General features: G+C 37.1%; 3 protein-coding genes and 1 long non-coding RNA gene across 22 annotated transcripts in view; 1 reads left to right on the top strand and 3 right to left on the bottom strand.

The window, feature by feature from the left end:
* HECTD1 (HECT domain E3 ubiquitin protein ligase 1) overlaps window positions 1–200 on the bottom strand; it is a 68,009-nt gene extending 67,809 nt beyond the window's left edge. For 5 of the 12 annotated variants that reach the window (XM_035327709.1, XM_035327715.1, XM_035327710.1 and 2 more), the window contains exon 1: window positions 47–199. The gene's annotated coding sequence lies outside the window, so the exon portion shown is untranslated. Of the gene's footprint in view, window positions 1–46 lie in introns of all 12 variants that reach the window. The other 7 variants (XM_035327719.1, XM_035327717.1, XM_035327713.1 and 4 more) reach the window with 2 other exon arrangements.
* A 20,182-nt stretch (window positions 201–20,382) lies between these two features.
* Window positions 20,383–84,519, bottom strand: HEATR5A (HEAT repeat containing 5A). 6 transcript variants are annotated; one of them, XM_035327721.1, is made up of 38 exons: window positions 84,404–84,519; window positions 75,853–75,931; window positions 73,438–73,690; window positions 72,231–72,442; window positions 68,225–68,333; window positions 67,538–67,687; window positions 67,087–67,258; window positions 64,991–65,151; window positions 62,262–62,517; window positions 60,958–61,113; window positions 59,874–60,124; window positions 56,562–56,673; window positions 55,498–55,650; window positions 54,167–54,266; window positions 53,242–53,351; window positions 48,927–49,090; window positions 48,652–48,827; window positions 47,128–47,233; window positions 45,938–46,128; window positions 45,320–45,479; window positions 44,084–44,273; window positions 43,338–43,507; window positions 40,397–40,423; window positions 38,381–38,519; window positions 37,113–37,295; window positions 36,131–36,370; window positions 35,238–35,419; window positions 33,522–33,590; window positions 32,840–33,019; window positions 31,352–31,586; window positions 30,668–30,916; window positions 29,760–29,887; window positions 27,841–27,988; window positions 26,886–27,158; window positions 25,086–25,310; window positions 24,025–24,176; window positions 22,304–22,517; window positions 20,383–22,025 (listed from the first exon to the last, which is right to left on the bottom strand). In XM_035327721.1, exons 3-38 carry the CDS (start codon window positions 73,561–73,563, stop codon window positions 21,724–21,726), a joined length of 6,171 nt encoding a protein of 2,056 aa, XP_035183612.1. In that variant the 5' UTR covers window positions 73,564–73,690; window positions 75,853–75,931; window positions 84,404–84,519; the 3' UTR covers window positions 20,383–21,723. The 6 variants fall into 6 exon arrangements, with proteins under 6 accessions (XP_035183612.1, XP_035183616.1, XP_035183614.1 ...); XM_035327725.1 differs by having other exon boundaries at window positions 24,025–24,173; XM_035327723.1 differs by having other exon boundaries at window positions 37,113–37,292.
* Window positions 84,520–85,837: 1,318 nt separating this feature from the next.
* Window positions 85,838–87,616, top strand: LOC118167871. The gene is made up of 2 exons (XR_004751277.1): window positions 85,838–86,023; window positions 87,280–87,616. It is a non-coding gene; the product is annotated as an uncharacterized LOC118167871 (long non-coding RNA).
* Window positions 87,617–93,659: 6,043 nt separating this feature from the next.
* On the bottom strand, window positions 93,660–102,506 carry DTD2 (D-aminoacyl-tRNA deacylase 2). 3 transcript variants are annotated; one of them, XM_035327743.1, is made up of 4 exons: window positions 99,164–99,180; window positions 98,708–98,774; window positions 96,009–96,078; window positions 93,660–94,020 (listed from the first exon to the last, which is right to left on the bottom strand). In XM_035327743.1, coding segments are annotated over exons 1-4 (465 nt in total). In that variant the 5' UTR covers window positions 99,166–99,180; the 3' UTR covers window positions 93,660–93,694. The 3 variants fall into 3 exon arrangements, with proteins under 3 accessions (XP_035183634.1, XP_035183633.1, XP_035183632.1); XM_035327742.1 differs by lacking the exons at window positions 98,708–98,774; window positions 99,164–99,180 and adding an exon at window positions 102,259–102,506; XM_035327741.1 differs by lacking the exons at window positions 98,708–98,774; window positions 99,164–99,180 and adding an exon at window positions 102,217–102,499.
* Between the last annotated feature and the right edge of the window lie 1,845 nt (window positions 102,507–104,351).

The following is a 104,351-nucleotide window of genomic DNA, read 5'->3' as shown; positions in this document are numbered from 1 at the left end:
CCCACCCCCGGCCCCGCGCCCTCCCACCCCCGGCGCCGCCGCTCACCTCGGCCTCCCGGAGCCCCTTCGCCCTCTTCAGCGCCGTGGGGAGGCGGGGGGACAGGCGAGGCGGCGGTAGCCCGAGCCCCGGCGCAGGCGGCAGGCAGCGGCATCCATGGCGCTCCGCCCGGCACGGCAGCGGGGGAGGAGGGCGAAGGCGGCCGCGCCGCGGCCCCGGGGGAGGAGCTGGAGCTGGAGCCCGGGCCGGCCGCGCCGCCGCTGGGGGCGCTGCGAGAGCGGGCCCGGCCCCGCCGAGGCCTCTTCGCTGGGCCGCCCGACGCCGGCCTGATCCCGGACACGGCCGCCCCCCGGCCGCCCTTCGCCGCCAGGAGCGGGAGCCGAGGCCCCGCCGGCCTGTCAGCGGCCTGCCTGTGCTCGGCCAAGGCACCTAGGCTCGCCCGCTCTTTCCCTGCTGCACAGGGATTGTTTGTTTTTTCCCCCTACTTTTTTCTTTTTAACAGTCGCAGAACATTTTCATCCGTTCCATTTTTTTTTCGTTAATTACTTCATATAAACTTACTGTTAGGCTTCTGCCTCACAGGCCCGCTCTCCAAAACACTCTGATCCACATCCAGCGCCTCCATTACAAGTGGCAACGATGAGTGGGTTTAAGCGTGGCAGTAATGGTCCTTCAGAGCAGAAGCAGTAACTTGCCCTTGTCTTGTAGTGAATCTCAGCTACACTGTTGGGTTGTGGCTCTTCTTGAGGTAGAGGATCCCCTGCGACTTGAGCTGCAAAGAGCTACACACTTATTCTGCATATTTTCAGAAAATGAAGCAAACTGCCATGTACCTGAAATGAAGGAGTGAAACTGTGAAGGATCTATAAAATAATTTCCTTCTCTGTAGGCTCACATGTTTTTCCCGAGGAATTTAAGCCTATTAATATAAGTACAGTAAATAAGATTATTGTACATTCGAATGTCACTCCTACCTACATCATAGACATTTCCTGTAATTAGACTAAAACTACACATTGAACAAAAAGGCAATAGCAGTCATGCTTGTTTAAAATTTGCCAAACAGACATTTTTATTGTTTGGTGTTGTAATAACACCTTCAGAAAGTTTTATCTTTCGTGCTATCATTTTTTCTCAGTACAAGAAACAATAGTTCCTTTGTCTCCATTTCTGATTTCTAAGACAGCTTAGCCTTTGTGTCTTACTGTATTATGCCTCTCTTAACTGGCAGTTGTACCAGTCCTGCTGAGATTTACAACTATATCCTTTTTATATGTTTGTCCTTCAGAGGTGAACAAGACTTAAATGCTTAAAGTTAAGGACGTGAGGCACTGGGAAAACTGAGTCTGCAGTCTTTAAATTTAGAAGCTTGATCTTCTTTCACTTTCACTGGTACAGAAACAGCAGCAGAATTAGGCCAAACTTATGAGAACCACATCTTTTGTGTGACCTTACTACTCCTGTCACATGATAATTTGCTTTTTATTGTAAAGAAGGTAGGTTTCAATTAAAGCAAAGTTGTAAATTTCTAATGAAGACCAAAATCAAGTATTATTTTTTAATTGTAAACACTGAAAACGTTAACATTAAGCACATGCTTCAATCTTGCACTGAAATTTGTGTGAAACTTGCAAAACCAACTACAGTTCACGACACATGTACAATATACATATTACTCATTAGTTAAAAAATGACCTAAATTCTAATACCAGCTGACACACGCATGTATGACCTTGGCCAAATCCCTTAATCACTGCTTGTCTGTTTCCTCATTTATATATAATATAATATAATATATATATATAAATAAAAATAAAAAAATCCAACCGCCCACAAGATAGTAACGCTAGAGTCAGAAAGGTCTTAACATTTATGGAACACAGAGTTGCTTAGGCAAGTTACTATATTAAGTCTTAAATAATACTATAAAAGAAAATTCCTTACTATGACTACACTTGAGCAGACCATGTGTAAATGACTGAGGATACTTTCGTGAAAAGGTAATTAGGTCACATAGGGGCAACACATAACGACCTTTGTATAGCAAGACAGTGACTAATGAGCAGCATTTTTGCTGTGAATTTACCTGAAAATTACCTGAAAATTTACCTGAATTACCTGAAAATTCATAAAAAAGATTGTCAGTACAATTACTATCATAATATTATATTGTGAACACATGAACTGCAGAGAAGTATGTCATGGAAGGGTAGTGAGGATTGGGAATTGGGGAGTTTCAGATGCAGAAAGCTTCTGAGAAATGTTACAGAGCTCAGCTCACTATTTGACACAGCTACTCTGCAAGAAGACATTGCGGGTGTTCTCAAAAGGTTTTGATTCCATTTGAAAAGAAGTCATGTTTGGCTAGAATTTTGTCAAACATTCTCAGGACAGATTTTTTTTTTTTTTTCTCCACACACTTAAAGCTCAAAGAAAAATATTTACTACTACTTCTTTATTATATTCAGGCTGGTGTTTTCTACATAGATTTAGCTGTTGGCAGAAGGAAAAGTAAAGTAAGAAGTAAAGATGTCATGGTGTGATAGTAAGGATTGTAAACTTCAGTTAGAGTTAGAAGTGATTGGTCTTTTGTTATAGAAAATACAAAATTCTTGCCAAAATCAAACTGAAGTACACCTACAATTAAAACAAAACAAGACATCTTGGATTCCTTTACATGTTTTTAATTGATATGGGAGCTAGAACCTAATATTATTTATGGTTCTGTTAGCCTTACTGCCCAACTGTGTGCATATGCCAAGTTGATGTTTCCAAAAATATCGCTCTTCTGGAGTAAATAGATCAGAGTGTGACATAAACAGACCCTGAACACCTCCACAAATTTAATTGAGTAGTTTATGCTAAAGGCCAGCTTTGTGCCCTGCCAAACAAAACAGTTAGGTTATTCACAGATTATTTATCCTTTTGCTTTAACTTTTTTTTCCTCAGCCACCCACACAATGATGTAGTAGGAAACACTGAAAGGTCCTACTCCTCCAGAAATAAAATACAATTTCCATACACACTTTATATTCTTGACAAATGTTATACTTTTAAAGCAAAAGTTAATAAATGTTGACTACACATTTCAAAGCACCGAGTTCAGATGTTACCAAGGACAGAAGCTTCTTTGTTGTATCAAGGAAGGTTTAGTTTTACAGAATTTCGTTATTTAAACTTATTTACTTCTTAATCATGTTGTGAAAAAGATTGTTTTCAGGATTGTTTTCGGGATTGTTTTTTCCCCCAGTAGTAAAATGCAATTGGCGATAGCTTTTTGTTTTAATCTTGCTCTATTACCATGTTCTCAGCCACTTCACTGTTGCACAAGTCCAGCAAGCAACAACACAGTGTCAGCATCTTGACTTTCCAAACCTCAGTGCCAACTTTTGAAAGCATGGCAATCACAGAACAATTATCTGCCAGCTGTAGAGCACGGTATGTTTACTTTGTGCAGTCTTACGCAATCTGCTGTGACGAGCACTATGTGAGAGGTTGCCTGCTTGGTCGTTCAAGTGTTGCAATTACACATGTTGATGTGGTGAGCATATTACTAATGTTGACGTGATAAATGTATGGGTGACATGCGGGTGTTTATGGAGGCACCCAGCTGAGTCATTGCTCGTTTTGTTAGACTCTTCCTCAGTAAAGCTTCGACTTCCTGGAAGGTTTCTTATCCTCAGAACCGAGGGAACGAATATGTGTATGTACAGAAGAATGTGGCTTTCAGAAAGCTGCAGATACTCCAGTATTACCTTTTCTTTCTTTATGAAATAATAGTTCAAAATCAGGTAAATGATAGTGCTGTTTCCTAAATTAACTCACCTATGTGGATTTTTTTTTTTTTTTTTTTTTTTTACTATAAATTCACTTTTTTGGTGTTCGAGACTAGGGAGTCTAGGGAGTAAGAAGTGGATAATCTTTATATCACTTTTTTATATCACCTTTTGCCTCAGTTTACCCTCAGCTATATCACTTATGTGGACATACAATAGGAAGTAACCCCTTAGCACAGCCTGCCTCACTCATGTCCCTCGTACCTCTGATTGCCAGAGGGAAAGTGAGGCAGAAATTAGACATCGGTTATCTATCACAGGTGGTAACTGGACCCAATCCAACAGTAACATACGCAATGGCCATTAGTCTAAATCCAAGACAAGTGCAAGGAAAGATCAGCACCTCAGATCAGAGTATTTCTAAAGGTTTCTAGTGGCACACACCAGGTTATAACATTCTCTGATTCTCTGATTATCACGTTCCATGATATAACATTTCTATGATTCGTGATTCTGTGATTCTGAATCAGAAAACTGAGACTTGAGATTTGTTCCTCCTAGTTTTACTCCCCAGCTGTGCAAGTAAAACATACAAGTAATTCCAACCAAGAATTTGATGTGGCTCCCAACGTATGAATGAAGTATTATAAATCAATTCCAATGATCTTTGCTGATGAGGCGATGTACAATAAGAGTAAGGTGTTTAATCATCAAACGATTCTTTCATATCTGTGGATTAAAAGCCTGTGGTTATTTACAGTTACTTACAGTTGTATTGGAAAGTGTGATTTTTACAGACATAAAAGCTTATTAATGCCTTTTACTATTGTAATGAAATAATGCCCTATTCACCACCACTGTAAAATGTCTTAGCACACAAAAAGGAGAAAAAAAATCTCAAACTTCTAAAACCTGAATTACTGGATTAGTTGCTAACTGGTAAGTGCTACATTCTTCATTCAGACTGGGAAAAAATAATGTTATGTTGGAACATGTCATGTTCAATGTTAGCTCTGGCCTATGGCACTTGAGACAGACAATGAAAAAAAATTTACTGTTTACTAATGAAATAAGAAAACTTGCTTGCCCTATTGGTGGGCTCTAGGGAAAAATGAGAAAGTTCTGTAGTTTAGTAATGGTGTATTCTTTTGGAAAGGTGATCTGTGCACTCTACTGGTTCACTTAAACTTTGGACTGTTTGGTTTATAGGAAAGCTGCCATTCATGCAACTTGAATCCTTGTCAGAAGTGATGAAATGACCTTATTCAGAATTGTAATAGAAAGATTAAACCAGGTCTCTACAGGTCCCCAAGTCCATATTCATGCAAGTAAAGAAACGTGTACCTGAATTCCACTTCACTTGTTTTTGTTAATAAATACTGATCAAATTGTGCATCTATGGGGATTTGGCCTTCACTGTACCATTTGGACTTATTCACAAGTTACCCATGTATTAAATAGAACTGGCTAAAAATGAGAGCATGGTTTTGCCAAGAGACAAAGCACTCTTAGCATGATCAGCAGGTTGAGGGAGGTGATTCTGCCCCTCTGCTCTGCTCTTCTGAGCCCCCCCCATGGAGCCCTGCATTCAGCTCTGGGGCCCCCAGCATAAAAAGGACATGGACCTGTTGGAGTGAGTCCAGAGGAGGGCCATAAAGATGATCAAGAGGCTGGAGCACCTCTCCTATGGAGACAGGCTGCAGGACTTGGTGTTCTTCAGCCTGGAGAAAAGACAGCTCCAGGAAGACCTTAGAGCAGCCTTCCAGTGCTTAAAGGGGGCCTACAGGAAAGCTGGGGAGGGACTCTTTGTCAGGGCGTGTAGTGGTAGGACAAGGAATAATGAATTTAAACAAAAAAAAAGGGCAGGTTTAGATTAGATCTGAGGAAGAAACCCTCAGAGGGTGGTGAGGCACTGGAGCAGGCTGGGGCAACCTGGTCTGGTGGGAGGTGTCCCTGGCCAGGGCAGCGGGGTGGGAACTGCGTGGTCCTTAAGGGTCCTTAAGGGTCCCTCCCAACCCAAACCATTCTATGATTCTATGAACTTCGACAGGGCCAGGTTTTATTCTTTGCCAGCTGTGAGTGAATGCAGCAAATGATGCTGGGGGGTCTCTCTCCTATTTTCTTTACTTTGGACTTCCTTTGCTGGTCTCTCATTTTTCTGAACTTCCTTAATACAAAGATTTTTAAAAAGAGAGAAACAAACAAACAAAAACACCTCAGAGACCTGAAATTCATTTTGTTATGTGGAATGGCAAACTACAATATAAGGATGAAAAACACAACCCTTCTCAAGACATAATAAATAAATAAATAGATAAATAAATAAATAAAAATATGTTCTTGTTTAGAAAAAAAAATAATAATAGGAGAAGCGGATTTTGAATGAGAAAGCTTTTAAATCTCAGGTGTGTTTATACCAGGTCTGTATTGGATTAAACAGCACCTCCAGCAGAAGGAAAAACTGGACATACTGCAACAAAGACTCAAAAATGTTTCCCATTCTAACTACATTTCAAACTGTGACCCAGGCCAATTAAAGAGAACATTTTTGATCTGATAGTAGAGAGCTTTGTGGTGGAGCTGCAAGTCTGTAGGAAAATTCATACATAAGCAGTCATAAGAGAAAATTAGTATCGATATCAAATTATTCTCCTAAGAGCTTTCACTTACTTATCTAGGACGTCTTAAGCATGATGAAGATGGTAAGTATATTTACTTGTTAAGACATATAATGCATGGTTACTGATCTACTGCTTACACGTTTCATCACCCGTGTTTTACCTCCTTAGGAATTCAAAGACCCACATGATGAGTAAGTGAGTCGCACACGGTAAATGATTCATACCCATTTTTCTTTTTGTACCCTACCTTTTGGCAACCAAGTGACTCACACCAGAAAGATGGGTCTTCAGTGAACAGGACACAAAGTTATTCCAGCTACTGCACAGGATTTTGCATTTCAGTTCTTGTGTACTCAGTACCAATACCCCAGAAATGAAGCTAGATATAAAGGGTTCTGATTTGATGTCACCAGCATTGTTTTATTAGGCAAGCATTTTGTGCATGCTTTTACTGTTGTTTCTTTGTTATTAATTATATTTTTATTCTGTAAAACATTAGCTCGTTGGCATCTTGTCGTTCCTATAAATTTCTCTGTAAACACTGATCTCCGTGGACAGAGGTAACTTATTAAAATGACTAAGTATTGTGTGTCTGAGCCTGCATCAAAGCAAGAATGTACTCTACCCAGTTTCTACATAGAGTGCCAGCCTTAAAAGCAGCAGGCCAAATTATTTTGTAAAGAAATGCTGTTCTACTGAAGTCAGTAAGACCTTACCAGTTTGAGCCAGCCCACAATTTGGCTCAAATACTAGCACCTATTAAAAAAGTTTAGCTCAACCTAGTTTCCAGAAATACAACGTTTTTAAAAAGATTCTTGATGTTTTAAGATGAAACTCACTGGAGCACTTGAACTGAACATTTTGGTTCTAGCCTATCTCCAATCAAAGGTTTGTTCACTAAAGGTTGTGTTATATGATAACTCTTTAATCAAGAATATGGCTCTTCATTGATCATTTGAGGAACAGCAAATTGCAAATTTAAAGACTACAAAGAGTTGACAGTAATTTTGTAGAATTTCTGCTCGTATTTCAAGGAGAAAAATATTTAGATTGCCCCTTGTAATCTAATTTTAGGGAGCATGAAACAGAGTTATTCTGACAGAGAAATGTTACCTGTTTGCAATGTGTCTTCATACTGTGCCTAATTTATGATGTCAGCAGTTGCTGTTGTTAGAAACATTTGTCTACCTCATTTTTGCACTAGTTTTTCATGTACGTAATTACAGCTGCTTGACTACACTGACTGGTCTATGGCCTAGTCCCTGGTCTGACCCTGATGGCAGAAGGAATGGCCTGAGGCTGCTCAGTCTTATGCTACTGATTCCTGGGTATTTGCTAGTGGAGAATCAGTGTCACTGGTGGGAATTCTTAATATCATAATGATCAATAGGCCTCAACTAAGATTTAAGCCTTCCTGTACATGTGCGACAGAAGAAGTATCAACCCCGGATGGAAAATTTAGTGAACGGATACAAAACGGATCATGGAGCAATATTGTCCACACTGATAAGCCATTTAGTAGTTTAATTCTGAAGTTTCAACCCCCCACTTCTATGTGTTAGTGGTCTCCCGACTATACTGAACTAACTCTTCACCTTGTGCAAAGGAAGCCAAGAGGAAACAAGAAGCTGATCTGCATCTGCATTCCATACAGAGCGTGGATGGATGTAAGCCAGCCTGCATCTCCCAGCCCAGGGATGATTCACCAAGACAATGAGGATATACCCAGAGGGAAAGATTTGGTCCCTGCACTGGGAAGAAGGGGAGCACAGCTAGGAAGGAGCTAGCCTTTCCAGCTTTACACCAAGTCAGAGCTTCTTTCTGTATTGGGAAACTTAGATAAAAAATCAAAGCCAGATTCCAATCCAGTCTCACAGGCAGGGCTGGTGCCTCTGCTTAGTAAGGTTGCCCAACATTTAATATTATTAGTAATTCTATGGGAAAGCAATGTTCTGAAAAAAGCCCTGATTACTGGACATGGAAGTGATATGCAAATATACTTGCAGGTTATCTCAAGCAGGTAGACTCAGGAAGCAGCCTTAAGGCAGATATTTAGAGGTAAATTGCACCTTCTATCGCAGTGTAGTATCCCACTGATATGTGAAATTCAAGAATAATTCTGTAGGTGTTTGCACATGAAACTGTGGGCAGAAGTTAGCCCATAAGCACATTTGAAAGTCAGAGATTTCTTCTCATGGTGATAGGTGAGGAAGATGAGACTTCTGTATTCAGAGTCAGGCAATTCATGTATGCTTCAGCAAGAACTATGCTGTAGCAACAGGATATCCTGGTTTAAACAATAAAGATAATGACAGACATCAAGATTGTAGCCCCATCTGCTTTTAGTCTTCACCTCGATTAACAATGATAGTAAGAAACAGGATCCTGGGACTGATACCCTCCTAAAACGTTTAGAAGATGAAAACATCAAAACTTCCCGAACTGTGAAGTGATACACAGCTTTTTTTATCCTTTAGGCAGAATGTCTGACTCTTTACTGTCTTCTTCCAGTAGTACCCCACACCTATCATAGGAGTATTTGCTCTAACACAGCAGTTTTAAACACCCCGAATACCTGCTTTAGTTATGCAGCATATGGAAATGCTGAAATATGGAAAATAAAGAGAGTTTGTACAGTTATCAACTACAATCTGCAAATGATAGTTCACCACTTGCAGGGACATTCCTGCAAGAGAATTGGAAAACACTGACACTGCTATATGTGTTGGGTCTGTCTGGGATGGAGTCACCTTTCCCTGCAGCAGCCCACACAGTGCTGCGCTCTGCACTCGTAGATGGAACAGCACTGGTATCACTCCAGTGTTGTGTCTATCGCTGCACAGTGCTGGCACAACATCAGAACTCCCTCCGAGCCCCCAAGAGCCAGCAGGCTGGGGGTGGGCAATCGATGGGGAGGGGACATCACCAGGGCAGCTGACCTAAACCAACCAAAGGGATATTCCATAACACCTGATGTCACACTCAGCAATAAAAGGGGGGCTCTTGTGGCGGAGGGTCTCTCCTGAACAACCGGTACGCGTTTTGAGGCTCTGCTTCCCAGGACGTGGCCGAACACCGCTCGTTGATGGGAAGTAGAGAATAACTTTTTTTTCTTTCTCTCTGTGCTTCCACACGGCCTTGTTGTTTCTTTTGTTTCTTTTCTTCCCATTCCCCTTCCCTTTAATTAATTCTCATCTCAAACCTCGAGCTCTTTGTGTTGTCTTTTCTCCCCCTTCCTCTTTGAGGAGGGGAGGAGTGAGAGAGCAATTGTGGTGGAGCTCGGCTGCCCACTTGAGTAAAACCATCACACTATAACACATCCTACATGCAGGATGTCTGAAAGTAGCTCATTAGGATTGTACAATGAAGTACATTGCATGTTTATCTTCAAAATATTGGACATCCTAGGTTAGTATGTAGTCGGTAACTCCTGAAATGGCTGAATTCTATATAAGGTGGTGCTGACTCTGTCAATTTGGGGTTGGTTCGTTCCCCACCCCCTTCTGTAGCAGATTTAACAGCTTTCTTCCATGAGCAGAAGCCAGCACAGTGCTCCTGCGTGCTGACACTTCCTCTTTTAGCTCAGTGATGCTGGCCGCGTTACTCTATTATAGTACGCTTAAATCGCAAATGGGAACTGAAAGCAAACCTATTAAATAATAGTAAAAGCAGTTCTGTCCATACAAGTTGTTATTTATAAAAAACATAGAATGGCAGACTATAAAATCACACAAAACTTTGGACTAAACACTGATATATCTTGGACTACTCACTGTGAAATATGTAGCTGCATCGAGCAAATGGGCATTGAGGATTTTCTTTATCTGATGGCCTTAAAAATAGTTATAGATAAGACTGGCAAATGGGATTAAATATTTGGACAAATTGTGTTGGTAGAAATTATGTAAATCAAAATGATACTTTTAGCATCGTTTCACAGTGATGTTGCTGGGTTTCCTTTCAGGCAATCTCTGTTGGTAGACCTATTTGTGGCACAGTCACTCTTAAGAGCAATCCTGACCGATAAAACGTATTTGCTCCCAGGCCCTTCCACCTCATATGTGGAGCATTTCTGAGATTGTAGCAACACCTACTGCACCACACCCTTGAAAGAGCTTTGCAAAAACCCCACACCAAGAAATCCAACTCTTTTTGGAGCAGTTTCCACAGAAGTTTAAAAGATTTTTAAGGAAACACATCTGCAATGCCTTAAGGAGTTCTCCTCCAAAGTGATAAACTATACAGAGAAAATAATTCCTTGAATTTTCTGTCCTTCAAACAAACCTTTCCCACATCATCCTTCAAATGACAGCCACATCCTACACGTAAACTCCTTCGTTAAGATCGGGCAGAACTGATAGGAAGAAGGCAGGAGCATCAAAGTACTTCCTCTGTCTCACAGGCACACTTAAGTACAAGGTTTCATCTGCCACCAAACCCACAGGCTTCTGCTCCCTCTTGTCTAGGGGCAGGATAATCACTCAGTTATTCCATACAATACCTTCAGGCCTGGGAGTAGCACTGCAGGCTGTGTTTACCTGATAGCTTGTTGCAAATGCTTCTCCAAAAATCTAAACCACTTCAATACCAATGATATAACATTTCTGAAAATTATCGCCCTCTGCTATTTCTTTCAGGAACTCTGCATGTCTAAATCCAACCTGCTGTACGTTCAACATTTGCCTTTGCAGTCTGTCCAATCTTTTTTCCTCCCTTTTTCATTCCAAACTAGTGTTTACATGCAAAGTAACTTGAAGTTCCAGAAAATTCCCATATTTTAAATTAAGGTTTAGCTACAAAAACGTTTGAATTTCATTTAAATCATGCTAAAGTGTTCCTCAGGCTGTCATTTTCAGCTTTCAAGACCACTAGATCAAAATGCTCTTTGTAGGATAATCCAATGCTCCGCCTCATGGCAAAGTTCAGATCAGCCCCTTTCAGCTTGGAAATCAAGCAGTATCAGTGACTTATCTGGTACAACAAATACCCGAGAAAATGTTAAAAAGATGAGTCTTATAACTTCCATTTCACCAAAGTATCTCATCTTCTGCACATCAGTCTTTTTGATTCTATTTGGAACATGAAATGGAGTAGAGTGATTTTAGACCTGAAGCAACCCAGGAAAAATGCTCTTAGTGTGCACTTAATGTGTGTGAACACTTTACATATCAGTATATAGTGATATATTATATTAGTGATATATTATATAGTATATATTATATCAGAAACGTGGCAATTGAGTGTCATGTGTAGCACCTTAATATAACTTATTTTACCAGCGTCTCCTTTTACAAAAGAGACACCCACCTGGAAGAGCTGCCATCACTCACTGAGTGACTGGTGAGAACAGATCCAGCTGTGACTTTACTTAGAGAGAAAGCCACATAAAGTCACAAAGCATCTGAGTGCCCTTCTGTACAGCAGGTATGTCCTCTGCATTTTTTTCATGCTCTCCTTTAATTTCTGATTTTGTGGCCTGTACATGTAATAGGTTTTGGTACTCGGCTAATTTTGCGGTATTGTTCCTTGTTTTACTGCTATTATTTCTCTGTTTTACAAATAATCTTATCAAATTGCCATTATTTTTTTAAGACATTATGTTTTTGTTCTCAGAATACTTATTTACCATTCTAGTGGTCTGGTTAATGGGAGTCAACATCACTGAATCTTAGCTCAGCTAATAGATATAATAATCTTGGATTTATAAATAAGAAAACAAATGTTAAAACTCAACCAAATCATCATCATTCTACTTTGGAAAAGTTTTGTTATCAGGGTCAATTTGCTGACGTTGGTGTGATTGTCAATGAATTCAGAGGCTTTGATTTCTAGAGAGCATTTGCTACTAAGCAACTGTAGGACTTCTTATCCAGATAACTTGTGCAACAACTATTTTCTTTGCATGACAACAGTCCCTATGGCCTTGATATATTTCTGTAAGAACTGATAAAGCTGTCATTTTCAGCTTTCCAATAACTTAGACTCTTTCAGATAGGAGGGGAAGCATGCAACAGCACAGCAATGCTCAGTCTTCACAAAATGTGTTTTCTTACACCTCTGTGATTTATTTCTATTTCCTCTCTCTCCCAAAAAAGGGGAACATGCATATTTATTTGTGCTTTTGAAAATCAGTTCCCTTCTTAGGCCCTAGTTTGTGCAGACTGTGTTATCAGCAGCTTAAATTTCTTCAGAACAGGGGAGTAAGAAGAAGCTATAATTAAAGACTAAAGGTATTTACCTTCTCTTCCCTGCCCTGAAGGAACTGAGCTGCTGCCAGCAATTAAAGACAGTTGGCAGTTCCCCAGGGATTAGAGTAAACAGGAACCAGTAGGTGCACTCAGTTCTCATCTACCTGCCCTAGAAAAGCTCATTTGCCACTGAACAATGACAAGCACTTCACACTACTCTTTGAATTCTTTCTAGTCTTTTAAAACCATCTGAAATGGCCTTCACTTTTTCAAAAAATAGACACTTTTCTAGGTTAAAATCCTCATTTAAGAAGAGTGGCAAAAATTTTGCAACTCTTGACTCCTCCGTAAGTAATTTCAAAACCTTTTAGTGAAAACATCAAGTGTGTGTGCGTGGATGTTGTAACCAATACTCAAAACAGAGGACAACGAAAACTAGTGAGCCTCTGCTGTTGCAGTTGATTAGTTACATGTTTTACAAACTTGTCTTCATAATTTGCATACTGTTATATATATTTTGTGGAACAGGCACTGCTTTCCAGTGAAGTTTCTGTCATTGCTCTGACGTTTTTCGTGGTTTGCTTTGAGACCACAGAGAATATGATTGATTTGAGTCTGCTCTGCATTTTTGGTTAACTGGTATAGATCCCTGGTATTACATGCAAGTAACTTTACATTACTTCTTATAATAAAGTAACTAACTTGCATCATCCTGTGCTGCACATTATGAAGTATTTTGTTTTGATTTATGTGGCTGGTTGGAAGTCTCTTTATTTCCTGATTATGAATAATGGACACTACAAAACAGAATAAACAGAGCTAATAAATCAGAAAATTATGGGAATGTTACAAAACTGAGTAGGTTCACATGTAAAATATTTATCGGATTCCAGTCAACTATTAAGCTATGAAAGAGCCTAGGCTAGTAAGCATTGAGATTCTGGGATTTTAATCTGGTTCATCACATCACACACTCTGGTGAGTGCTCTCATCAGTAATGTGAGTCACCAAAAAAAAAAAAAAACAAAGGTGAAGTCATACAATCATTTTAATGTCGGATCAAAAATATCTTTGTGACAGCTTAAACAAATCCAGGGGGTAAACTAGCTCTTGCCATAAAGAATCGCCTAGCCATAGGAATGCTCTCCTGTTTTGGCATAGTAGGTAAAACTAGGATATGTGGGACTGATTGTCAGAATGCATGTGACTGCCTGTGTGACAGTCATTGCTGAGAATTTAAGTGAGCATCCTTTTCTAAGAATTAGTAGGAGAGTTTCTGACATACTGCTGCATCGACAATTGGGTGACAGTGTATCTTGCATCAGCCATTTTGAAGGAATGAATCTACTAGGCAACTGATTCCATTACTATTTCTTCTTTTTTCTCTCACTATACATGCCATCATAGCATGTGTTGTTATCTTTTGTTCTGCTTCCCCCTTTCTTCCTCTCTGTCCTATCCTTTAGCATTCATTTGATTTGAAAAATAGTCCCTCAACAATATTGTTGCTTCCTCTGCAGCCTTTGTAGTTGCTCCTTCCCTGGTGCTTTTCCCAATGGCCTGCCTCACCTTCACAGAAATCTCTCTTGCCTTACTTGTCTGGAACATGTTGCCCTCCAGCACTTGTACTGAGCAGAAGTCACTCTGCAAGCCACGGCTGGGTGTTGGCTATCTGAAGGTAAGGAATATCGCCAGAGAAGATCTCTGAGTTTTATGTGGTTCTGGGATACTAGCATGAACAAAAACTTTTTAAAATGCTTACTTGTCTTGCTCCATTCTTGCACTTATTATAAGTACATCAGATACAAAAAGGTAAACAAGATTCACTTGTGCTGGGGACATTATTTGTGGTTTAGGTACAGCTTTACAAACCTAGAGTCAGAGAGAATCCCCTACCGCTGATACGCAGTCCCTTATAGATATACTCATTACCTCCTGAAGGAGAAAATCATGGCACTGGAAACCATTCTTTAAGTTAATGTCTGGAACAAGCCAGTGAACGATATGGTTTTGAATCCTGAACATTGGCTGTGAAGTTGACTCAGTCAAGACACCCTACAGCCTAGGAAAGCCCGTTCCCAAAGGCTGAAGCAGGCACTTTAAGAGCTGGTGTGTCTCCTCTCACTTAAGGATCAAAGATTTCTTGGCAAACTTAAAGAATGGAAAAAAATCTCACATAACTACACAAAGGTGGTCCATTGTACACAGAAGTGTTGCAGCCATACCATTCATACAAGGTAAGTTCCTGTTCCCTTTTCACTTTCCTACTCTCAGAAGCTTTCCAGTTTTTTGTCTTCCCTGTCTGCTTCAGAAGTCTCTCTGCTCTATAGTCAGCAAGTCCAACATCATTTCCACTTCTGTTTTGGCTAGCAAAGCTTCAGGAGTTGTTACAAATTACTGTTTATCCTAAATCATTTCAGTTTGTGGTTTGGAATGTTGTTGGAAATGCACAAAACTGAGCAGGATACAGAGTGGATAAATGTGCATGCAGCGACAGGTTTAAACTACAGCTCTGAGGGGCAGAAAGGAGAGACAGAGCCATGCCTGCATTATGGGAAAGAGAGCGTTGTTAGTAGGTTCATAAAGAAACCTGCCAGAAAGGTAGGCAATTACCCACCTGGAAAAAAGGGTATTCACTCAGCTTGCCCAGGTTCAGTTGCCTTCAGATGCAGAGGACGACTTTGGTAGTTCATACCAAGCCTACTGATTATCTTCCTTCTTTGCACTAGCTCCAGATCTACGTGGGAAAATCAGGGCTGCAAATCTTTGAAGCCCTGAGGATCTTTATGTATCTATACTTACTGTATGTTTTAGAGGGAGCCTAGAACTAAAGATCACTTGTGTCTCAAACCAAAGATCATGCATTCTTGAGTTTCTTTCCAATCACCTTCAAAGTTCTTGTTTTACAAAAATGAAGTGTTCCCAGATTTGTTGGCCCCGCAGTGGAACTAGGAGGAAGGAATATGGAATGAAAAAAATCAGTATACCCTCCCACCAACCATGATCGTGTCATTTGACTCCCCAACAATTAAACACTTCACCATTTGACACGTCACATCTGGCTTTTCTGCAGACCAGCACGGGCTTATACTAAGCCAACTGAGTGAGTTTTTTTCCATGTTCCTCGAGTTGCATTCAAGGAAAACATAAACATTAAACAATAGCATTGTTTAGCCAGTTATACATCAGGCAGAGCTGTTCACAATAACAGAACCAAAATAGATACAGTTTGAGCAACATGGCCATTTTAAAATCATGGCCGCAGTGGTAAACAAAAACTGGATAAGCACATTTGTTTGCTGCTGCATTGAAGTAGCAAGCTGTAGCTAGATCATATTTTGTCTCAGATTCAATGTGAAAAAACATGTACTTGCATTTTTTTCTATTACTTCTCTTCATCTCCCAGTGTCATCCTTGCTCAGTTGATAAATATACTTGATGATGAAGTATCATAAAAGAATGTCTGACTTTTCCTACATGAAGTGTTTTTTTTTTGTTGTTTTGTTTTTTCTAACTGCATTTCAGGTAAATTTGGTGGCAAAAGCTTCAGCCCATTATCCTTCTGTCTTTGTTTCCTGTAAAACATGAGTACAGCTGTGACAATATTTTTTCCTTGGTGTTTACAATGAACCTTACACGAGAGAAGATGAGATTAAGGGCATTTCCTTCATAATGATAGGCTGTATTTTTAAATTATACAACATTTCTATTTTTAGGTATTAATCAAAATTGTTTCCAGAATCCCTGAGGCCTGTACTGCCACAGAAAACGTCTCATGCAAAACCTTTTCTTTTTTAAATTCAGAATACTGAGAACTGACTAAGAATGCATATGAAAATATCATAATCAAAATCTTATCCAGAGAAGGTTATAACATAAGAAATATTTTCCAAAAGTAGCAACTGGGCATCTTAGCAATTCTACATTGCATTTCATTGGCAGTGAGATATTCACATGAATTTTAATACTTGAATATTTATGTTGGTTTAAAAAAAAATCCAATCTTAGGCTAGACAATTCATTAAATGTGTCAGCTTAAAATAGGATTTTTTGCAGTCTTTTCCATTACTAAATTCAGCTTCTTACCATCAAGTTTTGGAAATACACTCTTCTCATTTGCAAACTTCTTTAAGTATATAAACAATGGATTTTTCTGTGTTTTAAGTGGACAAATTGGCACATATGATAATATGCATATGGAGAGCATGCTCTACTGTCTGGTAGTCATCATCTCAAGTTGTTTTTTCATGTGAGTGCTGCCACTGGCTAAGCAGCTAGAGTGCCTGCGCAGAGGAAGGAGACTGGATGCCACGTCCTGCCTTCTACACTCTGATTCTGCACTTCAGATTGCTGGGACTATAGAAGTAGGAATAAGACCATTGAGCAAAGTTCATATTCAGCTACAGCACAAGTTAATTTGAGTTAGTCTACCACAGATTACTTAAGGGGGGGTTGGAAGTCTGCTTTTGTTTTGGACTGTTTCTCAGAAAAAAATCTTCAGGCCTCTTTTTGCTATATTTAGATGTCACTTCCCCTTTCATTGTTACATGCAATAAACCATTTATTCTCCAGAGAATGTCTCAGGGGAAAAAAAAAAAAAAAAAAAAAAAAAAAAAAAAAAGGAAAAACTTACAACTGTACATCAAAACCAAAAGAACAACCAAAAAACGTTTGGAAAAAACTGGTAGCATAGCGCTGGCACTTTTAGGGTCTCCTTGCACAGACAACATAATGCATCTTTTAAATTCAATTCTACATAATTCACTTCCAGCGGTAAATGTCTAAAACATGTAAGGGACAGATGAAGGGTGTAAGAGCTGGTCAAACATGCTTTTTATGTATGTGGCTATACACCACTGTCATTAAGCAGCTTGAGCAGTACACATCCAAATGAACTGGGTGTTACATACTTGAGCTAATCAGAGTGCTGTGTGAAATACCACCTTCTGCAGCAGCTCAGGATGGTGCTAAGAAGAAAGAGGTGCGGACAAATCTCAGTCAAAATACAGTTTAGCTTTGTTTTACTGTCTGTTTTTAAGGATGAGTGGTTGCAACTTAAGAACAATTTCCTTGTGGCTTAATTTTAAGAAAAACTTTACCAGGCAAAACGTCAGATAAGGCACATGGGTGACCTGTGCAAAAAGCAGTGTCTAGCAAACCCTACAGCATCATGGCATTTGTGCAGTAGCCAAGCAGCGCTGCTTTCAGGATGTAAGGCTGTGACTCTGCCTGGGTTCTTTGACACCACGGTGCAGAGAAACAGAAAATTAATCTACCTTGCTGTATGTTGTTTTATTTAAAAACTGAGCAATGTTGATGTTCTAAGGATTTTTTTCCCTTCCTCACTTGGAGTATTATTGGCCAAATTTTCCAATGAAAGAAAATATGGGAAGTTTATTAGTAAATCAAAGAGGCATTGACTGATTTAAATCGCTGTTGGTTAGGAAAATATGCAATTGTAGGAGAAAGCTTCTGACTTAGCATGTACTAATAAAATAGCTACATTTCAGGAAGCTGAAAACAAAAAGGTTTATACCTAGCAGTGAGATTAGGGATGAAGCTTGAGAGGACACTGTGTCATCACAGTGACCCTTCAAAGGTAATGCCTGCCACTGCTAAATATCCAACTTCACTCAACTTTAAATTGAAATGCCATAGATTGCCTGATCCCTGCTAAGTAGTATTACTACTGATAAATTAGCAAACTATCCTAGGTCACTCCACACCTAGTAGACCAACTTGCATTGTTACTGTTGTGCTAGTTCTGGAAAAAGAATTTCCTTTGGAAACTCTGCTCATTAATTGACTTTTATTAACAAGAAATGATTATGCTTCCTGTGCATTTGGTAATCCAATTTTATGGTGATGCATGTATCACTTTACTGATGCTCCTCTGAGCCTGAAGGTGACTGCTGCCCTGGGGAACATAACAGATCAGAGTCCGAGTAGTTTTTGTCTAAACCAGGCCATTAGAAGTGCCGCCTATTCAGCTGGGGCGTCACAGACATTTATCAAACTGAAAACAACCACATCCTAACTGGGCCATATTTTTGCATGCTTTTGGCTAATTCTGTTTTGTTGCAGTCAACATAAAGTTGTCTGCAAATAATTACTGCATAGCACATATATTGTATTCTATGATGTACCCCTATTTATATATATTCTTAACATTGGGCGTAAGCAGGACCTTTTGTTACACAAAAACATTTGACTTTAAACAATGAGTAGAAACATACTAAGTAAACATGCATGCAGGCCACATGCTTCATTGCACAGAAAATTTACTGGAAGTTTACTGGTGCTTACAGAAAGATGGCAAGAAAAACAATCAGCAAGGAGGCAGGGGGCACACAAAGCTGTACTGGTACAAGTTAGATTTTGGTTTATGGCTAAACATATGTTTGGCTCTTTGTTTATGGCTAAACATAAGAGCTTGAATGCCAAGCAATGCCTAAAAAAGAAGAGTAAAAAGTAGAATTACAAGCCAAAACTATTCTTGCTTAATTTTTTAGGAAAAAAAAAAAATCAAGTTCCTTGTAAATAGACAAGACTGCATCAAAGATATCTAATATAAAAATATTTTGTATTTTGGATAATTGAAACAGGATTCTTCTATGATCCATTTATAAAATCTTAAATGAGTAGATTTATTCATATGAACATGCAACTTGTTTTAAGTGCACATAATAAAGCACAACTCAGGGCAGATGTACTTTTACTGTCTATGTGGATAAATTATCTGGATGGGTGAAGCTCATGCATATAGCCTAATTTACAGAAGATGTTAGGAATTAGCAATGGTTCTCTTTACTCAATCTTGTTTTATTTTTTCTGCATTTAGAACACAGATATGTTGAACATGGAGCTTTTCCACACGTGGCTACAAGACTTGACCAAGAAACATCAAAGCACATAGTTATGGCACTTTTCAGTCTAAGTTCGGTATCAGCTACTGTCATGAGATACCTTAAAAAAATCCAGGACTAAGCTCTTCTGAATTTTCATCAATGGCCTCCTAACAGCTTTGCTTGGTGCTCTTGCAACTTGACTTTGTTTCTTAAAAAGCAAATAAGATTTCATCAGATTGTATTAACAATATAAAAAAATAGTAAAAAAGAAAGAGGTGACTGCTGTTTTTACATATTACTCAAATGAAAAAACCACGTATACCTCTTGTAGCAGCTAATTTTCTCAGCAATGTATTTGGCCGCTTTGATAGTAAACAGGACATTTTAGGTCATTTTAAAGTTTCAAGTAAGTCTTCAAGTTTAATCAGAATCTATGATTTTCCAGAAGTGGCCTAGGAACAAAAAAATATAAAACAGCAACAACAAAAAATAACAAACAAAATAACAAAAAAAAACCACAATGTACTCAATCAGCTTTGAAGGGAAAAATAGGAAGATCAAGAAATGACTGAAGCGATCAAGATCAGTAACTGCCAAACTTAACAGAACTGCCTTGTGGCACACCCAGCAATGACTGCAGATTTGACTGCAGTAAAGTGGAACAAAACATTTGGCTCTCCACGGAAAGATGGAAGGTATCTAAACCATCTTCTCATAGTTCATACATGTCAACATTTGACACAAAACTGGTATGTGCATATATATAAAGCATATCTCCCTGATCCTACTTATTTAGAACAGAAGATGACCTGCCATGTCAAATCACAGACCTTGGTGCATCTGGCTCGGACATTTCTTACTAGTTTCCTTGCAGCAGCATACAAACATTTCTTTCTGTTACTGAAGTCCTTTGAGTTCCTCTGCTGCTGGGTGAAATGACTAAGACAAATGTTAAGTGAAGAAAATTAGCTTTATTTATGTAAATTAGAAAAATGAATTGTTAGAACTTTGGTCAAATGGTTAATTATGTACAATTTACAATTATATTTATATACAAAACTTTTAATAAAATACAGTACATCACGCTTTTCCTGAGTCACAGTGTGTTTCTCAGTTCTCTCTCTTTTTTTCTTAAAGTAATTAGAATCTAGAAGGAAATACTATCCTCAGTTTGAGTGTTTGGTTTAGACAATACTGGTATTAAGAAAAGTCAATACTATATATAGAAAATACTTTATAGCCATTGCAATTTTAATAGTTACTTTTCTATATTAAAATATGTTCCTTAATAAAAATGTTAATTACATATTCCTTATCGTGAGTTTGTTGTACGTTATTTGACACAAGACAAGCTGACTTCAGATATGCCCACCTCTCAGTGCAGAGATACATAGATTTAGGTGAGTTGCATATGCGTATGTAACTGATCATCTAAAGATCAGGAGACATACATCCAGATAGAACAGATGTCGGAATTGAGGCACAGTATTATAATTGATGTCCTATCATGGACAAGATAGGTAAGCTTCAATTGCCTGGCTAGCATAATACAAAATTGACACAAGTATACATCCTGTAAAGTGAGACTATGCCAAGCAGCAAGGCACCAAGCCTGCAAATACTTACATATGCATAACAGTCCCACTATGTAAAGCATTATTGAGCCCTCACTGAAGAAGCACTGTAAAGCTGTATTTAACAGCATTTGTTAAATCTTGGCCAGCTCAATAAGTTATTAGGATTAAAGCTTTCAGTGTTACCTTTACTGAGTTGAGTTTTTTGAGATCAACAATAATTTATTGTAATGCTTACAAGGACATTTAATCTGTTTCCTTAACAATGCAGTATGTTAAATTAATAATTATCATAGATTACCACCTGCAAGTAAATTTATGTCCCAGCTAAATCCCAAAAACAATTAGGGTGATTTATTTTAGACAAACATTGACTTAAAACAAAGTTAATTTTACTTTATGGCTAAGTGTGGGTTGCTCCTAAATATACCTGTGGTAAAGTTATAGTTTTTTAATACAGGCATGTGCATTTCTAATATTTTAGTCCAAAATAATCAAAAACACAAATTAAATTACCTCTGATTGATCTATTCATAGCACTTGGAGATGTTTAAGAAGTCTGTTTAACAGAAAATTATCTAGAGATTTCTTTTCTCTTAAAAACTTCCTATAAATTTTCAATGCAAACTGAATGATGCGATCAACTCACAGACCTCCTCTGACAAGAAATTAAAGGTGATCTTTTTTGCTGTTGATATCGAAGTGCAAATATAAGACTTTAAAGAAAATTGGTTTTTAGCTGAATGCTTGAACTTTTCCCTGGATTCTTTGCATGTTTAGCAGTTTTCACTTTGATGTTTTCTTGATTGCCTTTTACAGCCGATTCAAGCCTCGCTTTCATAGTTGGAGAAGACGACATTAATTTTTTAAAAACTGATGAGTACTGTGGACCAATCTGCATCAGATTTTGCAAAGCAAAGTCATGTAGATTTTTTGTTGTATTTGTTGCAGAACCCAGGGCATTTTCATCCAAAAGAAATGAAATAAGGATGGGAAGAAGGCAGGCCACCAAATGAGCACCTGTGAACATTGAAAACAGTACTTAAATATACACTTTTTAAAAACAGCTTAACATTTTGACTAAAAGTATTTCTCATGGTTCAAGTCAACATTTAACAGAACTCATGAAACAGCAGATGTTATTTAAACCATACTAAAAACAAACCACCATTCTAACAATTTTGGTGGCAATTATTGTTCAGGACCAGTTCTATATTCATAATTTTGTTTTAATTTATTACCTGTGGCAACTTTAAGCCTGTCTAATGCTTTGGACACTAGTAATGGAAGTAACTTACGGTGTTCTTCCTCAGCAGTAGCTGTAAGAGCTGTTAACGCCTTGATTCCCTCCTGAATGACTTGAAGTTCAGCAGCATTTTCTGGTTTTGCTTTTTCTGTTTCCTGCAATTTCCTCACAATGGATGGTGCTAAAGAATGAATATAAGGATATGACACGCTTTTGTTTGGATGCTGAAAGATGGAGTGCAGCAGCTGGTAGCATTTATACTGTACCTAAAGGGAAAATCAAAGTTGCAGTTACAAAGTGTTATACAAGTCAGACTCTTAAAACTCACAGCTTGTCAGATAAAATTTCAGAAAGGGAGAGCCTCACATCTCAAAAATTCATCAGGCTGCAGGGTGCTAATGCATAACAATTGATAGGAGCATTATAACTTGTAACCAAATTATTAACAGAAACTACATCATACTTCCTATTTCCACTGAGTCCTACATCTTCCTAGATTTTTTGGGAAAGGAAAAAATATTTTTGTGTTAAGACTGCGTGTTAGTACTGTTTTGAAAATAATCTGTATTTTGCTGACCAAGAATAGATGCTGCAAATGTAAATATTACCTCTGTGAAACTGTAGGTACCGTCTGAGCAGGTGTCAAAAGGTGCAAATAGCTTATCATGTGTGTCACTGGAAGTGCCTACAGAATTTCTGAAAGTCTCAGATACCACTTAGAATTTGTAAATGCATACTACCATTATTTTCTTAAAGTCATATTCAGCATTCCTGAATATGACTTGTCATATTCAGAATATTCAGTCATATTCAACATTTCCTGCTTTGGCAGGGAGGTTGGACCCAATCATCTCTTGAGGTCCCTTCCAACCACTACATTCTGTGATTCCTGAATTTCCTATTGGGGAAAACAATGTTGATAATACTAAAAATGTGTTAATATATAAAAAAGTACTTTTCCAACAGCTGAGTTAGCTGTCCAGTTAAAGGTAACTTTGTTTAATCTTTAGTTACTACATGAAGATGTCCAGAGAAGGAGCAAGAAAACAGTTAACAGTGAATTCTCATATTAGTAGAACATGAAATCTAATGCATTTTCAGAGCTGGACTTTCAGAGTGAGAGTGTCCCCAACCCTTAGAAAAGCCATTTATACTTGCATTAATAATAAGTAAAATTTGTGAATTTTTTTTCTTGATACAATGCTCTTTTAGATGATGAAAAGTAGCAAACAAACTGTAGCACTATAATCTAAAGTAAGTGTATACAAACATTTATAATGAGGTCAGAACAAAGCATTAATCTCATTCAATACCCTGCCTCCAGCAGTGGCCTAGAAAAGATGCTTATGATACAGTGTAAGTTACGTAGTGGTACTCCCTCAACATACTCCTCCAACTCCTAAAGACCTACAGCTGCAGGATTTCCTGAGCAAAAGGGGTAGTATCTAGGCATTTAAAACAAAATGGACAAATAAAATCAAACAGGTGTCTGAAAAACTATGCAACTGTATCATGTACTTATCAGTGTGTAAAGCTCTGAGTCTGAAACAAAAAATGAGAATCATAGGAATGCAGAACTGTATTCAGAATAAATAAATGGTAAAATGCACTGCTGGACATGTTTTTGCTAACTTGTTCAAACTGTTTTAAAATACAACAGGTATATTGCAGAGCAGATTTAATCAGAGTCAACACATGAAGCAACTAAAGAGGAAATAAACAAAAATGCATTTAATATGCTATTGATATTCTCACAAATCCACCAGTACTTACAAAAGGATCTTTTGAATCAAGTGTTATTTTGAATTTCTCAATACAACGCTTTTGAAGGCACTCTATGGTAGTAACTTCTGGACTGCTGGACAAAATAAATACTGTAATAGCAGTAAGCAGGCTAACTTCATCACGTTGTTGAAGACCATCTACTATCAACAAAGCAAACACTCTGTTAGATTTGCATTATATAGTAATTCTATGAATTCAAATGTTACAACGAGATGGAAGAGAAATGTCTAGGTCTCTCGAGGACTCTTTTTTCAAATACATGACAAACTGATGCACTGATATGGACTTTTACTGTAATAAAAGCCAAGGCCAAAATGGGAATTCAGGAGTGGTGATATGCATAATTAGGTATACCAGCATACTCTATTTCATTTTTTATTTGTATAAGGTGCAATAATTATCTTTGCAAAGCTGGTGTGACATGTACAACAATTTTTTGACAATTATATAAAATCTGCATTAAGAACATACATCCTTCTGGCATGATTGAGACCACTGTTTCCACAAATAAATAAAAAAGGACAAAAGTTCCAATAACAAACTACAAGTTTGAGATTAAATGGAAGAAATGACAAAAGTCATGCAAAAGTGGGAAGCTGAAGAAGCAGTACACAGAACACTAACATTAAGACAAGAAGTTATTTTTCTTGAACTATTTTTTTAATTCCCCTTGCTGTCAATACAGACACTAGCTCTTTGTAAAGAAATTACGTGCAAAACGACTGTTTTTTATGCTCATCTACGCTGAAGTTACAGCTCCTGTTCATTTCACAACGCTGTGTACCTACATTGTGGCATTACATAACACAGAAGTAAGGCTGCAATCCCACGCTTATCCTTTAAAGATTTCAACTTCTCATATGAACTGTAGACACAGCATTGCACTATATTTTCAGAAGTACTTAGTTGCTGGAAAATTAGTTGGCTACCAAGTTATTAGTCTTTATTTAAGACATGCAGAAATTTAGTCTAACAAAACCAACCAACCTTCCAAAGTGTTTTTTTGTTTTGTTTTGTTTTTAAACACACACACACAAAAGCATGCTTACCTTGGTCCCAACAGTCAAGCACTGTGACCAAAGCACTGCGCAGAAGATCACTCCATGCAGTCCGACTCTTCTCTGCTCGAGCCATTGGAGAAGACAAAAGTCCTTTAAGAGCTTGTAGAGATGCAGCAACTGTCAAAGGTAACTGGTCATCTTGCAATTTCACTGCAGTTTCTTTAAGCACTCCAATAATTAGGTACAATATAGTAGGAAGAACTGAAACACTTCCTGTAGAACAAAGCAAATTAATTTTACAGAAGTGGAAAAAAAAAAAGGGGACCTTTGGTATTTAAAAAAAATGAAGACCTTTTCTTGGATTCTCTTATTTATCAACAAGGTCAACTAGGTCACTAGCTGAACCTGCTTGGCAGGGGATTTGGACCAGATGAGCTCTAGAGATCCCTGCCAACCTTAACCACTCTGTGATTAACAAGGGGTAATTCCAAAACTGGTAGGAGCTAAAATTTCTCTCACGTGATGTGTAATTAGTCAAGGATCTCATTGCTTCAGGAAGTCGCTGAAATCAAGAATTTACCAAGATGAATAGAAAAAGGATCTCAGGTTAAAAACAGGTAACAAGGATTCCTAGAATTAAAATAGCAAAGTCTAACAATAATTTTGGAAGAGACCTCTCCTCCTCTCTAACAAGAGAAGTAAGATGTCCCACAGCCTACTGAACAAATCATCTCTCGCTGAGAATCTGGCAGTTGACCTTCTGGAATAAGGGCCTGTCTATAAAACCAAAAAATAATTTTAAAAACTTTAATTATACAAATTGACCTTTGGACATGTTTCCTTTTCCAATCTTATCCAACTGACTGTATAATCAAGCTTAAGCTCTTCATTTTAGTCACCCGACTTAAATGCTAAGTTCCCTGGTGTGAACATCCCATCTGCTCCAATCCTGCAAGCTGTTGGTTTGTGGAGTAACTTGAGTGGCTAAGGACAAGAAGTACTACAGAGCCAAAAGAAAATTCGCAAATATTTTTCTTAAAATATAGTTGCCCTCAGAAGTAAATGATGCTATGTCAGTTTCTTTTTGCTTTGAACTAATAATGGGCTACAGAAAGAAATCATATAATCACCGTAAAACGAATAGCAAGAACTGTTAACTATTGCACTTGTACAATATTCCCAAAGAATAAACCTCTAAAAGAGCACAAAGGTAAGAAAAGAGAAGTTTCCAGAAGTAGTAAAAGCAAAAATTTTCATAAGGACTAATAAATACCTAAGGTGTGAAAAGAGGAGTAGGGCAGAAATGGATTATCAGTGTGGCTGAAACAGTACTGAAAGATCATACACGAGTACGGTATTGTTGGGGAAACAATCATCACCTCTTCAAATCTGGTGTGCATCCAGGCTGAATCATGGGGTGAAAGTCAACTAATCTGAGGAATCAATCATAAATCCTTAACAGCAGGTTGCTAATGTTTAAATGATGGCTTTAAGTGAAAACTAACACGACACATTTCCCTGTTAAATTTAATTTATGGTTGCATTGTAAGTTCTGGAATAGAAGATTGAAGTAGGATAGAAGCATGTAGCTATTGTATACTTCTCTCACAAAATGAATCTATTAATTGCGCTGCTACATGTGGGAGGAAAAGAAAACTGCTCTTTCAATTGCTTCAGTAACTTTTGTTATCTGACTGTCAAAAAAAATAATTAGGACACAAAATTCCTACAAGCAAATCACAGAACTTGCTGCCAGATTTATCCAGCTGAGAAAATTAGGTAGTAACAAGGGTGCTCAGAAGAGCCCAATACTCTCATTTAATTTTTCCTTGTGATGAAATAGCATACCTTCAGGAGAGCAGATTGCAGGAACATCAGAGAGAATAACTAATGCTGCTGATACCAGTCTAATTCCATCTTCTGACAATAACAGATGTTTTCCTGATTGAACTGCAGGGCTACAAGTTAATTTAGGGTTGAGCTGAGGAAGCTGTCTGACAAGAATACAAACACACAACTCTAGTGTTGCGAAGACTAATGATTTCCCAGGCACCAGTCCTCCTGTATCTTTGCCTTCTCCAAATTCTGGTAACGTTTCCTTTTCTGCAGCACCATCATCAACTACAAGAAAAAGAAGAAATATAGCAGAAATCTGCAGACTGTACCTTGTTTCCAAAAAGTTTACTTCTTAAGAATGTTTCATCACCAAGTGACAATCTTAACACCTATATATGTGTGTGCATATGTATTCCAGCTTCTACTGGCAAACATCCATCCCTTTGAAAAAGCAATCTGTGTGCTGATTGTGAAAAGGCAAAAGCATGTGCAATATTTAGACTTCAAACATGCTGAGGTACCATGCCAATACAATATCATTTTGCTGTTTCTCCCCCCCCCCCCTTTTTTTTTTTACCTATTAGCAAAAGAACTGTAGGAAGTTACAATCAGAGAAGCTAGTGCTGCCTGGCTTGTAACAGCTGTGTGTGCCAAGTTTCTCTGTTGTTCTACTGCAATCGATCCCATCTTTTCTCTAAGATTTCTTCCTCCCTCTCACCACCACACAAGGGTATCCAAACTGCAGTTTTCCTCTTCACTTCATGCCCTCTAGTCACCTTCAAAGTTACCTACTGTCTATTATACCACCTCAATTGCTCAAGTCAGGCACCTGAACTGACTTACATGAACCAAGATTAGTCATTAACTGAAAAGCTTTAAGATGCATGTTGGATGCATCACCTTCAAGAAACCTACCCTGCAAAAATAACTGCCTTATCCCTGTATCCCATCTTGTGCATTACTGTACCTTCTGCACTTCTCCGCTTTTCCTTCACATGTTCCTGAGCTGCAAAAACAATCAGCCGAACAACTTCAAGGGCTGCAAGCTGAATATCAGGTGATTCTCTGGTCAGTATCAGGCGATGCAAAACATTCAGCAGCTCTACACCTAGCTCCTGTGGTAAGGAAAATGTTTAATATACTCACATTTTGATGCAGAAATTTTAGAAATAGGCTCTGTTGGACAAATGGTTAATACTTGCTAATGCCAACAGTATTACTGTTAGTAATCTCACTACGGAACACAACAGTACTATTGATACAATCACAGGAGTTGGCTTTATATTAAAAGACCTTCCTCCTAGCAGCACGGGCCCTGCTCAATTCTCCCCTCAAAGCCAGTAATCACAACAATTTAGAGATAAAGCACTTAAAACTATTGTTAAAAAAAAAAAAGTAATCTTGTAATCTTCTTGCTTTTTAACTCTTGAAGATGGGCATATTACAGTGGATTGGGCCTTTCACTATCCCTGCTACAGTATGTACATTTCTCTGACTATTGTTGCTCTCTCCAGCAGAAGTTAGGCATGTTCAGAGGCATTATCACTTTAGCTGTGTTAGACAACTGTGTGGCACACAGGATGTTACAAGCTTAATTTAAAGAAAAAAAAAAATATATATATATATATATATTTTTAAATAACACTTATTTTGCCTGGTTTCCTTTTATCATCTTCAATATTCAAAACAGCAGTAATTGCACTGTCCCTTGACAGGGTAAGATAATGTGTCATCCTGCAAGTATTCATTCTGAGAGCAGGAAATGAAGGGAAAACTAAAAAGAGAATCCAAACTACAAAAGTGGGGAATCTCTTCTAAAGGAAAAATGAAAGAGTATCTAGAACATATTTTCTCTTCTTCCCCATTGTTGAGAAATCCTGTAGTAGAGCTTTTTTCTGTATGATTCCCATCCTTTCCCATAAACCAAGATCACCAAGAGTGTTAACAAGATGGCACTGGTACACTCTGTTCTTTACAGGCACTGTTTTGAACACCAGTTCTAGCCCAGACTCTGTCTCTAACTAGTTTTCTTTGTATGCCCAGAAAACCATTCTTGCTGAAATCCCTCGTGACCTTGTTTTCACCACATCTGGAGATACAATGTCATTGCTCTCTGAATTGCTAGTCTTTCCACCACAATCAGTGATGTCCCTTGAAATTATCTTAATTTTCTGGAATTCTGTCTTTATCTGGCTCTTTCCCTACTTACCTAATTATTCCTTCCTGACAAAATCTCTTCAAGTGCTCTCCCCCTCCCCAGCTTCTATAGGTTCTATGTTCTGCTCTTTTTCTCTCCTCCCTCCTCTGCAAAGGAGGATCTTGATAAAGCCCATAATTTACTTACTGCTTTTGTATTGAAGATTCTTGGATATACAATACAGAGCAGAGATACTGTTTAAACTAAAATTATGCCTTATATCTGGCTTCTCTGTAAATATATCAAGCTAAAAACAAGGAAAAGAACTCTTGCTGCTTAACTCTTCACAAAAATTTTGTTAATTTTTGGGACAGCACCTGCTCCTGGTCTGTCTGTCAGTCAGTCTTACAATCTGGATGTAATCTTAGACTCTAACTTATGCTTAGGCCCTTATACATGGTGTTTTGTCTTACAGATGATATGCAGAAATAAGATGATATCTACTAAGATGATACTTTTCCATCTTCAGAAATAAAACTTCAGTCTATATCTAGCATCTCAGACCACTATTGATCTAGAAGCTTTTTTTCCTTCTTTCTTTAGAAATACAGTCATGACTAGTTCACAAACCCATCAAGTCTGTATGGATTTGAGGTGTCTAAATGATAAGGAGCTTTTTTTTTTACTGAATCCCTGATTATTTATTTTTTTTGAAAATTAGCTTGGGATTCTGATCATTAAGACGTTACCTGATCACCTCCTATTTTAGACCTTGGCCATGGGACATCAAAGAGTGCCTGTAGGGCACGTAAACAGGCAATAATGTTCTCCATTGCTGCATCCGATCGAGGAGAGCAGAGAAATTCCACGCTAATTCCTGTACAGATAAGATGAAATATTCTTAAGAAATTTTAAAAGTGCTTTTTAAAAAGTGATTTTGTCAAATAATAAGCAATCTAATAGTATGCTGAGCAGACAGATATATAGCATCTGTGTTTTATATTAAGTGAATTAATCTCCTATTATGTTTTGGTGAAAGAACTCTATTTCCCCCCAAAACAATAAAACTACTTCAAGTCCTAGGCGATTTAAGATGTGATTATAACCGTCTCTTAACAAATAACAATAAATAAATTAGAGCAATTTCCAAGTAAAACAGTGAGTTCTGATGAACAGGCAGACAATTCTGAGTCTTAATGAGTGCACAAAAGAATATTTGCCTAATTAAATTGATTTATGTAATAGAAGAAAATAGAAGAAAATAACAGACAGTTAGTAATAGTTCACAGACTCCAAGGCTTTTTCTTCTTATTTTACAGAAATGCTAAAGGTTACAGCTACCACAACTGGATCACCACCTACAAGTAAATTACACTAAGCTTGCAAATTCTATACCAGATAAAATCAAGTCACTTCTTTCTGAGGTTTCAGGACTCTTCAGAGGACATTTTGTGACACTGGAGATGAAATTGACACAAACTGTGATCCATATTCTCATCCCAGTTGTACAGCTGTAATTCCAAAATGTGTGATGACTTGGGAAACCAATCAATGTATGTATAAGAATAGTTGTGCTACAGAAAACGTCTATGTTTCAAGTTTTATCTATTAAAAAATACTTTCAGGGTTACAGAATCAAGACGGATTATGCACTAACCCAAGATAAGATGAAATCTATCAGTATTCACATCCTCAGGAGATTTCACTGATGGCCTGGTAGAAGAATCTTGACACATTGTAGTTGGGGTGACAGGTCTAGAGAGATTAGTAACTCCTTCATCTGGATCAACAACAATGAAACCTGTGGTAGTAAGCCACAGTGCTGTAGCATAAAGTATTAGTGCCCACGAGTTGTAGTAATGAAGTCTGGCATTTTCAATCGTCTCTGCTGTATAAAATGTACCACCTACAAAAAGAGAAGTTACAGTTTCAAAGATATAATTTATTTTCATCTATAATAATTTCTCATTCATAGAAAACTGGCATTCTTCTATTTAAATGATATTTACCATATTTTATATGACTTATTATTATTATTTTAAAAGTGTGGAATATTAAAATTTAGGTTAATGATGACACTTTATTTAATTTATTTGGATAGAATCCAATACAATTACCTTTTCCTTCTTTCAACCATAAAAACATTCAACTAACAATATTGAACAAACTGCTTTTCACATCAGTGAACCTTCTAAAAAGCAATCTATCTTTAGATAGGTACACAAGTATGCATCTTCTCTATAGAATTTCATCTTACTGAAATCTAACACAAGTCAGCTAGGACATTAATGACATGTACTTACAAGTGAGCTATGAAAATACAATTTATCTGCCTTCTTACCTTCAGCAGGTAGTTGTGATGCATATTCTGAAGGCAAAATTAAGAGAGCAAAATCCTGAAGTGCAGCAAGCCAGAGTTTGCTCAGTGTTCCAAGATCTGCCTGTACTAAGTCCAGAAGCCCACTGGCTGAAGATGTTACATCTCTGTAGCTTTCTTCTGCAGATTTTGTAGTTTTTAAAGAGTGATTGTGTGCATCACTTTGATTTTTTTGCTTTTCAACTGCAACTATGTAAACCTGTTTTATATTTGAAGAGACATTTACAAACGTTAACGCTTGGAAAACTACTGTAATCATGACTGCCTATTGAGCAAGCATGAGGTTTCCTACAATCTTTCCCTGCTTCAAGTCTAGTAGACTTGGATGACTTGATTACAAAAATTTATCCCCACTATATTTTGTAGTAGTTTCTTATATCCAAGATCTAGCAGAAATTTGTAAAGTGTTTACTTTGGAGACTTCTAGTGACTGGAACAATCTACAGATTTCAGTTCTAAAAACTGTACTTCACATTTCTGAATTTTGTCTCAGTTTCTGACCAGTGAAAGGATTATTGATGTATGCCATCGAACACTTTTATCCACATAATCATTTTAAATTGATCATGGCATACCTTAATCTTTCCTTGAATAGATGAAATAGGTTGATCTACTTAAATCTCTCAGTGTAAGCTTATTTTAATTTTCTTTATTCCTACTTGCTAGCTTTTCTCTGATGGCTTTCCTATTTTGCCTATATTATTTCTCCAGTATGGACACCAGAAGTTGGTATGTGTTTCTACAGATGGTCATGTAAATGTCATCTATTGTCTGCTTTCTTCAACACACCTGCCTGCTTATGTACAGAAATGCCATACAGAATTACCGCATAATGTGATTATATTTGGCTGGTTATCCATTCACAGAACCAAGTTCATTATCAGTGCTTTCTAAGACATCTAGAGGTTACCTACATTGTTCACATTTTTGATTTCTAAATATCTGATTTTGCATATACACATATTAAAACAGGCAATCATGTGAGCTGACTTAAAGGCAGTTAGCCAAGGCAGTACTGAACTTACACTGTTGAAAGAACTACCTGTAAGAAATTAAATGCCAAAAAGCAATGAGAAAAATGATAGCTATTTAAAATGGCTAGGTTCAGTGGACCATCCCCATAACCATTTACACCTTGCCAATTTAAATTGAATATTGAAACATCAGAAGACGATAAGAATTCTATGATTCTATGAAGTATGAATAATATAATGCAGCAATTTAACCATCAGTGCTATTGTCCAAGTTTACAAAGCGTGTCATTGATCACTTGTATTTTCAGCCTGGGTAGGGCTGGTGTTCATGTACTATTTATAAGTAACAAAGCATAGTGGAGAATGAGAAACTTCTATTTAATGAAATATGTAAGAAATTTCTGAAACCACTCTGTCTGAAAGGTTCCAATTCACCTACCAGAAATCAAGACTACTGTCATGGAGCTGTTACACTAACCTCTGCCCAAGCCTTAAGCACAGCCAGTATCTCCATCGTTGAGGTGCTTTCATTATATTGTTGACCTTGTGCTTCTTTCCCAGCTTGCACTTTGACCAAAGAGGATACAAGCAACTGGTGAACTCGTCGAAGGTCATTAAGATCACTTACTACACCACTTGCTATCCAGGCACTGCATACCTAGAGTTGTAAAACTGTTAGTTCAAAACAAGAGCCAAACACCACTACATACTCCATCTGTAAAATGATGTAAAACAGATTTCATTTCTATTAAGGCATAATTACTCTCAGATAATAATCAATGTTAAATGGCATTACATTTCAGTATACTAAGTAATAAAAGCCAAAAACATTAAGAAGGATGTCATAAACAACCAAAGTTTCAATTGCTACTAAGTTTATCAAAGGATTTCCAAGTGCATAAAATCTGTGGGATTTTGTCATGTTACACAGAGGTAACACAGGTGACAATATTTTGTGTGCATTGAGAATTTGAGACTAGATGATTTATTATTTCCTTTTTCTTGTGTGATATATCAAGCAATATATATATATATACACACGCTATATATATATATACATATATACACACACACTATATATATATATATATACATATATACACACACACACATATATTCAGAAGGTCTATTACCAAAGACTTCTGACATTCAACACTTGCCTGACATGCTTTTGCTGTGACATCTGGAGGAGTTTCAGGAGCAAAGGCAGGCCTAAGGGCTGCTCCAACCTAAAAAAGAGTTATACAACATATAGTACACAGTTAGCAATTAAGTAAATAATTACTTTCCATAACTAGGCTTTGTTGCAGTTTTCCCTTATAAAGCATAGCTTCCTTTTCATTTTTCAGACTTCTGTGGTGGGGTTAAAGAGCAGGGAGACCACTGCAGTCATATTTTTTTGTTTGTTTGTTTTGCTTACACAGAAGACGTGGTCCTCTTTGAAACAGGTCTTCAAAGAGGTTTCTATTCTTAGCAGTCTAAAACTGAAATAGGAACTTCTTTCTTCCTGAACTCCCGATTTGATGAGTAGCTTTCAAAAGGAAAAACAATGTTCCAAACTGTGGAAGACTTACAAGAATAGCTAATAAGTGACATTTTGTTTCTCAGAAAGAATACAACTCTAAGGAAACAAACAGCTGAAGTTGGGCAACTTCGGTACCTGAAAGAAGGGGAGAACACAAATGCCATTTACCTAATAAGGAATACACCAATATATACTTACCAGGCTACAGAGATTTCACCTACTGTCATTGCTGAAAGCTATTTTCCCCTAAATGCTAATGAAAATTTCACTTGTTGATTTAGGTGATATCTGAAAATTCAGACTTAAGCCACATGCAATTTGGGGTGAAATTGCAACATGTAGTAGAGGATGTGTACCATGTCCAGTGCAATGGCACCATCCTCACTGAGACTGTCAGCCTCTACAGTAATTAAGTATCTCATTTTTGGCATCTCTTAGCAGGTGGATGAAGCTCCTACAGAAAAATCACAGTGATGAAGGTTTACATCATTTTAAGGACATTCTGAAAGGGTTCTGTTTTGAGTTGACACTGAAGATCAAATATCACCATGTGATTTTGTTATGTGCCAAATGACCAATCAAAAGCGATTTTTGCAACAGGTCTAGTGAAGATAAATACACTTCACTGACGATGCGTCTCAGCATAATAAAGGTACAGGAATTATGACTGTCCATCTTAAATTCATGAAAGTAAGTGAAAAGTAGTTGTTTTTAGTGACAGATAATGACAGTTTGTTAAGACCCCCTGAAACTTTGGCTTCATTTAATGAACTTGCAGACAAGATCTCAGGAAACTGCTACTTAAATCTGGAAAAAACACATTCTTCTCTATTTGTCTATTTTTGGTTATTATTATGGAAAACATTTGGCGTGATAAATTGTAAATAAATTTTAATGGCTTCAGATCTCTAACTTCTGTGAAACAGTTGATTAGAAGCTCTATGCATAGTATTAGCAGAAACACTTTAAAGAGTAATGAAACTTAAAAGGAGAATTATTAGACCTACTTGTAACTTGCTTGATAATTTTGGATGGCAAGGAAATTTCTTCCCCCGTGGTAGTTCCTGACTAACTCTAGGCAATTCTCCTTTCCACAGAGTGCCAACAAAAGAATATTGTTAGGTTGTTTTCTGTTGATTGTAATCGAATAGGGTAAAAGGAAAAAGCTGGAACTTAAACTTTAGGGCTAAAACATACACTGACTGAAAAGATGCTTTCTAGATAAATTAAGATCAAAATAAATGAATAATAGTTTCGTTAACAAATTGAAACCTGCCTAGAGCATTATCTACCACCAAAAGCGAATTCCTTTAACTCTACACTTTTCTAACTTATTAACAATGGTGCTTACATTGGCTTGATATTGCTCCAGAATTACATGACCTGGAAACTCTGGTTCTGGAACAGCTGCAAACTTCCGAACAACAATTAGCAACGTTTGAAGCCCAGAAAGACGAAGTTGATCACTGTGATCTGTGGCAGCCATAAAAGCCATACGGATCAAGTCAGCTAAATGCAATACCAAAAAGTCATCTGAGAACAGAAATAAAAAATAGTTTTATTAAATTTAGATATAGACATAATGTATTTTCAAAATGTTGGGAGCAAGATTATAAAATGTGTATTTCACATTCTACAACACATCAAGGATTCACTTAAGGCAGTTTACATATACAACAATCTCACTTGGACATCTTATGCTAGCTGATCTAGGCAACTTTCCATTTGAATGTAAAAATGTACTTAGAATAAAGCATAAATATCTTTATGTATGATGCCCGTTTTCTAAAAAAGAAGCACAACAGTTTTGAGGGAACCACCTCTAAATAAACACAGGCAGGTACTGGAAATTGACACTGTGTTTCTATTGGAAATTATGCAAATTAAGGAAAAAAATGTGGAGGTTTCCTTTGGTCATACTCCCAGATAACCAAACTGTGTTGCTGTAGGCTGGTGCCAGCTATCACTTCTGATTGCCAATTCTTAGGCAGAAACAATGGCTCCATCCACATGGTGCTATAAGCAGGAAAATGAGTGTAGATGTTGCAGTGATATGCCAATATTTTGACTAATTAAAGTTGCTCTAAACCTTTCATAAACCTAATATAGGCTTCAAATCAGAATAATTAGAGGTTTCAGTGATTACAATCAACACATTTATGATGGATTTCATTAAGATGCAAAAAGCTAACTCTTATTTTAGTGTTAGCTTTCTGTAAAATTCTTTCAGTGCTTAAGACGTACCTCTTGAATCACGTTGTTTTCTTTCCTGAGCCAAGGTTATGTCAAAGTGTGCACTGCCTGCATTTTCACATTGGTTTATAATTTTACAAACACACTCTGCAGCAAAAACTCTGGTAGACCATCGTGGATTACTGAAGGGATGAAACCTGTCATCACTTTCAGACGTTAATATAGATGCATCATCCACTTTAGCAGTTTCTTCTTCCTGAGTGGTATCTACTGAAGCTACTGTATTGAAATCTGTAGTTAAGACACAGGGGAAAAAAAGTGAAAAATGTAATTTTTTTTTGAAGGATTTATAAGAAAATCTCTTCAAAGTTCATCTCTATCCTTCAACTCGCTACGACTCCCATTCAACCTCAGAGTATTGAAGTGAATGCTAGATCTAGAAACAAAGTGCAACAAAACTGCAATGACACATCACAAGTTACTGCCTTTCCAAATCCAAAAATCCAAAACCCAAAAAGTTCTCCTTCTGCATCATAGGACGAGAGGGTAAGAGAGAGAGAAGGGGGAAGAGAAATCTTTTCACAATATTCAACCTAGTAATAAATTCTATTTGCTTGGGAGATTCATTAATGATATAATAGGTCTGCATCATTCCTATCATCCACAGAAAAGATGGTCTGAATATTTTTTCCTGTAAGTATTTGCACTGGATCCACAAGCTCAAATGTACTCTGTACTTCCCTTCCTGGTATGCCAGGAACTTAACATTAGGATAGTGAAACAGCCAGAATATGAACAGCCAAGACATACTATAATGCTTACAGAAACCTCTTCAATAGCAAAAAGGCAATCAGAAAAAGTCTTGTTTGTTCTGAAAGAAATAAGTTAAAGGGTCCAGTGTTTCAGTATCGAAGATGAGATACACTTCATGAATGTCAAACATTCAAGAAGCAGTAGCAATTCTTCAGTGGCAGAATGTACCATTACAGCCTTATTTTCATTGTGTTCTCTGCTAGAGTCTATTAGTACTTACCAGCTGAGGCAGCAAGAACATCTTTACAAAGCTTCAGCCAAAAAGAGAGCTTTTCAACTGCCATTGAAGTAAGCATATGACTCAGAGTTTCTTTGATATCTTGGCACAATCTTTGATCCAATTCTTTGTCCAGCAAGCCCAGCAATGCCCCCTCCAGGCCTATTTCTCTGATGTTAATATCTACTAAGAACAAAGTCTGTGAGATGAATGCTATATAACATAAAACTAATTGCCATGGAAACACCACTGAAGGTTGCACACAGAGTAGCATGTAAACAACAAGTATCTAGTACTCAAATACTTTTGAAATAATAATATATATTGCTTTAATGCCATGTTTAAGTAATCTGGGTTAAAAAAACACGCTTGGAACTTTTACAGATAATACTACCAATAGGAAAAGAGTTACCCCAGGGAAATAAAATAATCCCACTCCAAATTTCACAGCACTACTACCACCACAGTATCTGAGCTCCTGAAAAAAGAAATTGTCTTTGGCTATCTGATTTCTCACACTGGACCATAAGGTAAATTTAAAATAATCATTTAAATTGAAAACAGAAGTTGAAATTATTCTCCAGCACAGCTCAAAAAGACAAGCACAGAAATATTTTTTCAAAAATCAGCATTTTTACAGAATGGCTATAATCCGTCTTCTGAAAAATTTCAAACGAACTTGAATTAAAATCCAAAGTGACATGATTTATTACCACCATACCAGTACAGAAGGGTATATAAGGATGAGCTTGTGATCATTTTCAGATCTTTTAGAAGGAAAGAGGACTCCATACACTCAGGACATGAAAATTCTAGGGATCCTAGCTAATCATTACTTAGCTAATTCTCTGAAGAAGTCAACAGGAACTTTCTTCAGCAGGTTTTGCATACCTTCCCTCAATGACTTTTAATTTAAGATGAGATTTATATGGGAAAGTAGAACTAATTATGAAAATACGTGTAAGATGCAGGACTACAAAGCTACAGGCTTGGGTTTCTCTAGAACTGTACCTGCATTTTTTAGTTTAGTGACCTTTACTATCTAGAGTATATGAAAAGCAATAGTATCTTTGTAAAATATTAGTATTTTACCACTAAGAAAGGTTTGATGCTTTCAAAATTTTATACTATATAGAAAATTAAAGTAGAAAATCTTTGGGGGTTAAAGACTTCAACAAGAACATAGCAAAGTTTTCATACTCTTAGTGGAGCGTGTTTAGAATTCATTATCGGTGTGTTAAGTTCTTTGATCTCAAAACTTCATTACTTACCTGGAGTAAAATCTTCTCTGCTCTCTTTAACTAGTGCAACAGCATATTCTGATACTTCAGCAGCTTCTCTTTGTACAAGCTGACGTAAGCAAGCTACCACTGCACGTCTCAGTAACAAGTATGAGCTACAGAGATTCACCTGAAACGTGCAAAAAGAAACAATAAGATGGCTAACAAGCCTTTATAAGGTTGGTAATTCCTGAATTATTCCATAATTGCAGTTATGAAATCTGTGAAGTCAGTAAGCATGGAATTGATGCTAATTTTGCTCTTTTGTTCTTTTTTAAACTCCAAATAAAAGATTTTACAACTCCTATAATCAGTTTTAACATATCAGTACTTTTAATATTTTCCTCACTAAAGGTAATTTACAAGACTGGTTTTAGGCCAGATTCAATTCCCACTGGCACTGGTAGAAAGGCCCCATGAACTTCAATGACAGCTGAATTGTGGTCACCATGAACAAGTCTATTCCTTGCCTACAGAGTACATGTAATGGACTTGAAAACTCAGTGCAACAGAAATATCCTCAAATCATCATTGTTACATGTAACTAGGAAAATACCAATGTAACCAAAAGGGTGAGACAGTCAACCTGGCTTTAGTAAATCTCAACTCCATGCATAAAAGGAAGTTTATAAGAAAGGCCAAAGAACACCGCCGCAGTTTCTTTGCAAAAAAAATATTACACAAAAAAAATATTACATTGTACTGTTTTATAGAAGGTGAGAGGTAGGGAGAGAGTTACTGGTGAACATATCACACTAAGACAAATCAGCTCTCCCGAGCAGTTTCCAGCAAAAACTTTATGGTGTCATCATATTTAGCATCACCAAGACAGCGAGTTGCTTTTGTTTTTAAATACTGAAAAACGTATGATAATAGATTAACTATCACAGGAACAAGCAAAACCCCTTAAACACCAAACCCATTGCCTCAAGTTTCTTTGTCAGAGCACTTTGATTTTTAATTTGCTTGACTTCAGTTTTAAGAACATTCTGAAGTGGATCCCAAAGATAAATGAACCACATGCATCAGGTCAGGCAGGACAGCTACACCAATATTTATGAAAGTTCTAATTTAAGCTTAAGTTATCATCAAAAAATTATCCATTGCAAGTAAGCAATTGTGTACCCTTTGGTGCTGAAAGGAGCTGGCACCATCCTTTAACTAAAATAGACAGAGCTGAGTGTCTGCTGCAGGGAAACCTCGTGGTAATATCATGCTCCTCATTTGTCAGCAAGAGGTCAATGCATGTTAATCAAAATAACTATCTTTATCAGTTAGTGAACATAGTTAAAAATAACAAGAACACAAAAAATAAGTGATATAAAATTCCAGTTTTGTTATGTTAGTAAAACTAAGCAGCATCTTCTGAATTTTTGTACATGCACATGAACCTACGATACTTGGAATTATATATTCAGTGCACACAGAGATACACTCTCTACATAATTCTTCTAAAAGAAAAGTAACCTGACTCAGTAAGTATTTCTGCAAGATACTTCAATTGAAACTTCACAAATGAAAAATGAGGCTTTTAATGCAACATTTATGCAAGCAGGCTAAACATTCTATTGCAAGTTGGACGTGCATAAATTGCATGCTCATTTTTAAAAGGAGAAAAAAAAAAAAAGAGAGGATCTGATTCAAGCTACGGGACGATGCAAGATGCGCATTTTTCATCTCTCTCATTTTCCCATGTTCTCAGTAGGGGACACAACTCAACAAGAGACACAAAAATGCAAGCACCACATACAAACTTAAATGAACAAAGAGTTCCCTATCTGCACTGGACATGTTAAGATCAAAATGATACCTAACTAAGCACATAAATGAAATGTGTTTGCCTTCTGCAGAAAGTTAGGAAGGGTCTGGTTAGGATGGCAGTCAAATGTCACTTGACATGCTAAAAGAAATTATATTAAAATGGTTAAGAGGAAGAGAGAAAACATGAAATAAAAAACAGCACTGCAAACTGCTAAAGTTCAGGATTAACAAGGCATGGGGACCTACCAACACAGAATTATCCAACAAGATCTCCTGCACAAAAACAAATGACAAACCAGTCAAGACAAAACCAAAAATATAAATATCACAGTGATAGCAACCATACAAGGTGACCACTACATGTAAATTCAGTATATATTAAGTTCAGAATGTTATCTCAAACATACCAGAAAATGTATTTGTTTAGTTTGATTATCTTATATTTTATGAACAAAGTTAAATCGCAAGCCAGCTGCCCTTGAAATTAGTACTTAAAATAAATAGTACCAAGACAACATATAGCATATTTATTGACATTGTATGCTTATTTTGTTGCAAAATGTCTTGAATATCTTGCAGCTGAAAACTGGAGTGCTCACTACATCAAATGCTTCTACAGATAAACTCCTTAGAAGGCTGTGCTTACAGAAGTTAACTTTAGAGCTAATGTTAGACATGACTGAAAGATACGATTTCTATTCTGCCAGAGCCAAAAATCTAACTGACAATACATGCACCTGTTAGATGCCAAGCCCAGTGCAAAAGATCCAGCTGATGAACAAGGAATACTTCAAGAGCCTGGAGAATTGAAGGTAGATAAAGACATGCACATGTACACAATAAAATAACTAACTAATGAAATAAATGAATAAGGAACTGAACTGGTGAAGCTGTTCCTGAGTCATGCTTTGTTAGTGCTAGCATAGTGCTAAATTCGGGGAGACCTGAGCCCATGTCATCCTCTAGTGGGTGGAGGAGGTACTTTGCAGCTGCAATTGTGTTAACATGCCTAATGCTACATTTATTAATAAATAAATAGATAATAAAAAGAGAATGTCTTTTTCAGAACTTAAAAAGTAAGTTTGAATACAGAAATTTTCTGGAAGCCTTGAAGGAGCAGGGTAGAGAGGAAAGTTTAAAGATCACTTATCTGACAACACATTCTTTACCTCTGTTTTTCTGTCTTAAATAAAGAATATAGTGATGAATATTCACAGTATCCCATGCTCAACTTTTATATTTTACTTTTCCTTAAGACTCCAAAATGCCTTGCAAAGGAGCAGCGTCACACCTTGGTTATCACATGTAAAAATTTAAGCTCATGAAGAATGACTTGCTGAGAGTCACCCTGCATACCCAAGTACAGTCCAGGGCAGATCTCAGGGCCAACCACTGGCTTACTCTGCTTCCCTATGACGGTGGTGAGGTAGAAGGTGAAAACTACATGGATGCATGGTGAATTTTGCTAATACATTTCTGCTTGTGAAACTATCTTCTCACTGACTTGCAAAGCACACATTCAAATCATCTCTGTTTATGACACTCACGAGTGACATATTGACATGTCCTGAATACCAGCAACACCAGCCTTAATTCTATAACAAGTTATTCACCATGAGCAAAGTTCAACCATGTAAGGCCCCTGACTTTGGTGGAGTCCTCTTCTGTGAAGCTCATTATAGTTTCTGTGGGTGAAGATACGTGTGTACAGATGCACAGACACATACACCAAAGCCATCAAGTATGCGTCTTAATTTAGAAATTATTATTTTAAAGTTTATAAGGTACTTTATGAAATACTTGAGATAATTCCTAAAAATAATCAAAATTGGTAACATCATATAGACAAAGACTTCATCATAACAACCTATTTATTCATAGCTACTTTGTATTAGTTAGAGAGATCCTACTGTACATGAAAGCAGACTAAACTCCATGGACTTTCAAATGATCCCAAATGCTAAACACATCCTCTGTTCAAGAGAGTGACTCACTTGATTTGTTTCATCTCTATCAGTCTAAGAAAAATTGTGTTTTGCCTAGAGAAAATTGTAGCTGATGCATGCTAGAAGAAAGAGCACTTCAAATGAGTTCCAGCTCTGCAACTAGTATATATACATCTATGGTGGTATGAAGCTGAAAGAGCTTGTCCTTCAATTTTTCCTTGCTCCCACAAGCATCTTTGTAGACAAATGGAATGAAGATAAATGGAAAGTATCTAAACTTGATACAAAGCCAATACATGGTCTGAATTGATATACAAGCATTACCCAGGGGAAGATGTGAATAAGAGTTGTGTTTAAATAGACAACACAGATTTAAAATAAACAAACACACATACACTTTGTCTTTATTTTGTTCTCCTCTGATTTACAGGGAGACTAGACAGATTTTTACTTAAAAAGAAACAAAAAACCAAAACCCTAGCCCCTAAAATGACACAAAGGCTAAGAACTACCAGAAAATGATTGTTATTTTCTTGACAGAACTAAGTGTGTGGGAGCAACTCAAAGACAGAGATACTCTGGGAAAAACAAAAACCAGCAAGCAAAATAACCCACCTCTTTGTCAAATAGTGTTGAAAAAGATTTTTTTTCTGAAGACCTCATTTCATGTAAGTGTCGGAAAGTTTTATACTGGCTACGAAGAAGTTAGTACTCTAAATAGTTAGTAGTAAAGACATTACAAAACAGAGAAATCTACAATTTTTCACCATCATTAAAAAGAACAAATGAAACCAATCCTCAATAGTTCATAAACACACTGTTTTTGTTTCTTCTCCCCTCCTCCCCCCCCTTTTTTTTCCATTTTTATTCCTTTACCTAAGACTCAAATGCAATTGATGAAAAATTTTGGCCAGCTAAAATAGCTGGTAAAATCCAGCACAAAACTGTAATGGATAGTATGTTCTAAGAGACAACTGGCCTGATTAAGAGCAGCAGAACACACTTTCAAGCAGTTCAGAAGGCCAAGATTTTTTACAGTGTGCTCTCTTATAAAGGGGAAGCAGAAACTGAGAAAATAACCAGAAACATGGAGAATTCTTGCCTGAAGGAACACCCCACCACCACATAACGATCACTTACACTGCTTAAAGAACCATCTGCATTTTTTAAGCATTTCTGAACATGGTATTTTAAAACACAACTAGTATGGTATTGATATAGACTAGTAAACATATACTCACACATAAGCAGCTTACAAGGCTAGACAGGTTGACATGACGGGGAGCAAACATGTGAAGCTGCTGAAGACAAGAGATGGCTTGAGCCTGAACAAGGCAGTCAGGATTATCTTGCATCACTGCACAGCCCAGGAGACAGGAAGTTCTTAAGGCTGAAACTGTCGCACTGCTGCCTATATTCAGAAGAAAAAACATTAGCTTGTTTGTTCTTTAAAAAAACAACTTTTATTTCAAAACATAACCCATCTTTTCCCCAAGCTTCCCGTAACTATCATCCTCTTGAAGAACACCGTGTGTATCTATCTGTTATACTCTGATATCAATGAATCTTATTGCTCTGTGGAAGCTTCAGTGTTCAGGTAAGTAAAACTTGATGCATCATTTTAGGTGGCCAAATTTTAGGTGCCTGCATCATAGCAAAGACAGACTGGCACCAAACTTTTTAAGTTGTAATATCTTGTTTTCATGCTACATGTAAGAATTATCAGCCCAATGCAAGGCTTGGAAAACCATTTCAAACTAAGGAAAAGATGTCAAAAAGAAACACTATTTTTGGAAAACCAGCAGCCTTGCCATCTTGATTGCATAAACTCAGGGTCGATGAAATGCTACTGAATTGCAACAAGGAAAAAACTTAACAAATGCTTATTTGCTTATTAAATTTGAATTGCAGATTCAAGCAATGTTTCATAATTTTGATGCTTAAACAAACAAACAAAAAAAGACTGGCAATATTGTATATTGCATACCTTGCAACTCAGGGCCCAGCGTGGTAATCAGTGCATTTAAACAGCGACCAAGGCTTTGGTGAACTTCAGTGTAGGTAGGAGGCACAGTCAACAACAACATGAGAATGAGAGATAAGGTAGGTTCCACATGCACATGATACAAGGGGCCAGCTAAATCTACTATCAATGACAGAGAGTGTAGTGCCCATGCCTGTAAAATAAAAGAAGCAACCATGTTATGCATGTATGACAGAATAAACATAACATCTTCTAAAAATTGATAGTGCAAAGAAACTCAGTTCGTGTGATAAAAAAGTTGTCCTTACAGGTTCCAAAGGGACAAATGAAGATGTTTTCGAAAGAATCTTTAAGAACCAGGTGCTTAATAAGCCATTTTGAATATTTTATGAGGAACTTTGTTCTGCATTAAAGAACTGTTTTTAAAAAATGTCATTCTTCATTTCTAAAGAATGGCAGGTTAATTTAATGGTATTATTCCTCAAACACATTGCTTGTAAAATGTCTTATAGACCCATGTGCAAGAACAATATAATTTCCAAAAATATTACGAGAGTGACTAAAACATTTTTTTTTTGTCTTGATTATTTTGCACCAATAGCCACATCTGTTTCATGCCAGCATACAGTGCTTCTCTAAGTAAAGATAATGTAGATAAGGCTTAAAATAATTCTTTAATTGGGATTTAGATGACCACATGCAATATGCTCAATGTCTCTTAAAGCTATTTTAATAAATAGTTTTAGCTAGGAATAATCTTCAAAACATCTTGCTTTGTTCAAGGAACTATCTTGACCAAGTTCTATAGCATTCAAGCTACAAATCCACTATTTACTATGTAATCCTTCATGGAAAAAAACTGTGAAGCATACATCATAGCAGAGACCCAAAGCAACAAGAACAGAAATACCAGGTACCATCTCAAGGTCAAGACAGAGGTAAACGTGAAATTAATCAACTCCTAAAACATCAGATCTTGTTTTTGAAGCCAGCATATTTTAGCCTTATGATACTCATTGATCATGAAAAAGAACCTCTTGTATCTCATCATAGTACTTGCTTGGAAGGTAGATTTTGAGCATGGGCTACAGTTTTCGTTGCTGCTCCAGCCATCACCTGCAAGTTATATCTAACAGATTGTGAAGTGTTATTCTTACAAGAAAAGAACTTTAAAATATTTTTATATTTACTTTTAAAATATCAGTTAATTTGTAAGAGAATGTTTTTAGATAAGTGTACCTGTACATCAGGAGAAGTACTGTCCTGAGATAAGGTATAAAGGATTCCAACACATGCATTCAGGTGCTGAGTAGAACCTATTCCTCCTAAGTACCTATACAGACATCCCAGAGCCAAAGAATGGCCGGTTCTTGATACCACATCTCTAGCAGATTTTAGCCTAGTAATTATAAGGAAAGAAAGCTGTTAATGTGATCACTAAGACTGACCTTACGCAATAAGCACATCTACAAATGGAAGTTGTAATACATAATCAGCAAAGTATTTTAATAGACATTGCTATATTGCAGAAATTCTAAGTTTATCGTCTATCACCTGAAAGAAGTAGCAAAAATATTTTTAGATATACTTAAACAATGTCATTAGAACAGCAGCCTAGCTAATTCATTTGCAAGTTTGTGTGCTTACTTAGTTTTACTATTTAAGATGATTGTCTAAAAGCTATATGCAGAAACAAGACAATGCTTTTTCTTGTTAATTTCTCAAGTGACATCCAATTTAGAAAGGCATAACAGCTTTTGTGACTATTCTTTTAATTATCATCATACTGGGGCCCGGCTATATTTCAAGTGTTTTTAAAAACTCAACGAGTAATTTATTGCACTTTTTTGAACTTACTTGTCAAAATTAACTTGTGCTAATCCAGCAGTGAAGGCACTGTCAGAAACCACCTGTGCCAACCTGGCCCAACATTCTGCAGCAGCACACCTTAGAAGGGGATTATTGCTTTCCAAGGCACCCATAACCAATGTAAGAGCAGACCTTTTAACTTCTTCTGGACCTAAACTTCCCTTGCAGTTAGCCAAGTGCTAAAAATAGACAGTAAATATATTAAACTTCAAGACAGTACAGTAATCAAATGTGTTTTTCTGTCAGTCATGAAAAAATTTCAAGATCTGCAGAAGGAAATGGATTTTATTCCCCTCTCATCTGAGGAGTTCCTTGATTTTCATTTGCTGTTTGAGAGTTAGAAGTCTAACTCCAGATAAGCAAGCATCGTATCACAACTTTATAATATCAACATTCTGATTTTAAAAAATAATGGATAAACTGTAGAAGAACACAATAAACCAACAATCTAGGAAAAAACAAAAAAAAAACAAAAAAAACCAGGAAACATCGAGAAGAAAAATAGTGAAAACAGAATGACACAAAGGAAATCAAAAAATCCCAGTCCAAAAAAAAAAAAAAAAAAAAAGAGTATGAGCAAAAACTAAAGCAGTTGAATTGCATACTAAATATACCAGAAATACTAATACTGTATGATGAGAGGTCTTGCCTATTATGAAAAGATTTTCTTCAAAATAAGGCAAAATATAAGAAGGAAAGAATGACAACTGCACTTTAATAGAGGAAAACACATATAAAGCATCAGGGAAGAGCAAAAAAATGGCTGATAGCAATGAGATGATTTTTACTCATCTTTAATTGTCTTAATTTCTACAGTATGAAATATGAAAAAACAGTGATACAAACAGAAATGATGCTAACAGAATTTTTCCATCTATTTCCTATTGGAATTCACTAGTATAGTTTGTAATATACTGTAGTGTACTAACAAAAGTTTTTTTTATCACCCTTTAATGTTAAAAAATATAAAAAAAATAACTGGCTATTCAGCACTTCAGGAATATGACATTACCAATATTGCCACAGAAAACAGTAGGACTGATTTTTACCTAGATGATTAACCAAAATAACTTGTACAAAGACACATTTGAACCAAAGGATGCCATGTTTTAGTAACAAAATCAACATTTTGGGCTAGGAAAGTGAAAGACAAACAGTGGAGAGAAACAAAGATTTACCTTCAAGGAAGTAGAAAAGGCTGACACAACATTTAATTGTACTATTTGTTGCCGTGATCCTTTTGTTTGCTTTATGGAATTCAACAACTGTTCTAACACCTGGAGCCTTAAACAAAAAGAAAAAAAACTCACAGAATTAGAAGTGAAGGAAAATCCACCTGTCTTTTTACTTTATAACGCATATCGAAGCCTATATTGTATATAGAAAGAGTTGGAACAAATATTTTAAGTCTCAAGCCTTTTTCTTCAACTGGCATCCTATTACTTTTTTTTTAATATTCCCTATTACATTATCATACTCTAAGATCATGAGCTTTTTACTTTTGTTCCCTTATAACTTATATGTTTGCACATAATTGCTGATATTTAAGTAACATGAGACATCCTACTAAAAGGTACTGTATATTGGAACGATATGTTTTGCCTTATAATTGAGAAAAGACGAGTCAAAGAAAAAAAAAACGAGTTATATGGAGCAAATAATTCAGGTATTGAGAAATGGGTGAAGAACAACCAACAACCTGATGACAGGAGGGGTAAAAAGCCCAAACAAACTGGGGGGAGGGGAAAAGTAGTTACTCATGAGAGAATGAAGACGAAAGTAAGAAAAACATATGAAGCACAGGGCAATTTTACTGGCAGGTATGCACGTATGAAAACAACTGCCTTGGGATTACACTAAACAAAACGCCATACAGTGACAGGGTAGCCAATCTAAGCAGTGAAGACATCAAGACTCAGGACTCACATGCTGAACACTCATCCTTCACAGGAAATTACAAAACCATCTTCACCTACAGGGATTGTGATTTGAGGATTAACTACAATTGGCTTTAAAAATACCAAGGTACTTTTAATTAAAAAATAATTCATTTGCTCTGATGCTACATTCAAGAAAATTACCAACAGCATGAGGAATAAGCACCAGCATGCAAAAATGTTGATGAACTTCATGCCTCTGCAACTGACATGCTTATGTGGCAATCAAAATGCCATGTGGGCAGTGGGAAGACATGTACAGACACACAAAATCCAAGAGAATTTTCTAATTCCTTTCAGCCTTCTTATACCTTTACAGAACTGTATGAGGACACATATACTTGTTTCTCTCCATTCACTTTTTATGCAGAATGAGGCAGTGAAAGGGTTAAATTTTGCTGTGCCTTCTTACCTTTTTCCCTTGTTTGTTTCAAAATATTCAGTAATTAGGTGTTGTATTATAATAATTGTATAATGTTATTTTTTTCATTGTTTGGGCTTTGAAAACAAAATTAATATTTTTCTCAGTCAAGATAATTTATTATGATGACAGTAAACTCTTACTGGATGTGACTTTGTATTGTGAGCAACTTTAAAAAAAATCTAACCATTTCTTAGTCTGAATAATGTTAATCACATAGTTGACAAAATCCACTTTCATAATTCACTCATTTTTTCAGAAATTTCTTCGGTATTCACTCTCAAGCACACTGACCATCTTTTAGCATCTCTCAAATTCCCCAACAGTTAAAATTACTATTTTACCTGTGAGTTTCTGCTATATGGGAAAAAATAACTCCAAAAAGACGAGTTGCTGCACTGACAACAGACAGTACAGGAGGTAGTGGTTTAGGTATTGAATCACGCTTTGCAACTTTCTCATATATTGAGTAAGGGTCATACTCCAGGCTGCCTCCAGCTACGCTGTTACCTAAAAGGAGCTGTAAGGATAAAAGCAACCAAGTCATAACCAGTACTGACCTCAGTAATTAGAGCTGAATGAGAATACAATACCACCAGTATATTAGGCCAAGAAGTACCTGCTCTTCAATAACTCCATGGTCAGTCTCTTGCAGTAAGGGACCAAGTAAAAGGAGATCATCTTCATGACAAAGGGGTGGAAGCAAGAATGTGGAGGCATCAATCTGGCTATCTGGTATGGTTAAGTCTGCAACCAACTCTTTCAGAACAGCACAGAAGCTTCCTGCAAAATTTTCAGTTAATTACTTGCCATGTGCAACTTTATGAGCAAGAACATACATATAGTGAAATAGCAATATCCATCTAACATTTTTCTGAAGTTCTCAAATGGTTAACTAGAGAACACTCTCTTCTTGCTAAAGAGAAAACAACAGGGCACTACTTAAAGTAAACAAACTCTGCATACAGTGATCTAGAAGATGAAAACCAGAAACCTTTATCTTTACAGAGGGCATAATGCCACTAGTTAGGTACATTTACAGTTAAAATAGAGGCAAAAAGGCAGTTACGAGGACAGATACATTTCTACCACAAATTTGCTGAAAATTAATGCTGTGGAATGTGTTACATAACCAGACAGGAATACTTGGACTTGGCAAGCAGAAGCCATTTAAAACATTCATAAGGTTGGTAACTAACCAAAAGCTACAGGCTGTACGCCACTATTCCAGGAGTTTGTACTCACAAAGCGGACCATGAGGAATTTACTCTGCATTACATTACGATAGTTTACACTAGTAAATAAAGCTTTCACATATTTTTGTGTCTAAAATTTCAGCCAAGATTATACATTATTATACTTGAAAAAACAACACCAGGCAATCAGAGTCAGACTACTTTAGATTTTTTAAAACCGTCCCCACACTGAAAGAACCTTTTCTGGTGCTAAACCATACATGCTGAGAAAGGCCTGGTGTATTTGATAAGTAGTGTTGAAAACCACTGCAGAATTGATCTTAAAAGTGTATACATATTCTTTATACAAGTGTTACATATGAGTTTTAAGATTGCAAAGTCAAGGTGTAACAAATTAGGAAATGTCATCACTATAGGAGGCTTAAGTCCACACATCCAGTCCTTGGCATTCAGTTTTCTTGTTGGATGCTCACACAATTACCCTGTAGCACTGAAGTTGCTTATACTTTCTGAACACACAGAAGCTCCAAAAAGCGCAACACCACAGTTGCCACCCCATCTCTCTCCTGCTTCTGATTAGCCTCTGACTAAAAAGCAAGTACATCATTTTTTTCCAAAATGCTTAACTCAAATCTCAATTTTTAAATGCCAGCACTGTCAAATATATTCCAAGATGCAGATACTGTGTGTCAAAGGGACAGAAATTCAGCCTTAAAAGAACACCAACAAAACTCCACCAAATTAAGAAGAACCAGAAACTGCTCTTTCATGAGTTGTTGTATATCACAATAGAACAAAGAAAATTTGAAAAATCTCTTTTCTATGAAAACAGTTCACCAAATCAAATTTAATGGTGATACTCAGCATTTTTAACTGAGTTATTCTAACAAAGTAAACATTTATTTTAGTTCCAGCCACTTAGCCATTCTCAATGTGCCAAATAATATTATCCCAGCATAAAATGGATCCAAATTTTGAGCCAGAATGCTGTTCCAGAATTGTAACCATTCATCTCATCCTATTCGGGAAGAGAAATGAATGTTTGTATTCCATTTTATGGTTTAGACAGGAGAACATAACAAGCACAAAAAGCTGAAGAATGTAAAGAATCCTAATGAGTTCTATGATAAAAAAACATTAATTTCAGATCACAGAAAACAGAAGCAAATCTATTAAACAAATTTTAAACTACCTGTGTGAAATTCTCAAATTGAACATTATAATTAAAAATTGTATATTAATTCACAAGAAAGCAATGTTTTAGTCTTAAAAACATAAGCACATTATCAACCAAAACTAACGACGCATGAAAGTGATCTAGAATGTGAATCACCACCTTCGAAACAAAAATGCCTTTTCCCAGCTTGACAAATGCCTACTTTCTATCTGCTACATTGCAATGTTTTAAACATTTGCACATGTCCAAGGAAAGCAACTAAAACATTAAATGTCTTTCATTGATGTTCAAATTAACCTAGTACAGTCATGTGTCTGTCAACTGTTAAAATAATGTAAAAAATCAGGTTCTACTCTTGCACGCTCACAGTAAGCCTTCAAAATTCCACTGTTTGATCTTACTGGTGACTGGAAGCATCAAGACAAAAACATCACTGATGAGGAAAGACAGCAGGAAAGGACCAAGCAGAACCTAAACCAGTCCTAGTATCATACACCTCAGAAATCTGAAGGTTTGAGTTAAGAAAGTGGCTTAGAGCTATGATTACAGCCTCTGTTTCCAAACATTTCTTTTGGTGGATACTTGTTTTTTTTTTTTCACTTTTTTGTTTGTTTGTTTTTAGATCCAAACTGTTTGCAAATAATTACTTATAACTCAAGTTACATGAGGCCCTCCTCAACAGAAAAACACCTTGCAGGTTTCTAGCCTCTGGCTAACTACCTGGAGCTAAGAAAATGAAAATAAAAGAAATAAAACATGTGAACACTTCTCATTCAGTGCATCACTCTGAGCCACGCAAAACGTGCCAGGTTGTGCTACACTACTATTTTTCCTTGTGATAATAACTAACGTTAGACATAGAAAAAAGCATCCAGAGTTCCATAATCATATTGTTTTCCCAATAATTTATTTTTTAAAATACTAGTATTTGCAGTTTCTCCATGAAACTATCATAAGAGAAATACTATGGAAAGAAAGGTATTTCTCATAATCTTTACCTAAAAAAAGGTTTTTAGCATTTCTAAATGACACTTGATTAAAACACAATAGACCTTGAAAATAAGCTCTTGCAATGTATCTTTTTCCATTCTTTCCTCAGTCCCACATGGCTATATTACAGATGGGTGAACAGCTCAGACACTGTATCTGTCAAACTAGTGTTTTGATTCTAAATGCTATTTAAAAAGCTTTAAGCCATGTGCCAACTTATTTATAACCATTCTTTTAAACTTTCTCTTTCTTTATTGGTTCTAGATTGCAACACCCTCAGCTAGGACGCTGCTTTCTCCCAAGACTCAGACTTTATGCATCAGATTGCAAAATAGTATTTTTCAATAGTTAGACTATGCACAAATCCCAAACAAACCAAGAAACTGTCAAACCTGTCCAACCTCAAACACCTGCATTCCATAAAACTTTGTCCCTTTAAATAAAAGAAGAAAAGAAAGAACTTGCTCTGAGGGATGGAGGTGACATTTCAAGCTTTTAAGCTTCAATTCACAAATGAATATTATACACCATTTGTGTGCATATATATATATATATATAACAAGTGTTATATTCAGACCTCAGACATGACAGTTACTAAGGCAGAGAAATCAGTGATTTATCCTTATGAGGATTCATTTAGCAGTTACCACTAGATGGAGCAGATTATTTGAGTGAGCATTTCCTCCATGATACAGAGGGCACAACTAACTCAATGGCTGGCTGGCCCATATGGGCCCATAATAAACATGGCCCAGCCCCATATGGGCTGTGTCATATTTATTTTGGTCTATACAGTACTGTGTGGCAAACTATTGACAATTTAAAAATGCCAAAAATTATGTTTTCGTTGATCTGGTAGTAGCTATGGTAGTAGATTAGATTTTAAATATGGCAAGTTATGTTCCACTAAAGAAAAGCAAGAAGCAAGTCTGTTCCCAGATTCTGTTTACAAGCTTCTATACTTTTTTTTTTTTTTTTAAATCAGCAATATGCACAGGACAAGATTAATATATCTGTTATACATAAATCTCCTAGAAGCAATTACTCTCTCCCTCTTCAGAGATCTTCAAAAGCCATCTGCACATGGTCCTGTGCAAGCTGCTCTGGGTGTCCCGGCTTGAGCAGGGGGCTTGGACCAGCTGACCTCCAGAGGTACCTGTCAGCCTTAGCCATTCTGTGATTCTATTAAAATCTTTTAATGAATCCTTTTCAATCAATTTATGTTGAGATTATACCTTTTGGATTAAGAACTCAGTGGAAAGTAAGACTGGCATCAAAGTAAGTTAATTCCTCAAATAATTAAAAATAGCAAGGTTGTCTACCTTCAAATTTCAACTAAAAATATCACGCAGGTCTGTATTTCTAATAGGAGACAAAAAAGGAAGAACATGAACACCAGCTTTTCGAAACCACTGTGACTTGACTACAATTTCATCAAATATAAACAGATGGACTAAATTTGTTAGAAAAGGTGCAAATAAATCTTGCTAGCTGAAAATATGTTGATCAAAAATTTAAAAATAAGACCATGGCCTTTTTTACAGGTATTTCTTTGTAAGAAAAGTACATACCTTCATATGTCTTTGGAGGCAATACTGCCAGTAATTCATAAAGTTTATGTCTGTAAACTGTTGATGATGTTTTTAAGGAATTTCCATATGACTTACATATTGAAGAAAGCCTTAAAATACAAAAATCATATTAAGAGATTTTAATGATTTTGAGTATTATCAAATACTGGTTTCATTTGTACTAGACTCTACTGAATACTTCTAAAATCCATACATCTTGTAGGTACAGTTTTGATTTACACTAGCAATAGCAGAAGTCAAACAATTTATTTCACATCCTCTGGCAGAACCTCTTGGTGGTCCATTCCCAGTCATTCCTTTTATTTAATACTAGAGAAATAAATTAGGTTTTCTATTGCCTTTGGTTGTATCTATATTTACTACAATTAACTTTTTTTGTGCATATATGTTTGTTATAGTTTAGAGCCCAAACACATTAAATCACTACTTATTCTGAAATAGAGGCAAAAGTTAAAAAAATTACAAAACTCTTTACAGCTTTGTTGTCAATCTAAATCTAAAACATTAGATTTATAAAACTTTTAATTTTAGATTAGAAAACATTAGATTTATAAAACTTTTTGTCCCAGGGTATTCTTGAATTAGCTTTTTTATTGTATAAGAATGACCATGGATACACACAAATGTATATGTTCAATTAAAAAAAAGCAGAATAAAGGCATTAACTTAACAAAAGGATACAATACTTTCTTCCTTCTTTATATAATACTTCAATATGTAAGACATTATTATGCCAGCTATTATTATGCCAGCTAAAGTTTTCAGCTATACAGCTAAATCCTATACTCTAACTTTTGTTCTTTTGAAAAGAAAGTTCTTAAGAAAGTGCACTAAATCAATTACAAGAATATTGCTACACAGCTTTTCAGAATCAGAATCTCATTTAACAGTTTGATACACTTACTGTGTCAATAAATCAACAGCACTTGGGAGAGGAGGAAGAAGTCTCTGAATGACTTCATCTGTAAGAAGACCAGCACAGTGGGAAACAAAGCTTTTGATAGCTAAAAAAAAAGAATTGGAATTGAACTTAATTAAAGTGAGATATCTAGAAAAAAAAAAAAATCACATAATTACCTCACTTAAAATTTAAAAATGGAAGAAAGCATGGGAAAAAAAATGCATTTTGACCAGTAAGTTAAGAAAATGATATAATCATAAAAGATACAATCACATTCACAGACGCATTGTTTTGATGTCTCAGCTTGGATATTTGTACCTTGACTTCTAGTTGCATACATGAATGCAAGCATATTTTTGCTATGAATCGAGTTATTGAATACAACTCAACTTCATGATAACTCTATGACAATTATAATAAAAGAAAAAGAAAAAAATGGGAAAAGGATGATGATCAGACTACCTACTGCTTATGCTGTTAGTTTTTACTTTAAATTTAGCTTAATTACTGTACTTTAAGAAGCAACTTACATGTACTTAAGTATTTTTAATTGTTTACAGAAAATAAAACTTGAATTAGTATTTCAAAAAGTATCTAGAAAATATAGAGCATAAAAGACCTAATTCCAAAATAAACAAATATGTAATGATTAATTGTTCAGGTTACTTCTAAAATAAAATTACTGTTGAATTCCACACATTCTGATAGATTTGAATAGAGAGAGAATGGTGATCAATATACTTCAGCTCACATTTCTGCTATGCAAAGGACTCTTTAATGCTCCAGAGTATATGACTGCAACACGTTAAGTATTTGAAGAGCAGTGAAATGGTCTTTTACCAACCCAAATTCCCCATATTTCACAACGAAATGCTCTCACAAATTTGTTTGATTCACCAAGCCTATTTTGCTTACAGTAAGTCAGCTATTAGGTAACAGAACTGTTATTTACTAAATACAGTAGAATGTATAAGCAACAGAAGATAACCTGGTTTATGTCTTCAGATGCTACTGTGATATGCATGTTAAACAACATCAACAAAAAAGAGAATCCTTCCTGATACCAGCTACTGCTTGGAAATAACTGATTTTAAGAACAAGAGAAAGAATCCTCTTCTGTAACATAGTTTTGTTCTCATTTTTTATTTTTATTTATTTTGCAATAATGAAATACACGTATATAGATACACATATGTAAATATATATATACACATGTTGGAGACTGAATACAACCTCTACCACACAGTAAAAGAAATCTATATGAAGTATCTTTGTTCTTTCAGATGGAAAATCAAACCACCAACCCAACTATAAATACAGCACATCCCACTTACCACAGAGAGCACCAGCACGGCCTTCCAGTGTTACTTGCCACGTAAAAGAATCTCCTCGCGTCTTTTCTGTTTCTAGGTCTTTGGGGGATAATGGAAAGACACACTTCCACAGTAACAGCATTCGTGGCAGATGGTGCTGGACAACTGCAGGACCTGTAGGTATTGACAGCTTTCATACCAATGTGAAGACTCAGAGTAGAAATATTCTCTTTGTTTTTTTTTTCTACATACATGTTTTTTCTACATTCACAAAATAATTACAGCTGCAAAAAAATCTTTATGCTACTTTCCCAGCCTACTCGCATATCATTGGTCAAATGTTTCCTTGGTATTCCATTTTCATACATGACACCATACCCACTGACAGATTTACTAATAAGCCACTAAGTCAGCTACGGCATCTGTCTTATTGAACACAGACCCTGGGGATCACCAGCATAGAAGAGATACAATGCAGCAGCAACATTCAGAAAAAGCAAACATTTGTTATAAAGTAATGTAGTTTCAGGTAATATCATATTTTTGCTAATACAAGAGAAAACTGGGAGCCATTGGGCTGAAATAATAGCTGAAAACTATTATATGGACGTATGTTAATATATGGACAAAGCTGTCAACACACATTTTTCGTTAGTAGTTTAATATTAGAATCAATAATCTGATCAGTAATAAGTATCAGAAAGTTGAGTAATATTTCAAGTGTCTGACAAGAGGGAACAACGCTCTTCTTTTTTTGTGCCGGGACAGATCTTGAAATAAATAATTACTGTAAATGTTCATAACCACAAGGACATTTGGTTAGACTGATTTTGAAATTTTACTTTCCATATTTAATTAATAGTGATCCCAACCAGTCAATGTTTCTTAGACATTATTTTCAATGACCTAATAGTAAGTTTTAAAGTAATGGCATTTTTATTTTAGAAAGTTTTCTAAATATTTACATTGTTATTTTAGAATTATTTTGCAGTGGTAAGTTAAATTAAACATCAGAAGAAATAAACTCAGAGACAGAACATGGAACAGGTTAATTTAGTTTAAGTAAAATGTACTAAGCCATTTACCTAATGTCATGAGGGCAGCTATCAACAGCCATCCAGCCTGGGTTCGCTGCACTGAAATGCGACTGTTCTGAGAGGCAGAACACAACAGATCTTCTGCTACAGTCATGATTACCTTCAAATTTATAGAGAAAAACAGCGCATCAGTATCTTAGTAACTAATTGAAATGTTTTTTCAATTGTATTTGCTATTTCATTGTCCCCAAATACAACATCGTCTTCCTCTCAGGCAATGGCAAAAAAATTAGGTTTATAAAGTAGCAATGATGGACTTCAGTACTAGTCTAGGATGGTTTCAACAGTTGCTATGGGGTACCAGTTAAGTTACTTGCTTCTTGGTCCCTTCTTTTACCAATAGCAAAAGGAGAGCTGATAATTCTCTTTAATCCTTACCACACATATTCCTGTGAGTTCTGATACGCTATTTATACCACTATATAGAAAAAGGATACATGAGACCTACGAATTACAGCTCAGAAGTAGTCACAAGAGGGGTAAAAGATCTTTTTATTCTTGTTTTAGAATAAATCCTACCATTCTTATTGACGGTTCAGAAATCAACAAATAGTATGAATAAACAAGCAAGTTTGAGAAGTAGGCTAAGGCATAATTCGGTCCTGTCTGATCTTCTCCACAATAATTGCATGTGCCTAGTGATGTGCGACATGCAAAGTGACAATCTTCACTTGGTACCAAAGCACAAGCTACCTAGAATTTACAGGGAAAAACATACAGGGTGTCTGCAAATCGCTGGCTTCACATTGTGTTTTACATACAGATTTCTTCACTGTTCAAAAGTATTTTTTTTCTTATCGTGTTATAACTGATTGCCAAAACAAATTGCTTGCAAATTACCGTTACAAATAAGTGGCATTATCAACAATATCATGAATAGCCTCAGTAAAGACAACATCCTTACATAATTTCTTTGCACACTTCTAAAACCATGAAAATCTGCACGAGAGTTAGCTTCGTGAAAATTTGATGTTTGTGAACTTAGAAAACTTCATTAAACATAAACAGACTGTAAAATATTTTCCCAAATTCCATAATACTATCAGTTGGTTGCACATGAATAAATTTATTTTGACAGATTTTTGATTGAGGTTTCAAGTATTTGATTCTAAAATTTAAAAAGCACTTGGTATATTCTAAGTACCTGATAAACAAACATCCTAGAAAGGATTTCACTGAATGATTTCTGACAATTTTTCCATCCATGTACTAGTAGAAATGTTTTATTTTCTAAAGGTTTTTTGAAGTACAAGCACTAGTATGGAATGTTACATATAAAACCACTACTTATTGTCTTGCTTTGAATAGGTTCCACCTGCAACTCTAACCACTCTCTCAAAGGAGAAAGTATTAATATAAAACAGCTTCTGTCTAGGTCACTACTGTCTACACTTGATATTTCCTTTTCAGAACTGCTCTGTTTAACACTGGTCTCTTTCAGTTCCTCAGAAGAGGAGTTAGTTGGGAAACTGGCAGTGTTCCTAGGAAGAATGGAAAAAGGCTTTTGTCAGCTCTTCTGTTCTCCCCCCTGCCAGCTTAGTACAGAATACAGTGCTTCTCCCACACTTTTCTTTGCCCTCCCATACCTCCTCCTGGCCCTATTTCATCTTATTCTATTACTCTAAAAGAAATCTTTGTAAAGAATTAAGTTTCTCAGTGGAATAGATATTTTAGCTCTGTTTAGGTGTATAGTATTTGAATGGCACTTTTCTATACAACTAGCCAAACAACAGGCATTTTGTTCTCTCCCCATGGTCTCAGAGCCAATCATCAGGAACAGTTTTTAAAAGCTAAGAACTCCATCCACCCCCCCATCCCCATAATATGAATTATTTCATCAGAGTTGGGTAAATTGAATGAGAACTGCACCTAGTAATGTCTGTTGAGGAGTGGAGTGGAACTGCTAGTACCCAGTAACAGCAAAAAGGTGGCCCTGAATCACTGGTAAGGGTGATTTTTGCTAATATCCTAAAGCACTCCTTTCATTTTACAGAGGTGTAATGACATAAAAACCCACAATCCTTTCCACAAGTTGCGCCTCTTCTGAAAGTGTCCTTTTCACAGCCACTGGACATAAGGGTAGAAGTGAGAAAGTAAGTTTCTACATTTTGCAGAGGATTAGAATGTACCGCTGATCTTTGTGTTGCACCGTATTTTTCCAGCTGTAAGCAACTCTATGGATGAAGTGCTCATTGAGATGGTAACAGCTTCTTCTTCTGACCTTCATTTCTCTATCAGGATATCCATAGAACTTTAAAGCACAGTATATCCTATCTGCACTAGCAGAGAGATTGGCACAATATCTTACACTACGGTAACACAGTAACATTATTTCTGTTAAATTCTATTTATTACCATGAAAGTGCATATCTGTTGGGACTGATTAAAAACTGTTGGACTTGACTAAGGATTTTCAGGATAACAACAGGATTATTGTTATTGGTGTAAGCATTGACTAACCGTACACGGCAGTCACTGATGGCACTGGGAAATATTGCTTTGGCATAATTTGTGGTTGAATGAATTTCACAGAATCACACAGAATAGTCTAGGTTGGAAGAGACCTCCAAGATCACCGAGTCCAACCTCTGACCTAACGCTAACAAATCTTCCACTAAACCATATCCCTTAGCTCTATGTCTAAACGTCTTTTAAAGACCTCCAGGGATGGTGACTTTCAGGACGTTTATTTCTAACATCACAGCATGCAGTAGATTTGTATGTATACTTTTTTTAATTATTATTTTTATGAAAAGAAAAATCTCTTCATTTGGCAAAGCTTGATACATTTCAGCAGTTCTCCAGTCTAGCATTTTCTCATCATTAACACTGCTGTAAAGCTTGTGGTAAAGAGACAAAGTGTCAGCTTTCTAATTTAAGCCAAACTGGCCCAACATTACAGAAGCTGTAATGTTGCTGGAAAGGATTTAGTTTGAAATTCTGATGAACTTAACTCTACTCAAAAAATGTTTTCTCTAAGTAAACCTTTCTTTAGGATGTTAAATTTAAGTCCTCACAGCTCCACGGAATTGACCTTTATCCCAAAACAGGTAGTAGTACATAAAAAACCTCCCCATTAGAAAGTCTGAATGGTTAATAACGTCATTAATGATGTTTCCCAAAAAATTCAAAATCCTGACACATTTGAGAAAAGCACTTGCTTATTTTAAATCCCCGCTCGAGGAAAGAACAGGTCACAACAGTATCCTGTCTTTCATGGTCATGTGATAAAGAATACACGCAAATACTGCTGCAAAAGACATCAAATAACTGTCTAGAAGTAAAGTATTCAGACCATACCTTTCCTTTTCCATGTGGAATTCCTAAAGGACAGTGTTTTACTGCACCCAACAAAGCAGCAACAGCAAAACTGTAGCCAGATACTGCTTCTGGGGAAGATTTCAATGCACTCAGACGTTCAATGCAACGATCCAAGAGTAGGGACACATAGGAGGGCAATGCTACTGCAATACAGCGTAAACACCACGCTGCTGTTAGTCTAACTGAAATGCTGGGATGAAGGATGACAGAAATTACTGCTTCCAGAACTCCTGAAAAATACAACACATAAGCACATTTAAGAAGTTGGCAAGCAGGTGATCCCTAAGATGATGTTAACCAGCAAAAACACATATGGGAAACTGGTGAACAAGCTAGTATCTAATTTATGTACTTTTCTTTTAAAAGTACTATCGATTTTTATTATGAACTACTTGTCATCAAATTTAAATACCACGATACCTAAAAAAAAAAGTTACCCCAAATGAAAAGTAATAGGATGAAAAACAAACAAACAAACAAAAAAAACCACACACACACACAAAAAAACCTAACAGATCATGTCAGTGGAAACAGATGTCCACATGAACCTACCCTGAAAACAAAACAAACAAAACAACAACAAATATTCTCAGTGCAGCTAAAATAAAACAATAAAGGTAGATGAAGACACTCAGCTTGATCAAAACGATTCAGTTTAAATACAATCCTTAATGAAGTTAATTTTGATGCTGATCTTTTTTCTTCCTTTTTAAAAAACAAAAACAAAACAAAACAAAAAACCAAGCCAATTACTGTACTAGTACAGGCAGAAGATGATATACATCTCTTAGGGCAATGCCTGAAGATTTTATACAGCGTGCAGTAAGTCAACTTCCCCTCTTTTTTTTGTAGCTTAGTAGAAGAAAACAGAAAAGGACAGAATTAAGGAGGTCCCATTGAGGAGACTGTATGCCAGAAGAAAGGTTGATATAGCCAATGCCACACAAAGGATCCCAACAGATTGTTAAGAATTAACAGTCTAGCCATAAGCAATCAAAGAAGACCACAGTGAACAAGGGAATATATGCTGTACTCTGGTACATGAATAATTCAGGGCATGTACCTGTACTGGAATCCTGTAGTAACGGTGCTGCTGTAGTTCCTAAGCCATGGATGAGACTTCCAAGTTCCTGAAGTGCGCACACAAGTACGTGCTGACTTGCTGTTACATCTGCTGTCATAATTCGTGTCTCCAAGTTACTGTCACTCATTGCAGCATCTGATAACAACACAGGAAGAACCCCATGAAATTGCTACCATAAATTAAACAAAGAGATAGGATAACGGAATTTGCTATGGTAATTTGTCTGTATTACTAATTGAGCTTCTATCATTAGTATTTTTATCACTGACCAAACTGGTTTTATAAAGTTTTACTTTCTCTGAGGCAAATACATTTCTATCACTCAAATGGGTCCTGTAACACATCTGTGAGGGCAGCAGGGTAGACAAAACAGAAACAAAAAAAATGTTGATTTGAACGTGATTTGAAACAGCACACTATTCTCAGCCTTCCTGAAGGTGACTTGAAAAGGTCATGCTTTGACAAGGAGTGGATATAACTTGCCAGTTTTTACTATATAGTATGAAAAAGTAACAGGAGGAAGAGACATAAAGAGCACATGAGTGAACAAGTAAACATGTCCAACAGAGGGTAGAAAGAAAGAATAAATAATAAGGGGAAAAATAGGGAGGGAAAAATAAAAAAAAATAGTTTTCTGGTGATTTTTTGTTTTTGTATGTTCATCTTCTGAGACATAACTGATTATGTCAATTTAGACACTTAACATTTAGATATTTAAGTAGGATATAATATGCAACTGTATAGCATTCTTTTCCTCTCCCCACCCCAAGGGGGATGATGGTGGGAGATCAGAAGTTTGGAATCCTTGTACAAGACCTCAACATGCAAGATTTGTTTTGTTTTTTTTCCAGGAGAAATGCTTATTTTGTCATACCAAACCATCAGTAGTGTCACCTGTACAGTACAGGAAAGCAAAATCTGGCTAGTAACTGCCAATTTAATTTATTTTACAATACATTTATTACTGCATGTGTTTGTTATATTATTATATTTGTAATTGGTTAAAGTGATTTTGCCAGAGAAAAAGTTTTTTTTTTAATGTTTACATTTTTGTTTACACACATGCACAGACACACACAAACCAATAACCAGCCCAAGTTAAAAACAAAGTACCCCATCAAAAGCCCTCTACATTACCATGGTAATAAACCAGCGCTATATAGTCTGTTTCTGCCATTTCTGGATTAGGAAACTGGACAATCACTTAAATTAAAAAAAAAAAAAAAAAGAAAAAGAGAAAGGAAAACAGAAGCCCCAAATGGATAATCTTGTTAGACCCATACCCACAACTTTCTTCAGTTTCCAGATGGCCTGACAAATCTCCTTGGCAGCTGCAATTTGAGCTTTTTCCCCAAGAAGGCCTCCTACTGTAGCTCGAAGGATAAACGAAACACAGCGGCGACAGCCGATAGCATCCACCTGACTCTGAATAGCCTTAGGGTGAGACTGAGAAACAAGATCTAGAATATGGGAAAGGAAGGCAGAGAAGTTTCTTTCAAGCCATTGTCCTCCTAATGTAGAGGCAAATACCACATATGCCTGGAAAAGATTTGAAAAGAAGCAATATTTTAGAGCATAGTCATCTGGAAAACTTCTATCAGCTATCCCACATACATCATCATTTTTATCTCTGCACATTGCCAGAAGTATAATGTCACTGAACTGAGATTACTTATACATATCCATAAATCATGCACGTTCTCACCTGCATTTAGCTGCACATTTTTTTTTACCTGTTTATATAATTTAAATTACTCTCAAAACTGTTCTAGCAATATTGGAGCTTAGTTTGTCTGTATGTTAATTCACAGTGCTTGCCCATTTTATTTCATTCCAGGGTGTGAGAAATGGCAGTTTACTCTGCACAGGCACTTATTATGTAAAACATCGTGTTTGGTCTCACTGAACAACAGCTTCCAGCTATTTAACATTCTGCACATGGAACACAAATTTAATGTATGAATGCATTTTAAGACCTACTATTTTACAATACTATAACCCATAACCCTGAGAGAATTTTGCTATTATAGACTTGGAATTAGGGACTATTTGCAGCCCCCAAGCACTGCTCTTCATCTCAATGAATTTTAATTGTTTGCCTTGCAATGAAGGTACCATAAAAAGACTATGGATGTCGCAACAAAGAGAAAGAATGCAGAGTCACTTTACAAATCTAATCACCACAAGACCATTTATTTTGCCACATAATACACTCCCTTACAATTACCTGCCATGTGTGTGTGTTGGAATTTTTAAATGAATTGATGTGCTACCACCAAGAAAGGTGAATACCATAAAATGAGAATATGCAAATGAACATACAGAAGTCCTTATAATGCACTTCACAAATACTACCCCTATCAACGAACTTCTGTGTTTACCTCATACACACTTCGTCTCATGCCTAATGCTAACAACTAAATTATTCACATAAAAGAAAGTGAAGTACTATAGATGAAGAAACTGTATGAGACGATCCTGTTAGCATCTAATAGCTCTTGACAAATACTACTTACACTTAATAATGTACCAGGACATTACCCCTGTTTTACAGATTTGAAAACTGAGGAATTTAACATGATAGAGTTGTGAAGAGTCACACTGCCATGGCTACATCTTAAACTACATCTTGAACCTGGCTGTATCTTGAACAATATAAACTCTTCTTCCATATGTAAGAAGTCATCTTCAGTATTTTTCTTATTTTTATAATTTATAACGAGCTGTAATTCACATAATAATTAATACATTTTATAAATGCAAGCATTTTCTACTTACAGGCATTGGTATACATACAATTTCTCAAGTTTTTATTATAGAAATATCACACTGATCTAACTGATGGTAGAGTGTAGCACCAATACTATCGTATTAACAGAAGTGCATAAAAAAAGAAGAGAACCTTTTTTAAAAAAAAACACCACTACAAGTAGTCAAAACACTGAAATGAAACATCTATTCCTGGAAAACTAATAAACCACGGTGTATGTAGAATACCCTAGGAGTCTGGCATACGTTTCATAGGCAAATAGCTGACAATGTATTATTTTCTTCCCCAGCATTTCTGTCATTCTGCCAGAAGTTAATGTTCCCACCCAAGCATGAGCTGAACATCGAGGACGATTTGCAAGCACCTTCTAGCTGCTTCAGTGCGAAGTCTGGCAACTTGTATCAGTAATTCAAGCTAATTTACAGATTATTTTTGCACTGAAGAAGTAGAAATGCAATTAAAAATCCCCTTACTGGCAAAGGGGACATATGTGCCTGTGGGGACTGTAACATTAAAGCAATCACTACTGTTTTATATGTAAATGTTCAGCATGACCTTTAGTCTTGATTCACAGGTTTAACATTTGAATATCTAGTTTTTTACATATATATGCTGTTTAAGCATACATTAAGCATATATTTACTGCAAGAGGTCAAGCAGATTTTATCCGAAAAAAAATAACATTGTTTTTACCAGCTCGCACTGGTAAAAACTTCAGTCTTTCTCAGTTAATAAGATTTTATCCCTGGAACGCAAGAAACCAATCAGCAGATACTTGCTTTTTGCCACTACATTCTGCTTCCCCTATTTTTCAAGCACTTATTATTCAAAGCAAACACATTCTTTCAGAATGGGACTAAGAATGTTTGCATAGAGAAGGAAATCATTCCAAGTTGAAGTAACTTGGAATTCTCTTAACTTCCTCCTCTAATTTTTAGGTATAAGGTCTAACATTTTATATATAAAAAGTATTTTAAGTACTTATTTATATCACTTAATTGAAATTTTTGAAGATTTCACTAGTGTAACATACTTTGTTTTGAAAATTTCAAACTATTAGATAACCAATAAGCAACAGCATTTTTTTTTCCTTTCAGACATAACTGAAGATGTAAATCTTTATTTTAAATTATATACATTTTGTCACAGATGCAAACAGAATGAAATAAATATATGAAAGTAAAACAGTTGTTATAGGAATATTTGGCAATCTCATAACATTATAAATTATGTAACACAAACCTGTGTGACTCCAACTCTAACATCTCTGCTGACTGAGCTGGTCCCTTTCAGCATATCACCACTGGCTCGTAGAAAGCCACTACTTCCACGCAGAAATCCAGTTCCTAAAAGCTCCATCACTCCTTCCAAAGAGATCCTGCAGAAGTTATGCTTGGTGGATGCTAAAAGAGAGACGTAAATGTTTAGAGGAACAGTTCTGTAAAGTTTTGTTAATATTTCAGAAGGAAAACTTCTGCTCCAATCATTTTAGGAAAAAAAAAAGCATCAATTTCCACAACCAAATCCAAATACTATTGAAACACAATACATACATAGATAATAATTACATATATATATAATTATTTATATTTATAATTATATATTTTAGATTTATATATATATATACACACACACACATACGCACATGTACCTCCCTCAATATCTACCATCAGATCTAAGCCTCCTCTGTCTGCAGAGCTTATCCCTCCCACCCTAAGCTTCAGGAAAGCTCTAACTTTTGGATACCTTACCACTGAAGATGGCTTTCAATTCCAGACCTCAGACAGGGCAGATGACCTTTCAGTTGTGCTTAGCCAGATGTGGACATAGCAACTGGTTCTTTTAGAAACAAAAACCTTCTCAACTTAGTATAAAATAAACCCTCCAAAATAATGAGAATAATAGAGTATTTTTACAATCTTCTAGAAAAATATTTATCTCTATTTCCTATTGTGGTATTTCCTGAAAGTTTGTATAAAACCTATGCTGAGACTTGTGCATGCCAACTTCATACAATTACTGCACAGTATGCAAACTAAGTGACCTAAATTTTTCTCTACATTTTTCATTTTTTTCCATGTATTTTGATGAGAAAAGGAATGAGAGGATTTAAGGTAATCATATCTTAAAAAGCAACAACAAAAAAAAAGAGCACCAATAGGTTATCGGATACAAAAGCAGAAATTTCCTAACTAAGCACTTTCTCATGTCTTGCTCCCTCCTCTTCTCTCCCAGCTCATTCTAGCTCCAACCCAGCTTCTGCCTCACTTAACTCTAACTTGTTTTAACCTAGTGCCTCCATACTAAAAATAACAATTAAACAGTTGGATGAGCTTCTTGTACTACTGAAGTGCTACGTTAGTGTTATGTAACTACATCACTTACAAAGAATAAAGAAAAAGAGTAAAGAAAATAGAGGTCAGAGATTTTTTTTTTTCTATTTCTAATGGAGAAACACAAGAGAAAATTGTTCTCTGTAAAATAATAATTCTCTCCAAAAAGATTTTTAGAAAAATACCTTAGAAATCAAGACTTTAGAGTCTCCAAAGGTAGTACACAGCCTTGAAGCCCCAAATAGGGCTTAAAGACATAATTTTGCCATTTGGTGCTTATTGCATTGATGCCTTTAAAAGCAGAATCACACTCACACTAAGTCTGCATCATGTTACATTTCACTTATATTACAGTTCAGTATTTAATTTTGGGCTCTTAAGATTGGACTAAAAAGTTCCAGTTTGAATAACAAGATTTGAGATGGTTTAACTCTGTGCCAGGAATCTTCAGTTTGACAGCAAAAACTGTTACAAGCTCTATTAACAGAACAGCATGCTCATTCCTGCTTCAGATCATGTTTGTAGTACTATACAATCCAGTTACGGTACTGATGATTTTGGAAAAACAGCTTGAAAAGATATCCTCAACTGCTCAGTTTGACAGGCAGATATTCCCTCACATCTTAGTGGTTTTTACATTGCTAAAATTAATCTTTCCTTTAAATTCCTGAGGCTGCTGAGTTCTCTACATACAATAATAATCGTGTAACAGAGGAAATTAGTTCTGCCAAATATTTTTCCTTGTTGACTACTTCATGAACCGCTAGTGAGTGTGTGTGTATATATATATACATACACACACACATATATGAGGTAACAAAACTAAAAGCATAGCACTACATGAGAAGAAACGTTACAAAAAAAGACCAAAGCACAAATATGAAGAGACAGATGAAGTTTACATTGTGATTTTAATTTAGGTTTCAGAACTTCAGAGTTTCTGATCAAATTTTTATTTATTTATTTATTCTTACAGATGAGGAATCAGCAAAGTACATACTTCACCTGGTGTCTGCTTAGATGTTAAAGCTCTAGCCAAAATTGTGCCTAAAAGTTTTGAAACTGCTAACCGTACATCATAATTGGAACCTTCAAAGGATTTAAAACACAAGGTCACAACACTATCCAGGTCTGTACTCCACATAAATACTGCTTCATTCTGAAGTTCAAGAAGACACTAGACAAAAAAAGGGAAGTAAAAATGCTTAACGTCAACATTTTGATGTGGAAAAGCACTCGGTACAGATTTTATCTTGCAACATAAGACAACATAGTTCTCCCTAACAAAATAAGCATGTTACTTCACAGTAAAAAATACTTGATTTTTTTTTCTGCCAAGACAATGTCAAAGAAATATAGACATGCAAACGAAGTATTTACTGCTGTGTCTGTCATCCATTAAAACAGAATTTTATTTAGGGAGCATACTAAATAGAGAGTTATTAATGCACTTTACCTTTGCAGCAGCACAGCGGACTGCCATAGATCGATCTGTCAAACATGATCGGGCAGCTTTGTAAATATCTCTATGACAGGGGATAGCAGCAGCTCCTAAACCCTTCAATATATTTTGTAAACTAAGCATGATTTCATAACGACCTTGAGACTGAAAAATTAAAAAGAAGAAGTGTTAGAGTTCTGTAATCCTATGCTTCTTGGAAATAAAAAAAAATGCTCATAACTAATACAGGTAAACAATGGTCTGAGTCCTTCTTATTTATTTATATTTTTTACTGTTAGAGATCTGTTTCGGGTGAATTGAGTTAAAGAGAAAACTTGTTCTAAAGCACTATAACCAAGTGAAGATAAAAATTCTGCATTCTGTGGAAAAATACAGGCAGTTTAATACTCAAAATATGAAGTACAAGCTGGAGCAAAAACATTCTCATTAGTAAAGGCAATTAAATTTTCTAGATGATCAAGTTCTTTCATGAAAGCAGAATAACTACACTCTGTCCTTTTATGGTCATAATCCATTAGTAACTTCAGAATTTAGACTTTCATTTTTAACCTATAACTTTCAACATTTTTTTTCCATTTCATACATTGTTATCATGCAATTTCTCCTATTCATTGGTCCATTTACCAAGAGCAAACATCCTATTATTTTTCCAATCATTTTTTAAACATGCTGTTCCAATACCTCTGCATTCTTCATTGCTTTAAGCACATTCCCAACGGTGTCAGTAAAACTGTTTCCCAAAATTCTTCCCAATTTTTTGTATAAATAGCCCAAGCATACCACCGCAGCACTAAAACAAAAGCAAATCCAAAAACGCGTGAAAATGGATGCAACAATAGATGAACGGGATTAAGACGACTAACATAATCAGTGGGCAAATAACAAAATAACTAAATACAATGTTCCAAAGGTGTAAGCAGGTTATCAAAAGGGAAAATAAAAAAAAAAAAAAAAAAGGAAAAAAAAAGTGGTCTGAGTGGGGCACGCACACACGCTCCAGAAGAACTGAGGATACAGGGGCTGGGAAGGTAACTTGAATAACAAATTATGGTAATACAAACCTCCAATAAGTTTTACAATTGGAATATATTTTTCATATCCACCTTTAAGCCTTACAAATGAATTTTTAACAAAGAATTCCCTGCATCCTGCAGTCTGTGTCACTGTGCTACAACAGATGCTGACAGAAGTAGACAGGGATTGGTTTATTTGCAACACAATCATCAGGAGCACACTGCAAATGGTCTAGTACTTAAAATTCTGGCATGTAAGTATAACAACACATAATGAGGAAACGCCCTGGAGGAAATAAAAGTCTAAACCCATGTTCTTTTCACTATACACAGATGCTGAACTTAGTTTCCAGGTGAAATACTTGACAGCTGGAGTCTGTGTGCTCATAGGACTTTCCTTTAGCAAATGCAAAAAGTGCTAAATTTTGAGAAATAGATAGGAAGTAAAAAGAGTTGCTTAATTAAATAATGCTTTCCTTTAAATGATTAAGGCACACAGTTTGGTTTTGTACTGATGTATCTATAACTAAACAAATTTATCTGATGAATAAAAGGAAAAAATAAATGGTATCTTTACTCAGCTTTCTGCTCTTTGGTCAGACTTACTTAATAGGCAGTGACAATGCCCAGCATCACCTTCAGGAAAACTGTACTCTCCTGACACCCCAATTGAATTTGAGTGTTATGTAAGCAGTTTTAAAATCCCATACTGAACACATTCTTAATTAGAAAAATGAATTGAATATTAACTGTAACTCCTTAAAATGACAAAACACAGTAAGAAAAATAAAAGTGATCTTTATCTCTTATCAAATAAAAATCATATTTTAGTTAAAGCAACACTTTTCATTATTACTTTTATCCAGCACACCAATGGTTTGGATTTTAATTTTTTTCATTGTGTGGTTGGGTATAAAATTACAACTGCAACATCTTACTACTACATTGAGCACGTGATGGTGACAGATATCCTCTTTAACTAGTTTTAAGACTAAACAATAAATATTTCAAACTGTCAGCCAAGGAATGAATATTTAACAAACACAGACAAACAGAAATATCCCCAGGACTACCTTACTACATCATGGAATGACCTGGAAACATTCTCATGTGGTTGGTAGTACCACCATTTGCTGATGGAAGGATCCATCAGTATCAAATAGTAATATTTAGCAACAACTTGGCACACTTTGTTGACAAGTATCATCTAGTCACCTAAAAATGATAATCGACCTATTTCTGTACATCAATATTTAACTTGCTATAAAAGCTGGAAGCATGGAATTTAGAAAGCTCTTCTGACTGCCTTCTAGAATCATAACTCTACTTGTCTAATTTTTTTTCCACACGTTTCTAGCAACAACTATGAAGGTTTTCTGACCAGCCAAATGCTTTTAAAATACTCGCGATTTAAAGACAACCCTAGCGGATATTTTTAGAACTTTGTAATTTAAAGTAAAATAGTAAGCTGTAGTCACACTAAATGACCTATTTGTCTGACCTGATGCAGAATTTACATCACACTCCACTTTAGATGAGTGCCACATTCTTTTAAACATGCTTGCCTAAAATATTTCTATCTTCCACCCATATTAAAGAAGAAAAATGGTAAATTATGAGATTAAAAAAAAAAAAAAAATCACTAGAAAATCTGCTTAAAGGAATCTCCAGGTGAATCAACATATGCTAACAAAGATTGCTACCGGACGACATGCGAATGTATGCTAAATGACAAGGACAGATGGCAAGCAAAGATACAACTTTAATCAAGATTAAAAAACAAATAATAAAATAAAATAACATAAAAATAAAAAAGCCTTCCCTCACTGAACTCCAAGTAATCCCTTTAGTCACAGCACAAGATTAAAGTTTTTATTCAATAAAGAGTTCTGCAGTTTCAATTATTTTTCTGTAGGCTTTTGTCTCGCTGCTAGTGCTGTAAGAGATCTCCTTTTCACACTCATATTGAAGTAAGTCACGTTTTACTGGTGCATTTTTCTCCACATTCAGTCTCCTCACCAATGTTTTCATGCCCATCAGGATTCTGAACATTGCCTCTTCCCTCTTTCTCTCCCAGCTACTTTTCTGCCTTCTGACTCTGGTTCTCCCTCATTTCTGTCTTTGTCATTTCTGCCTTGCTGCCACCTTTAATTTTCTTGATTACAATGAAAGATATACAATGTTTCACACATAGTATTAATAGTATTTCTGTACCTTAGGGTTTGCTTTCACATCCTGCAAGAGCAGCTCATGTTGGTTCTGTTCTGTTGGCTCATCTTTAGACATTTAGAAACACCTGAAATGTTTGTAAATGACTAACTACATCCAATTTGATAGATTTGCTCAATAACTGTATTTTGTACCTGGAGTTGTATTCATCTGTTTTATTGCTCTTCTCAGCCTTCTTCTTGTTTTTAGAATACCTGCTCACTCATATACTCTGTTATCCATTGCTGCTATTCTCTCTGGCCTGATTTTCAATTGCCTGGATGGAGATCACCAACTGTCTTCTATCCTTTTCGTTCCTGCTGCACATATACAACATTTAATACTACCACATTCTTTCTTTATCTATCCATCCTGTGGCAGCAAACTCAGATTTATCATGTCAGGTAAATTCTTTTCTTTTACTAATGTTAAAATAAGCTACGTATTAAAAACTTTCTTCATCTCTTTTGTAAAAAGCAGTGTTTGTCTGACTTGCTGTAGAGCATGGTTTCTTCCATATAGCAACATGTATTGCAAGCTGTCTGTGTCTCCTCGCTCAACAAAAGCATAAAGCATAAACCATCCTTAGTTTACCTTATTACCTTGAAGTATGCTGTGGTCATTTATAGTTTTCAATAACAGCATATGTATACAGAGTTAGCATGCCTATATTCCTAAATAAATTAATTCAGCTTAGCTTTCAAATCACTTAAGGTGTTTCCTTCCAGTGGATCCAGTAAATACTCAACATCATGGTAAGTCACATTTTGCTCTAACATGTTCAGTCTATGCTGATTCCTATCAGCCACCAAATTACCATTTTGTTCAATACCTCAAAAGTAATATGATTTTAATGAGTTTTGATGTGATTGATTTTTACACTGTATTTATGCAAATCATGAAAAAAAACTTTTAAATAAGGATGAAAAATATATTTTTCATTAAACTCTTAGGAGTTTCTGAACTCATGGGTGATTTATGTTGTAAAGTACTGACCTGAGTTTATTCATAACATGCAGTTGCACTTATCCAAAACTTCCCAGTGAAGACACAAAGGGATAAATAAAGTGCTAGACAAATACTTAACCATTCACAACTTTGCCCTGAAGATAGTGTATATTAAATGACCAAGATAAAATTATTACAATGCCTAGAGGGAAGGAAGTAATCTGAATTTGCTTTCAGGTTTCAGATGAACTCAGTTCCTCTTTGTAGTACTCAGCCTTAAAAGTTCAGAGACTTTTTGAGGAAAAAAAAAAAATATATATATATATATATACAGATTTGGGCACACCCACAATAATGATTTTTAAACAGGGAGCCTCCAAGATTCTGTGTGTCATATGGTAAAATGCTTGTAGTGACCAACTGGAAGAAATGAGGGAACACGCACTCCCCTACATTCATCTCCCATCATGTACATCTGTCTCTGTTGTAATTTTCGGGGTTAAAAAAAAAATACTTACAGTTTTGTAGGTAGATAACTTGGTGAATCATCTTTACTCCGAATGAGTTCATTGCATTTTTCAATTGTTTGGTAAACAGAGAAAGTGTCTCCAGTGCTATAAAGTACAGCTAAATTCTTGGCAACTAGTCGCCTAGTAGGAGGTCCTGGTGCACTGTTTAATAAAGTTGTCAATTGTTCAACCAGCTTCTTCTGGTTTTCCCTAATATCAGCCTGGAAATAAAATCAGTAAGCAGTTAACTTTCAGTTAAATTTAAAGGTTAACAGGTTAATTAATGCCAATTCTCTTCACTTTTCCATTATTACTATTCTGATACTATGACATTCTTGGTTAAAAATGAGCATTTCTTTGCATCTTTCTATGTAAAGAAAAGCTATCTCAAAAATGTGAATATTTTTCAAAACACAATTTTCTAGTAGCATTTCATTTTCCCTATGGCAATTGGGATTATTGCTAAATCTTGCTAAAATAAAATTGCCATTTTTTGCTACTTTTATGTTTTCTTTTAAAGGAAGACAGCACAAGGTAAATATTCAAGGTAATTAAAGTAATAAAGAACTTTACCAGAGTTTCAAGAAGTTGAGCATTAGAAAGGAAGGCACATCTCTTAAAATAATCAGGTACTTTAGTCTTAGCCCATTTTTTTTCCAAATACCCCTTAAAAATAAAGAGAGGCTGACAATGTGTTCTATTTAAATTATTTGTGTTAAAATATCTCACTGTTAGTAACATTATCTAGATTGTTTTAAATATTCACATACCCTACTTAATATACACAAAACAATGAATCAAATAATTGAAGAGCTGGCTCGATGATTTGATTAGGAAAAGAAAAACAAAGGGAAAGATGTTAGATTCCTGCTTGCTGGAGAGGTATCAAATAATTGTGCCATTGTAGGTGGAAGCATGACTGTTCTTATTCATCATAGTGTTGCAAAATCTTGCATTCATAACCCAAGGTGTTTGTTTGTTTGTTTTGTTTTAAAAAGAACACTTATTTCCCAAATTTCTTTTGTTGCACAATCTCTCTCACTTGAAGGCTTGAGGAAGTTGCTGCTATCGGTGAACGTACTTTCATTATGTGTAAGTAAAAGACATGAAGCAAAAGAAATGGAATACTGCTGTTTGTTTTTAAAGAAAATAACAAACAAGACAGAGAAAAATAGCTCTGTAACACGCTCTTCTTCTCAAGTGTCATTATACTTACTCTGCTAGTCACTGGTAAAAGTTTTTCCAAAAACCGTAACCATTCGAAAATGAACTCCGATTTTTGATATCCACCAAGCTGGTTATACTCTTCTTCATTGAGTAGTAAACTGTGAGCTAACTCCATTCCTTGAAATTTTCCTCAAATCTCTCCTCAAAAACCACAAAATAAAAGCAAAACAAACTGCCAGAACTGTTTTTATCAGGTTTTCTTCCCCATTAATATCTGATGATTGTGTCACAAGTTTGAACACCTAAACAGAAAAAGAAAAATGTTTCTAGATATCGGCAATTATATAATCAAAAATTTATTTTTGAAAGGAAAAGTTAGAAGTTCCAAGAACATTACAGTAGTTTTGTTCAGATGGCTTTAGTAATATTTAATGTTTTGGGAAATAGGCAAAACCAGTACTGATATAATCACAGAATCATAGAACAGCTTGGGTTGGAAGGGACCTTAAAGATCATCTAGTTCCAACCCCCCTGCCATAGGCAGGGACACCACCCGCTAGATCAGGTTGCCCATGACCTCACCTAACCTGGCCTTTAACACCTCCAGGGATGGGGCATCCACAAACTTTCTGGGCAACCTGTTCTAGTGCCTCACCACCCTCTGGGTGAATATTTCCTCCTAATCTCTAATCTAAATCTTCCCTCTTTTAGTTTAAAACCATTCTCCCTTGTCCTGTCATTATCTGGCTGACCAAAAAGTCCTTCTCCATCTTTTTTATAAGACCCCTTAAAGTTCAAAAAGCTACAATAAGGTCACCCTGGAGCCTTCACTTCTGAGACCGAACATCCCCAGCTCTCTCAGTCTTTCTCCATAGGAGAGGTGCTCCAGCCCTCTGACCATCTTTGTGGCCCTCCTCCGGACCCGTTCTAACAGCCCCATGTCCTTCTTCCTGTGCTGGGTGCCCCAGACCTGGATGTAGCACTCTAAGTGGGGCCTCACAAGGGCAGAGCAGAGGGGGACAATCACCTCCCTTGACCTGCTGGCCACCCCTCTGTTGATGCAGCCCAGGATGCGAGCTTTTCATCCACCAGAACCCCAAAGTCCTTCTCTGCAGGGCTGCTCTCAATGAGTTCTTCTCCCAGTCTGTACTCCTGTCTGGGATTGCCCCAGCCCAAATTGGTAACATGGCAGTTAAATGTAGTTCAGACTACATCAGAGGGGTTCTTACTGAACTACTATTTTTAATTCATTGTGCTTTGCATTAAGTGAGGTTTTCTAGCATCTGCTCAAGCATGTACTTGAAAATAATGATCACTTGGCCTCAAACACAATGGGTTTTATTACCTCAAAGTAAGTGCAGCAAGGGAAGCAACCTCCACCGAAGAACACATGTTAATTATGTCCACCAACACCAATGTTAGCATCATATTCAAACACTATCTATTCGTAGTGCCAAGCAAGGTATAAAGAAAAAACAAAAACAAACCTGTACTACTCCCCCCCTTTTCTTTTTAAGAAAGTGAAAAATGGATATTTCTAGAACAAATCCCATTGAAGTTGCTAGATTTTTACTTATCTCAGACTATTTTAGTAATTCCCGCACTGCGGGTAGTCACAGCTAGAAGCAAATCAAGATGAAAAATACTTTAATGATACTTCCCCCCCCCCAGCTTAAACGCCATGCAGCCTCAAACTACAAAATACAATATTCCACAGGCTTTGTAAACAAAAATAGCCAAGGAGATTCTGGTAAAATGTCAATCATATTGTGAACTCCCAAACAAATTATCCTTTCTAGAGGTCACTGAGACTGCTGAACACACATTTTTCCCAATGCATTAACAATATTATAGTGTAAAATGATCTATCAAACAGTCAGTGGGCAATACAAAGCAATGCTAAATAATTCAGCTCTCAGGTTTACATCACAGGCACAGCAGAAGGTTACCTTTATTACCTTCTACACATTTTTATATAAAATTTGCTCACAAAGGAAACTAGCACATCTATTTTTCTGCAATGAATTTCCATTTTAAATTTACCTGAAATACCAGGCAACATGCTATAAAACAAGTACAGATAAATGTACATAGCTGATTATTATACTTATATATATTTAAACTGCCTAGGTACCTAGATGTTAACAATTTACTCGTTACCACACTCCTAGAACACTCACTCACAGAACTTAACTTCATCTTCACATTTTTACAACATACAAAATCTGTAGGATTACGTATTTCATTAAACATTTGAGCAGAGTTTCCTGACTGCTCAGCATGGAAATTACAAGTGCAGGTCACACAGCATCCTCTTTTCTCACCCAGTGCCTAGTATCTCTAAATCAAACTACCGCACCAATAACTGTGCCAACATACATGCAGAGATGAGAATTACAATTCAGCTTTCTTCCCCCAGCTGAAAAGATCACGGACCATTGTCAGACACTGGCCCCTAACTTACCTAGTAGATAATTCCTTCTCATTGTAAAAACTCTCTCTCTACTCCAGGTTCTCAGTTAAAAGATGTCAAGAACTCTTTCCTAGAAAAAGAAACAAAAGATCAACTTCAAAAAGCACATGAGATATAAGTGTCTGTTCTACAGAAAACAAGAATTCCAATACTTACATACTGACAATTTTTATTTAATGGCTCACCAAAAGACACTGAAATGGAACTCCACAGATATTAACTCTGTATATTTCACATCTGAAGTTGGCAGACCTACCATATTCACCATACAATTGGATTCATTCCACTACTGAAACCATCTATTTCTGTTTTGCTAACTAAAAACACACACAAAAAAGTAAGCTCAGAGAGCATAATACCATAATAATTTTATACAAAGATCATCCCAATGTCTTCAAAAGCCCTACATTACTCTAATACATCTAAAAGAAATGCCACAGGTGTAAAATATTATATTAACCTGGAATTATATTAATAACAACAGCATTCATATCTAGATCAACAACCAGCAGTGATGGCAAAGGTGATTCAACTGTTCTGAGAAAGCCACGCAGAATACTATGGATACAACAAGACATGAGAATTCTCCTACCTTCCAAAAATAATTTTAATACTGGAATCCGTGGTCAGAAACCCTTCCTTTTAAATCTTATCTAACTCAAATTTAGTCTGGCAGGACACAAAACAGAGCTTGCATGATATTTTAAAAGTAACTACTTTTCAGTCAGTCTTGAAAGTTGAAAACAGTTTGAATTCACATGTGAATTTCCAAGTAATTTAAAATTCTTTCCTAAAAATCTTTATTTGTAATATATAAAGCCCAAAGATTTCCTGTTCATTTTTTCCTTCCTCAGCGGTAGTTCAGAAACAGGTGGTGCTGTATGGTCAAAGCACAAACTGAAATGATCACGAACATTTTCACTTCTTTCTCCATACAACAGTTTACCCTTGTTGGAATTGCACAGCAAGTTAACAGCTAAACAAGCCCACGAAGGAAAGTAGCTGCAGGTTTGCAGCACTGCTCAAAGCTCTCCTAACCAACCATCCAGTGCGGCCTGTCCAGAGCACACCAGGCTGTAACATCAGGGGGACAGGAAGCAGACCAAAGGACTCGGGGCTTGTTACAGAAAGACCTCCTAAGGCACCTTCCACCTGGGACGAGCCTATATTCTGTCAATTATCCTGCTCACAACTCATGCTGTCAACTTATAGGAAGTATCCTGTTAATAGCAGCCAAAGATAAAAGTTGGTGTTGTTCTGCTGAATTTACTCTGGATTTTTTTTTTTGTTAGATTTTGCATAATCTAAGTTAAAACAAAAAATGTTGTAGTGTAGTTGCTGATCTTTGTAATGAATGCCTGCTGACATTGTTAGAAATGCTAGCATTTCTCAAAGGAAAGACTGTATCACTTCTGAATTACAAAGGCTAATTGTTCATTATGAAAGACTTGGTTTTGCAGAAGCGGAGATCTGCCAGTGCAGCAAATGATCACAGACCTGACTTTTCCCGTTGTGGCCAACAAGCCAACTTGGCTTCCACAAAGCTAGGCACAAAACTGTGTACTCCCCACTCCCTTCAAAAAAACACATCCCAAATACCTACTGAAACATGCTTTAGAGAGCAGTAAACCTGCACACCAGCTTAGAAAGGAATAGCAACACCACCACCAAAAGGAAACAGCCATACAACTTCTGAGAACACAGGTGAGAAGGTAGGGAATCACATTTCTCCCACAGCATAGCGGTTTTGCGGTCACACTGGAGAAGAGTGCAGAAGGCATGGTTCTTACAGGACTATGAACTAGGTTCATTTTATTTCACCCATAAACTATGCTACAAAACAGTCATGACGATGAACTGGACAAAGCAGAAGTTGCTCCTTCTCAGTACTAATTTATTTTTTCATTTGCTGACTAGCAATTTGGCAAGCAGAATTTTGTTTAGGACTGATGGAAAAGAGCTCAGAAGAGCTTAGAAAATGACCTACATGAAATGTTTCCTGTAAATTTAAAGGAATATAGGGTAAATTGAGGCAAAGCAACTGAGTTTCAAAAGATCCTAATAAACCACATCACAGAGAAAAAAGGGGACTTGCAGTCTTTAAAAAAGGAGAAAAAATGATGAGATGACCAAACCAGTGTAGGACCCACCTGAACAGCTTCCTTTAGCAACTGGCTTTAAAATATGAGAACCAGCAGCTCACCAGCCATTACAGAGTTATAACAAAGAAACCAAGTTGAAATTCAAACTCGATTTATTATGTGTATCAAGCTTGTTCTGAGATAGCTAATCTCATGTTTTAAAGGCTGAGGGAAGTAGTCCACAGACAACTGTATTCCTTTCATATGCAAGTCTAAGACAGAAATGAATAAACTACGGATGAAAAATTATGAACAGTAATGACAACGTAATGAACTTTTCCCCTTCCTTCCAGCCCATATTGTATTTTGTTTCTGTATAAAAACAAACAAACCAGAAACAAACAAACAAAAAAGTCTGGAATAAAACAGACTCCTAACCAACCTCTCATCAAAAAAAAAATATAAAAAAAAATTATAAATTATAATTTCAAGGAAGACCAGCAACAGTAATGGAAACTACCACACAGATTGAGCATGTACGTGCAAATTTTTCTTAAATTTCTCACATTTGATCTAAAATTGTTAAAGATGCTTGTCTCTCTTTGCCAAGAACAAGTTCTCCTCTACCAAAAATCAGACTAACCTGACCTATCTGTGCACAATACTTGGATAAGGACCTAGTGTACTGTACTATGTAGTGAAGAAAATTAAGTACTGTGTAACTCAGTATTTTTTTTTTCTGTTTCACAGGTATTATAATAATCCTGCACTAAATCCAGTTTAAAACAAAGATCATAAACCCATGCGTTCACTTTTGTCTCTAACTGAGAAGTAAAAAGAACGTGATCCTAGTAAGAAATGATCACCGTTACTTATCATCAGCAATGACTAATAGTAAAAAGTGAGTAACAGTATGAGCAAGAGTAAAAAATAACCAGTAATAATTACCAGTATTCTCATACCAGCTGCCACTGAGCCGACTACGCAATCAGTGTCATATTCATCACACTGCTGGAAAAACAGATGAAGCACACTCATGAGCTTCAAGTTACCCCCACTGCGATGCAAGTGGTATTTTAACTGACTTCATGGTTTTGTTTTTTTCCCCCCCTTCAAAGGCAAGCTTTATCATCATCTGTTTAACAATCGAACCAATGTATTTAAGAGAAAGTCTTCCAGCCTGGCACATTTAGTTATGGTCATTAACAGTTCAGATCAATTTTACCCCTGCAGCACTGTTTTACAAGTTTAATGGGATGATCGTTACCGTGCAGCCGAGCTAACCGTATGACAAGACAATCGATGCTTAAGCTTATCAGGAGTACTTGCACACAGCTGTTTAGGCTGTCTTCAAAACACAAACACAACTTCTACCCAACTCCCTCAGGTTTACTTCTGACAAGAGAACTTAGGAGGAGGTTCCTTTTTGCTGCCTGGGCCAAAAACCACCTTGATGCACCAGCCAAATTCAGCTATTATTGAATGAAAAATGGCCCGAAGTGAAAGTCCAATAGTTACGGTGGACCTTTTATGCCAAAGGAAGAACATGAGCAGGCACTGAGGTCTGGTGAAGGCAAAGAGTGCAGGACCAACCTCACAGGAACTCCAAAGGGGGTCTGATTGCCAAAGACTGAGGGATGGAGTTATTTTCAGCTCTAACTTAGCTAGGAGTTACAGCACACACAGAAACCATCTAACTGAGACAAAGTACAGTGACAGAATTGCAATAGTTTGCTAAGATTAAACCTGAAGTAAAATACAAGACCAGCAACTAAAATCACAGCCCATATCAACTTGGACTTTAAACACTGAAAATGCTACCCAAGTGGGAATATCCAACTGCCATATAAAGATACTTATGACTACTTGAAAGAGAGAGCTGTCTTAGTTTACTTACTGACTTACAAACTATTACCGACAAACACACAGAAACTGCCTCACAAATCTTCGGAAAGAAAAGCTAAATAACTGTCAACATAGTACCCAATCTCCTTTGTGTGGAGATCCTCCACACAGTCCTCCTCAGCATTACCTTGTGCCTTTCTCCAGGCCCACAAGCCCTACAGTTTTCACTCCCCCGTGAAGCGATGGCAGGTGCCTGCTGTGCCCCAGCATACATTCACCTCTCCATACACGTCCAGCAGGGCTAATCATTCTTGCCCTCTCACTCAACAGAAGAAAAGGTGAGAATTTCACGCACCCTCTCACTGCTCGCTTTCAACTAACTTCAAAGAAAACATAGAAACAAGTTGAGGGCATTTCAGCCCCAAAAGCATTAGTATTCTGAACCGATTATACCTTTTAACAAGAGAACTATGAAGTGGTTACGGAATGAGAGCCTAGTCTTTAAAAGCAGACACGTGCTTGAATTAAGCAGTCATCAGTCTCAGTGTGGATGAAGTTTCTCCCTGGCATCAAACAGACTTGATAGCTTTTCATTCAAAATTAATATCCTGCCATGAGAAGGCAGGATTCTTGCATTCTTTGCAAAATATTTTGCAATGTCAGACAAAGATATTCTGCAAGTATATTTTAGAATGCTCTGTTATATTGGTCAGCAGTGGGAACTGTAAGGCCAAGCATACAGAAGATAGGACTAACAGAGATGTTCAACAGCAGTTTGCAAGAAAAGGCTACAAGATATTTCAAAAGCACACCCCAGAGCACACAGAAAAAGAAGCCAAAAAGGCGGTCCAAGATTTTAGGACTTTTAAATCAAGCAGAACTGTAAATATTATTATCAGATTTTAAGTGTACTACCACGTGAAAGATGTGTGCCAGAAATTAAATCTCACAGCTGAATACTCATAACGCACACCTTGTGTTATGAAGGGATTAAATTCCACTCGCAAATCAAGTTTTCTTCCTTCTAAAATAAAAATAAGTATGCCCTTGCATCACATGATTATCCAAAACAGCAGAAAACAATGAGGAAACTTACCAATGAGTTGGGCAAACAGCAAAAAGATATAACAGATCATTACACAACCATCCGTTTTCTCTAATTACTGCTGAAAATTTCGGACTGGAACAACCGCCAGTCATGTTGTAAGCAATTATTCAGCTTAGAAACATGATTCCGACATCAGAGATGCTGAAACAAGATGTCTCTCTTTCAGGCTCACTGGGTAACTGTTCTGGAAGAAGCAATTTGCCCCAGGAAAACGATGTATCTATCCTATCAGTGAATATTTGGCAGCATTTACACAGGTACTTACTAAAGATGTAATTCAACTGCATCTTCCTGCATTGCACATTCCATGTAGATTTTCCTATTTTCACAGAACATTTGATACTGTGCTAAAGAACAAATATCACACAGCCCAAAGAGCACTTCTGTTGGTTCTTAACTACTTTCAACCATGCTGCAAAACAAAAAGGCTGTGAACAAAGATGCTCACACAAAGTACTTGTTTACTCCCATAGGCACAGTTCCAAACTACTGGCTCTCTAGCAAAATGCTTATCAAATGCTCTTGATTTCCAAATTTCCGAGACCTCACCCACTACCTGAATAAGCAGTAAAGCTTAAATGCAGTAAAAACCTAACTGAAATATATCAGAATCCTTGTCTTGGGCTTGCTCTTTCAAAAAATATTCACACAAAGAATGTGACCACCCACAACCCTCATACATAACAGTGGCATCGATAAGAATCACAACACAATATGCATTTGCTGAAGTGTGAAAGAAAGGACAAGACAATGTCTTCTGGGAATGCTGAATAATTTCTGTGAAGTTCTGAGGACAAAGCTTGATACAATGAGAGAAAAAAAAATATACCCCGGAAAATGTGCCTGGAAATATAATCACCCTTTTAGCAATGCAAAGTATTCAAGACATTTTGAAGACATGGCTATTGGAAAACACTCATTCACCGTGTTAAAATGTACTTAGAATTTGCTTCCATGTTTATTATAATCACTTCAATCTCTGTCTCCACCTGACAAGAACTAGTCCAGGAAACAGAATAGGAGAGCTCTGTTCACTTACTGAGAAATGGAAACCAGCCATTTCCTGAGCTCCACAGCAGGCTCTGTGGCCCACTTTTCCCCCAGCACCCACACCTCCTGACTAGTTGGGTTCATTGCTGAAAGCTTAGGTCAAAAACTAAACTTGCTCCACTACAAGGGCATTAACATTACTTACTTTTCATGCAAACTTACAAACTGCATATAAATAATTAATAAATGCTTCTAATAGTTCAGAAAAAAACCCACATCATATCTGGCAAGGCTGACTCTGACAAAGTGAGCTCAGATGATTTTTTTTCCACCCCAAACCGGTTAAACTTCAAAAAGCAGTAACTAACTTCAGTCAGTATAAAAAGGCATACAATGTGTTGTTTTTATCTAGTGACAGGTTTGAAAACTGGTGTGATAGCAAGACAAGTGCATAAAAACCAGAAAAGCACAAACAGTAACGCAAATCCTATAAATAACTTCAGTATGTCTGAACACGGCTTCATTCTTGACAATGTTGTAGATGATGTTATTTATCGAATACTGCTAAAATACATCAAATATACTGACATGTTTTTCTCTCACATTGAGGGAAGTTTTGTGATATTAAATTCTTTGTTAAACCTTTATATTGACTTACAGTAGGTAAAAGTTGATTTTAGGTACCAGTTTTCCACTCAGGTCAATGCTGAGTCCAGTCTAGCTTGGCACTAAATTAAACCACATGAAATTTTTGCTAAGCCTGTCTTGAAACCTTGGAAAAGTATATTTTTCCTGAAGATCATTATGGCCATCACAGTACTAGGTCATTTAGCACCACAACTGGCCTTCCACTGCACTGAGATACACTGACGCAGAAATTCAGCAGCAGAAGCCCTCACAGGTGCAGGCTCTGCAGGAGCCTTGTTTGGCAGATCAGAGGCCGCCATCAGGGCACACGTCACGGACAGGCAGCACCGCGATGGCTCATTCCCTAGATACTTTAAACGTCTGCTCCTCAAGGAAAGCTCCCAGACCAGCTCAGAGAGAAATGTAACTGCATAGAGATTTCATGCTTTTTTAGTGTAGATACAGTTCGTGTTCTTTTCAAAGTCCTGCTTCCTTAAAAACAGACAGGAGTGCAATGGTGGGAACTGAATAGCACAAACACCCCACAGCCTGAAAATACTGTTGTGAGAAGGTGTTTCTAACCTGCTGCTTCATCAGGAAGTTCCTCATTTTAAAAGAGACAATATCCTGCATTGACCAATGAAGTTTTTTACGGTCTGGGATACAAAACCAGTCAATAACTCCAGTATTTTACTGGCAATATAACCAAACCTGTGTTCAAGAATCAAGGATAGTTTTCAATTTCTCACTAGACTCAGTCTAACATTAAACTGCCACCCCCCCCCCCCCTTTTCTTTTCTTTGGGTCAAACCATCAAAAAAAGAAAAAAAGGAAAAAAAAAAAAAAAAAAAGCAACCACGCTTCCTTCAGTACACAAGCAGAAATAATGTCATCTGTGTCTCAATTGTTATTTCACACTTGAGTTCAGGGTATTACATACCCCCATGAAACACACCCCATAGCACAACACCAATACACACAAGGCAGCTTGACTACTACTGAAGATGGAAAAAATATTTCTGGCATGTAAGATTACAATAGAAGTTCAATAGAATTTACAGTGACAGCTACAAACCCCATTAAAAATTAACCCAACTTAAACATACATATATAGAATTACACATTACAAAGAGTGAATTTGAACCCCTAAAAATATTAAAGTTCGTGTCCAGAAGCACCAAGCTGAACTCATCTTTCTGCCCCCTCCTCCTCTCTCATCCCCCATCCACCTATATGTCAGTAAGCCCTACCCTTACTGTCAATAAAAGTAAGGTACCAGTTTCTGTTTCCCTAGTTCCTCAGTGTCACACTCGTGCACCTGTACAGGTTTTACTTCTCTGCACACGTTTCTTTGCCAGTTATGCCGTGCAGACGTGCTGGTTGCCCCACATGGACATCCAGGAACCCCAAAACGCCAGCAACAGCATGCTGTCCGGCTTCCAATACCGCCGCCCTGCTCCCAACCCCTTCTCAATTAAAATAATTTTTAGTAGACAAAACCAGCCCCTCGAGCCCTGCCGATCACCGCGGGTCAGTGCCCGGTCCTTCACTGCCGTCCCACGCACCCGCAAGCCGCAGCCTCACCTCCTCGGCCCCTCCTCGCAACACTGGCCGAAGCTGCAGCGACGCGGCGGCCCCCCCAGCCCAGACCCGAAAGGCTGACAGCCTTCCTCCTCTTCCTCCTCCTCCTCCCTCACCCCTCACGCAGCTGGGGGCGGCCTCCCAGCGGCGGCGGGCTGCCGGGGCGCTTCCCACCGGCAGGCCTCGGCCAGCCCCAGCCCCCGCCGCCTCCGGCGTTTGGGCCCGGCCCGCCCCGCCACTGCCCCGCTTCCCCCCCCGTCCTCCCCTGCAGCAGCGGTGAAGGCTCGCCCCGCGGCCCCGCTGCCGGTACCTGGGTGCAGGGCCCGCCGCCTGCCTCCCGCGGGCTGCCCGCGGGGCTCGGCTCGGCTCCTCCCGCGGAGAGAGGGCGGAGGGGGGCGGCCGGGGCCGGCGGGAGGGAGGCGCCGCTGCCGCCGCCTCGCAGGGCGGCGCAAGAGGGGCCGGAGCCATCGAGCTCCGGGACCCGGCCGAGAGGGCGGGAGCGGCCCAGGAAGGGCGCTGGGCGCGGGGGTCCTTGAGGTAAAGCGGCCGGGCCCGGGCCGAGGTGATGCAGAGGGGGTAGAGCTGGCGCCGTCCTCACCCCTGAACAGGCAATGGTGATTTTATTTACTTGTTCATTTATTTAGGATAGCAGCCTCACAGAGCTGTGGGGATCTGTTGGTCCTGTCGAGATTTACAGCTGGTTCTGGTCAGCATCTGTCGTGACTGCTGATCCTTGCTTCATGGCGAGGGCTGGGGCTCCTTCGCACTACAGCAGCGCAGTAATGATGTTCAGTTTATAGTCTTAATCATTTATCAGGCCTAACACATGCAAAAGTCACAATTACTCTTGGCTTTCACCCATATAAATTTGAACCCAGATCAAGAGCAGATCCCAAGTCACCAGATCATTCTGTATCTTACTGATGAGGTGAGACAGACTCTTGTGGGATTTCCCCTTTTGTGTTCTGCTGAGCAGCTATGCCGATTGAAGGATGTTGCTATATCATAGGGAATTACCTCCATCCTTGAAATTTTTCATAAGTGAAAATAATTTTCATAATTTTTCAACTGGTTACCTGAACATTTCTGTTCAGGGAATGTTCTTTTCTGAAAACTGTCTTCAAAGTTGAAGGTCTGTCATACTAACCGGAAGGTGTATCTCAACCATTTTTAGTTAAATAATAATCTTATTATGATTTTTGTAGTTGATGCCCAGCAGTGTCAAGATGTCTATCTCTATATATACATAAGATATATATATAGATATAGAGAGTGAGATATTGCATTCCACCAGCTACCCAGTAGAGCAAACTAGCAGACAGACCTGAGGTCCAGTTTCTGCTGGCAACAAGTTACTTTGGTGATAATACGATTTTCTGGTTTTAATTCTGCAACTTCAGCTGCTGTTACAAAGCTGATGAAGAAAATAATGCCTTCTGGAGTTGAAGACTTTTCGCCTGGATAACAAATATTAGGGACAATCTTTTGTGATATTATTCTCCCAGTACAGCATTGGTTAAACTGAGGAGGGGAAAGCTAAGATTCCTTTCCACAGACGAAGTTCTCTGGGGCTATCTTCTTTGAAGTGGTGCAAACCACTGTGGGGAGGGCATAATGCCTGAGATACATAAGCGTAGGAGTCAAAATAGTGTCTAGCCCTTACATAAGCTCAAAAGTTCATCTTCACATAGATTCAAGGTGTAGAGTTTCCTTACAGTGTAATCCTACATGAACGTGTGCATTCAATCATGCGCAAAGGAGTATTTCAAAACGTGTTCTCACAGAACTTCCTGGTTATATTCTGCTGCAGATTTAAGGGCACCAGCGTGTGCTACCGTATTTGGACGCTGGTTTCATTTTTGCTGAATTGCCTGTGGTGAAGAAACCTGAGCACTGATGCAGCGACCTTTTACAAGAAATTTCTGCCTATGTATGTGGTAATGAAGAGTATACGAATGTCTCATGCCTCAAGTAGGAAACTATTTCCATAGTACCTGTCACAGAAATCAACTCTACAAACTCCTGCTGGTGTAGGGGGTTCACCCCTAGTATTGGAAATAACATATACCCCCAGAAAAGAATTATTTGCTCAGTTAACCTTATTTTGATGAGAAGATGAGTTGCTGCTGCTCAACATAAAGCGATCTGCCATTTCACTTGTGAGAAAGGTCAAGTAAACAATTTCTATTCAAAGACTGTTGGTGCTATGATGTGTTCAGTAATAAACTCCAGAAAAGCAAAAGGTACTCTCTCTGACGTTCCTGAGATAACAAAAGGATCTGGTAATGCTTGTGAAGGGCTGACTGTGTGTAGATCATATACAAAAAAGAACCTATCTAGAATAATTTTTAGAAGATTATTGCTGTTACTATTTCTACTATTATTCACTCTGTTGTGGTGACAAGCAGAGACCCACTCAGATTAGTATTTCATCATGCTATATGTTACATAAGCATAGGGCAAGAAAAAGCATCACTCAGTGAGAAATAATGTTGCTCAGTTCTTCCCAAGAATCATCTCTCCCAGACCCCAAAATATGTGTGATATCAGCTCTAAGGAATGCTGTTATAATGCCAAACTGACACAAATCAGCTGGAATAATGAGGAACAGTGATGCGGGGTTCTCCTTCCACATCAGCTCTGGATACAGCAGCTTTAAGACTGCTTTGTGCCAGCAGTACTTTATGAGGATAACAATCTCCGTTTATTGGTTTTGTAGCTAACCTCGATTCTTTAATATGATTTTTCCTCCCTAAATTGGTCAACAAGAGTGTTAACCATGCACTGATTCAAATTAGCATCTACATCAGCAGTAATGCATGTTGTTTTTATCTTTACCCTTTTCAACCTGAAATAAAAAATAATAATATTGTTATGCGTTTATAGCGTTCTGTTCTAAAACAGGCAAAAATAGGATAATTAAATGTATTCACCATGTATTAATTCAATTCTCCCTTTCTCCATTAGTCCTGACTGAGCTTCAATAGCAAATTAGTTAATAAAATAAGCAACTGGCAAGTAATTGCAATGCACAAAACTGATTAGTCTTCTCATTAGTTAGTCTATTTTGGTAAAGTGGGTTGAATGATTTAGAGCATGAATCAGTTCTGCCAGACAAATTTCTGTCATAGTAGAATATCTATGCAGTCACATATGCCTCTAAGCAAAATATTTTCTTTCTTATAGCTTTATAATCCTCGGTGACTACAGCAACAGAAAAGAATGTATTCCTTGTGGGAAGTGGGACTGTGCAAGCGTGAGTAACAATCACAGGACCAGGATCCTAATTTAAAGCAGATGAAACATCACCACGTAATTACATAGCAAACAAAACCAAGTTACATTACATTTTAAAGTCTGCAAGAAAGAAAGTAATTATAAGATTATACGTATATTTTTATTTTTGAAATGATAAGAAATTATACTATACACCTATTTAAGTACAGAATCGCGCCATTAAGGTTTGATCCTGCAAACAGTTACACCATCAGCAACAGGCAATTAACATTTGGCTTTAATTTGAGTAAAAATACTAATGTGCCTATGAGCATTGTAACATGCACAGTTCTAGGACTGCTGTAGCCTTTAGTATCCACAGTTGTCTGTTATTGCTCTCTCAGTTGAGACAGTAACTACCTAAGTGCTTTAAATCCCCATACTGAAGCATTTACTTCCCTGGAGTAGAGGTCTTCTGAAGGTACCTAGTCAAACTGTATTGGATTTTTTCACAAAGCCTTACTTATGAATCTTTGTGTTTTTACAGATTGAGTATTTAACATAGTATATGGTCTTATTTAATGCTTAAATACTTCCAGACTTCTTTTTGTTCCCAGCATAGTTGCTGTTTGTACTATCACAAAATACAAGGTCTGAATTCCTGTCAAGCAATTACACAGTCCTGGTGTTATTCTTAATCCTAAAATGTAAAGTAATATGCAGGCCTAGAAAATATAAGATAGTGCTACCAAAATGGTAGTGTGAAATAAAGAAGGGAAGTGTGTCCTACCAAAACCATGGCACATAAATCTCAAATAATTCAACATATGAATAAAAAATCAGTCTTTATTGGTAAAAATGAATAATATATTTTTTGTTGGTAAATGTTAAATACCTGAAGAATGCTGGATAAGGCATTCTGACAAGAATTAGCTGCACATTAATAGGATCCAAATATGGATTGCCAACTGATTATTAAGACCTCCCAAAAACCTTTTGCTTTCACTGTTAATCTAGAAACCACGCTGCAACCTCTTTTCTAATGGAGTACATCTAAATAGCCTGAGTTCTTCACTCGCATTTGAATACATATTGACCTAAGAGGGCACATACTGCAGCACTTACACAAACAAATACAATTAAAGTGAATAGAAAGCAATCTTAAATTCACAATAACAAGACATGCAGAAACATATGCATATGAGTTAGATCAGTGTGATAGGAAAACCATTTATTTGCATTTCCATGCTCAGTAGGTCGTTTCTATTTTAGAAACAGTATAGATTTGTTTGTAGTGATACCACACGGTTCACTGAGGTACTCAAAGTGCTCTGTGGATGTTAGCTCAAGACACATTTATAAGGCAGAGGCTAAGGCCAATTTGTGTAGCTCCAACAGAGATGAAGATATGTGAGTGCATGCTGCATTCCAAAGCAACAACAGGAACTGAGGTGATTTTTTGCATTTAGTATAAGAGGAAAGAAGCAGTGTTTTTAAACGTTTTTTTCCTTGTTTTCACTCCGTCTTATAGATGGAAAAAGAGCAGAAAATGGTTTTGCCCAAAGCCACACACTGGCAGTAATTGAACTAGTGGACAGCTCTGGTTTAAGAAGAAAATGTGCAATACAGTCATATAGTTTCAGTAATAATAATGCAGTTACAATTGTTATACATGTGCTACTAGAATCTACCTGGTGTTACACGTATGCTTTCACCACCCCTCTGATTCTCAAGAGTGATGGCTTCCAGGAGGCAGTAAGAGTGTGCAGTGAACCATGACCATCCAGAGTCTTGTGCCACGGGACTGAGAATTTGGTGTTTATGGTTTCTTCTTCTTTCTCTCCTTTTTCCACTTTTGGATTAACCTGGGTTTGTTTTTACAAGCTTTCAAATTAGGTTTTTGCCACCCAACACTATGGGGACAGACAGGTTCTTTTAGGGATCCTTGGTAGAGTGAGGCCTGGCCACGGGGTTGAGGTTATAATTATAATTTATAATTACAAAAGTAGCAGTCAGCATAGCTTATTGTTATTTACAATTTTTATCGGTCAGCATAGCTTATTGTTATAAATAATTTCTAGTGATTAGTGTAACTTTATTGTTATCTAGAATTTTTAGTCACCCTGACTTTTTAATCACATGGACCCTCTGCAGATTGGGTTTAATTCTTAATAATCAACTCATGATGCAATAGTCATAATCTAGACTCAGCATTCAGCTAAAAGAACACAAGTCATTTACTCAGTCCTCAGAAGAAGCAGATAATGCTGGAGACATCCCTGACCACCAGGGATCACAGGTTGTGCAGTCCAGCAGCAGTTGCAGTCTTAAGTCCCGCTTGAGACTTGCAGCTTCTTGGTTCTATAGGCAGCATCTCACGTGCTGTAATGCTTCTCTGTTCTGTATGGGTGTCATCATGTCTGGCAATCCAGCGCCTCGGTATTAACACTGGTGTACAAACAACCTCATCACAATGCTGACAGGAGGCTTTTCTGTTCTGTAACAGGGTGACATCCTGGTGACAATGCTGGTGGGCAAATGTTCTTATCACAACGCCAGAAAAGACGGGATGTAGCACGGGTATCAGGGGACCAGTCTGCTTACATATAATGGCCATTTGCTTATGAAATGGCATTGGTTATGCTAACCCTATTACCAGGTGGCTGGAGCAGGGGGTACCTGTCACAGTTTTACACCTTCCTTTTTCTTCACTGGCTTGCAACTACATATAGTGCATTTTATTTACGTTAGATACTTGTTCTGATCTTGTTTGTACCCCTAAATTAGTTTTGTCCAGCTCCAGGTCTGCATTTTTTTAACTGCCAATTGGCAAGTTGTTTATAGCCTTGGCATCTCCAGCTCCAGTCTGTGCCCCATCCATCTTAGCATCCATGCATGTACGCCCCCTGCATTGCAGCTGGTGTCTTCACTTCTCAAGGTTGCTGCTATCCTAATGGGCCTTTATTACTTGAGAATTTAACATTATGCTGGAGTCATAAATATATAATTCTACACAGAATAACTTACTATAAATAGCTATATAAAAACTGGTTATTACCATACGAAGCAAAGTAAAACAAATTAGCCATAGTCTCCTGTCATTGGAAAAATTGTTACAGCAAAATCGAGTAAAACCAAAGCTCCAAGATCAGCGAATTCAGGCAAAATAAGGCTGATAAGCCTCCATCCAGAGGTTCTGTAGAATCAGGACAAAGCTTGTGGACTGTTAGCAGCAATAGCAATACTGTATTACAGGACTACATGGTGTCAGAGGCCCCAGTAACACACAGATTGCAGAAACACGAAATTAAGCTAGCTATGGCACCAAATTCAGAGATTTTCAAAGACTATGCTTTCAAGTGTGTACAGACATCTCCATAGCCGTTCTGTTTTCCAGAGAAAAGTTGGTCAATTAATACTAGCAGGAGAAATTCATGGACACTTGCTTAAAGTGTTCAGGTAAAATGCTAAAGATTCCCAGATTACACAAAGAAGAAGAAGGGTCTGTTTAATTGTACTTAAATGTTTATTACCTTGCAATTCTGGACTAGTATTTTTACGTTGCATACTGTATGTAACAATAGAGGTAAGGATTTCCACAAAGGGCACAGGAAGGAAGCAGGAATAGTGCTGACTCAAAAATGAACTACTGCAACCACAACTCACTAGTTTTATAAGAGCAGTCCATAGTCCATGCATGCTCAGCTCACACAATCTGGGTGTGCACACTGCAAACAAGGTCATAAAAACCTGGCAGAACAGTTCCTGATGAACTGGGAGGCCACGCTAGAATAGCACAGTGACTACTCCTTTCACAGTTTATTTTAAGGAAGTGTGAAATATTAAACATCTTACAGAATAAATATTCTCCAAGTGTAGAACAGGATAGTGAATTGAGCTTTTGCCTAGTCATTGAATAAAGACTGTTTAAAGAAGTGTGCCATGTCATCTGTTTAACGCCTATATTCATGTCAGAAAGTAATGAGCATTTGGCTCTGAAAAAATGATTTTAATCAATTTCTTCATCAGTATGGTCCATCACGTTGTTCAGAAATGGCTTCTTTCAGTAAATGGATCGTGAATCAATAGTAGATATAAATAAAGCAGTACAAAGGGCACATCATTCAACAAGCTGCCAATTGTTGCAGAAGATGGCAGAAATCAGTATCCCAAGATGGACACACTAAATCAGAAACTGGCAGATAATACACAGACACCACCTTTTAACAGAAACTCGGCATTTATCTCGTCTCCTAAGAACTACTGAAATACATGTCAAATTTCATGTGTTTTATATGAGACATGGGTCCAAGATGGAGTTTGGTCTGAAGTCTGTTTTTCACTGAATATTTGCAAGCTCACCCCTCTTAGAAATTGCAGAGTTCTTGAAATACAGAGAATGAATTGTCAGGCTGCCAAAGATCTTTCTGGAGCCAATAAAAAAAATATCTGCAGGCTTTGTATTATCCTTCAAAGGATCAGTTATTGAAATATGCTGAATAACTGCAATTCCTGTAAAGCGAATAGTGGTGTTAGTCAGCAATTTTTAGGATTTGTCCCACAACAGAAAGAGGAATAAAAACGGTTCTCTTGAGCAGACAAATCATAAAGAATTTGTATTAGTTATTCATATCAGGACCATCTTATTTAAATGCCTCTAAGAAGAATTTAGAATATGATTCATATTGTGTCTATCATAAACATTAATTATTAATGAATAAATGCGTAATTTGGGACCTAGCTAATATTTCCAGCCCATTTATGTGAATAGATGTTTTCAACTGTGAGAATACCCAGTGCCAGGAATTGAACATCCTTAAGTATTTCAGAATTACTAACTGTACACATTACATTAATATGAGAAATCCTATTACTCTCGTATCAAAACTATGAGCTTTATATCTGTTCAGAGAATGTGATTCTCATAGTATAGCTTGAGCTTGCAGATTACACCTTCAGTTATGTTTAATTAAAAATAAGGATAAGGACAAAATATTTTGTAAATACGGATCCACGATGCACAAGCAAGCATGCACACTAAGCATGAGGTTTTACATATTTTCCAGAATAATTTATTTTAAAATTGGAATTCTGGATAATTGCTGTAAACCATATAGATGTCTAATTTCACTTTGAAACCTTTTAAATTACTGACTTAAAAAAACGTGATGCAGCAGCAAGGGAGGAACTTGGCTCAGGTTAAATGGACCTGAATCTGTTTTGAACTTGCCACGTTTTAATGTAACTGTTTTGTTCTCACTGCCTTGTGACACAGAATTTGCCATTGCTATCCTAATGTCATCTGTTAATAATATTCATTACAATACTGCATAGGGGGTCAGCTGGGACTAGGACCCCAAAGGGGCTAGCACAGTGTATATAAGAAATACAAGCTCGTCTCTGCCTCAGATTCAGTATATAAAAAGGTGAAAGGAAATAGTACAGGCAGAAAGAACAATGAGATGATGGCATATGCTGTAGCATTTTTTTGTCTTCATTTTAAAATTCCAGTCCTTTTCCTGAGTCTCTGTTACGAAAGAATTGAATAGACTACAAGGTGAAGGTAACAAGGACACAGGACAAGTTACAGCAAGCAGCCCATCAAAAGCACATCTGAGAACATTCAGAGTGCAAACTTCCAGAAAGCAATTCAGTAGTACTGCCCTGATTTCAGTTTCTAGATGTGCCTCACTATTTCTTACTGCCAGGTCTGTACAGGATGTCTTATTCAGTCCTATGTTTAGTCCTAGAGCAACCTGAAAGTCCTGCCTCTACATATGCTGGATGAGGGGGGTAGCCTTTGATATTTGGTAGCTACTATCTGAAAGGCTAAAATTCAGTGATTTGTGTTTTCACTATCTTTGTGAACTAGAAAGCATTTCTATTTTATAGATGAAAAGCAGAAAGGCAATAATTAAGTGTGTGACTCAGGAAATTGGTTAACAAATAATTGCAGCTACAGCATTCTTTCATTTTAATCCATAAACTTCACTTCCTCAAGTGGCCTTTACCACAGCTAATACAGTAGTATTTTGTCGTTATTTTGAAGTAACAAATGTATGCACGACCTTACTAGTAAAATTCCTTCCAAAAAAAAAAAAAAAAGGCAAAAAATCTTCTAAATGAGACATTTTCATTGGATCAATCTTAACAATTATTTTAGGAATACTTCAGACGAGTATATACATAAAACACATGCTCATTATTGCAAAGCAGTCTAAGGCATCCTTCTATTTAATGGGATTAGTAACACCAGCGCAGATGAATGAATGTCCCTCTCAGAGTGTATCTCCCAAACCATTTAAGTACATTAATACTTAGAAATGAAAAAAGACACCAGTTCCAGCCAGTACTGTATCCAGGATATCATTTTTATTTTTATTTTTTAGAATTCAACCAAATGTGTGTAAGGTCCATTTGTATCCAGTTTTAACACCTGTCTGTTTCCATATGTGCCATACTTGACAAGAACACCTGCTTCCGTGCATTTGGCATTGGCAGCCAGGTCCTTTTCACATAAAGTCACAAATTGAGAATAAAGTTCCAACCCTTTTTCTTTTTCAATGTTTGCATGGTACTGCATCTTTCTTCCCTTCAGCTTACCACCCAGGGTAGCCTGTGGTATGATGAGCACGTTGCCTGGTAAATCAAGGACAGATACGTACTCTCCACTTTCATTTTCACTTAATTTAACATTCAACAGTGTGTTTACTGCAAATAAAAATAAAACAAAAATTAGTGGAACTGAAGTAAATTAACCTGGACCTAATATAACATCAAAAAACCAGATTTAAGACTCATCAAGATACTGCAAGATAGGAGAAATGATTGAAGTAAAAGAAGCTAACAGAACAGAAACATGGACAGTCAAAAAATACCATTAACCAGCTAAGATGTCAGAGTATTGTGAAGAATATGAAGGATATTTATATGAATATAATACATCTAAAGAGTTATTTGAGGGGGACAGTGGCTGACTGTCTGAACTCATATAGTTTATTATAGTTGGAGCTCCCCAGAGGAGCCCAGGATCCAATTAGCGACCCTAAATTATTTGTGTGGTACTCAGGCAATGTTTACAGAACTCTGTACATTTGTAGGAGATAAGGCCATCTTCAGTGCACTCTGGAGATGTTTCTGTCCTGACTTGCTTTTTGTTCTGGTTGGAGAAGTTTGCAGCAGGATCCAATGCCTAACTGATACTGCTGAAGCCTCAGGCTCAGCACTTTGGTCTCATGTGGAGTGAGTGCCATTCAGCCTTCCACTTGGAGATGTGCAGCTGTCAGCTTGTCTTTTGAAAGAGGAGGCAGGCAGGAAGGTCAGAGATGCAATTTAACCCATAAACTGCAATGTGTAAACTTGCAAACAGAATTGTTGCATTTACTAGCATCATATTTTCCAGTGTTTCTACAACAAATCAAATAAATCCCCCAAATGTCCTCCAACTCTTTCAAAGCTGTGAGGGTACTAGTCATCTCATGAAAGTCTAAATGACAACAAAAAACTCATTTAAACAGTCTCAAAACGTACTAAGAAAAAGTATTCCTTAAGACAGACACTTAAGGAGGATGGTGGGAGAAGAATCTCCTAACAGGAAAGAGAACTTTCTTTTTCTGTCCTCTTTCAGCTGCCACACAGCTGAAAAGGTGATTACTCTCAAGTATCACACACATGGAATTCTCACGAGCACAAAATCAATTTTCATATCATACTGTTTTAAATACAGTCAAAGATTTCAACTTAGTTTATTGTCACAGAAAGACTGTGCCCTTGAACACCAAGAGCTGCTCTCAGCATTTTCAATAGCACCTGTGCTTGCACACTGCCAGGTCCTTCTGCTGGTCCCAGCATGTAGCTTGAAATAGACTATTGTTACATGACCTTTTGTGAAACTACCACTATCAGCAAGCCACAAAAAGGGGGCATTTTTATGTGGAACGTGCATCATCATTGGATTCTCCAGGTGATCCAGTGCTACTGATGGAAGAAAAGAGGGTGAAGAAATGAAATAAAAGTTAAAAAAAAAAGAAAGAAAAACAAAAAACAAGTCAAAACTACATTGAATGAAGGCAGACAAAAATCACTACCATTTGACCTTATTCACAGCATCATCTCCACTTGAATGTAAATGTTAAAGTGCATGCAGAGAAGACAGAAAGAATACAGATACTGCTGTTATCACTCGTGAACCAGAAGAGTGCACTTGAAAGACTAACAGGGTATGTAGCATCTCTGAAATGAGATGGGAAGGACAGTTTAGATATCCACCCTACTCCCTCTGCTGGCTATAATTTTAAATATCCTGCGCATACACTGAGATCAGAATTAAAATACTTCTTAAATCAAGCCGTGAATAACTTGAAAACAGTCTTCTCTAAGTTCAGTTCTGTCCTGGACTGAAGCTGTTGCCTGATACATGTAATATGTGAAACAGTAGGTGTTGCACTTTCTCTGTTATCATTCCGTGTGAATTGATTTTCTAGCAAGGTTGATCATGAGCAGGCAGACAGAAAAAGAGATACAAACAGCTGTCAAATGAAATATGACCAACCAAGCTGTTCTTTTAGCCAGCTGATTGATTTGGAGTGATGCTATTTGATGGCTTTTTGACTTCTAGTCTAAACAGTTGACGCCTTCTCTGCCTCTATCACTTAATTCTTTTTCAAGCAATACAAGAATTTATAAAGGTTATATCATACCAATTTTTGGAACAAGATCTTCATCAGCACCTTTGAAGAAGCATATGTAGATAACAAGCCCTCTCTGGATCTATGAAAGAGTATGGAAAAATATATCAATGTTTCTCACTGCCCACCACGTAGGCTTATCATTAAATCCTGTACAAAAAATTACAAGACTACACAACAACAAAGTTCCCAAAAGCAGTCTTAGTTACTTCCTATAGCTTCAGACATCAAATTTACAGGCTTATGGAAGCTTATGACATGCATGCTGATTATCTGCACAACGCTGCTACACACAATTAAGCCAATTCATTAGCTCCATGGGAAGCCAAGTTTAGTTAGAATGTAGCAGGTACAGTATTACTGTACACAAGGTGACAAATGAATTAGAGTACTTAAATACAGAATAGAGTACTTAAATACAATATTTTAATAAAATATTAAAAAGCTTAAAATATTTAAGCTTTTTATCTATTAAGCATACGGATAAAGTATTTTTGAGTATGAATTATAACTATTTTCGAATATGACAAATACTATGGGATTTGTCATTGAACTGTATTATATTTTGATGTTAAAACTAACCCAGTACAGGATAATTCTGACAAAACACAAGGTCTGTTAATTAGATTTAAATATGATGACTGATTTAAATACGATGGCCAACAATTATGAAGCTGTTCAGAATATTATAAAGTTATCAGAACTATAATTTATCAGTTTGGGTGAAATCTTTTTGATGAAATGGGACCTTTCCCCTGATCTGTACAGAGTAAAGGATATGCCACATCTTAAGAATTCAAATAGACTAGTTTTAAGAACTACCTATTTGAGGATGGAATTAGGTCGGTACTGAGGAGAAAGGATAAAGCTATTCCTTCGTAGCTTTTTTACTCCCTGGTTTAATTCACAAAGAATACATGTGCCAACCTGCGCTTTGTTAAGATAAATGATAGGCTCTGCAGCCAACAGCAATGCTGTGTCATGACCAAGTATATGTGAATGTTTTAAGCTCTTTGAAAAAAAAAAAAAAAAAAAAAAACAAAACCACGAAAAACAGAAGGCATACAATATCCACATGCACACAATATCAAAAAACAAAACAAAACAAAACAACCACCCAACCCTCTCACCACTGCTTTGTCAAGAATAAGAATCCTTACATTCCTATTAGAAGGAAAATAAATGTCAGCTTACAGTAACTAAGAAATACTAGCTAAGAGATACTAACTAGATTGGGGCGGGAAGAATTCGTAACTGTCAATGTTATCAAAGCAAAAAAGATAAGAAATATGAGGAGTTTCTTAAAAAATAAAAAAAAATAAAAAGAAAAATCTCAACACTTTCTCTTCCTTTCTCTTTTTATTTACTCTCTTTTCTTTGAAAGATAAAGGTTTTTGGTAAGGAAAACTATACACATGAGGTTTATCCTTTTGTTATTGTGGAGATTGAACAAAATGCTCAAGGCAATGACTGATGAGAGCTATGCCTTCTTAGCTATTTTTCTAGTTGCTAACTTCTGGAAAAAGAGAATATTCTTTGTAGCTGAAATGTCACACACAGAGATTCTCTCAAAAGCTATAAATGGCTCCTTTCAAAACTCATTTCGACTACTGCAGAATATTATACAGCTTTCTATTCCCAAATGATTGCCATATTTCATAAACACTGTAAGAAATTTGATGGCCTGAACCTCAAATGGCATTTCAAACTCTCTCTTCAAATTAAGGAGAGAAATATAGGCTGCCAAAGGTTAGATAGTCTTATATGTTTAGCTAAATATTAGTTCCAGAAACTGACTACCATCAAGATATTAATAAAGAATAATAATGCACACTTACCTACTAATAAATTCTTTATGAAGTAGGTAAAATACATTTACATTGTATATATCTTACCACTGAATTAGAAATAAGTGACTAAGCTATACTGCACACCTCACAGATTATTCTATTTCTGAGACTTGTGATAGTCTCTGTACAGTTTCACATATGGAAGCAACAATATCTGCAAGAAGCTCATTTAAAAAGACAAAAAGGTAAATAAAGTGACATTTAGAAGTCCTACGGCCAGATAGCTAGAAACATTAATTATTTGTCAGCCTCTCTCATGATTAGCTGCCTAATTTTGAATGTACTTTTTATCACAGAGTGAGACATACTGGTTTCAGTGTCTCACAGCAATTAGACAGGAGATTCTATTTTTATTGCATGTTTATGATTTCTAGAACACTTTGCAACCATGTTACAGTTGAAACTTATGGTTTAAACTGTGATTGTAAACCGTGGTTGAACACTATTTTCAACATGTTCAACCGCATTTCAACCTCCTGTTGTATATATATATATGTTTAAAATTCTTTAATTTTCTTATTTAAAATTCTTTAATTTTCTTAACTGAGTAAATGTAAAACGGCATGCAATTTCAAGAGCTAATCTAACATTAATGCACATCAGTCCTCACATCTCACACCAATGTTTCAGATGTCCTAAGACATCCCAGACATGTTGCCAGTTAAGGAACAGGAACAGGTAAACCTTTGGAACCAAAGCAAAACCATTGCCAATGCTGAAGGTCCTCTGTTACCTAATGAAGTCTAGCTGACAGCTCTTCAGAGCTATATTGAACTCAGTTAAAGTCAAGCAAAACAACACAAATTAGAAGGTTACCAATTGAACATGCTGATAAGCAAACAACCACTACAAAGAACTTACATAGTGACAGGCAGGCAGTTGGGCAGGGAAATTGTGCTGTGTGGATGTGCTGTTATCAGTAAAATGCCTACATAAATAAACCAGCTAAGCAAGTTACTCTGCAACACAAGCATTTACGATACAACTGTCGTAAGTAATCAGCAGACCAGGCAACCTGCATCAGGAAGGGCTGAAGCATCCAAAGCATCCAGCCCCTATGGCCATCCATCCAGCCTCACCAACCTCAGCAGCCTCCAAATGTCCTTTTTAGCTTTTTTGGCAGGATCAACAAATAACGAAGACCTCTGCCCACCCTCCTAACATTCACCTGTTTTTTGCAGGATTTCATTAGCAAAACATAAATATAGTCTGCAAAATGTCATCTCAACATGCTTTTCAGCAAAATGTAATGCAATTCATAATGAAAACAGAGGTGCTTTGCAATCCACAGAAAGCCATTTTGCAAAACTAACTTACATGAATTATTCTTTGACAGTTCCGTTTCAAGTTCAGATTCACTACCCATTGAGAAGCTTTATTCATATTTCATGCATTCTGCTGCATCGAAGAGAGACTGCATAATCTACCATGTGCTGGAGAACAACCCGCACCCGGTATTTTGCACCGTTTGGTATCTTAACCGGAAGACAAATCAGGGAAATAAGATAAGGGCAGGATGGGTTTCAGTGCAGCAAGTGTAGGAATTACACTTTTTAGCTGAAGATTCATTTTACATTTCTTTTCTCCCACAATTGTGAAATACTCCAAATCTCATCTCATTTTTCTCCTACGTTTAGAAGGGGAGTTCATTTTCTTTCCTCCAAAGTATTTTGCTGTATACATAAACGTTTAATGGATCCTATCTCACCAACATGTCTCCATAAACAAGGCATCCCATCTCTGGTAATCCTCAGCAGGTCAGAAAAATACAATCATGAAAATATAAGGAGGAGCAATACAGATAAAATGCACACACCTACCCTTCTTCCAGATAAAGAACATTCAGTCTAAAGTTCCTAAAGTACCTGCAGGGGTCTTTTAAAGCTCAGAAGCTATTCATAGCCACCTACCTAATGTGCTATTTATAGTACACGAGAAGCTTCTCCAGGTCGGGACCTACTTTTAAGTTGTTACAGGTCACTAAGCATACACTGGTTTACATAAATAATAGTTTCCAAGGTCTGTATTTCTTTATTTTTGGACTCGTGCACATATATGGACAGTAGCATTATCCTATGAGAAAGTGTGAGAAGCAATGATTCCTTTTAATGACCTCTAAAGTAGTCATACTGAAGGAACCATGAGGTTTCCATCGCTCTTGTTACAACAGACTTCCCTTAAAAAAACAGGAGAGATTCATAAGTACCAGTGACAAGTATTATTAAATTTCATGTCTAAAAAATATCTGCTGCTCATGCTGGCCAAATCTCATGCAGATTCCTTCCGTGTGGTTACGTTTTTCAGCTCTATTACTTTCCCAATGATTTTGGTTAAGACCTTTAAAACTTCAAGTAAGAGATATAAACAGAATAAATCTGTTTAAATTATGCTGTTAAATTACTGCCTTGTAACAGATTTATTCATGGTGTACAAAAAACAAAACATATGCCTCTTTTTGGACAGCTGGAAAGACAGCAAGCACAATGACATTTCTGTTTTTACCTACAAGATCTACAATTATTTCCAAGATTAGCAAACTAGAAATAGGATATTGCTAAGTTAATTTACACTGTGCTGAGCAGCCTTCACTATATTCCTTATACTGAGAGGCTAGTAAGGCCTTCAACCAAACATGACATCTGTGAGATGACACATATTTTCTTTAAGCAGAAGATCTGGCTTTCCAGATCAGACTGTGCAAAGTAGGTCTTAAAGATCCATCCGCCTCTTTTGAACAAGGAGAGAAACATTTCAAGAAAAATTTGAAAGTCATACAGTGGAAAGATCAAGGGATAGAAGTTTTGTATTTCAACTCTCTTCAGGTTTGTTGAATGAACTTAGAAGCCCTTTCAACATACCACAATCTTTACCTTAAAAAAGTTGTATGAATTACTACATTTAACCTCTTCAGAAAGACGAAAGACCAAACTAAAAAACCATAAAGGCTAAATGGTTGAGACCTATATCAATAATTTACTCTAGTGCAGGTAATGCATAAACAGCGACAACAACGGCAGGACACACCCCAAACAGCAGCCTTCGTGCTTTGGTAAATAGCCCTGGCCACTATGTATGCTGCCTAGCCGTAGGAGTCTAGAGGCCTACCTACCTACTGTCCCCAACATATGACCATGGGAAGAAAAAAGGAAAACTATAATGTTTCCCTCGAGCTTCATTTTTGGTTATCAGTCCGGCAAAAATAAAAATCAGAACTACTACCACCGCAGTCACATTACTCTGCCTGGCCTTTATTCTTTAAGTGCACAGTATCACGCATCTGAAAAGAGGTACACACCCCCCAAGAGGTACACACTTCCATTATCCTGTTGTTAAAATTAAACCCTTTTTTTTTTTTTTTTGCCTGTTTTTTCTTTGCCTGGGTGGTGGAGGGAGAAGAAAGAGAGAGGTTTGGGGAGAAGACAGCGGCACTGAAGCTCCACCAGGCACCTTGCTTGCATTGACAGATGATGGGGTATTTTATTCCAGGTTTTCCTGTTAGGTTTTTTCCTGGCAAGGTTTTGGTATTGAGGCTCTGCAGGGGTGGCCTCTGCAGGAGGAGGTCATGGCCCAGACACAGTCAGCTCCACGGCAGACCCAATGCAGGACACACCTGAGCCCACCTCTGTTAGAGCGTATTTAAGAAAGGGCAGAAAATGCCAGCGAGGGAACACAAACATCACAAGAGTAGGAGGTGCTCCATGGTGGAGCAGCCACGCTCCTGAACGGATCCCCATGCTGGTGTGTAGGAAAAGAGTGAGGAGGGGTAGGAGAAACCGACCCCAAGCTGCCGCGTCCCTTGTCCCCTCATGAAGGGACTGAGCGTAACTTGTGCTGACAACATGTGGGTAGGAGAGGACCCAGGAGTGGAGACTGGGTGAGGTGTCTGAAGTGAAATTTAGCCTGCAGAAAGAGGAGGGATGTCTAGATTTTTTTTTTTCCTTCTCCTCCCAATACCCGAACTGCTAAGTAAGTATTTGATAATTATCAAACTACCAAGCTAAATCCGTTTTGCCCATGACAGCAACAAGTGAGTGATTCCCCCGCCTATTCTTTCGCCTATAGTTGTCGCGCCCTTCCTCCCTCGTTGGACCAGGGAGCTCCTGTAGGGGTGCCGTGGGGCCACCCGTCACCCAGGGCTCACTTACACCCCGGAAACTCTCCGAGGGATAAATTTACGCAGAAACAGCCCATTGCAGGGCAGTTACCACGAGGATTACGCATTAAGAAGCATTGACCGCGGATGGCGAGGAGAAGCGGCACCGAGAGCTGCTCTCCGCCTGGAGCGCCCTCTCTACAGCCGGCCTCATCCTTTCGCCCTGTCCGCCGCCGGGGGAAGAAGGGCCGAGCCCTGAGCCCTGCGAGCCCATTACCTCCACCCACTCGGCCTCGGAGCCGTTCTCGGGCGGCCGCACCTGCAGCCGAGCGGACAGGCACTGCTGCAGCATGGCTCGGGCCAGCGCCGGCCGCGCCGCCGCCATGTCGGGCCCGGCGTTCCGCGGCGAGAGGCGGCAGGCGGCGGAGCGCCGCATGAGGGCGGCGGCGGCGGGGCGCTGCCCGGGGGCCGGGCGAGGAGCCGGGGCCGGGCGGCAGCGGGCGAGGGCAGCGCTGTTCCGTTCCTTTTCCGGGTGAGCGACGCCTGGGCCCTGTCGCAGGGGGAGCGCCCCTGTCGCGGGGCGCTCGGGTCGCGGCTCCTCGGGTTGCTCGGAAGCAGGCTGGGCCTTGCTAAAAGTTGGAGAGAGGGCCAATGAATGCCCTGCCCTTTGCAAAGGGGAAAATAGGGCTTGTGGTTTGTCAACTCTATCCGAAGAGGGGACAGGTAACGAGGACGCAAGGGTAGAGCTTCAGAACCAAGTATTGCGACTTGTGCTTAACAGTGCCCTACAGCTAGTAGGAAGCTGCCTGCTGTTTTGTTTGAGTGGATGAGAAATAAGAAATCTGCTTGTCTTGTGGGGGAATGTGGTAAGCTTGGGGTAAAACTAGCATGCTGTGTAGTTTCTGCATGAGAACGAAAGGCCATGGATTACCAGTATAAATACTGCTTGTCACACCTTTAAAAAAAAAGTAGTGGTTATTTGAGTTGATGGAGGTCCCATGCTGGAGCCCTACTTTTCAGCAATGCTGTTTCAGAGCAGAGGGACCAGAAAAAAACACAGTTATACAAAAGGGGGCTGTGTAGGTAGGGTCCAGAATTAGGACCCAAAGAAACACAGTTCTGAAATGAGCATCCATAACAAAAAAAAGTTAAAGTATTGCAACTGTTTTTTCTATTATTCTTCAGGTTTGCGGCTACATACCGTGACATTCATCGAACAGCTGCTAAATCAGAAGTTCTGTCTTCCTCCTGTCTGTGAATTCTGATGGACAGGTTTTGAATAACCCTGGCTACAGCAAAGTCAGGACAGAGTGATGCAGGTTGCAGTTCCTTAGAATTCATTTTAAGACTGAAGATTTTATTTTCAAAATAATTTTGTTTTGTTTTTGTTTTTAAAGGTAAAACGTAGCAACATCGGTAAGAGACTGGATTTTATTATCTGGCCTCAATCATGAAGTAAGATGACTGCAGTTAACTGTTGCACAGCAAGGGGCAATGTGCACTCATTAAATAGCCATTGTTACACATAGGGGTATATTCAACTAATGTTATTTTAAAATAACATTCTCTTTTGCATTAGGGTTCTGTGAGGTTGCTTGTTCTAAAGCAAACCTTTGTGAAAAAAAGAGGAAATCTCACTAGGTGGTTAGTGGATAAACTAGCTCATTTTTGCTAGCTGTAGGGTATTGTTAAGTGTGAGCTATTTTTATTTAAACTCGGCTAATTTTATTTAAAATGCCTTCTGTTCATTTACTCTAAAGCTGTTTCCCCAGACTCATTAAGAAGAACTTAATGAGGTAGAAAATCATTTAAAATTATTTTTTCATATATATTTGTGATATAAATTGATTGCTAAGGAAAATAGATATTATTACAGTCTATGAGCAAATTATATAAGAAGAATATAAAGGGATATTAAGATACAAGGATATTAATTGTTCTTTGTTGTGATACCATTATTTATGCCAGGCTTTGATGCAAAACATTTATTCATATGTAAGTTTTAAAAAATATGCTTGTGAACCAGTGCACAGAAAAAATAGTATGCCATCATTGCTTGTGTAATTCTTGATCTAATTATGTCAGATTTTCCTTGGAAAAACAAATTCATTTTGTTGTAACACATCTTGCATTTCTTGAATCTTGTTTGGCCACAGTTAGGTGGAAGATCTCTTTTGTAAGCCAAAGAGCGGGGTAAATATATATTGGTTAAATTTTGAAGTTTGGATTAAATCTGGATTTTTTTAAAATTATTTTTTTAAGGAAACAAACATCTGGACACCTAGAGAATATATCAGTTATTATATCAAAGACATTTTCATGCATTTTTTGGATTTGATAGCAGTCCCAGAGTATTTATTGTATACTCTCTACTTCTTGTACCTGCAGCAGAGAAGTATGTATTTTGAGACT

This window comes from Oxyura jamaicensis, chromosome 5 (assembly GCF_011077185.1).
Source record: "Oxyura jamaicensis isolate SHBP4307 breed ruddy duck chromosome 5, BPBGC_Ojam_1.0, whole genome shotgun sequence".
Lineage (NCBI taxonomy): Eukaryota > Metazoa > Chordata > Aves > Anseriformes > Anatidae > Oxyura > Oxyura jamaicensis.
Note: the sequence above shows the minus strand (reverse complement) of the source record. Positions and strands in the feature narration are given on the sequence as shown.

Coding starts and splice junctions, on each gene's coding strand:
- HEATR5A (XM_035327721.1), bottom strand. CDS start 73,563: ATGGAGTTAGCTCACAGTTTACTACTCAATGAAGAAGAGTATAACCAG. Junction 47,234..48,651: donor CATATAGCAGAAACTCACAG/GTAAAATAGTAA, acceptor TTTTTGTTTAAG/GCTCCAGGTGTTAGAACAGT. Junction 24,177..25,085: donor GCTTGACTGTTGGGACCAAG/GTAAGCATGCTT, acceptor CTTTGTTGATAG/TAGATGGTCTTCAACAACGT.
- DTD2 (XM_035327741.1), bottom strand. CDS start 102,375: ATGCGGCGCTCCGCCGCCTGCCGCCTCTCGCCGCGGAACGCCGGGCCC. Junction 96,079..102,216: donor CCGAGGCCGAGTGGGTGGAG/GTAATGGGCTCG, acceptor ACTCTTTCATAG/ATCCAGAGAGGGCTTGTTAT. Junction 94,021..96,008: donor AGATCTTGTTCCAAAAATTG/GTATGATATAAC, acceptor TTTTATTTGCAG/TAAACACACTGTTGAATGTT.